Here is a 121,896-nt window from a genome sequence, read left to right on the forward strand (position 1 = left end):
TGCTGAATCAAAGAGTATGCTCAATTTTATTTCTCTTTGAGCATAGTTCCAGATTGCTCTTCAGAAGACTGGATTAGTTCACAACTCTACCAACAATACATTCATGTGCCAATCTACACATTGACTCTCCGACATTAATCATTTTCACTTTTTGTCATCTTAGTCTATCTTCTAGGTGTGATAGTTGTTTTAATTCGCATTTCTTTAATCAATAATGATTTGGAACATTTTTTCATATGACTATATATAACTTATTTCTTCATTTGAAAACTTCGTATTCATTTCCTTTAACCATTTTTCAACTCAGGAATGACTTGTAACCTTATAAATTAGATTCAATTCTCCTTGTATTTTTGAAATGAGAACATTATCAGAACTACTAGCCATAAAAATTGTTTCCCAGATTTCTGTTTTCCTTCTAATCTTCGCTGCTTTGTTTTTATTATACAAAAACTTTTAAATTTAATATGATAGAAATCATTTATTTTTCAGTTTATAATGCACATAAATTTCTCCCCTTTCCAACGATCCGACAGATATAGTATTTCTTGATCTCTTAATTGGTCTATGGTATCACCCTTATAACTAAATCTTATATGAGATGTGGTTCTATGCCTAGTTTTTGCTATACTATTTTCCAGTTTTCCCCATCAGTTTTTATAGAATAGTGATTTATCACAGAAACTAATGCCTTTAGCTTTGTCAAACAATAGATTACTGTAGTCATTTGCTGCTGTTTCTTTTGTACCTTTTTGATTCCACTGATTTATTATGCTATTTCTTAGCAAGCAGTTTTGATGATTATTGCTTTATAATATAGTTTTAGATCTGTACAGCTAAGGCCCACCTCCCTTTGTATTATTTTTTATCAATTTCTTTGATATTCTTGAACTTTTGTTCTTTTTTTCTAGCTCTATAAAATAGTTTTTTGGTAGTTGATTAATATGGCACTGAATAAGTAATTTAATTTGGATAGAATTGTCATTTTATTAAGCACCTACTCTTTAGCAGGCATTGTACTTAATCTAGGGAGAAAAAAAGGACAAAATAGTCCCTACTCTGAAAGAGCTTACATTCCATTGTGGGATAAAAACAAAGCAAACACAGCAACCTGTATAAATCTGAGGAAAAAACAAAATGATTACAAATGCATACAAAGTAATTTGGTTGTATATACTTGAACTGAACCTTCAAAGGAAATTGAGGATTCTGAAAGACCCAGGGAAGTTGGCATTATCTCTCCAGCTTGGGAGAATGCCATTGTAAGTTCCTGGAGACGGGAGATGGAAAATCTTTATAAGGAACAACAGGTAGTCTAATTTTCTTGGAACTTAAAGAAATAATATACAGTAAGCCAGAAAATGTATGCTGAAGCCAGATGCCCAAGAGCAGTTTTTTTCCCCCAGAATACATGAAACTTTTCACTTGTGATAGAAACTACTAGATTGTGTATTCCATGGGCATAAGCTTTCAAGACCACAGAGTCAGCTCCTTGTCACAGTGAGAGCTCAGAGAAATATTTCTCTGTTAACAGGTTGGAAAAAGTCATTGTCATGAACTGTCATGCAGAAAATGATTCCTTATAGCTCTCAATTCTCTTTGACCCCTTGTAGCCCTCAGTTCTTGTCTTTGAAAGCCTTCCTGACTTCCCACAATGTTAGACAGATCTATATCCTCCTCTTACCTGTGGTATTATGAAGGCCCTCTCAACCACTTCTACTACCCACTACTACCACTACTAACTATAACTCAGACTTACACCATTCTCCATGTCCACAGAAAGGCCAAGGTCACTATCCTAGAGCTTGTAGCTGAAAATGCTTAGCAAAGGGATATTTAATTTTTCCATTTTGTGAAGGTTTTGTGTAATCTGAACAGATTCAATAGATTCAGTAGCTACTTGGGGCATTTCTAGCAGAACCATTTTCCACAGCACAATATTGCAACAATTTTCACAAACTGCATGTGGGGAACATCAAAAATGTCTTCAAGGACAGCTAGGTGGTGCAATGGTGCCTGGGGTCAGGAGTACCTGAGTTCAAATCCGGCCTATTACACACACACACACACACACACAGACACATATATGTGTCTGTGTGTATATATATATATATATATATATATATATATATATAAAGTTAATTGACTTTTTAAACATCCCTTTGGATACATTAGAATCATTTTAAACCTCAGTTTAGCAAATGGAGTATTCATTACAAGATCTTCCTTGGACTGTTCATTAACTGAGGAAGATAGAAAGATGAACAGAGGTGAAACCGTACAAATTCTATGTTGGGAAGAGTTTCAAAGTCTTCAAGAAAAGATGAAATGGGTAAAAATATGACACAAATTAGGATACAGAGTTAGGAAAGGAAAGTTCAAAGGGAGGGCCAAGTTTGTCTGAAAGATCAGGGGTAGCTGCTTGGAGAAGGTAACATTTAATCTGGTCCTTGGAAAAAATCCAGATGATTTTTACCTGGTAAAAGTATGATGTAGCAGGAAGAATGTCTGACTGTCTCGGAGCAGAGAGGCTAACAATACTGGTCTTGGTGCTAGTTCAATCTCACCTCAGATAGGCACCCTGATGCTGGGATTCTGGTGAAGTCACTCACCCTCTATCTGCCTCAGTTTCTTCTTTTTTATGTTTTTGCAAGGCAAATGGGGTTATGTGGCTTGCCCAAGGCCACACAGCTAGGTAATTATTAAGCGTTTGAGACTGGATTTGAACCGAGGTACTCCTGACTCCAGAGCCAATGCTTTATCGACTACACCACCTAGCCACCCCCCGGTTTCTTCTTTAAAATGAGACTACTCTATGAGACAGCTAGGTTGCTCAATAGATAGTGCACCAGCTCTGGAGTCAGGAGGACCTGAGTTCAAATGTGGTCTCAGACATTTAATAATTACTTAACTCTGTGGTCTTAGGCAAGTAACTTTACCCCATTGCCTTACAAAATCCTAAAAAAGTAAAAAAAAAAATGTCTTCAGCCAGTTCTTATACCAACTCTCATTATGAAGCTCTCTGTATAGGACTTTGAGTTCAGAAGTAGGGATACACACAAGGATAAGCAGAACCCAAAGAGCATGTGACAAACTACACCACCTTTGACCTTGATACCTTCATCTCTTTAGTGCGATCTGTCCTAACTTGATGACATATTATATATTGAAGATTGGAAACAGGATCATGTAAGCTTTAATTTTTTAAAAAAATGTGGAACAGTCTCCCCACCTTCTATTTTTATTTTTTGATGTAAGACCTGGTAAGATTCATCTACTTAACTATTCCAGAAGATGGTTCGATATAGGACAATACATATTGGTTCCTTCTTTCCTAAAAACTCAAACATGGCAGCTCAAATGCCTTTGAAAATGTAGGTCAGTCTAGATGAACGAATGTGTTGGGAGATGACAAAATATTTATCTTCCAGGTTTGAAAGTATCTGGAAGTATATTCCTAAAGTATATGAAAAATTAGCTAAACCAGTTAAGAGCATTCCCTGATGTTGAAAACAGATCAAAATTAGGTCTCTGTCACTGATTACTGTGTAACCTTGGATTAGTATCTTGATGTTAAATACAATTATCCTTCAAAATCTTCCCATCACAGTTTTGATATTTTGCAGGTCAGTATTAGAAATTAAATGGGAATGTGCATGTGAGGGGGAGGAATTTTTCAAAAGTTATAGAAGATATATGGATGCCAGCCAATGACACAGAACCTATGATTACTTAACCTAAATTTTGCAATAAGGTATAATCTATGCACTCCATAAAAGAAAAAAATTCAGACTTTTTCCCTGTTATGAAGGATATTTTACAAGAAATTTTCAGATCATGGGGGTGCTGCCCTCCTACCCCCTGCACTGGGGCAGAGATAACTGTACTTGCTATGTTTAGTCTCTTTAAATTATGCATAATACATAGATAGATAGAGACCTGTCTATAGATAGATAAATATAGATGCATTTATTGTTTTCCTATTAGAATATGAACTTGTCAGACACAAGCATTTATTAAGTACTTAGCTCACAATGTACTAGATACTGTACAAATAAGAATCATTTAAGTTTGGCTTTTTTTTTTATATTCTCTAGTTCCCAACATGGTGACTCTAGATTCACAGTAGACATTCATAAATTATGGATTGATTGTTTTATCATGACCTCAGTGTTCTCATCTGTAAAATAAGATTAGAGCTAGCTGCCCTGTAAAGTTACCTTATAGCTCTATTATAATATACTGGTACTGGCTAAATTTGTTACTGCATTCTTTTAGAATGTAGGTATAATAATGCATTCATAAGAAATAATCATTTCATATCTACTTACATAATTGCTTTGTAATCATTATAGTGGTCTCTTTAAGTGCTAAGGATATTTTATATTTTGAAATGATCTTTAGAAGACCCTATGTAGTGATGATCCTATACTAAATTTGCTTAAAGAAAAATATATTCAAAATCTGAGACATGAATACCATGTTAACAAAATTCAAGTTTCTTTGCATATAAATCAATTCTGATAAGCTGATGAATCTGATAATAATCTTATTTTGGTAGACCAATACATTTTCTATTTAATGACTAATGATCTAAGCTAGTATCTAAATTTATTATTAATTTCTTTGTTTGCAACAGTTTAAAACATTTTTTGAGTTCTGTGTATTATCTTAACTTCATTATTCCTCATTCACTTTATTGTTCTGAATATTATTTCAATGTTATTTCAGTTTCAGTAGAAATTAGAAGAAAGTATAACCAAGGCAGGTATGTCCAAATTATTTATAAATAAAATGCTTAGTTTGATGTTATAATTAATTTTTATATGCATGAAAAACTCTCACAAATGTCAGTCATCATTATTCTTATGATATTGGTTGATTTTAGAGCAGCTCATCAAATTATTCTTATAATATTTCTATTTGCCCTCTGGAGTAGAAGTAAGTATATAAGCTACAATTATAATTTTGTTCATACTGGTCAGTTTCTTTACAAACAAGTTGATTTCTATTTTTTCTTATGTCCATTATTTTATTTGTCTATTTGAAGAAAATGTGAATAACACTTTCATTTAGTTCATTACTTCTTTTATTTTTTGTTAAATTTATAACTAAATTGTTGTATAATTATTGTTCTTTCAGTACTATTGATTACTAGACAAAACTATAATTTAAGACACCGCATGTTAAATTGGTATTTGTAGATGGTTTGGGAAATGTGGAATTGGTTTTGATTTGAGCTTCAAAACAAACCTGCATGGTATGTGACTTTCAGGAAAGCTTGAGTTTAAGTCCTCCTTTTGATACAAATTGCATGTGAGACCATGGACAAATCATTTAACTACAGTGATCAAGAAACTTTAAAAAGTTTTTTTTTTTGGACCTATAACCATTGTTATGATTCTCACACCCATAATTTAACATGATGAATTATGAATACCTAGGGAAAAAAACATCACACACACACACACACACACACACACACACACACACACACACAAAATATAAATTTTTTTTTCCATCTTTTTCCCCCAGTTAATGTTGCAACTGAATCTACATCTTTTAGGGCTTCTCCATTAGGATCAACTGAAGAATCCTCAAGCTGACCAAATCTTAAGCAGGATCCAGTTTCCAGAGCAACCCGGGAATACATAGACATTTTAAAGAAAAAGTACTTGATTTAAAGGAAGAAATAATGTACATCTATCAAATAAAATGAATACTAGACTTTACATTAAATATATAAATGTGAAATGGGTTTTGTCATAAGTTTTAATATGTAGCATGCATGTATGTGAAAAAGATTTGTATAATTCTTTATTAAAAGCTTTGTTTCATTATTTTTGTAAAACTGGTCCCAAATCATTTGTTGTAGGTGGTCTAGAAACTATTAAGTTGTTTATAATACTTTATCTATCTTTAAAAGTTGTACTGTGTTTTCTATATAATATCATTTCATGCTGGCCTAAGCATTTAGCAAATTTAGGTAAAATTATTTGGATATATTGATGCTATTTCTACTCTCAGAATTTGAATTTAACTGTAACAGTGCTGTAAAATTTATAGATTTGTTTTTTTAATTGAAATTTAAGTTATTTTAGACTACAATGCACTTGAATATTTTTGTTTTTGAACTTAATCAAATACATTTTTTCTTGAAATTATATATATATATATATATATATATAATAGTTTATGCAAAATTTCTATATCTGTAGCTCCTTCCTTTATTCCTCCCATTATCCCTATTCACTTCATTGAAAAAATAAAAGTAATCCTTCATGACAAATATGCATAGGCAAGGACAACAAATTTTCTCACTGAATATATACAAAAATATAGAGTGTTCCAAAAGTCATAATAAATTTTAGTCTTTAATTACTTGAAATATGGGTGCTATAAATTTTTGAAAAACATAATTTGAAAGTTTATTTAATTTTCAAAATTATTTAATTTTTTCAATTTTGAATAAACAATTTAAATTTTAGCAAGACAAAGCACTCTGCCACTATATTTTTCTCCATATAAATTTATATATATATGAAAATTGTGATTATTTAATGTAATATTTACATACATATAAAATATGTATTGGAAAATTTTAAATATATATTTTCTATATATAAAGTGAAACAATTTCTGAATGAAGACTTTCTCAAACTGGTGATCAGTCAAAAGAGGTCTTCTCCCTTAGCCACTTTTGTTATGTCTACATTATGAACTTGTATTCGGCAAAAACTCATACAGAATTGATTAAGCTGGGGAATAAAGGAAGAATCCAGGTTGATTCTATTAAATTTCCAGTCCAGTAGGAGCTTACTGATAAGTATTTGTTCAATGAAGAAACAACTAAAAGAAGCCTACCAAGCATCAGTTTCCTATCTTTGGACTTGAAATAGAGGCCAGAGATGGGCTGCATCTCTGACCCTTTCTTTGTCTTTTTAGGTGTTCTGCCCAGTTTACCCTAGATTCAGGGACAGGTTTTCTCATACTTCACATCGTGTGTGTGTGTGTGTGTGTGTGTGTGTGTGTACGTATTTTCACACAGCAAAACTCAAGACTTTGGATTCCCTCAAGAAGTCCAAAGGTGGAAGTCGAGATGTTGGAAAACGCTTCTCATCTGCTACCTCTATTGAGACACTGTTGGAAAGTGCTGAGAACAAGGCAGAGGTAAGCTGCCAATCAATGTTGTCAGTCACTCAAAATCCACATAGAGAATCCAGAGTGAGGAGTCAGGGTGTCCAGAAACAGACATCACTGGATTATCAATCAGACTCAAGAAGCCTTGAATTAAATATAATGATGTGAGCCTGAAGGTCCTAAGGAATGTTCGGCAAAAGGAAAGCTTAAAGGAGGTCAAAGAAATACCCCAGAGGAAGTGAGTCAAGGGGACTAAGAAGCACAAAGCTGAGGTGAAGGGAGAATCTGAAGAAGGGGACAAAATTTTGGAGGACAAAGGAGAAGGAGGATAAGGTGGTTCCCAAGGGGAAAGGTCACTCCATTGGACAGGGAGAAGAGGAACCTTGGAGGGATGACATCTTCCAACTAGTGAACAAGAGAATAACAGATTCCCAAAAAGACTTAGCTGAGAATCTGGGCCAAGAGATAGTGACCATGGCTGAGAAGAAGCTAGATAAGCAGTCTCCAAGCTGGGAGCTCTTCCAGGCCATATGTCCTTTGCTACCATCTTCACAGGAGGAAGAGGTGGTGGAGGAAGTAGAGGAGGAAATGGAGGAGGAGGAAGTGGAGTAGAAGGAGGAAATGGAGGAAGTGAAGAAGGAAAAGGAGACAGTTGAGGAGGAAGTGGAGGAGGAGGAAGTGGAGTAGAAGGAGGAAATGGAGGAAGTGAAGAAGGAAAAGGAGACAGTTGAGGAGGAAGTGGAGGAGGAGAAGGAGAAGGAAGTGGAGTAAGAAGAAGAATGAGGAAGATGTGATCTTAGAGGAAATGGAGGGAAAGGCAGAGATTGAGTCAGAGGAGTTGGAAATTCAGAAGGTCAGAAAAAGGAAAATGTTTTCCTTCGATATTAAAGGCTTAAACTCACAAAAGGAAAAACTCAGGAAGCAAGAGTGGAAGATGTTCGAGGGACACAAACAACTAGAGGAGTGGAAAGACTGGCCAAGGAAGAAAATGACCTGGCCAGGAGAGAGGAAGAACTGACCAGGAAAGAAAGAGAATTGACCTAGTTAAAGGCAGAACTGGGAGAAGAAATGAAAATTAAGGGAAAAGAAGAGTCTGGGGTCTTAGAGGACACAGCCTTATTCAAGGATATATAGGAAGAATCAGAGGCTAAGTTTATGCTTAACTTGGAGGGCAGAATTAGGGAAAAGGAAGAGTGAAGGTTGGGAAAGGATGAAGATCGCATCCCTGAGGAGGACCAGATCTCTGTTTCTCAGGAGGAACTGATTGGGGTGAAGAAGGCAGCTGCAAAGGACAACATGGAAAGAGTCCCAGAGAAGGATTAGAAAGGGAGAAAGAAAAGACACAAGAAGAAACAACATCTTTGGGAGAAGAGGCCCTTGGAAGAAGGGCTAGAAATACCTATGTCAAAAGGGATTTTGGAGGAAGGCACACCAAAGGAGAAGTCCTCTGAGGAGGGGCTACCTGAAGAGAAGCCCCCAGGAGGGGTTGCCTGCAGAGAGGCCTCCTAAGGAGAGGCTGCCTGGGGAGAAGCCCTTTGAAGAGGGACTGCCTGTGGAGAAGTCCCCTGAGGAGGGGCTGCGTGGGGAGAAGCCCTCTGAGCAGAAGCTGCTGAAGAAGTCTCCTAAGGAGAAGAGGTGCTGCCTGAGGAGAAGCCTTCTGAAGAGGAAGAGGGGCTGCCTATGGAGAAGCCATCTAAGGAGAATGAGCCTAAAGAGAAGACCTCTAGAGAGGGACTGCCTGAGGAGAAAGCACTTGAGGAGAAGCCATCTAAGGAGAGGTTGCGAAAGGAGAGGCTGATTGAAGGGAAGACATCCAACGGGGGCATGCCTGAGGAAAAGATACCTAAGGAGAAACCTTCTAAGCAGAGGGTACCTGAACAGAAGCCATTTAAGGAGAAGTTGCCTAAGGAGAGACCGCCCAAGGAGAGGCTGCCCAAGAAGAGGCCATCTAAAGAACATTTGTCTGAAAAGAAGCAATCTAAGGAGGAGCTGCCAGAGGAGAAGACACCTAAAGAGAAATCATCTAAGGGCAGACTATTTAAGGAGAGGCTGCCTAAGGAGAGATCATTTAAGGAGATACCATCAGAGGAGAAGTGGCCTAAGGAGAGACCGTCCAGGGAGAGGTTGCCTAAGGAGAGGCTGCCTACAGAGAGGCCATCTAAAGAGAAGCTGCCTATGTAGAGGCCATTTAAGGAGAGGCCATCTAGGGAGAGACTGCTTAAGGAGAGGCCATCTAAGGAGCGGCTGCCTAAGGAGAAACCACCCAAGAAGAGAAAACTTAAGGAGGTCACATTTGAGAAGGAGGTGTCTAAAGAGAGTCCATCTGAGGACAGGCCATATAAGGAGTGGCTGCCAAAGAAGAGGCCATCTGAGGAGCTGACATTTGAGAAGAAAATGTCAGAAAATTGACCATCTGAGGAAGGACTGTCTGAAGAGAGGCCATCAAAGGAGAAACCCCCTAAGGAGGCAATATTTGAGTAAGGAGTGTTAGAAGAGAGACCATCTGAGGAAGTGCCTTCTGAAGAGGGATCATCTGAGGAGACATTTGATAAGCAGATGCTCTGGGCAAAAGAGCTGGAACTGTTAGAGAAAATGCAGAACTTGCTTCAAAAGCAAGGAAAGCTGTCACTTGACCAGATAGAAACCAACCAGACAGAAAATGGTTAAATTCATGGTGGAGGAATTTAAGATCCCCAGGAAAGAAATAAACCTGTTGCTAGAAGAAAATCAGCTTGTTGCAGAAATGTCAGAGGTGATCAAGGAGCAAAAGGAGCTACTCCAACAGAAGCAAGTGATGTTGCAGAAGGAGATGGAGCTGAGCTTTCCTGAAGAGTTCATGGGGGAAGAGAGCTTTGTTTTACAAGAAAGGATCCTTAGGGGCAAGAGGAGAAGACTGGATGAGCAAGAGAAAGAAGTGGTCATGGAGAAAAAGGAGCTCTTTGTTGAGATTTTGGTGAAGGAAAAAAAGAAAAAGCTTCAAGAAGAAAAAACAATAGACAGAGAAAAGAGGCAGCTGCAAAAGACTGAAAGGAGAGCCTTCTTCAATTGGGGAAGTGAGTGAATCCTCTAAGGAGAGAGAGAAGTTGTACATCTTGAAAGAAAGTGAACTTGTTGAGAATGAAAAATTGAGTGAGGAGTCCAACTCAGATGAGGAAGGGGTAAAGCTAAGGGAGCACCAGTTGCACAGTGAACATAAGAGAAAACAGAAAACAGAAGAGGAGGAGAGACAGAAGCTTCAGGAGAAGAGGGAATTTTCCAGGACAACGAAAGCTATAATAGAAGATAAGGACTATGAGAAAAAGGCAACAATGAGGTGGGAGCTCTGGAAATGGAGGAGGCAGCTGCGGAAAGAAGGGAGATTTCTGGAGGATGAGAAAGCTGGTCAAGGAGGAGAGTAAGAAAATAGAAAATAATAGAAGCTCTTCTGACAGAGGAGGGGAAGGTTAGATTTTCTGAAGGTCTAGAGAGACCCTTTCCTGAAGGAGAGGGAAGTAGCCCTGAGAGAGGAATATCTGGCTCACCAAAGAGAAATTATGGCTGATGTGGAAAGAAAGCTGGCAAAGAAGAAGACTAACCTGGCCAATTTGGAAAAGTCAGTCTTCCGCAAGGAGTTCAAAATCGTCATGAAGGAATGGAAGTTGGCCATGAAATAAAGAGACAAGCTCTTTGAAGAGGCTAAGTTGACCAAAGAGGATATAAAGGAGACTCCGGAGCTGAAGAAGGGTTGAAGATCCTTAAATGAAAGGTTCAAAAATATAAGAAGGAAAGGAAATGGAGAAAAGAGGAGAGGGTCAGCACATTCAAGGAACGTGGTTTGGAGATGATTTTGGAGGAAGAAGAGGAGGAAGAGGAAGAAGAGTAGAAAGAAGAGGAGGTAGAGGAAAATGAGATGGAGGAGGAGGAGGAAGAGGAAAAAGAGAAAGACATATCTCGAATCACTGTAATGGCTATGGAAAGGAGTCCATTCACTTCAAAGAAAGGCATTTTGAGGAAACTTCAAGGCAGAGCAGTTAAGAAGAAAGACATGGGGCCAGAAATTATGAAGCCGGTTCCTTTCCCTCTGGTTCGGGAAAAAGAAAAGTACCAGGAAACTGTTAAGAGACTTGAAGATGTAATGCTATGGGTAACCAGTTCATGGGAGGTCACCAGTTCATGGGCAGCTATCAAGAAGAAACTCATTCTATCCCAATTTAAGGATAAGCTTCTGAAGCCTGGGGAGGCAGTGGCTCTGGAAGATAAAGCCAAAGGTCAAACAAATAGAGAAAAGGAGTCCCCCCTGAAGTTCAACCAGCTCAAAAGGCTCAAAGTTCCCTCTTATGTGCCCAAAAAAAGAGAAGCTAAAGAGCAAGGCCAATGAGAAGTGGTTTCAGCTACTGCAGCAGATCATGCTAGGACAACCCATCAGGGTGGCTGACCTCAACCTCACTGATGACATTCTGGAGCTTAGTGAGAAGGATCAGGAGTGGCTGAAAGTCACTCTGCAGAAGCTCCAGGACCAAAAGCAACTTTCCCAAAATACCTACCAATTCCTGTGCCAGCTGCTGGCTAAGGCCCTTTTAGAGTCACAAAAAGAATGGCTGCATTTAGGAGCCCTGAAAGCCATCACCTCACCCCAGAGAGGGCTTGCTGAGATTGGGCCTCAACTCTCCCAGGCTGAGAGGAAGAAAATCTCTATAGACTCAGGGCACTTAAAGATCTTCCCTTCCATCAAGAGAGAAGAGCCTAAGCCTTGGCTCAAAACTATAACTGAGTCAGAGTCAGTGGTGTCCATCCCTGCCATTGTGCCGGCCACCCTTTGGATACCAGGGTCTCCACTGGCTCTTTCACCACTATAATAGGCTCAGATCCTATGGCCCCCGGAAATTGGACAAAGCAGTTTCCAGTTGGAGTTCAAGGGCAAGGGGGTGGCAGCTCTCTCATCCTTGAGAGATATGTCCCAGAGTGCTTCTGTTTCTGTGGAAAAGTTACCTTTGATCTGTCAAGTGAAAAGGGACATCCAGGCTTGGAAAAAGATCAGTTCCCCACAGAGGGATTTGGGGAAGTGGGCCACAGAATCCTCTGCCATTCTTCCACAGGATATGCTTCCATGGGATACTTTTGTGTCTCTGTAGCTTGTCTTAATCAGCCTGCAGAAGCGCTGTGAACAAGACCATTCCTCCTGGGAGGACCAGTAGTTCATCCAGCTCCTAGACCTGTACCATCTCAGGCACACCAGGATCCACACACTCTTAAATGAACTCCTGAGGGAAAAGCAACAACTGCCACTGGACATACTCTCTAAGCAGGCCCTGGAAGTTAATGATGGGGTGCCTGGGGAGCGCCTCCTCTACAATATACACTGCAAACCTCCCTGGACACCAGAAGACCAATCCAAATTCCAAATGGTCCTGTCCCTGCCTGGGTGGAATCAAGTACATAATTGTCTACTGAATGGCAGTTCGCAGTATGGGATCATGGACCTGATGTGGAAGAGCTTCACCCAACCTGACCCTGACCATTCTGACAGGTTGCCCCACATCTCCATCCCCACCACACCTCCAAACACTGCCACCTTTTCCACCAAGTACACTGTAAGACACCTGCCTCCAAGCTCCTTAGTGTTGCCCAAGGAGAGGTATGGTCCAAGTTGTGTCCTTCACCTTGATTACCTTTCTCACCTCAAATAAAACATAATTTCTTTCAGCAGAAACAGTGATTTTTCCCTTTTTCTCCACCACATTAACTAAACCATTTAAGGAGTCTTGGGTATCTGACTTCTGCCTAGGGTGGTTTCTGCCTCCTTTCTCTATTCCCATTAATACCACACACATACTGCACACCTGGACTATTGGAATAGCCTCTTTAAAAAACAAAACAAAACAAGTACATATACTATTTCCTTCCTTGTATAAGCCACCTATGGATTGCTTAGAATACGTGGGAGGTAATGGAATATAATGAATAGAGAGCTGGCCATAATCCTTTGGCCACAAAAACTATGGATGATTGATTAGACCATCATCTCTGGACAGGGAAGGAACAGAGTTTAACTAACCACACTACATACTTGGAGGTGGTGTGTTTCTAGCTACTGAGGGGGTGAGGGGGGAGAAGCTACAAAAGGGATTGGATACTTCTAGCCATAAAAGATATGGGGGTACTTTTAGGTGCAAACTACCACAGCACAGCACTTTCTCACTCAAATTCAATTGTAGTGGTATCACTATCCTGGAGTCATGCTCATCTTTCAGAATGAAGGTCAAACAACAAAGACATGACTTTGACCTTTGAGGACCTTTGTCCTCAGGGAGTATGTATGCCTTCTAAAATGGTGGGAGGAACACTTGCAAAGAATGGCAACACCTGCACATTCACTATTCTCTCCTATTAGAATGCAGGGTCTCTGAGGACAGGGACACTTTGGATCTCATCTTTCCATCTCCAGGCTTCACACAGAGCAGGCACCTAATAGGAACTTGCTTGTTTAATGTGCCCTATGCGGCTGTTGTAATTGTTTATTGTCCCTTTGTTCTTCAAGGGAGCCAATGGGTGATGTGATCTGTGATAGAATTGGAGGTGCATGAGGCAGGGCTCTGTCTCACTCTCTCCTCCAGAGCTGCTGATTTGACAATCATACGTTATTTCTCTTGCATCCCCACTTTGAGGGAACAAGGTGATCCAGTGTTCAGAACACTTGGTGGAGAGTCAGGGAGACATGAGTTCAAATCCAGCCTTAGACGTTTGGTAGTTGGCAAGGTATAGTACCTCTGCCCACCTCAGTTTCTTCATCAATAAAATAATAATACCTCCTACCCCCCCCCCAGGGTTGTGAGGATCCAACAAAGTTGCATCTATAAAGCACATAGTAGGTCCTGATTAATTTTTTTTTCCTTTTATTCCCATCCACCCCCAGACAAACAGGGTCTGTATTTTTATTTCCATTTTACAATGGGGAAAACAGATTTGTGGCCTGCCCAGCCACCCAGCTCATAGGTCTGACTTCATATCCACTATTCCATTGCTTGCCTGCAAATGACACCGAGGCATGGGTGAAGGAGAAAAAAATATTAAAAGGAGGGGGCATTGGGGGGGATTGTTGAGAGTTCTTCACTCCCAGCTGGGGCCTGGGCATTCCATAGATAAGGGGAGGGGGAGAAGATAGCCTCTGACCTGGCTGGCCATCTCCTCCCCACTTCTGCCTTTAGCTTTTCTGCTATAAGAGGACTTTCCCAGTTCCTCTGTCAGCCCAAGGGTCTCCCTCTCTTATTCCCTCCCATCTCTCCTGCTTGTATTTGATGCTGCACCCGGTAGCTGGACCACCATCTCCCCCACCTGTCCCCGGAGCTAGGACCTGAGCCCTCAGCCTGCCTGGGAGTAATGCAGGTCTCAAAGCTCTCCCTCTTCTCCAGGATCAAACTGCCATCAGTGGCAAGTCAGGTGTCTCCTTCCCACCCCCACCCTCCCCACACAGAGGACTACCTTTCCCAGAAGGCAACTGAAGAAGAGGTGGTGGAGGGAGCTCTGGCACAAGTGAGTGGGCTGACAGTGAATCTCTCCCCTATAACCTCCTGCTAGGTTGCCCCGCCCCCCAGCTCCCCAAAAACAGCCTTCAAAGGAAAAGACAAGAGAATGCCCTGAAGGGCAGGAGGAGCCCCGGGGCCTCAGGGCACCCCCAGTGTTTCCTTTCCTGAGATGCTTTGGGTATAATGAGTGATGTTGAACCAGTCACTCTTCCCCACCTCTCTTCTTCGGCCTCAGTTTCCTTACCTGACAGAGAAGAAAACTGGGTGAATTTGATTCCCAAGGGCTGCATGTCAGCCCGCTGAAGGGGATGGGGAATTGCACTTGGAGCCAGAGAGATTTGAATTCAAATCCTGCCTGAGACATTCTCTCAACCTCTCTATGCCTCTCTCAGCCTCGATTTCTTTATTTGTAAGATGAGAGGAGCGGACTCTCTGGCTGCCCTTCAGCTCTGCTCTAAACCTGCCATCTAATCATCCCTTCTTTCTATTCTCCCTGACTTCAGTTTCCCCATGTGCCCTAGTTGAATGAAGGCGGATCCTTCTCAGGTTTCCCAAGGTGGAGAAGCACTGCCCCTTCCACCACCTCATCAGTTTCTTGTCCTCAGTTTCCGCACCCACTCTTTTTTTAAATTTAATTTAATTGTTTTATATGGATAGCATGTCTCACTGTCAGTTCTTTGGTGCTGTGTTGGGTCACTGTTTTAGTTTTTTTGTTTGTTTGTTTTTGGCAAGGTAATGGGCTTAAGTGGCTGACCCAAGGTCAGGCAGCCAGGCGATTATGAAGCGTCCTCACCCACTCTTGGAGGCGGCTGGACCCTCGGGATACCGAGAGCGAGGACATGTAAAGCCCTCTCCCCTCCCAGGGCCCCCTCAGTCTCCCCGGTCTGCCCATCCAAGGATAAGGTCAGCTCCAGGGCCCCTAGCCCTCCCCTAGGTGGGGGAGATGGAGCCGGAGCCGTAAACTACAAGTCCAGCCGCCAGCGCGTGTCTGTGGTGCCCGCGGCAGCTTAGGCAGCTCGGGCCACCCGGACGGGCACCGCTGACCAGCCCCGGGGCGGCTGCCCAGCTGGGCGGGGCGGAGCCGGGGCAGTTGCGGGCGATGGTGCCGCCGCCCGCGGGCTGAGGGAGGGTCTCTGCGAGCCGCCTGGTCCTCCAGCCAGCGCAGGTGGCCCCCCTGGCACAGAGGCCGGGCCCGGGCCCGGGCGGCCAGGGGAGCCGGGGTGCCGGGAAGCCGCGGGGCGCGGGGGGCCGCGGCGGCTGGGTAAGGGCAGCTGGGCAGGGCCCCGGCCCCGAGCCGCGGGGCTCCCTCTCCCCGATGCTTGGAGACACGGCCGAGGGCTCCCGGGAGGAGGTGCCCCTTTCCCCTTGTCCTGTCCCCCTCCCCACGCTGGCCAGCCCTTCTCCACAGCGTGACTCCGAGGTGCGGCGGAGCGGGGGTCTGCTCATGCCATCTTCTAGGCCCGCCTCCTCCTGCTGCTCCCTGCCCTCGGCCACGGGCCCGGGAGCTCCCCAGGAGCAGCCGGGGCTGCCCCCCACCCCAGCACTTGGGGCTCAGCCAGCTGGGGGGCCGCCTGATCCCCGCCTCCCCTGGGTCTCATGGAGGAGGGCGAGGACGGTGGGGAGGGCCCAGCCCCGCGGGGCACCGGGGAGTGGGGCCTGGGGCCAGACCCCCTGCGGCTGCGGGGACCCTGCGGACTGCTGTGGGTGACTACGAAGCCGCTAGGGAGGGGGAGCTCACCCTCCGCAGGGGGGCCCGGGTGCGGGCACTGTGCCAGGACTGGGCCGTGTCCGCTCATGAGGGCTGGTGGACGGGGCAGCTGCCCAGGGGGCGCGTGGGGGTCTTCCCCAGCAGCTACGCGATGGCTCCCGGGGTGCCGGCCCCTGCCCCCACTGGCCTGCCTGTGCCCCGGGACATCCCCTTCGGGGAACTGCAGCTCGGAGAAATCATTGGCGTCGGGGCTTTGGCAAAGTCTACAGGGCCAGGTGGCACGGCAAGGAGGTGGCCATGACGGCCGCCAGGCTTGACCCTGCGGGACCAGGGTCCACGAGGAGCAGGTGGCCAGGAAGGCCCGGCTCTTTGGTGCCCTGTGCCATCTTAACATCATGGCTCTGCGAAGTGCCTGCTTGGGGCCACCCCATCTTTGCTTGGTCATGGAGTATGCCCGAGGAGGGCCACTGAGTGGCACCCTGGCTGGCCACCGGGTGCCCCCTCACGTGCTGGTCACTTGGGCTGTCCAGGTGGCTCGAGGCATGGAGTCCCTACACAGTGGGGCACCAGTGCCCATCATCCATCAGGATCTCAAGTCCATCAACAGTGAGTGGCCCCCTGTCCCCTCCCTTTCTCCTTCAGCCTTCTAGAGTTTAGACTCACAGGGTGCCAAGACTTCTTGCAATGGAATCTTTTGCAGAGAAAGAAACTAAAGGGGGGTGGGGGGGAGAGACTTGTCATGGGGAGTGAGCAATAGGATCAGAATCTGAACTTGCTACAACCTCTATTTCTAACTCTGGGGTTCATGCCCCAAAGCCTGGGGCTCAGGGCACTTCACTCTTCAAGGACAGGCCCAGCTGCACTGGGGAAGATTGAGACTGAACAGCGGGGAGTGGGGAGATGGTAGGGTTGGCGGGAGACAGGGACTGGGGAGGGAGGCCATTCCCAAGGGGGAGGGAGAACTCTGGATCTCCACCTGGAAGACCAGCCTGTTCAGCTGAGACCCAGAGAGTTTAACTCACTGGCCTAAGGCCCCACAGGGAGGGACTAATAGCTCAGGGACTTGAATTGATCTGATATTCTGTATTCTTCCCTGGCCTGGGAGTTAGAAGGGATCAAGGTGAGAGAGGGGAGAGAATGAGAATCTGATCCTCTATTTACATAGAAGGATGCTTCCTTCCTCCAACCCTCTACTGTCTCCATGACGCCATTTCATCCCTCAGTCCCCTCTCCTCGCTGGGTCCCAGCATCTTCCATTATCAGTGGAAGGGATCAGATTTTCAGTATTTAGAGATGGAAGAGAAACTAGTATTGTTCTGTAGAAAGAAACTGAAGAAAGGATCTGTCCAAAGCCACAGAGATGACAGTAACTTCACTTGGTTTTGAACTCAAGGCCTGGAGCTCTGTAATTAGTGCTGTGGTCCTTCCCTGGAATTATGGATTTCGAGCCAGGAGGGCCTTGGGGTCATCAAATCCTTCTCCCTTCTTTTACAAATAAGGCTAAGAGTCAAAAAGTTCATAATAAATTGTTCAAGGAGGCTATGAATCCTGGTCCCAAATGCAGTGTTCTGTCCCCTGCACCAAGTTCATTTTTAAGATACCAAGGACTCTTCAGATTTAGCAGGGCCAGTGCCACCTCTTGTGAATGGAAGGGCAATTTGGGTTTTTTGGAATAGAAAATGGAAGCTTCATCCTTTATCCATTTCCCCAGCAATTCCCCTGGGCTGGTGGGAAGGCAAAGATCAGCCCAGTCTGGAGAATGTCTGGCTTGGAGGATCCCAGAAGCCCTCGTCTTGGATTCCCACCCCCTTCCCCAAAATTCACTTTTCTGACATATATACAGACCAGAGCAGGTGAGCCAGTCCCACTCAGCTGAGGGAATTAAGATCCCAATAAGTAAGCTGACCTATACAAGGTCAGTCAGTTTATAGTTTATTTGGCACCTGCTGCCTGGTTGGCCCAGGGTAGAATCTTTTCACTTCTGGGTACCCCAGACAAATCTTGAACCTGCAGAGCATGTGGATGAGTTTATATTATTTAATTTTTGGTCGATTAAATCATAGATCTTGTTTTTTAAAAAGTACCATAGAACCTAAAAATGCCATAGAGTACAAAATCACAAGGGAAGCAATCTCTGTCTTCAAGGGAGGGGGAGATGTCATCTAGTCCAACACCCATCCCCGCCATGTGTTTTATGGCAGAATTCAGGCTTGGACCCAGGTCTTGGGTTCAAAGATCCTTCTTCCATGCACTATTGCCACTAACTAGTCTTATCTTTGAATGGCGGCAATCCACTCTGAATGGCGTGGATGACCACCTCCATCTCTATCCCCATAGACACATCTCCTGTCCCCCTTTACCTCTGATGTCCTTCTTCCTTGGATCTCTTGCTTTCTCCAAGGCTCAAATGCCATTTCCTACCTTAGGGATGAGAGTAAGGCTGATAGGAATTGTTTTTATTTTTGTCTCCATCTCTAATGACTAGGGCATGCTAGTCTGACACATAATAGGTGCTTAATATATGCTAATGTTTGTCATTCATTTTTTTTTGTTTTTGTTTTTGCAAGGCAAATGGGGTTTGATGGCTTGCCTAAGGCCACACAGCTAGGTCATTATTAAGTGTCTGAGGTCACATTTGAACTCAGGTACTCCTGACTCCAGGGCCGGGGCTCTATCCACTGTGCCACCTAGGTGCCCCTTGTCCTTCATTTTTGAAGATGATCATGACCTCAGGAGGCCATGATAAGCATATGAATTGAATTTGAGCAGGGGTGGGGGTGCTGTGTTAGGTCACCAGCCTCACTTTCTCTTCCAGAGCCATCTGGGTCCAGTGGCCAGATAGGAATCAAGATGACTGCAGATGACCCTGGATATGAGGCAATCAGGGTTAAGTGACTTGCCGAAGTTCACCCAGCTACTAAAGGTCTAGTGTCTAAGGTTGGATTTGAACTCCTCTTGACTCTAAGGCCAGTGCTCTATCCACTGGGCCACCTATCTGCCCCTTAATATATGCTAGTTGTTGAATAGATAGATGAGTGATGGAACGAATGATCCTAATTTAAAGAGAAAGGTCAAGCACTAAAGAACCACAATGGTAGAGGAGCTAGCTAGAGTTTTTGAATGGAGTCAGGAAAACTTTTGATACTTAGTGTATTAATACAGACAAAGGACTTGACCCCTTAGAGACCTCAGTTTCCCCCCTCTGTAAAATGGAGGTAATACTATTTGTGGTTATGGGACTATTGTCCTCATGTCTACAATGAATGAATTGGAAACCTCATTTCACTGGCTCCATGATCTTCCAGTCTGTCCCTGCCTGTGAAAGGAATGTTTTGAATAAGTTCTGGGGTTCTAAGGTCAGAAGGTCCCAAGGGGCTATAGGCTACAGAATCCACCCAACTCCTGATTCCCCACCCAGTGTGCTGAAGACCTCAGAGGGCGAAGGGAGAGAGAGAGAGAGTGGAAGTGCTTTTCCCAGCAACTGGGACAGATGTCTGCAATCCAGTTCAATAAATGCCCCACATATATGCCACCAAGCATTTTGCAGAAGAGTTAGCAGTCTTAACTAAGGAATGGGAACAAGTATCTGCAGAATGGGAAAGGGCAGAGAATACTGTTCTCAGGGTAAGGTGCCCAAGGTGGGAACTTGCCTAGCATGGGTAGAGACAGAAAGCCCTTCAGCCTGGCAAGAACAATGGGTGAGGGCTGGAAGATAGGTGGTGTTGGGCCCAGATTGTTGAACCTTGAAGGCTAGGCTTCAGAGTCTGTGGGTAGAGAGATGGTGACTGGTCCTGCTTTACTGGAGGGAGGAAGCAAGGAGAGAGAACTGTCTCATCCCCAGCTCTCTCCTCTCTTACTCCCTCCCCCATAGTCCTCATCTTGGAGGCATTTGAGAATGGGGATCCATCAGACACTGTCCTGGAGATCACAGAATTTGGCCTGGCTCGGAAGTGGCACAAGACCACCAAGATGAGCATGACTGGCACCTATGCTTGGATGGCTTGGATAGGGGTCATTAGCCCTGTTATTGTTGATGTTAATAACAGGCCAAGCAGGAAGATGTTTTCTAGGGGTGGCTTGGGTTCCGTGGGTCCCACAACTGGCTAGATTTCTCCCCGTCCATCAGGGGAAGAACTTTGGAGGACAGCCAGGCAATTCATTGGATCACAGCTGGAGAGCTAGAAGCAATAGTCCACCCCCCCCACCCCACCCCCTGTATTACTGATGAGGAAACTGAAGCCAAGAATAATGAAATGGCCTGCCTAGGGTCACACTGAAACAATATTCCAATCTAGGTTTTTCCTAAGGCCCAAGTCCAAAACCCTCTTTTCCTGTTACAGATGAGAAAATTGGAATTTGCCCCAGGCCACAGCTAATTAGCAACAAAACTGAGATAGGAACCCCCTTCAGACCAATTGCTTTTTCACAGCAGATGTTCTTGGTCAGGTGGCAAGGGAAGACAGGGAGAGGAGAAGTGAAGGGCTTAGTTGGAACCCAGGCCTCTTTCCATGGAAGTGAAGACACTAGGTGGCCAGAAGCCTCCAACCTCTCAACTATTCACGGTCACCATCAGCTTCCTCCTAACCAGATCTGACCACACTACTTGATGCTCCCCATTGCCTTGAGGATAAAACACAATAATTGGGCCCCAGTTCCCTAATTTCACCCAAACTTCACACCCCAGTCAGACTAGATCACTCACTTTTGTAGATTTTTTTGCCCATGTGTACATTGCTCTTGTGCCCTCCTCTCTTCATCTCTGACGGAGGTACCTTTTCAAAGCTTACTTCTGGTGCCACTCCCCTCCTAGAAGCCTGTATTTCTCCCTCACTGAAAGTATTTTCCCCTTCTTCAAATTCTCAAATACCTTTTAAAATTCTCCTTTATCAAGGTCCCACTCCATTGTCTGTGTATCCCTCCCCCACACCTCCCCCAGGAGAACCTAAGCTTCTCAAGGGACCCTAGGACTGGTGATCTATCCACTGCACCACCTAGTTGCTCATAATAGGGTTAAGTGACCTTCGCAGGGTCACTCACCTAGTCAATATTTGAGACCAGATTTGAAGTTAGGTCCTACTGTTTTAGGGATCGTTTTTGCTCTTCTTTTCTCTCCCATGCTATACCTAATGTGGTCTTAAGAAATATTGGATGTTTGGACACCCCAAGGAGAGATGAGAAAATCCACTTCTCTCCCTCTTTCCATAGGTGGATGACTATGGGAATATCTTTTATCCTATCAGGTGCCATTTTTTACTCTTTGTTAAAGGGATAGCTATATGGGTGTTACTTGGAAATAAAAGTGATATTTAAAATCCATTTGGATTTTTAATAATCAAATGTTTGTGCTGAATTGAATTGAAGCTCAGCACCCTAGAGGGCCAGGCTCTGCTATTCTTTCAAGAAATATTTTCTAAGGCTCCTGCAAGAAGTAAGACATAAAAAGACAGGGGTGGCTAGGTGGCACAGTGAATAGAGTACCTGCCCTGGACTCAGGGAGACCTGAATTCAAATCCAATCTCAGACACTTAATAATTACCTAGCTGTGTGACCTTGAGCAAGTCACTTAACCCCATTGCTTTGCAAAAACCTAAAACAAAAAAGAAATAGAAAGACAGATGTGAACACAGCCCTGTCCTCAGGAAGCTTACACTCTAATTGTCTCTAATACAGGGGTATAGGCCTCTCCATATATAATTAGGCTAGGTAGGAGAGTGAGATCTGGAGTAAATGGAAGTCCAAACACAAGACTCAGAGCAATATGGGGAGAGGAGCATCCTTTTTAAACCCTAGATCCTCTGTTCAACCCCAGGTCCTGGGAACCTCATCCTCTCTCTCTCTGTCTTACTGTAAAAAGCCTTAAATTCAGAAAGGGAGTCATGCCATTGACCCAGCAGACTGGCAGAGAATGGAGAGGGGGAAAATGAGAAGTCAACAGGAAAGGCCAGAGGCCCCAGAGCCTGTTCTCACTGACACACAGCCCTCTGCCCAGTTCAGTGCCTAGCTTACAATAGACACTTTATAAGGGCTAATGAGATTGAATTCTGGTCTCCACTCTGTTCTCCCCGCCCCACACACACCTATAAAAAAAATAACTCACATTCATACAATCCACTTTCCTCACAATGGAAATCCTTACAGAGCATAAAACAGGATCACAGGGATAACCTGACGACACAGTTAATGATGATAATGTTTTGTCCTTCCTTCTCTAAGAAGACGATGACATCATGGAGGTGATGCCCGGACAAGCAATTGGACTGGATTTGAGTGACGGGTGCTGTGCTAAGTTACCAGCCTCACTTTCTCTTTCAGAATTATCTGGGTCCAGATATGAATCAGAAGGACTGGAGGTAAACCTGGAGGGGAGGCAATCAGGGGTAAGTGAAGTTTGTCAGGTTAAATTTGAACTGAGGTCTTTCTTGACCCTAGTACCAGTGCTCTATCCACTGCACCACCTAGTGTTCATAATGGAGTTAAGTGACTTGCACAGGGTCACACCTAGTAAATATTTGAGACCAAATTTGAACTTGGCTCCTCCCAAATTCAGGGTCAGTATTCCTATCCCCTGTACCATGATGGAGCAAACATTTATTTAGCACCTAATGTGATCCAGGTTCTGTGTTAAATATTAGGGATTCCAAGAAAGATAAAGGACAGTCCCTGCACACATCGAACTCACAATCAAACACAGAGACAACATTCAAACACACAAGGTACAGACAGGATAGATTGGAAATAATTAGGAGGGATCAGGGTCAAAGGCAGGATTCAAATCCAGTTCTCAATCCATTAATAGTCCATTTATTAAGCACCTAATGGTTGCCTTCCTCTCCCAGATGACCTTCCAGTTAGTTAATTTATATACTTAATATATAAATATATATTTATAATATGTTTAAATAATATAAATGATTTAAATTAAATATGTTTAAAAATGTATAATTTCCTCTTGTTTCAACCATCAGAATGTAAACCCTTTAAGGAAAAGAACCATGTTTTTGCCCTTCATTTGATCCCCAATGCCTAGAATGGGGTCTGTCACATACTAAATGATTAATAATTATTTAATACAAGTAAAATCTGCAAAGAAAAATAAATAAGCAAAAGTTATGACTGCCTACTCAGACTGGGCTCAATGGATGGGCTATACAGACCCTGACTTCAAGGAGCTTATAATCTATGGAGGGATTTAACATCCAGGTAAATAAGTACACACAAAATGCCTCTAAGGTAATGGAGAAGGGGAGGAAGGAGATCAGAATTCAATCCCACAAGTCTCTATTAAGCATCCATTATGGGGTGGAGGGAGGGAGGGAGTAGCATTTAGGTCTTCAGCAAAGGTGCCATCTGGCTCATTTGCCTCTGACTCTTTCCAGGTGAGCCCCCATTCTTCAAACCAGCCTTCTGTGGATGGATTGACAGAGTCCCTTGATTAGCTAAGAACTTTCCTTCCAGACTTTTCACTTCTGAATCTTAAAGAAAACCACCAGGAGTAGATAGGGAAGGTGTATATTCCAGACATGAGGAGCAGACTAAGGAAAAGCAAGGAAGTGGAAATGGAGGCACAAGAAGGCCAGTTTGTCTGGCCCATGGAGTGCATTGAAGGGGAATAATGCTAAACAAGACTGATAGGTAGAGGAGCCAGATGGTAAGGGATTTTAAATGCTGAACAGTGGCATATCAATGCAAAGGATAAAGAACCTTAGAAGATGATGAGCTGATGCTTCCATAGCTAGAGGAAGTCTAGTGGTTAGCCAGCTGGCCACTTGACTAGGGAAGACCTGGGCTGGCTAGGAAGTTGAGAGTTGGTTGTTTAATATTCAGTGTGATGTAATAGAAAGTGCTGGACTTGGATTCTAAAGGAGATCTGAGTTCAATTCCTGCCTGAAATCCCTGGGTAAGTCACCAGACCTGTCTGAGCTTCAGATTCTTCATACACTGAGGGGGATGTCCTTGATTTGTAAAGTCCCTACGAGCTCCAGACAGTTCTTGTGAAAGTTCCAGAGCTTTCAAAATCCCAATGCCTTCTTCAGAGTACTGAAGTCCCCTGACACACTCTCCCACAAAAATGTAGAGAGTCTAGGGCAAAGGGGCCTCAATGTTTGAGCATATGTGGCAAATGAGGATGACATTACCTGGGGAGGAAGAACACACAGGAAGACCCTCATCAAGTCATCATGACTCTCCTTGCACTCTTCCTCCTACCGCCCTTCATGCTCCTCTCATGACTGGCCCTCCAACAGAAGAATCCACGGGAGATGGATGACCCAGGAGCTCATGGAACCTGGAGACCTGGTGCCCTCTAGAGTCAGCTCTTCATATTATTCCAGATCTAGAAAAGGTTTTATTAAAATTGTGCTAGGGGTGCTGCTGCTACAAAGATTAAAGGGGTGGGGGACACGTGAATGTTTGATGATTTAACTAGTTAAGTACCTTCTCTGCTCCCAAGGAGCTCACATTCTAATGTGAGAAACCAAGGCAAATAGAAAGAATCCCTGCTCTCAGAGTATCACAGCAGGAAAGATAGAAGGGACTGCAGAGACATCTATCCCAGAATCTCAGAGCCAGAATTTACAAAAAAATAAATGAATAAAATAATGTTACATGTATATATGTTTTGCTCAATGGTAATACAAGCTGCTTGAAATGTTTTTAAAGGTCTTTAAATTTTTCATTTTGGAGTTCATGATAGTTGATACTTTGGTCAGAATTATGAGGTCTTTCAGGGAGTCATTTCCCCCTCTCATTATTTTGATCAACATGTTTTTTTTTAATCCCCTAGGACCTATTCTTTTTTTTTTAATTTTTCCAAGGCAGTGGGGTTAAGTGACTTTCCAAAGGTCATACAGCTAGGTAATTATTAAGTGTCTGAGACTGGCTTTGAACTCAGGTCCTCCTGATCCCAGGGTCAGCACTATATCCACTGTACCACTTAACTGCCTGATCCTATTCTTTATTTTTTCTTTTAGTTTTTTTATTTTTGCAAGGCAGTACGGAAAAGTGGCTTGCCCAAGGCCGCACAGCTAGGCAATTATTAAATGTGTGAGGCCAGATTTGAACTCAAGTACTCTTGATTCCAAGGCCAGTACTCTATCCACTCTGCCACCTGGCTGCCCCCATCCTATTTTTTAAAAATTTATTTAGTATTTTGTTTTCCCCTAATTACAGTTTAAAACTATTTTTAACATTTGCTTTTAAAACTTTGGGTTCCAAATTCTCTCCCTTCCTCCCTCCACACTCCCTTTCATTGAGAAAGCAAATAATTCAATATAGGTTATAAATGTATAGTTTAAGAAAAACATTTCCATAATCATCATATTATGATCTATAGCCAGAGATAAAAATACCTCAAGAAAAATACAGTAGAAATGTTTATATCAGTCTGTATTCAGACACCCTCAGTTCTTTCTCTGGGGATGGATAAGCATCTTTCATCCTCAGTCTTTCAGTGTTGTCTTGGATCATTGCACTGCTGGAAAAAAGCTAAGTCATTCCCAGCTGATCATCTTCCAGTATAGTTGTGACTTTGTACACAGTACATTTCACCTTGTATCAGCTCATGTCAATCCATTTTTTTGAGAGCATCCTGCTCCTCTTGTTCCTTTTCTGCACAATTTACTCTGCATTCAAATATTTCCAAGTTTCTCTGAATCCATCATTTCTCAGGTGATATAATAAACATTTATAACTCATGTAGACCCTGGAGGTATTATCCCAAATGACAAGATGAGTCAGGTCCACAGCCAGCCAAGCCTGGTTTCTACTTGTTTCAGCAGTATTCTAGGGATTAACCTGAAGAGAGCAGGCATTGTCTTTTCTAGGGCTTTATACCATATGAGTCCCACCTCCCATGATAATTGGTTGATATGAATTAATCATCCAGACTCAATTACACCTTAGAAAGGGGAGGGGTATTTAACAAAAAAGATGATAAAAATTATCCCCCCCCCCAAATCTGACACACTCTCCCACAAAAATGTAGAGAGTCTAGGGCAAACGGATCTCAAGTTTTGAGCACCGGTGGCAAATGAGGATAACACTACCTGATTACCTTTCTAGTAATCTTCAAGGTGATTTGTTTTGGTATGATATGACTTTTCTGATGGGTTCTTTGTAGTGCATTAATTCTGAAGCCAATTTGGAATTGGATCCCAATAGAAACATTGCCTTCAGTGGATCCAGGGACTATTAGTAGGGCATCTCCCACTGCCACCCTTGTCTTTGCTTGGGAGGAAGGACATATGGGGATCTCTGAAGTTCATGAGGCCCTCCTCCAGTTAGTGTAAGGAAAGGGGAAACAATGCCAATCACCAACACCAGGATTCTGGTCCTCTCCTGATCTCAAATGATTCCTTCTCAGGGGCTCTCTTCTCTCTACTTGCTTGAATCTTCATGATTCTAAAAGGTGTCAGCTTTTATAGAACACCAACTGGGCATGAACAAGTCCATCACCCAATAGGATTATAACCACTGTCATAATTTTGATTTGTTCAATGGCTTTCAAAGACTTTTAAATGCTTAAAAACACTTAACATAAGCTAAAAAGCCTTTGAGATGTTCTTATTTCATTAAGTTATTGTCATCACTTATTTTAGGTGAGGTGTAAAGATCTGTTTGATTTATTCAGTTTACTACAAAACTTGCGCCCTCATTTGGCATTATTTGAATGAATGAATGGAAGAAACATTTTTACTATTGTCTTTTTGTCTAGCCCTACTCCAACTGAGAACCATCTATTTAATTTCCAATTTTTCTCTACAACAAAAATGCTACTCAATATTCTTGTATCCGTGAGTCCTTTCCCTTTGTCCTTAACCACTCAGGATCTTAGTTAAAGGCAACATACAAGTGCAGTGTTTGAGGGGGCGGGTGGCGTTGCTTTCCAGAATTGTGAGCCAATCCATATCTCCACTAATTAGTCCATTAGTTAAGTCTACCTTCCCAGAGCTCCTCTAACCATTGGCATTTTCATTCACATTAATGTTAATAGTTTGTTTAATTCATGTTAATTTTCGTTTCTCTTTTATTAGCAATTTGGAGCATTTTTCATAGCGTTGTTGATGGTTTGTAGTTCTTCATAGCCTTTTGCCACAAAGTTTTTGGGAAGGACTTCTGTCCTTCCAGGATATTGTTTTAGACTAAAAAAAGGTCATTACATTTGGCAGCTAATAGAGCACTTGCCCTGGAGTCAGGATGACCTTAGTTCAAATATGGCCTCAGGCACTTAATAATTACCTAGCTGTATGATCTTGGGCAACTCAGGTAACCCCATTACCTTGCAAAAACCAAAAAGATGAAAAAAAGAAATCCTTAGCAACTTTGAGGTGAACAGTTTTAGTGGAATAAGGAAGTTAGACACCAAATTTCAGAGACTTTAAAAGAAAAATCAATCTTCTAAAAGGACTTTTACCCAAGAAAGGGAGGAGAGATCTGACATGATAACTAGAAGAGTTGGAAGGTTCAAATCAGGGTTTTCTTTTTAGGATGAGGCAGGGTCATTCATGTTTGTGGGTAGGCATGATGGAGAAAATTGGGAGAAATTAAAGATTAGAGAAAGAGTAGGGATGACAGTAAGGTCAGTTTTTTAAAGAAGACATGAGATGATGAGATCAAGAAGGAGATGAGATCTTCTTTGAAAGGAGAATGACCCCCCCCCTTCTGATACCCAGATGAAAGAGGAGATAATGAGGAGGATGATTAGGTTATATACAAACGAGGAGGGGAGAGGAGGAACTCTAATAAATTGTTTCTATTTTATCAGTAAAACTTGAACCAGGTGTTGAGCTGAAATAACAGACTTGAAGAGAGATAAGAATATTTGGAATAGTGCAGTGGAGAGAGAGAGAGAGAGAGGGTGAACTAATTAGTGTGCAGTAGAATGTCTAGTTGCATATAGGACTGTGTGGGACAAATGCCACTTAAATAAATTTTGGAGATTTCTCAAGGTATGAAGAGAAGGATTTGTTTATGGAGAAACTGGCCACAATCAGTTAGAGAGATTGAGGCAAAAGGGAAAGGTTCAAGAATCACGTTTATGCTAATGGGATTCCCCCCACCCCCAACTGACCCACCCTCCTTAAAGAGGAATGTGGTCTTACAATATAAACATGAAAACTACCCTAGGGAAAGGGGCATAGAATTCAAACAAAGCAAACTACCCTTAGAAAAGGAGTATAAAATTCAAACCTAAACCAGATTATCTCTTTAGTCCCAGGAATTGAATGATTCTCCAGACATCAACAGATAAGATGAAATCAGCTGACTCTTCATCAATATCCCAGAAGTTTGCTTTGTCAAGGGAGGGGGGTGGGGCACATAGCTGACCAGATTCAATCTAAAATATTTACTGAAGAAATCTCAAAACTTGATCCCACACAGGACCTAGTTGATATTAGATAACATCATTTTGTGCTATACCCAATCTGCATGACTCCATGACTTCCATTCAGCAGCATGTGAATAGAAGTACAAGTAAATGGCAAGAGAAATCCAGATTTGTGGGCTTGCAAAGTGTTATTTGTGTAGGACAAAGGATCAAGAAAACCAAGGATAAAGGTGAGTATGGAGCTCAAAAGACAAGCCAGGGAAAGGAGTAGTGTAGACAATGCAAAGGTGTTGGCCTAGGGGAGAATGGAGGGGCTGAAGGAAGGAAGGACATGGTGAGAATGGAGAACAGGCTTAGGGGTCATGGGTCAGAGAGAAAGAGAGGATCATAAAAGATTAGGAGCAGAAAAAGGAAATTTAAGCTCATGAATAAGAATCACTTTTGGGAGAAGGTAGGTATAAGGTTGTAACCATTTTTGTGTTTAACTGAGTTGATGTGGAGGAGGAAGTCATGGAAAATAAGTAGATGAAAGAATTATGAAGTTAAGGCATTTAAAGGGTAACATTATTTACATGGATGTTGCCAAATTGAGAGCAGGAAATGAGAAGAGAAAGATTGTGAGCTAGACATTGAACCTATTGAGGAAGGAAGTAAAATGTATTTCAGGTTGATAAGATGACAATCATCCAGGATGTGGATTGGGTAATACATTTGGCAAGTGCGCACCTCAAAGGAAGAGAGATTGCTTGGTAGTAAGGGAAGAGTCTGGAAGAGGTAGTGGGAAGCAAGGAGTATTCATGCTCCCCCCATGGATCCCAATGAATCAGAAAGTATGAGGAAAAAAGAAAACCAGTCATAGAAACTGGGGTGAGAAAAATGTTCTCATCTGGAAGGAACCATGTCTCAGGGAAACCAGAAGATGGAGGAAATGAGAGAGGAAGAGATTTAAGATGAAAGGAAGTTGGTAAATTATGAGCAGACCTCCAGAGGGCACAGTGAAAAGAACATTCAGATCTGGACATTAAACTCTTCTCAGAAAAAGAAATTTTTCCCAAGTCCTTACCTTTTATTTTGTCTTCTGTGATCATATTTTTTTTGATTTTTTTAGACTGGTTATTGTTGGGTTAAAAAAAAATCTCCCCCTCACGACCTGAGCTACCTCTTCAGGTAGCTCCTTTTTTATCCTCTAATGTTTTTTTTAAAAAATGATGTTACGTTTCATTTTTGGTTCATCCTTCCTTTTGAACTTTATTTTGGTACATGTTATAAGATACTGGTCTAATTTCTGTCAGATGTTTTTCCAGTTTTCCCAGCAGTTTTTATCAAATAGGAAATAATTACTTCTGGAGTTTTATAATTGCATTCTTGACTTTTTATTCTTCAAGATGAGTTGTATTATATTGTCTAATTCTAAAAAATACACTGGTGATGAGTATGGCTCTAAATCTGGAAAACAGCATCTTTTTTTAACCTTGGAGCAGCTCAACCACAAGAAATTGACAGCACTCCTTTTTGTCTTCCTTTATTTCTAAAGGGTGTCTTGGATTTGTCCTGCTTTCTACTCCAGTCCTAAAGCCCATGGTAATGAGACTCTCTCCTCATTGGTGGAAATCAACATTTTGCATCTATATGAGAGGTAGGGCAGAGTTTAAGAGAATAGGGGAAAAGAGAATTATAGTCTCTTCCATTCTACTGACATTCCCCTACACGTCACATAATGAAATCCATATTTTTGTGAATTGCAGAAAAATAAGATAAAAGTTTAAAAAATAAAATGAAAGAGTTGGATTCCATGACCTTCAAGGTCCCTTCCAGCCCTTACATTTAAGTTCTTGAACACAAGATGTGACATAGCTTACAGGCTGCTGGTTTGGGGAACAGGAAGAGCTGAGTTTGAATCTTACCTCAGAGGCTTCCTGCCTCTCTGAACTTTAGTTTTCTCACCTGTCAAATAAGGGTATTGGAATTGTGGATTTCTAAGGTCCTTTCTGGCTTTAAATTTAAATTATAAAAGATGGTGTTATTGATAGAATTGTAGAAGTAGAGAGCCCCAGTCTCCCCACTGCCACCAGTGAATGGGGGCCAAGGTTTGGCTGGACTGAGATGGAAGGAATAAGACATGCAGAAGCCAGGAATGATCTCTTGTAGAGAACTCACCTTTGCCTGCCCAAGAAGGCCTCACCCACCAGCCCAAAATGTTGCTGGAGAGTCATTGCTCAAGCTTTTCTATTAAGAGCCACCATGCTTCTTGGGAGGTTGATCATTCAGACCTTGGAGTGATATCTCCCCACAACCTGAAAGCCAGCTATAACAGGCAGAAGAGAACGTGGATGTTTCTCTAGGCTTGTGAGGGTAGCTAAGATAACCATGGACAACCTCCATTCATTGCTCCAGTGGCCATCCTAAATTGCCCATCTTGTATAGAAGAACCCAGTTCTTACCAGGGCTGAGAGATGGAAAGATTAGCTAGGATGCAAATCTAGGACAGAACTCTTCTCAAGGATACATTCTCTCCTTTCCAAACCACCCTGGATAATGGACCCTGGCACAGGTTCAAGGTGCCTCTTAGGGCATGTCCCTCCATGGAAAAAAGAATTAGGAGGGAGACAAGAAGGAAAGGGAGAGAGAGAGCTTGGATACTGACTTTAGGCCTGGCAAGGCAGTTTGACCACTTGGCCTGGAATCTGAAAGACATCTTCCAAAGATCAAACTGAACCTAGCTGTGTGACCCCTGGAAAAGTCACTTCACCTGCTTTGTCTCAGTTTCCTCATCAGCAAAATGATCTGGGGAAGAAAATGGCAAACTACTGCTGTATCCCTGCCAAGAAAACCCCAAATGGAGTCATGGTGGGTTAAACATGATTGAACAACAACAGGATACCTGGCAAAGGGACTTGGTAATTAAACTGGAATCAGGAAGATTTGGGTTCTAATATCACCTTGGATGCTTGCTAACTGCATGACGCTGGGCAAGTCATTTATCAATTTCTTCATGTGTAAAATGAGATAATTTGACTCAATGGTATCTAAGATCCTTTCAGTTATAAAAACAGCTATTCCTATAATAAGTGCTTTAGAATTACTATAGGGGACTCACTATGCCTTGGTGTAAATATTTGTATTTATTCTTTTTCAAGTGATTCCATGTAAACTTACCTCATTCATTAAACTGTGAGTAGGGATTGTTTCATTCTTAGTATATGGCTTTCCAACCCCTCACAGAGCTCCTGGAACATAGTAAATGTTTAATAAAGGCTTGTTGATCAAGTGATTGAGGAATGGAGGGAACTACTGTCCACGGTCCTAATCGTTCAGACATAATTACATTTATTTGCATGTTAATAAATATTATAATACAATATAAAAAGTATTATATCTTTATAAAGTCTCCTCTACACCTCCATGTGCAGAGGTCATCCATAGTGACTACCTCCCATTAGGTTCCTAGGAACTTCTTTAGAATTCTGGGGGACCCCAGGACCTATTGCTTCCAACCTATATCTAAGTAAGAATCCCTACAGTAAACTGAATGAGCATAGAATCTGATCTCTGATTGAAACACCCCCCCCCCCAGGGATGGGGAGGTCACTACCCACTTTGGCCTCTGTCTGAAAGATTCCAGGGTGGTAGAAGTTATCGCCAGCAAAGGCAACCTCTCTAGACTTTCAAATAGCTTCGATTGTCAGGCAGGTCTTCATTGGCATCAGGTCTAAATCTATCTGGTCCCCTGCAGCTGCTCCCCATTGTTTTTCTGGGGTCAAACATATACATCAAATTACTCCTTAAATATTTGAACCCTTCTGTTTGATTACCATTGTCTTTTCTCCAGGCCAATCATGCCCAGAATCACAGACTGGGATCAAGAATCGATCTTGCCCTACCTCTAAGCCAAGGAATCAGTCAGTCAGTCAATAAATATTTCTCACATGGGAGACACTGTGCTAATTATAATAGTTTCATCTATGCTTGAAGCTGCCTAGTTCTGTCAAAACCCTTACATTGAATGATATGGTTCCCAAACAGCATCCTAGACTCACACTCAGGACCTCTGGCACTTACCTGAGTGACCCTGAGTCTCCTTTTCCTCATCTGTACAATGAGAGGGTTAGCCTGGATGACTCCAGTACCTCTTCATCACTAGAGCGAAATTCTTACAATTGACCAATCATCAAGCTGATCACCCTCCTCTGATACTCTTTCAGCTTCTTCCCATTCAGATGTGATCAAACCAGAGAAAGGACAAAGGTGTTAGTGAATTTCTTTATTCATATCAACCCTGTCAGGTCAACTCAGATACCTAAGAGAGAAGGAAACTGAGGCATTGAGACCAGGGGGGAAAAGGGACAAGACAGTTTGCCCAGGGGGCACTCAGACTGGAAAATGTAAGAACTGAAAGGCCAGAGTTCTTTCCATGACCCTGTGATGCCACCCTGTAACCAAGGCAAAGATAGCTTCCTGGACTGGCTTGGAGGGCTTCACCCCTGCCCAGTCTGGATGGAGGGGAGGCCTCATCTGTGACATATGGGTTCTAGACAAATGAGCTCACAGAGATCAAAGACAAAGTACTTACAATAGCTGGCAATCTATATGCCTGGGTCACAAAGCTATAGGCATGGCAACACAGCCTTTTAGACCTGTAGCTCACAGGTCAGTGAAGAGACTCTAGAGACCATTGGTTATTCCTTCTTGTCTTTCATCCCAGGTGTGCTCCTGGCTGTTCACTGTGAGTATTTGACCCCCCAAAACCCTGACTCACATAAATAACTTCCCTCCCAACATGCTACCTGAGGAATGGCTCATTAGTGGTCCCTCCATCATATCCTGTATCACATGGCCAAGCCTTCCTATGAGAGAAGCAAGATGGCAAAGTGGTGAGAGAATAGAACTTTAGAGATATAGAATCTGAGTTCAAATCCATCCACTATCTCAAGGCAACTAGATGGCACAGTGGATAAGGGCTGGGTCTAGAGTCAGGTATTCCTGAGTTCAAATCTAGTCTTCAGACATTTCATGACTCAATTTACATCCTTGGAACTCCATCCTCTTGCCTATCAAAGAAGAGTATTGGACTCAATGAGCTCTGAGATCCCCCTATATCAAGTTCCTTATGAAACTAAACTGTTCTAGGTACAATAGCCAGAAACATCTGGAAAAGACAGGAGGACACCATGGAATCATCCAACAGAATTGTTCCTGATTTGAAAACTCTGAAAACTTGGAAAAATGAGAAATGGGAAGAGGTAACATGGCAAATCTTATATAATTCAATCTAATAAGCTAAATATAAAGACTAGCTCTTGGGCTCAAAAACATCAGCTGTATGCAATCCACCCATGACACAGTTGTTGGTGTTGGAACAAAGACTGAAGCACATTTATTATTATTATTATTATTATTATTATTATTATTTGTGGGAAGGTGCAGGGCAAATGGGGCTGGATGGCCTGCCTGGGGCCACATAGCAGGGTGATCTTTGGGTATCTGAGGCCGGATTTGGACCCGGGTGCTCCTGACTCAAGGGCCAATGCTCTGTCTGCCACCCAGCCACCCCTACTATTGTTACTATTTTATTTTATTTTGGGTCTTTTTTTCCCTTCTTTTGGGTTTTTGCAGGGCAGTGGGGATCGGGTGGCTTACATGTCACATGGCTGGGTGATTGTTGGGTCACTGGGCTGGATGTGGGCTCGGATGCTTGTGGCTCCAGGGCTGGTGCTTTGTCCATTGCACCACCTGGCCATACCTATAATTATTACTATTATTCTTTTTTAATTTAAATTTTTTTTCTCTCCCCTTTACTTTATTGCCCAAGCAAGTCTATATTCATGGGTGGAGGGGTATTTTGTTTACTCTTAAACAAGAATATTTCATTAATGTAAAAAAAATTGTACAAAATGAGAATTAAAATTAAATTATAAAAAAAAATGAGCTATGCAATTAAAGATAGAAGAACTGTGATGTGGGAAAGGTTCAGATCATAAAGCAATCCCTGAGGGTGGGTATTTTGGAGTCCTTCCATCCTAGCTGGAGATGTGAATTGGGTGTGGAGTTCAGGAGGCTTGAGTTCAGATCTCATTTTTACCACTTACTACCTGAGTGAGCTTGGAGACCATCATTTCACTTTTCTTGGCCTCAGTTTCCCCATCTATAAAACGAGTTTAGACCAGTTGGCTTCTGAGGTACTTTTCAGCTCTGAATCTAGAATGCAAATGGGGAAAAGAGCTCTGCAAAATTTCATCCCACCATGGTGTGATGGCCAGAGCTGCCTTAGAGTAAGGGAAGGGAATTCTGGGTAAGAGAGCCAGAAATAAGAAATGAAATGCCCGTGGCACCCACGGGTTTGCAGAACATATCCCAGCACAAGTCTGGGATGCAAGGGTCACTTTCATTCTGTCCTTGTTTTATGCATGTACAGATTTTTCAGAACCCAAAGCTCCGATTTTCTATGCCTTGTCCAGGTCACCCTGGGAATAAGTGTCAGAAGAGGTATTTCTGTCGAGGTCTCTTTCCTGACTCCAGGTCTGGCATCTTTACCACTGATAATGTGAAATTTCTATAGTGATTGAAGGTTTGTTGAGTACAGAAGGCTCATTCAGTGTTCGGCAGGGTAGGTTTGGATTTTTCATTTCAGTTCTTTATTTTATTTGTGCAGACCTATGATTTCATCAGTGAAGAGAGGGAAGAGTCCTGGAATCAAATCACCTGGGTTCATATCTCACCTTTGACATTTTGTACCTGTATGACCTTGGACAAATCCCTTGCCTTTTTTAGGTCTTGGTTTTGCCTATAAAGTCAGAAATTTGAACTGGTCTGCCTCCAGGCCTGAAACCTTGATCCTAAGTTGCTTAATATCTCTGCACCACAGTTTCCTCATCTCTAAAATGAGGGAAGTAAAAATATATGGTCAGCATTAGGTCATTTCCATCTAAATCTAGTCTCCTATGAGCTCCCTCTACTCCTGCGCAATGGAAGACAGAGGTCAGGAAATCTGCCTTGGGTTTTAGAGGCCTGACTTTACCCGAGACCATCCTGATTCCCAGGACAGCTCTTTGGGGTATTATCATCCTTTTTTTACAGATGAGAACACTGAGACTTAGAGAGCTCTACCCCTGGAACCTGCCTTTTGATTTTGCCATTATGTTTCAACCTCCTACCATCCCCAGCTTTTCAATTGCTTTTTTGTTGGTCTCTCATCATTAGAATGGAAACTCCTCAAAGGTGGGGGGGCATGTCTCTTTTTCTTTGCATTTCTACACACACACACACATACACACAGACACAGACAGACACACACACACACACACACACACACACACACACACACACAGACAAACACACACACAAACACAAAGAATTTTACCAAAGTCCTTGGCAATTAGATAAAGTTAATGTGTTATTTCTTCTAAACAGACTAAAAGTCAGAGCTGATAGGGTCTTTCAAGAACATTGAGTGAAATCCCATCATACAAATGGAAAAACAGGATTTAAACCAAGAATGGACTCACCTAGTTATAAAGGAGCTACAGCTGGTGGCTGAGTTGAAGCTGTAACCCAAATCTTCTGAACCTCAAGCCATGGCTGCCACAGACATCCTACATTCCAAGCTGTGCTGTCTCCTTGCATAAAACTGACTTCCCTCTTCAGACTGTCAAATCACCTTTGCTGGAAAGTGGCTCCCCTCAGCCTGCCATGATGTCAGAAATTCACTCATTCAAGGTTTAATCCTTCAGATAAAATTATTATCCACCTTCTGTCTACTCTCATTAGTACTGCTAATAGCAGAGATTATGGAAAGGGTGTTTTTATTGCTAATGGCCCACATTTCAACATGAGTGTTCTTAGGATCAAATGATAAGAGTTAAAGATCTCAGAGGTCATCTTGACCAAGGTCTTCATTTGAGAGAGGAGGAAAATTAAGCCTAGAAAGGGGAAACTTCTTTATCAGGGTCAAATTTGCACATCACTTGCTTCAAAACAACCCGAGAAATCCACAAGCAAAATGGATACAGACAAAAGTGATAGAGTCCCTGCCCTCATGGAACCTGCAGTTTTTTTGAGGTTTTCACAAGGCAGATGGGGTTCAGTGACTTACCCAAGGCCGCACAGCTAGGTAATTAGTGTCTGAGGCCATATTTGAACTCAGGTACTCCTGACTCCAGGGCCAGTGCTCCATCCTTTGTGCCATCTAGCCACCCTGGAAGCTTGCATTTTAAAGGGGAGATAACAGAAAGAGATACAGAATTTAATGAAATAAATACAAGAACTCCTGGTCAGGAGAGGTACCTGAGCAGTAGCAGATTGTCCACCTACTTCAAAAATATAAAATTGGCACCAAATAAAATAAGGATCAAGAAATTCAATGAGTAATTAAAGAAAGTGACTTTTCAGGGCGGCTAGGTGGCACAGTGGATAAAGCACCGGCCCTGGCATCAGGAGTACCTAGGTTCAAATCTGGTCTCAGACACTTAATAATTACCTAGCTGTGTGGCCTTGGGCAAGCCACTTAACCCCATTTGCCTTGCGAAAACCTAAAAAGAATGACTTTTTCACTCCAAACTAAAGAAAAAGTCAGCTAGCAACTGATTGGAAAGAGACAATGGGGCCATCAATAAAACCAGAACCAGCATGGGGAGGCAAGTACCAATGAACTACATACAGACAGGATCATAAAAAGCTTGGCAGCTCCTCCACCCCCCTCTATCTAGAGGCAATAAGAATAGTTCTCTCTCTGAAGGAACCTATAGGGATGTCAGAAAGCCTTGGAAGCTCTGGGGAACAGAAATGACTGGGAAAGTACATCAATACTCAGACCTCAAGGTCCGGACACCAATGAAGCCCCAGAAGCTCTGACAGTGGCCTAGTACTCTGTTGACCCTTATGGTGGGGGGCCTGAGCTTAGGTGATGGAAGTCACCTCAAGAAACTCTGTGATGCAGGGTGAGAAAAAGCAAGGCTGACCACTCTACCTAGGATTAACCAAAACACTAATCTGTATAAAAATTATTGTAGCTCTTGAGGTCATTTTCCACCTGGCTGCTCTCCTGGATCTTACAATCTCCAGAAAAATCATCATGCTGCAAGAAGAAACCAATTTTGACATTCATACCTCCTCAGTATTCCTTGCCTATGGGGCCCCTCACTTACTCTGGAAGAGGAAGGTAGAAGTAGATATCAGAGGTATCTTCCCATATCCTCAAATTAGTTTGATGCCCAGGGCAAACTGTTCATTATTTCCCATTCTAGCTGCAGGACTTTCATCATGAGTGAAGACCATCTCTCACATCACCCCCTCCCCCAGAGAGAGAACTCTTTAAAAATTGCAACCAGTGACTCAAAGAGAAAAAAATGAATTTTCCACAAGAGATAAATGAATAACTAGAAAAGCAGAAGAGATTTCAAAATGAAGGTAAACACTACTAGGTCTATACCCTGAAGAGATGATGAAAAAGGGTAAAAACATCACTTGTTCAAAAATATTCATAGCAACCCTGTTAGTGGTAGCAAAGAATTGGAAATTAAGTACATGTCCTTCAATTGGGAAATGGCTTAGCAAACTGTGGTATATGTATGTCATGGAACACTATTGTTCTAGTAGAAACCAGGAGGGATGGGAATTCAGGGAAGCCTGGAAAGACTTGCATGAACTGATGCTGAGTGAGATGAGCAAAAGCAGAAAAACACTGTACACCTTAACAGGAAGATGGGGGCGATGATCAACCTTGATGGATTCACTCATTCCATCAGTGCAACAATCAGGATCTAATTGGGGCTCTCTGCAATGGAGAATACCATCTATATCCAGAGAAAGAACTACGGAGTTGGACCAAGGACTATTACCTTAAATTTAGGGGAAAAAACTAATATCTTATGTCTGATATTGCAATCTCTTATAGTTTATGTTTCTTCCTTAAGGATATGATTACTCAATTTGGATCAATGTTCAACATGGAAACAAAGTAAAGACTGGCAAATTGCCTTCTGTGGGGGGTGGAAGGGAAGTAAGATTAGGGGAAAAATTGTAAAACTCAAAATAAATAAAATCTTTAATTAAAAAATGAAGGAAAAGCTCTGAAGGAAAGAATTGGAAGGAAAATAAATCACTTCCTAGAAAGTGGTAAAACTTATCCAAGTAATGGGATCTCTGATATCTAGATATCTAGAAACTAACATAAATCCAATGTGTCCAAACAATAGCAAGAAACATTAGAACCAAATAAAAAAATGGAAACGATTATAAAAAGAATATGCAACATATCTGATATCAAAAAATAAGTGCCCTGGAATACATGTCAAATAGTGATCACTTAAAAATCACTAAACTCCTCGAAAAAGCTTTGATTCAAACAAAGGAATGAAAGCAATTTTTTAAAAAAATCATGAATGAGAACTACAAGTTAACTTTGTACCAGCTCCAAAATATTTTAGGGGATGAAATTAGGGATAATTTTATCTCTTCAACGGAGATTGCAAACTTGGTAGTTTTGACCTCCCAGAAAGAATTACAAGATTCAAATGGGTCCCATAAAACAATATTCCTTAGTTATCAGAGAAGATGATTAACCTACATTAAATACTAATCTATCTTTCTTTGGATAACCAACCATAGAATTCCATGTCTTTCTAAGACCCCTTCTTTGTTGTATGTAAATAAAGAGACTCCTCTCCTCCTTGAGGTGGCTGGATTTACTGAGGTTGCCAGTCTAACCTACTTTGCTAATAATTTTTGCTTGGATTCTCAGTTTATCTTAATTGATTTTATTTGCCACAAAGGATAAACTTGAAAATTTTAAGAATATCGCTATAATGAGCAACTGTGACTGCAGAGGGTTATAATGAAGCGTATTTGCCATCTCCTAAGAGAGTGGCAGAAGACTCAGGAAAATACATATTGGTCATGACCAAGGTGGGAATTCATTTTGTTTGATGAGGCTTATTTCTAATAAGGCTTTTTCCCTCTGCTTTTACTTGGTTAAGGCTAAGGTAGCAGACGTGTTGCCAGAAAAAGGATATTCACTTTTTTCTGTAAATGCACAGAAAAGTTCAGAAGGAAGCACAGGCAAGTAGAACAGTTTTGAAAGTCATATGTGGAATGTGTTATAGACTTTTTACTAAAGCAAGTAATATGAAATGGAGATTGCCAGTCCTACAAATGTTTTCCTTTGTGTTTTGTGTCAGCAGAAATGCTCTTTTTTTTAGGTGCTTGAATTTCAAATAAAAATATTTTAAAAACAAGATATTGGCAGGGGTATGGACAGAAGGGGAGGGGAAGTACAAGCTGCCAGAGAACCAGAAGATGATGAAGCCAATACTTAGGCTGAATCTGGAAAGAAATTAAGTATTTTAAGTAGAGGTGAAAAGAGAGTTCATGAGGAAGAAGTCAGTACTTAAACAGAATCTGGAATGAAATTAAATATTTTAAGAGTTAGAAGTGAGAAAGGAGTGGATGAGAGGCTGGTTGAAGAAATCAGTACTTAAGTTGAAGTTGGAAGAAATTGAAGTATTTTAAGAGGTAGAAATGAAAAGAGAGTACATGAGGGGGTTGGATGGTCAGGGCACAGAGATGGAAATGTAAAGGATGTATGTTTGTCTAGACCACAGAGCATTTGGAGAGGTCGAGTGAATACCAGGTGATAAGTAAAGGGCTTTAAATACTCAAGGAGTTGTTCTTCGATCCTGGAGGTAATAGAGAACCACTGTAGTTTACTGAATAGGAGTGGAAGATAGATAGCTCAACTTTACCACTCTCACAAAATAGAAAATGAGTTCAGAAAGGGAAGGCATGCACATGGGGATGACTACTGCTCCAGTCTTCAATGTGGTATAGTGCCAAAAGGTCTGGATTTGGACTGAGAGGACCTCAGTTCAAATCCTGCCTCTGATGGTCACTTACCTATGTGATATTGTTTAATCCCACCTCCAGTGGATTATAGTGCTCAGACCTGCTTTTCATTTTACCCATCATTCATCCACCTCTTTGAGTGTATGTCATGACTGGGCTGCCCCTTCATTTGGAGGCCAGAAGACTGTATCATCAGAGCTGGATGAAAGTGAATCCTGTTTCTGTTCCTACTCCCCATGGGCCTTGGAATGGTGACATCAGTTGGTTGGCTAGATGACTTTCAAGGCACCTGCCAGGTCTAGATGTATGATCTGTATCAAGTCAAGTCCAAGAGTACTTATCACTTATTTAAGCACTTTCTATTGCCCCACACTGAGCTCAGTACTGAGAATACAAATGCAAGATGGATCCTACTGGCAAGGAATAAGGGGCATGGGAAAGCAAGCCCAGAGTTAGGAGTGCATCCTTAAGAGGAGTGAAGACATCGCCAGTCTGGGCAACTTTCTTGAAATGAAGGTTCTAGGAGGAGCCAACCGATCACAAAAAGTAGCCATTAGAACGGAAGGTATTCCCAATGTGAGACATCATTCGGTGGTAAGGTGCCATATTAACATGTATCTGGGATAGGAAGTAGGGGGGTAGAGGGCCCAGATTCTCATCTTTCTCTTTTCCCTCCCTCAGGCTTCCCGTGGGAAAGAAGACCTTTTGCGTCACCAGATTGTCTTAAATGACTCTCCCCAGGTTGTCTATCAGGAGAGTTGCTATCCCTACAACATGCCACACATCTGCCATTACTCTTTGGATGCTCCCTACTTTGTCTCCCTCTCCTGGGTGTGGAGAGGCAAGAAGGATGTGCATGTAAGACTGCCCAGTAGAGTAAACCTGAGTAAGGATAGGAAAATGGGGCTCTTCCTTCAGGCTGAAAATTTTAGAGGGTATTGGTTGTATTATTTCCTGAATGATGGTTTTTTTTCCCCCTGCTTGACCTAACCCAAGTTGGCATCACTCTGGGAGCTCTTCCCCCCTTCCACTGTTTAGAAACATTATCTCATGGTTTCCTTTACCCTCACTGAGGTAACATCCAAGATGAACCCACAACTCCCCCCTCCACATACACATACACACACATCCCCATGATTGCTACTTGTATCAGGTACCCATATTTCTAAATCCAGGCTGGAACATGCTTCTTAATTCATTCCTTTATTCCTTCTGTACCATCTCCATCAGACTTCCTGTCCTTGGGTCTGTTTACCTCTCTGTCCTCCTACCCAAGGTCATATTCTTTTTCCATCCTGCCCCTTCCTGTTAAGCTGCCTCAGCCATGATCTAAGCTGAGCCTCAGAAGATTAATCTGGCATCTTATGAAAGGTGAATCAGAAAGGAGATAAGAGGAGAGGAATAATCAGCAGGCTGCTGAAGTGGCCCAGGATTCCAGAAGGGAGAGTGGGAAGGGGTTCTCAGTGAGATCGCTGGTCTAGGAATCAGCTTGTCTGGGCTCATCATCTTGTTCTAACCTGTTTGAGACATTACACAAGTCACTCCATAAGTGGAAAGCTTAAAGAGACCATACCTCTGATAGTCATAGAACAAGAGCTAGAGGGTACTTAAGAGGGCCCCACTTTACAGAGAGGAAACTGAGCCCCAGGCATTTCACATGACTTGCTCATTGTCAAAGGCTGCCTCTAAAACTTTCTCCAACCTCATCTCCATTTCCTGGCTTCTCTGAATTGTTTCAAGTCCACCTACAATCCAACCATCTACAGGAAGTCTTTCTCAACCCCTTCTCAATGGAAGTGCCTTCCCCTTGTTAATTATGTCAAATTTATCCATTCTAATGCTTGTGTGTACATAGTCATTTCCATGTTGTCTCCCCTATTAGACTGTAAGTTCCTCGAGGGTAGGGTCCTTTGCCTTCTCTGAGGTTGGCAAAGTGCCTGGGAAACTCTCCTTTTGTTCCCTCCTAGTTGGTGCTATGGGTATATAATAAAGCAGATCAACCAGAAGTGGTGAAGAGAAAGGTGCCCAGTCTAAATCACCTGCCACCAGTCATGGCCCTAGTCTACTCAGAAGCCCATCGTGTCTTGGTTGTTTACTGTGGCGACTTGGTTCTGCAGATCTTTGGGGATCATAGCTCTGACTTCAAGGAGCGCTGCGTGGTCCCTTGCCACTTCTCCATCAGCTGCCTGGCCTATCATCAGAGGACAGAGTTGCTGCTATCAGGTATCACTGGGGCTGTAGTTACTTGGGTCATTGAGCCAGGAGGTAAAGGTCTCCATAACCTGCAGGTGCTGAACATGTCTGGCAGCGAGCTGGTACAGGGGATTAGCCTGGATGGACCCCTGAATTCCCTTTTGGCCATGTGTGAGAGCTTTTTGCGCATTCTTGTCTGGCGGAATCATATGCACCTGGCGGAGGAGCAAACCTTCTCATTGCCTACTAGTGGTCACTCCTTAACCTGTTGCTGCTCCTGCTCATCTGAGGATTACCTCTTTTCAGGTAATAAGGTCGGGCAGATCCAGATCTGGGAGCTGAATCAGAATATGGAACAGAAGCCCTTCATCAGCTTCCAGGCCCATACAGGCCCTGTGGTGCTGGTCCACTCCCAAGCCAAAATCCACACCCTGCTGACTGCGGGGGCTGAAGGCATACTGAAGGAGTGGCACCTGACATCAGGCAATCTGTTGCGTGAGTTCAGGATCTGCAAGGACAAACTGTATTCTCTGCAGTTCATCAATGACAGCACCTTCTTTTGCCACTCCCAGTACAACTTCTTCTTGTACCATATGTCTTGTTTCTACCAGTTATTTAACAATTGTGGTACTAGCCTCCGTGGCTTGAATCGTATCCATTGTGGAAGCAACCAGACCCTCATCTTCTGCCATGCTGAGGACAGCCTCTTTCGGTTCCTGTGCCCCATAACTGGCAACCTCTTGTCCCTCACCTGGCCTTTTCCAGCCCTGGACAAAGCTGGCTCCTCAGCCTATGATCCTGAAAATAAGGAGCTGTTTGTGACCATGGGCAATGCCAATGTGATCATCTTTGATACCACCAAGTGCCCATCTATGCCCAAATACATCCTTCAAGTTGGCACTACCCTTGAAGATCAAATACGATGTCTGGCCTATGGCAAGCCTTCCCTGGGCCAAGGCATTGAAGGAATGATCTACTGTGGGCACAAAAGTGGCCTTGTGAGCCTGTTGTCCTCACACAACTTTGTTCATGCTAGGAGACGCTTGCATTCTGGACCTGTCCTGATCATCTCCACCCTGACTGGATCACCTACAAACTCCAAGGACAATACCTTGTTTTGTTCTTATGGCGTGGATCACTACATACACCTGTCAGAGGTCATCTTTGAGGGCAATAAGGTGAACCTTCATACTTTCACCAGCATCTTAACCAACTGCCACCTCCACCACCTGGTCCTGCTGCCCAAATCTGTGGGTGCCATCACTGATGACAATCGCTTTCGACTTTGGAAGTGTCCTGACTTCTTGGTCTCCTCTGAAATGAGTCAGAAATCATCTTTCCAAGAGACTGAGCACCTGCACAAGCAACAATTGTCTCTTTTGACATCTCCCTGACCCTGGGGATCTTCGTTACAGGGGACAGTGATGGCGCTGTAGTAATCTGGGACATGCAAGGCAACTCCTTGGCCAGATTAAACTCCAGCATGCGATTTGGCCCAGTTTGCTTTGCCAATGAGCAGGGAGATCTGCTTGTCACTTTCAACAGTTATATCTACCTGGTGTCCTGCACAAAATTGCTCCCTCAATCCTTGCTCAACCAATTGGCTGCTCTGAAACTTGAGGATGAAGTGAAACAAGTTCCCATTCCATTCTTACCCAGCTTCTTCTTGTCCTTTAGCAGCATTTTTGTGCCTCGTTATGTCTCCCTTGAAAACGGAAAACAGAAACTCCAGAGTGTGGATGCCCTGGCCAACCAGCGGACCATTGTCTTTGACCACACAGTCCCTCACGTGGTAGAAGAGGTCCATGGTCAAATAATCCTGAAGAGCAAATATGAGAAGGAACACAAATCTGTTTTCTCATTTGATCCAATTCTGGAGGAAAAGGCTCCCCTGACCATGAACTCCCATGAACAACAGTTAATGCTCAGGAATACTCTCCGCCCTGTGCAGTTTTTGAAACATTACTTTGGCCAAGGACGGAAGTGGATCATTGCCCCTGATGGCTATATCCCTAACTCAGTGGTGAGGGCCTTCCTCTGGCCTGAAGGAAGCCCAATCTTCCTTCAGTTCCCACCCAAGAGTACCCTGCGGGACCTAAGGTATGACAAGGGCAAGCTTAGACGCTTTGCTGCGGAGGGCATTGTTGAGCCAAGCTTTGATCTTAGGAAGGATCAGACCAGTGCCCGAGGTCCTAAGGACATGCTCCTGAACCTCATGGACCGAAATAGCCAGATGAGTGACTTGTCAGCCTGCAACACCACTGGCATCCTGCTTCAAACCATGGCCAAGGCTGAACCTGAGAAATACAGGCACTGCATCAATATCTTGGTGCAGAATTTTGCTAACTACAATGTGATACCAAAACTGTGCTCCGAAACTGTTGGGCAACTCCTGGATGACACGGCCCACTTCAAGGCTGAAATCCGGAAGAATGCCTGGGAGGGCCTGGAACGGCTTGGCATCATCAGCCATCTCTTTACTATCCCTCTGATCCGTGGGTTGCTGGATGGGGATGGGAGTGTGCACAGAAAGGCCTGGGAGCTCACAGTGACTCTCACTGGCATCCAGAATAAGGCCTCCTTATTGGAGATGCTCAGGAACCGGGAAACCTTCCGCTTAATGCAGTAAGTGATGGGGGGTCTTGTAGCTTACATTCTTCTGAGTTCCTCTTCTCCTTGTATCTGGGCCTTTCCTTAGCTCCACTCAGAGAATAATAGACCCAGAACTTGCTGAGATTTTGCGTTTTATGTTCTTCCCACAGGAAAACCAGTGAGGTAGGGGAGAAATAAGTCAGAGGAGTTGGGTTCTAATCTCACCTCTGATAGGAGAGACCATGGGCAAGGTACTTTACTTCACTGACCTCTGGTTTCATATATATATATATATATATATATATATATATATATATATATATATATATATATATATATATAATTTTAAAATGCATGGAATTGGACAAAAAGGGTTCTTCTGTGATCTCTAGGATTGGTCTCTAAAATGTCCCCATGAGGGAGTGTCCAGCCTCTCCCTTCTTCAGTGCATTGTTACACTCTTTCCTTCCCCTTTCCATCTGCCCTGGCCCTCATGCCCTTCTTGCCAATGCCTCTCTCCTTCCTAGGCTCCTCTCCTTATCCCCTAGGGCTTGCTCAAGGCCCAGAATACTCTGCGTGTCCTGGGGGACCCTTCTCTCCTTTCACTCTAGGGCATCATTTCCTCCATCTTGTTCTTCCCAGATAGGAGAAGATTGGTGAGGAGTCCTTAGACAAGATGCTGGGGATGCAGTTCCATGACCTTCAGAACCTAAAAGAGGTGGTGGAGCACCAGCTCAATGGTGACCTGACCCCTTCTCCCCACGTTGGCAAGAGTGTTTCCTTTTTAATGCCCCAATCAATGGTCACTCAGCACCCAGACTTCGTGGGTATCCAGAACATTTCTGATTCTCAAATTGACAGAAGCCAGCAGAAACAGAAGGAACTTGACAGAAGGGGAGGTACAGAATCCTGACAGGTCATTTCCCAGTGTTGAAAGGGAGAGAGTCATCCAGGGATGGGTCTCTATGGGAGCAGAGGGAAAGCGGAGGAACTTCGTACAGAAAAGGGAGATGCCAAGGAAGGGTCATCATCAAAAGCTCTTGACTCTACTGATCACGTTCTTCTACTGTAAACTCAGATTCCTCATCTGTAGAATAAGAGGTTGACCTATAGTTAACCACATATTCGAACCAGAAGCAACTTGCCAGAGCCTTATAAACAACATGGGGCAACCAGAAGAGCTAGATCTGAAAACAGGCTAGTGGGACTTGAGTCTCAACTATGTCACTCACTACCTCTTTGACATTAGGGTAAGCTGTATCAGTTGTCTGCGTCTCATATATAGTCAGTGGTACAAAGTGCTTTTATGACACCCTGAAGGCTATTTTGGGGTCAAAGACATGTGGTGCATCCCAATTACTCAGTGACGATAGAGCCACATTGATTAACGATAGGACAAGATCCTGGAGAGATAGGCTGAATGCTTTCAAAATATTCTTAACAGATTGTCATTAATCAATGCAGAAACCAATGACTGTTTAACTTAAGTTGAAGTCAATCCAGCCCTTGATGAAACTCCAACTGAAAAAGAGGTTTTGAATGCCATTTGACTCCTTTATTGTAACACAGCACCTGGTTCTGTGGTTCTATTGCAACTGAGATCTACAAGTTAGGAGGTCCATTGCTCATACAAAAACTTAATGAAATTGTCTAGGTTATATGGCAAAAAGAGATTATCTGTCAGTAATTCAAGGATGTCTCCATCATCCATCTCTATAAGGGTAAAGGGAATAGATTGTTCTGTGTAAACATATGAGTTATTCTCTTTTAGTCATTGCTGGTAAGATTCTTTCTAGAATCCTCCTCAAAAAACTAATTCTTCACCTGGAAGACAGTCACCTACCTGAGGGCCAGAATTTATAAGAGGTTGAGGAGCAGTTGATATTTGCTCCCTGACAACTCCAGAAAAAAATGCCAAGAGAAGAATTGAGGTCTCTATACAATATTTGTAGATCTGACCAAGGCCTTTGGTTCCATCAAGGTCTGTTTGCCCAGAGAAGTTGAACAGTATTGTATATCAATTTCACGATGACATGCTTGCCCAGGTTCTGGATACTGAAGATGCTCTCATGATTATCAGGTCACCAATGGAGTGAAACAAGACTGTCTCCTTATTACCATGCTTTTTAGCATGATGTTATCGTCACTAAATGCCTTCACTGAAGATGAGTAGGGCATCAAGGATCAGCTACTGCATTTATGTGCCAAATTATACTACAAGCCAAGACCAAAGTGGAGGGGGTTTGGTGCATGATCTTCTGTTTGCAGATGATTGTGTGCTCAATATAAACTCTGAAACTGAGATTCAATGAAAAACCCAGGTACTACAGCAACCAGCACCACACCATATGTGGAACCACTGATTATAGCATATGAAGAAATTTTGAATACTGTGAAAAAAGCTCAGTTTCCCTGGCAATGCCCTTTCTAGGGAGGTATACATTGATAATGAGCTTGACACATGTATTGCCAGAGCTAACTTAGTATTTGGGATACTCCAAAAGTAAGTGCAGGAGAGAAGAGCTATTGGACTGATTCCTAAACTGAAGGTCCATAGAGCCATTGTGTTGACTTGATTGTTGTATACCTGTGAAACCTTGAGAGTCTACTAGCACCATGCTGAGAATCTAAATCACTTCCATTTCAATTATCTTAGGGAGAACTCTGAAGATCACCTGGCAGAAGATAACAGACACTGAGATACTTTCTCAAGTTAAACTATCTAGCATTTCAATATTAGTTCAGAGAGCGCAACTACGATGGGCTGGTCATATTGTTCAAATGCTATCAAAAAGGGGCCACTAGGTGGTGCAGTGGATACAGCACTGGCCCTGGAATCAGGAGTACCTGAGTTCAAATGGGACCTCAGACAATTAATAATTACCTAGCTGTATGACCTTGGGCAAGCCACTTAACCCCATTTCCCTTGCAAAAACTTAAAAAAAAGTTATCAAAAAGAATTTATTGTAAATGAATTTATTGTTTATCATTGTATGTAACTGGAAAACAAATAACAAATCTATAAAATGAAATATATATATAAATATACATACATATAAAACTAAAAAAGAATTGATTGTGCAGGGAGACATCAGCACAGGACCATTCAGCATGGTATGCCCTCATCAGATAGGGTACTGTGCTGTATGAGTAAGATGGAATTGAAGCAGTTCAAAAGCAAGATGAAAGATATGTTTAAGTAGCCACCCAAGGTGTTCACCTGGAAAATTTCTACCAGACCTGTTGTGAACATTCTGAGCTCATATCAGTATGAACTGCCAAAGTCAGAGAATTTCCTTTTAATCTGCATCAAAAACAAAGAACAAGAATCAATATAGTATAGATGCGTGGGGTCTTGAGTCAGCGAGAGCTGAGTTCAACTCCAACCAGAGACAGAAGGAACTCCACAGAAGGGCAGGTACAGAGCTGGCACAGAGAATCCCTATGGCTCATTCCCTAAAAGGGGGAAAAGCATCCAGGGAAGACTTCCTATGAGAGCAGAGAGAAAGAGGAGGTACTTCCTACAGAAAAGAGAAGCCAAGGAAGGATCATCCCCACAACAAAAACTCTTGATTCTACTGATCACCTTCTCCTACTGTAAACTCAGTTTCCTTATCTGTAGGATGAGAGGTTGGAATATTGACTACAGACTAGTACCAGCATTGACTTGACTGAATCAAGTCACTTGTAAAGTTGCTTATAAAAGCAACATGGGGCAACCAGAAGAAATAGATCTGGAGACAGCATACTGGGACTTGCGTCTCAGCTATACTATCCACTGCCTCTTTGACATTAGGGCAAGCCATATCAGTTATCTGGGCCTGATGTCATGTAGCCAGTGGCACAGTGGATAGATACCTAGACCTAAATGAGCAAGACCTGACTTAAAATCCAGGTTCATGTATTAATAGCTGTGATTTTAGGCAAGTCACTTCTGTTTGCCTCAGTTTTCTCACCCATATAATAACACCTTGATCATGGGGTGTTTGTGAGGATCAAATGAAATATTTGTAAAGCAATGAGCACAATGTCTGATCACATCCATGTGATCTGGGTCAAAAAACTTTTCCTTATTCAAGTCTCAGTTTCCTCTTTTTTAAGAAGAAGGGATTGGACTAGATCACAAGGTTCTTTCAAAGTATATCCCTAAACTGAGTTTTTCTATCTTTCCCTTTAAACCTAATTTTCCTTTGGAATGCACTATTTCTGTTGGGGGTCCAAACATTCATAAAATCATAGACTTGGAGCTGGAAGGTACCTGAGAAGACATCATGTCCAACCCCCTCATTTTAGAGATCAGGCAACTAAGTAATAGAGATTGCGAGTGACTTGCCCAGGGTCAGTTCAGAAATGTCTAAACTGGGGTTGCTAGATCGTGCAGTAGATAATGCACCTGCCCTGGAGTCAGGAGCACCTGAGCTCAAATCCAGCCTCAGACACTTAATAATTACCTAGCTGTGTGGCCTTTGGAAAGCCACGTAACCACATTTGCCTTGCAAAAAAAAAAACCCTAAAAAAAATGTCTAAACTTAGATTTAAACTCCGGATGATGAGCCCTCCTGAATCTAGGGGCAGTGTGATATGTGCTACGGTGGCCCCATTGAAAAGATCCTAATGCAGGGTCAGGGATAAAGGGAAATATGTAAATGTCTGAGCAGCTGCCAACAGTGGATCTTCCCTGTCCATTCCACCTGTCACAAAATTGGGCAGTGGTACTTGGCAAATTTGTAGGAGAGCAAGCAGAAAGAAGCAACACAGTCAGAGCAGAAAGAGAGAAGGAACAGGCACCACAGTGGCCATCACTACAAAAGACATCCCATTTCACTGAATGATAACAGTCACCAGTCCATTTCTACTCCTGCTGCCAACAGATTTGATGACCTGATGCAATCATTTGCCCAGGTTCACACAGACAGTAGGTATCAGTGGCAAGATTTCAACCCACATTTTCCTAATACCTAATTCCTACTCCTAATGCCAACTTGCTCTAGGTTAACTTTCATAGGCAAAAGAAATCTGTCAGTCAGAAGCTCTTGGACTATGCTAAATATTGGGATTAGCAGAAAGACAGTTCCTACGCTTGGGGTAGGAACTAGGTTTAGACATTTCTTAACTGACCATAGGCAAGTCACTTGCAATCTCTGTTACTTAGTTGCCTTATCTCTAAAATGAGGGGGTTGAACTTGATATCATCTCAGGTACCTTCCCTGCTCCAAATCTATGATTTTATGAATTTAATAGGGGAAGATAAAACAGAAGAGGGAAAGGGAGTGGAGTGTGATCTGAAGTGCTGCCTGGAGAGGAGTTGAGGAGGAGATCTATACATCTAGTGAAAACCATTCTTTGCCCATGACAGATTCACTGGGCTCACAGCAAATCATTGTGGAAATGAGAAATGTGGATTGCACTCTAACCAATGAATTCAGGCTCCAGCCCAATGATACTGTTCAGGACTCAGAAAGAGTTATGAACTCTGGGATAATAAAGATCAACCTGCCATCCAGCTACCTCAATGAAAAATCTGATGTCTGATTCAAGAGTCAACCCCTTAGGTCACAAGTCTCCATAGTCTTGTTTTAATCCCAAGAAGTCCCATCAGAAAGATAACACAATGGAAGCAAATACTGTTCATTCATTCAGTCATATATGACTCTTTATGGTCTCATTGAACATAGCATACCAGGCCCTTCTGTCTTCCACTATCTCCCAATGTCTAGGAAAGGAATGAAATAGAAGACATTTTTCCTATAGAGTAAAGGAAATTCAGTTACCTGACAGCTTCAGAATCCAACTGAAACATAATCAAGTGTCTTTAAACTACAACAAACAAAATAAAAGTGACCAAAATTCTCAAAACAAAAAAATGTAATGAAATCTCCAACTATGGAACTTTGTAGCTGCAACACCCATGGAGAATCAACTACCCAACGACAAGATCCATACCATCAATCCTACAGAGACATTGGGATATTAATCCTCCTGTATTCATCCATTGGACAAGTCCAGTTGCTGAACTGTGGTTCTAGTGTAGCCATTTGAACAAAGATACTGGATATATCTTGCTATTCAACCAAGAACTTGGGAGTATCAAAGGAAATATTTGGGAGCAGCATTTGCTGAATTGGATGCATGTATTTTTGGCTGTTTCCTTTCTAATTTAAGTCTACTTTTTGTTCTTATAGCAATAGAGGTTATGTGATACATCCCATTTGTTCTTAAAAGGGAAATGCAATGGAGGCAGCTCAAGAACATTACTGCGAGTAGTTTTGAACCTGAAACTAAGAAGAATCTCAAAGAATCTTTGAGAGCCCTATCAGACAAATATCATTTAGTCTTGGTAGGATAAAATCCACTTACTTTGGAAGGATATACTGTACTCAAAAGAACAATAGTATTGGCTATTAAGAAGATGGACTCGACTTAGGAAAATCCAGGAACCACATGAAAGAAGCATAGAGGAGAGCACTGGGATGAAGATCATTAGAAACAGAATCAATATTGTCCAGCAATTATATTATGGAAACCAGCACAGAAAGAGGAAATTGATGAATTATTTGAAAAGTAATATGAATCTGAATCCAATGTAATAAAATCAATAATGAGGGACTTATCCAGGCTTCCTCTGCTGCAACTCAATCAGAAGCAAAGCAGCTTAGATCTTTTGGGTGTGCTTTGATTACAGCTTCATCCTTCAAAGAGTTGAGGAATCAGTGAAGGGGAAATTCTATTGTGGCACTAATTCTTACCACCAACAAGGAGAAAAGTATTTAATAATGTGAAAATAATAACAATGTTTAGGGGTGGGAGCGGCATCAGCATTTTCTCCCACTGAACACCATTGACCAAAGAGTCAAATGAAGGATGGAGCAGATAAGAAAAAGAAACACAGAAAGCTGACCAAGCCCTTTCTGAAGGTATTTCCAGTTCCAGTTCTTAAACTGCAACCAAAAATAGAAATATGTTCTGCAATGACTTAAAATGTACAGTTGAAATCTTATTGTTTCCCTTCTCAATGGGTGGAGGAAAAATTTAAAACTCAAAGTATTTTTCAGAATAAATGTTAACAAGATAAAGGAAAAAGAAGAAAGGATGAAAAAACAAAGAGAAGAACGAAGGAAGGAAGGAAGGAAGGAAGGAAGGAAGGAAGAGAGAGAGAGAGAGAAAAAGAAAGAAAGAAAGAAAGAAACAAACAAACAAACAAACAAACAAAGAAAGAAAGAAAGGAAGGAAGGAAGGAAGAAAGGAAGAAAGAAAGAAAGAAAAGAAAAGAAAAGAAAAGAAAAGAAAAGAAAGGAAAAGAAAAGAAAAGAAAGAGAAAGAAAGAGAAAGAGGGAACCCCAAAACACCTGACAAATTAAGTATGGTCCTGCTTGACAGCTCTCTTCTTTTCCACAGCTCAGTCCAACCTTTGCTCCTCAGATGCATGCTAGTAATTTTTGAAAGGAAAATCCTTAAGAGACATTACTAAGTGTTCCATCTTATAGAATACACTTGGAGGCTTCTATCATTTCACTCTCTGAAATAGCTTTTAAAGACTTTTCACACTTAGTCTAAATCAGGGGTTCTTAACTTCTCTGTGGTTTGGTATCTTGTGACAGTGTGGAAGAGCCTGTGCAGACTTCTCAGAATAATTTTTTTAATCTAAATTAAATAATTAATATATACTGATTATTGATATAATACTCTAAAATCATAACTACAATGCATAGGATTAGAAAAGAAACCAATTATATTGAATTATAGTTACCAAAACATTGACTTTCTCCCCAAACTTTGTCCACCTATCTCATCAGTCCAGGATCTTTCCACAGAAATGTATGGTGTCTTGAATTGCCTTTGTCAGGTCCTTCATACTCTTTGACAGCAGCTGAATGACCTCTGGACATCCCATTTGCTTTTCCCTTCCATTTTATTCAATTCCACATTATTAATCCCCTACCACATGCAAGATACTGGGCTAGATTTGGTTCATCCAAAGAAATAGTCCTCTCAGTAGAGAGGATATGGATAAGGCAGCAGGGAGATGGAAGAGTGTGAAGGGTGAATCTCTATGGCTTTTAAAAGGTGAATGTCATTCCAATCCACACAAGGGAGACAGCCTGTTCACAGGTTCAAGTAGGGAGGACTGAGGATAACTGAAATTGGAAAATAGCCTGGGGACCTGTTTGGCAATCACAAGAAGAGAAACCCAGGGTTAGAATTCCAAACGGAAAGAGTTAAGTTCACCAGGGCATGTCTCTGATTCAGTTGCTAGGAAGAAGAAAGTGAAGCCTAGACAAAAGAGGAATTAGTCATAGGATGGACACAGGAGAGATAAAGAAACAGAAATTGTGATATGACAAGAATTAACTTGCCTTGTCCAACTCTTTGCAATTTTATTTGAAATTTTCTTGACAAAGAGATGGAAGTAGTTTGCTATTTCCTTCTCCAGTTCATTTTACACATGAGGAAACTGAGGCAAGCAGGGTTAAGTGAGGTATTCAGGGGACACACTACTAGTAATTGTCTGAAACTGCATTTGAACTCAGAAGATTAGTTTTTCTTGTTCCAGGCCAAGTTCCACTCTGAACTATGGTGCCACCTGGTGAACAGGATTAGGCTGGATAAAGAAGGGAAGAGTCCAGGATGACTCCATTACATTTCCAAGCCAGTTGGATTGGGATTAAGTACTAGGCATCAGTTTCCCTTGAAAAACTTGTACTTGAAATAGAGGCCAGAGATGGGTTGTATCTTTGACCCTCTCTTTGTCCTTTTAGGGGTTCTGGTCAGCTTACCCTAGATACAGAGACAGATTCTCTCATTCCTCACATCATGTTCTATGTGTTTTCCTACAGCAAGATTCAAATTTTTTGATTCCCTCAAGAAGCTCAGAGGTAAAAGACAAGAAATTGAAAAGCACAAACTATCTCCTCTCCATGAAATGGCCAAATTGGAAGGTGCTGAGAAAGAAAGAAAGAAAGGGGATGTCAGTCTCCATACAGTCTCATCGGCCCCTCAAATTCCACAGAGCGAATCCAGGATGGGGAGACAGGCGGTACAAAAGTTGACACCACTGGATTATAGGGACCAAGAAGCCCTGAATAATTTTGCTGATGTGAGCTTGAAGGTCCTGAGAAATATCCAAATCAAGAAGACCACAAAGGAAACCAAAGGGATACCCCAGAAGTGGGTCAAGGGATCTAAAAAGAAGAAGCATAAAGCCGGGAAGAATATGGAGGAGGAGGAAGAGGAAGAAGAATTTGAAAGGGAGGGGCAAGTATTGGAGAAGGGCAAGAAGAAGAAGTATAGGAAGGTGCCTGAGAGGAAGGTTAGCTTTCATACGCAGAGAAAAGAGGAAACTTGGAGGGATGACATCTTCCAACTAGTGAACATGAGAATTTCAGGTTCCCAAAAAGACTTATCTGAGAATCTGGGTCAAGAGATAGTGACCGTGGCCAAGGAGAAGCTGGCTAAATCATCCCCGAACTGGGACCTATTCCAGGCGATGTTTCCTTTGCTACCATCTTCTCAGGGGGAAGAGAATGAAGGGGAAGTAAAGGAGAAGGAAGAGAAAGAGGAGGAAGAGGCTGAAATTGAGTCAGAGAAGTTGAAAATTCAGACGGTAAGAAAAAAGAAAGTGTTTTCCTCAAATATTGAACACCTTAGCTTACAAGAGGATAAAATCAAGAAGCAAGAATGGATAACATCCCAGAAAAAGAAGAGACTGGCCAAGAAGGAGAAGAAACTGGGCAAGGAAGAAAAGGACCTGGCCAAGACAAAGGAAGAACTAGCCTGGAGGGAAAAAGAACTAGCCAAGAAAGAGAGAAAGTTGGCCATGTTAAAGGCAAAACTGGCCAGAGTAGAGAAAATGAAAGAGATAAAAGATGAGTCTGAGGATTCAGAGGATAAGGTCATGTCATCCTTGAGGCTTTTCCAGGATACTCTGTTTGAGTACAAGAATAAATTGCAGCTGGCTCGGGAGGAAGCAGTGAGGGCTAGGGAAGCAAGGAGGCTGGCCAGGGATTTCGCAAAGAAGGCTTCCAAAGATCTTACCTCTGAGGAGGACCAGCTCCTTATCTATCAGAAGAGAGAGCTAGCTAGGGAGAAGAAGGCTACTGAAATGGACAGGATGTTACAGGACCTACAGAAAAGATTAGAAAGGCATAAGGAAAGGAAGGCTCAAGAGGAAACAGAACATCTAGAGAAAAGTCCCTTGGAAGAGGGACTGGAAATGAGTATAGCAAAAGCACTGCATAAGAAGGGGTCACTGTCTGAGAAATGGCTACCTGAAGAGGGCAAGAAGAAACAGCCCAAGGAGAGGATTCCAGAAGAGAAACCATATAAATCAGGACTGCCTGATGAGAAGCTGCCCAAGGAGAGAATGCCTGAAGAGAAACTACCTAAGGAAAAGCTCCCCAAGGAGAAACTGCCTAAGGAGAAGTTGCGTAAAGAAGGCCTGCCTGAGGAGAAACTGGCTAAGGAGAAGCCTCTGAAGGGGGGGGGGGGGGGCTGCCTAAGGAGAAACCACAAAAGGGAGGTCTACCTAAAGAGAAATCATCTAAGGAAGAGCTGCCTGAAGAGAAGCAAGCTGAGGAGGGGCTACCTAAGGAGAAACCTCTTAAGGAGATGCTGCCGAAAGAGAAGTCTCTTAAGGAGGTACTGTCTGAAGAGAAGCCTATTAAGGAGGTTCTGCTTAAGGAGGAGATATCTAAGGAGAAGTCACGGAAGGTGGGGCTGCCTGAAGAGAAGCCATCTAAGGAGAAGATATCTAAAGAGGAAGGTTTTGAGGAGAAGGTATCTGAAGAGGAACCATCTGAGGAGAGACCACCTAAAGAGAGTTCATTTAGGGACAGGTCATTTAAGGAGAGACTGCTTAAGGAGAGGCCACTTAAGGGGAAGCCATCTAAGGAGAGGTCATCTAAGGAGAGGCTGTCTAAGGAGGGGACATTTGAGGAGGGGGAGTCTGAAGAGGAAATATCTGAGGAAGGGATATCTGAAGAGGCACCATCTGAGGAGAGACCATCTAAGGAGAGGCCATCTAAGGTGACATTGCCTAAGAAGAAACTATCTAAGGAGGTGATGTTTGAGGAGGAGGTGTCTGAAGAGGAACCATATAAGGAAGAGATATTTGAAGAGGCACTATCTGAAGACAGAACATCTAAAGAGAGACTGCCTAAGAAGAGACCACCTAAGGTTAGACGGTCTAAGGAGAGGCCACCTAAAGAGAGGGAATATAAAGTGAAGCCATCTAAGGAAGGGGTGCCTGAAGAGGATCTATTTGAGGAAGAGTCTTCTGAAGAGGCACCATCTGAGGAGAGGCCATTGAAGGAGAAGCTATCTAGGAAGAGATTGCCTAAGAAGCCACTTAAAGTGGTGAAAATTGAGGAGGAGGTGTCTAAAGAGGTCCCATATATGGAAGGGACAGTTAGAGAGGCACCATCTGAGGAGAGGCTGTCTAAGGAGAAGCTTCCTAAAGTGAGTGAAGACAAGGAGGGAACACTTAAGGAGGGGATGTCTGAAGAGGGACCATTTGAGGAAGAGCCTTCTGAAGAGGAACCTTCTCAGGAGAGGCCATCTAAGAGGAGGTCACCTAAGGAGAGGCCATCTAAGGAAGTGATGTTTAAAGAGGGGGTATCTGAAGAGGAACTATTGAAGCAAGAGCCATCTGAAAAGGGACCATCTGTAAGCAAAGTCATATAAGGAGAGGCCAGCTAAGATGTGGTTGCCTAAGGAGAGGCCACCTAAAATGAGGCCATCTAAGGAAGTGATGTTTGAGGAGGGGGTGTCTGAAGAGCAACCATCTGAGGAAGGGCCATGTGAAGAGAGACCATCTGATGAGAGGCCATCTAAGAAGAGGCCACCTAAGGAAAGGCCTTCTAAGGAAGTGACAATTGAGGATGAAATGTCTGAAGAGGGGCCATCTGAGGAGAGGGTGCCAAAGGAGATGCCATCCAAGGAGGTGACATTTGATGAGGAGATATTTGAAGAAGGACTATCTGAGGAAGGGCCATCTGTAAAGGAATCATTTGAGAGACCGTCAAAGAAGGAGACATCTGAGACACTCTCTAAAGAGGTGATATTTGAGGAGAAGGTATCTGAAGAGAGACCATCTGAGGAGAGGCTGCCTAAAGAGAGGCTATCTAAAGAAAGACCACCTGAGAAGAAGCCCAGCAAGGAGAGGCCATTTAAGACTACGCTGCTTAAGAAGACGCCATCTAAGCAAGTATCTTTTGAGAAAGAGTCATCTGAAGAGGGTCCCTCTGAGGAGAGATCATCTAAGGAGAGGCTGCCTAAGAAGAGGCCATCTAAGGAAGTTATGTTTGAGGAGGAGGTGACTGAAGAGGGACCATCTGGGGAAGGACCATCTGAAAAGGGACCATCTGAAGAAAGGTCCTCTATGGAGAGGATACCTAAGAAAATGCTACCCAAGAAGAGATCAACTAAGGAGATGATGTTGGAGGAGGAGGTGTCTAAAGAGGGATCATCTGAGGAGAGGCCATCCAGGGAGAGGCTACCCAAGGAAAAGCCAACTAAGGAGAGGATGCCTAAGGAGAGTCCACCTAAGAAGAGGCCAACTAAAGAAATGATGTTTGAAGAGGAGGTTTCTAAAGAGGGACCATGTGATGAGAGGCTTTCTAGTGAGAGGCTAACCAGGGAAAAGCCAACTAAGGAGAGGATGCCTATGGAGAGGCCATCTAAGGAGAAGATGCTTATGGAAAAGCCACCCAAGAAGAGACCTACTAAAGAGGTGATGTTTGAGGAGGAAGTGCCTAAAGAGAGATCATCTGAGGAGAGGCCATCTAGGGAAAAGTTGCCTCAGAAGAGGCCAACGGAGGAGGAGGTGTCCAAAGAGGAACCATATGATGAGAGACTTTCTAGGGAGAGGCTACCCAAGGAAAAGCCAACTAAGGAGAGGATGCCTAAGGAGAGGCCATCTAAGGAGAAGATGCCTATGGAAAAGCCACCCAAGAAGAGACCTACTAAATATGTGATGTCTGAAGAAGGATCATCTGAGGAAAGGCCATCTAAGGAGAGTCCATCTAAAGAGAGAGCACCTAGGGAGAGGCCACCTGAGAAGAAGCTATCTAAGGAGGTGACATCTGAGGAAGAGTTATCGTCTGAAGAACCATCTTAGAAGAGGCTACCTAAGAGGAGGTCACATAAGGAGAAGCCACATAAGAAGAGACCATTAAAGGAGATAACATATGAGGAGGAGGTGTCTGAAGAGGGACCATCTGGGAAAGAGTTCTCTGAAGCGAGACCATCTGAGGAAAAGTTATGTGAAAAGGGATCATCTGAGGAGATGTTGCCTAAGGAGAGGCCGCCTAAGAAAAGACCATTTAAGGAGAGATCACATAAGAGAACACTTAAGAAGGTGACATCACAGAAGTTGTTTGAAGGGGGAACATCTGAGGAAGGACTATTCAAAGAACGACTATCTGAGGAGAGACTACCTATACAGAAAACATCTGAACAGAAGCTGTTTGTGAAGGGGTCATCTGATGAGGGGCCATCTAAGGAGGAGATGTATGACAAGAAGATGCTCCTGGAGCAAGAACACACGCTGGTAGAGAAAATGTTGAATATGCTTCAGAAGCAGGGAGATCTATTACCTGACCAGAGACCATCAACAAGGGAGAAAATGGTTAATTCCATGGTGAAGGAATTTAAATTCCCGAGGAGAGCTATCCAGTTGTTGCTAAAAGATAAGAAGCTCATGGCAGAAAAGGCAGAGGTAATCAAGCAGAAGAAGGAGCAACTCCAAAAGAAGAGGTTGTTGTTGCAGAAGGAGATAGAACTGAGCCAAGGTAAAGAGTTCATGAGGGAAGAAAACTTTCTTTTTCACAAAATGACACTCAGGGCAAAGAGGAAAAGACTAGATAAGGAAGAGAAAGAAGTGGCCATGGAGGAAAAGGAGCTCTTTATAGAGGGGATTTTGCTGAGGGAAAGAAAGAAGAATATTCAAGAGGAGAAGAAAATAGAGAGAGAAAAGAGGCAACTCCAAAGGACTGGAAGAGTAGAACCTTCTTTCATGGGGGAAGTGAGTGAATCCTCCAAGGAGAGAGAGAAGCTGTCCATCTTGGAAGAAAGTGAACTTGTTGAGCATGAAGAATTGAGTGAGGGGTCCAAATGGAAAAAGCCAAAGGAACCTGAGGTGGGTGGTGAACAGAGGAGAAATCTCTGGGAGGAGAGGAAGAAGCTTCAGGAGGAGAGTAAATTGTCCAGGGAACTGAGAGCTATGATGGAAGATAAGAACTATGAGAAAAGGGCAGCCATGAGGCAGAAGCTCAGGCAAAGGAGGAGGCAGCTGCGGAAAGAAAGGGGATTGCTGGAGGATGAAAAAGAGTTGGCTAAGGAAAAGAGCAAGAAAATGGAGATGGAGGCTTTTCTGACAGAGGAAGAGATGAGTAGAGTTTCTAAAGTTCCAGAGAAACTCCTGAAAGATTGAAGTGGCCCTAAGAGAGGAGCATCTGGGTTATCATGGGGAAAGACTGGCTGACATAGATAGAAGACTGGTCAAGGAAGAGACCAAGTTGGCCCAGTTGGAGATGTCAATCTATTCCAGGGAGTTGAAAATTGCCATGAAGGAACAGAAGTTGACTGTGAAGGAGAGAGCCAAATTGTATAAAGAGGCTGAGATGACCAAGGAGGAGAAAGAGGAGATTCAGGAGCTGAAGAGCTTGAAGTGGCTTCAAATGAAGCTTCAAAAACTTAAGAAGGAAGAGCAGGGAACCAGCATATTCCAGGAACCTGGCTTGGACAAAGTGCCAGAGGCAGTAGAGGAAGAAGAGGAGGGAGAGGAGAAGGAAGAGAAGAAGGAAGAAGAGAAAGACAAAACTCAAATCACTGAAATAACTGTGGAAAAGAGGCCAATCATCTCAAAGAAAGGAATTTTGGGGACACTTAAAGGCAGGACAGTTGAAAAGAAATACATGGAGTTTGAAACTGTGAAGCCAGCCTTTTTCCCCCAGTGGGGGAAGAAGATAAGTACAAGGAAACCATGAAGAAACTTAAAGATATAATTCCCAATTCAAGGGAAGTCACCAGTTTAAAGGCAACTATCAAGAAGAAAGTCTCTCTAGATCATTTTGAGGATAAGCTTTTGAAGCCTGGGGAAGCAGTGAATCTGGAAGAGAAGGTCACAGGTCAAATAAAGGAAGAAAAGGAGTCCCCCCTGAAGTTTCACCAGCTCAGAAAACTCAAAGTCCCCTTTGATATACTCAAAAAAGAGAAGAAAAAGAGAGAGGACAAGGAAAAATGGTTTCAACTGCTGCAGTAGATCATGCTGGGAATACCCTTAAAGGCAGCTGACCTCAGTCTTGCTGATGATACCCTGGACCTTAGTGAGATTGATAGGGAGTGGCTGAAAGTCACTCTGCAGAATTTCCAGGACCAGAAGCAACTTTCCCCAAATACCTTCCAAAACTTGGTCCAACTGCTAGCTAAGGCTCTTTCAGAGTCACAAAGAGAATGGCTGCACTTGGCAGCCCTGAAAGCCATCACTTCACCCCAGAGAAGGCTGCCTGACACTGGGCCCCAACTCTCCCAGGCTGAGAAGAAGAAAATCACCATAGGCCCAGGGCATTTGAAAGTCATCCCTCCCATCAAGAGAGAGGAGACTAAGCCTCTGCTCAAAACCATAACTGAGTCAGTGGTGTCCATCCCTGCCACTGTTCCAGCTACCATCCCCGCCACTAGCCCACTCACTCCTTTGGCTACCAGGATCTCCACTACCCCCTCCACCACTATGAAAGGCTCAGAACCTATGGCCCTCCAGAACTGGGAAAAGCAATTTTCAATGATGTTGAAGGACAATGGAGTGGCAGCTTTGCCATCCTTGAGAGATATGCCCCAGAGTGCTTCTGACAATGTGCAAAAGTTACCTTTGATACGGCAACTGAAAAGGGACATATGGACTTGGAAAAGAAAGATCAGTTCCCTGCAGAGGGATTTGGGGAAGCAGGCCAAGAAATGCCCTGCTGTTCTTTCATAGGATATGCTTCCATGGGAAACTTTTGTGGCCCTATACCATGTCTTAGTCTGTCTGCAAGAGCGCTGTAAGCAAGACCATTCCTCCTGGGAGGATCAGTTCAACCAGATCCTGGACCTATACCATCTCAGGCACACCAGGATCCATACACTGCTAAATGAACTCTTGCAGAAAACAGAGCAACCACCACTGGACATATTCTATAAGAAGGCACTCAAAGCTAAACATGAGGTACCTAGGGAACGCATCCTATGCCATTTACATTGCAGACCCTGCCAAGCCTCAGATCAATCCAAATTCAAAATGGTCCTGCCCCTGCCTGGGCGGAACCAAGTACACACATTTTTACCAGGAGGCAATTCACAATATGGGATCATGGAAATCACCTGGAAGAGTTTGGCCCAGTCTGACCCCATGCATGCTGACAGGCTGCCCCACATCCCAGCCCTGAACTGCACCTTCAAACACTGACCCTTTTCCCTCCAGGTGCTCGTGGAAGAAACCTGCCTCCAAGCTGCTCAGTGTTGCCAGTGGAGAGGTGTGGGCCAAGAAGTGTCCTTCCCTTCCTTGCCTTTTTCAACCCAAATAAAAAGTAATTTCTTACGTTCAGTAGAAACAGTGGCATATCCTTTCTCTCATCACATTAAATGAAGCCTTTAGGGGGGATATGCAGGTCTCCTGGGCTTCTGGGTTCTGCCCAGGGTGGTTTCTACCTTCTTTCTCTATTCCCTTTAATGCCATACCAATATAAGCTTTTCTTACTGCATACTTGAAAAACAAAGAAATTGAATATACCATTTCCTTTTTTGTATGAGTAGAAGCTATCTATGTATCGCTCAGAATATGTGGGAGGAAATATAATATAATGAATAGAGAGCTGGCTACAGTGTCCAAGAACCTGAATCGAAGTCTTTCTACATGCCCAAACAAATTCTCTGAGATGACATTAAGCTGCATGGTACAAGCCAGCCAAATTCCATTATTAGAGTTTCTCCATCAAGTCATTTATGCTAGTAAAATCACAACTCCAAAAAGAGAGACATCTTCCAAACATCTCCATGGTCAGAGTGTCTTAAGACCTAAGCTACCCACCACCTGTGCTGGCTCAAGCACATTTTGGAATTCAGGAAAGAAATAATTGGGTTGTTTCAGTCAGAGACAACTTGGGGTAGTAAATATTTATCTGATGAGAGATATTTATCCTTCATATTGTGAACTAAACTGTGAAAACCTAAAAAGATAGTATTAAAGCAAAACTGAAAGAAAATATGTTAGCTATGTAGATTTAATTCTCTAGGATCTTACCCAAACTCTAGAGGTGGTTATTAAAGATATGACATTAAAGATGTCAACCCTGCCAACGTTTTGAGATCATATTTAGAAAGAAAAGGTAGACATAGAATTGTTGGAGGCCAACCAATCAGTTTACACATTAGTGCATGAAGAGGTCACTAAACTGACATGATTTCAACATGTTCATGACCTGTTCACAAGGTCTGTTTTATTGAAAGAACTGATAAGGATTTGCTTAGAAGGAGGGTTATTATCTTCTATTCTGGGATAACCAGACCAGTTCTTGATTCCTTAGAATGATCTTTATAGCTCATTATCTATACAACTGTGAAAGCTAAATTGCAAGCTTGCATATGTGATCAGGGGAAACAAGTTGTTTGAAACAGACAGAGCTGCCTTCAGATTTATAGCTGAAGAGAATAGACCTTGAGAAAAATGGAGCCAAAATAGCAGAGTAAAGGTATGGACTCCCTTGGGATCTCCCCCAAACCACTCTAAATACCTTTAAGTGATAATTCTAATGAAATTCTAGAGTGGCAGAACCCACAAAAAGACAAAGTGAAACAATTTTCCAGCCCAAGGCAACTTGGAAGATCTGAGGGAAGTGTCTTTTACATTGAGGTTAGAATGGTCTCACAGAACAGCCCAGACCATGCTGGAGGGAACCAACTCCAACCATCCAGGAACAGACTGCAGGTCACTGGGTCCATGTCAGCAGTGGCAGTTTCCAGATCTCTCAGCCCAGAGTTTGCCAAAAACAATGGAGAAAGTCAGCAGGAAAATTGTCACACCAGAGTGGGAGTGGAGGCCAGTCCAGTGCAGGACTCAGCTCAGACCCAGCCCTAGGGGACCAAGAGGAGGCCTGGGGAGCCTCCCAGCAAAAAGCTATCAAGCAGTTGCTTACAGAGTACTTACCCCACAGGCAGTAAGGAGATCAGGGGAGACTTCAGGGGTCTGTTGTATTGCTGAGGGAGGACTCTGTTGCTTTGCCCATACTCAGATCTAGGTCACAACCTGTGACTCTTATCTCAAGAAGAGGAACAGCAGCAGAGCAGTTTACTTCCTGAAGCAGAACAGCGACCAGCCCCCTTGTTTCAGAGTATAAAGGAGTGCTTGTGGTCATCCACAGAGCAGAACACAGACCAGAAGAGCTGTCAAAGCCTCTCATAGAACTTTGGAAGAATTAAGAACTTGTCCATCCCAGGGGAGGGCAGGTAATACCTGCAATCAGCTACAAAAACCCTCACAAGCTTGGGACAGGGTCTCCTCCATCCTGGAAGCAGAGCCCCACCTTAACAAATAGTTAAGAATGAGTCATTGGCTGGGGAAATGAGCAAACAAGAAAACAAATCCAGCCGTAGACACTTACTTTCATCCTAAGGAGGAGCAAAATACACACTCAGAAGAAGATAACAAAGTGAAAGGTTTGCATTCAAAGTCTCCAAGAAAAATGAATTGGTCACAAGTTATGGAAGAACTCAAAAAACAATTTGAAAATCAAGTTAGGGAGTTAGAGGAAAAATAGGGAAAAGGAATGAGACGGATGTGGGGAAATCATGAAAACTAAATCAGCAACTTGTTGAAAATAGCAAAAAAAAAGAGAATAACATCTTAAAATTGAGTTAGGGTCAAATGGAAAAAAGTCCACAAGGTCAATGAGGAGAAAAATGTCTTATAAACTGGCTGGATAGAAAAATAATTTATCAAAATGTAGAATGGAGCTTATGGAAGCTGATGACTTGTGAGAAATCAAGAAACAATAAAACAAAACCAAAAAAATGAAAAAATAGAGAAAATGTGAGCTATCTGACTGGAAACACAGCTGACCTGGAAAAAAGATCCAAGAGATATCATTTTAAAATTACTGAACTATCTGAAAGCCCTGACCAAACAAAAAGAGCCTACATGTCATTTCTCAAGAAATTATTGAGGAAAATTACTTTGATATCCTAGAAGCAGAGGCTAAAATAGATATTGGAACAATTCACCAATCACCTCCTAAAAGAGATACCAATGAAAACCACCAGGCATATTATTGCCAAATTTCAAAACTCCAAAGTCAAGAAGAAAACATTGCAAGGAGTCAAAAAGAAACAATTAAAATATAATGTAACTACAATCAGTATAACACAAGATTTAGCAGCTTCTACCTTAAGGGAGCGTAGGACTTGGAATATGATATTCCAGAAGGCAAAAAAGCTTGGATTTCAACCATGAATCAACTACCCAGGAAAACTGAACATACTCTTTCAGGGGAAATAAAATGGACATTCAATGAAATAGGGAACTTTCAAACTTTCCTGAGCTGAACAGAAAATTCGATTTTCAAATACAAGATTCAAATAAACTGTAAAAAAAGTAAACAGGAAAGGCAAATTATAAGGGACTTAATAATGTTGAACTGTTTATATTCCTGCATGGGAAGATAAAACTAAACCTCATACAAGCTTTCTCATTTATTAAGGCAGTTAAAAGGAGCATACATATAGACAAGGCACAGGTGAGAGTTGAATTTGAATGTATAATATTTTTTTTTAAAAATGAGTTAATGGGGGATAAAGGAATATACTGGGAGAAAGGGATGATGTGTTTTATGTCCTTCATTCCCAAAAAGGACCATGACATCAGGGAGGTGATTTCATGATAAGCACATGAATTGGATTTCAGTGAACGGGTGCTGTGCTAAGTCACCAGCCCCACTTTTTCCTCTAGAGTCATCTGGGTCCAGTGGCCAGACATGGAATCAGGATGACTGGAGATGGCTCTTAATGCAAGGCAATCAGCGTTACATGACTTGCCAAAAATCACACAGCTAGTTAGCGACAAATGTCTGAGACTGGATTTTATCTCCTCCTGACTCCAAGACTTCTGCTCTATTCACTGTGCCACCTAGTTGCCTGAGATAAAGGGAAAGGAGAGGTAGAAGAAGTTATTTTACATCAAAGAGGCAATAAGTTTTTGCAGTGTAATAGAAGAAAGGGGGAGGTGGGGAGGGTGAGTGAACCCTAATCTCATCGGGATTGGTTCAGAGAGGGAATAGCATACATACTCAATTTGGTATAGAAATCTATCTTACCCTAAAGGAAAATAGGAGAGGAAAGGGATGGGATGGGGGGGGTATTATAGGTGACAGAAGGGAGGGAAGATTGTGGAAGGGGGTAGTCAGATACAATACACTTTTGAGGAGGGACAAGGTGAAAGGAGAGCTAGAATAGAACAAATGGGACTGGGGAAATAGTAAGAAGGAAAATAAAGCTAGCAATAGTACTGTGGGAACAAAATATTGAAACAAGTTTCTCTTATAAAGGCCTTATTTCTCAAACAAAGAGAACTGAGTCATTTATTTAAAAAAATAACCATTCCCCAACTAATAAATAATCAAGAGATATGAACAGTTTTCAGATGAGGTTTTGGAACTAAATGTTGAAACTTGTTTTTGCATGTAATTGGGGGAGGGAGGGAAGAGAACAGACCTTGAGGAGGGCAGAGTTTAATATTCAAATTTACAAACACTAATTAGAGCTCAGAAACCAATTTTGATCAGAATTATAAGATTAAAGAAATATAAAACTTTGACATTCCTCCATTTTGATCAAAGGTAACATTTGTGTCAACCATAGAACAACCAAATTAAGATGTAGGGAGATTATGAGCATAATGCAGGGAGAATAACTTTGCCAAGAAATATGGGCTGGCAATATAAGGTCCATAACAGGACATAAAAGAGAGCAATGCATTGATAATGTTGAATTACAGAGATCCCTCTATTATATAAACTGCACAGAAAAGAAACACAAAATATTAAAGGAAAATTCAGGTCCCTGTTTTCTGAAATCTTCTGATGCAATTCTTTTTCTTTGGATGTTATTCTCGAGGTCATCTTAAAGCCAGGTTATTTGCAGAAATCTTCCTTTCTAGTAAAAGACACCTTAACACAAATTTTAAATAAGTTAAAACTCATATTTCCAACATTAGAAAATAAAACTCTTGAACTTCTTAAATCATGACAATTTACAATTTGACTTGCTCATCATCATATTGATAAATATATATAGAAAATTCAGTTCCAAATAGCATTTAAAATCCTAGTTTTATGCTTGGAATTTTTTTTAATTCCATCATTTGGAGGGTGCTATTCCACTTAATAAAATAAACTTCCATAAAAATAAGAATTGCACTACAAAAGTGAATTCATTAAAGATTTCCAAATTAACTTGAACTTGTAATTTATACACTTGATAATCATTTTAGAATCAAGTAATGATTTACAAGGAAAAGATTTAACTTTTTGCTAATGTTTAAAACTAAATAAAATTGGGGCAGCTAGGTGGCACAGTGGATAGAGCACGAGCCCTTGTAGTCAGGAGGACCTGAGTTCAAATCCAGCCTCAGACACTTAATAATTACCTAGCTGTGTGGCCTTGGGCAAGCCACTTAACTCCATTGCCTTGCAAAACCTAAAACAATGAATAAAATCCTTATCTGTAAATGAATTTCTCTTTATAATATTTTAAGGATAGAGAAGTTCATTCTTCTTATATACTTAGTTGATTAATGTTCCTTTCCTGGAAATAGCATTTGAGATAGCTATGAAAACCATATCCTCATGTCACAAAAAGTTTTATAATATTTACTTAGCATTTTGAAAATAATAATTAAAGGAACTTAATTACTGTAGGAACATCATTTACTTGACAACGAATGTCAAATATACTAGGTCACTTGCCTTGTAAGAATTTATATAGGCAAACATGACATAAGTTCTATCCTGATTTTAATATTGGTCACTGACATGGTTATAGCAATTAACCATTAAGATCAGAGACATAAGAAAGGAAAATTCCTTTATTTATTTGATGTCACTTTCCATGCAGAGATCTTGTAGATAGCCAAATGCCTTAAGCCACATTTTAAATCTGCCAGGTGAAATATTTCCAAATATTGGTTGGGGAAATCAAGTTAGGAAAATTCAACCTTAGAGTGAGCTGAAAAGTTGCCTTTTCAGTCTTTCCCAATAAAGCTTTCACCTATAGAGTATATAATCAAAACCCTGTCGGGTTGCTGACATGAACGGTATTTCTTTCACTAATCATACCTGAATAATATCACTTAGACAATCACATAAGATCCTAAATAATAACTTCTAAAAAAATCAGAACTTCAGGTAAGCTCGCTTCACAAGGGATCAAACTTTGATTATAACCTCATATTTGCAACAGCAAGAAATTATCACAGAAAAACATAAATTATTACCATGTTGCATAGGTGTTTTTGCTTCAAAACCAACAACGAAGGATTTGGGATGTATAAATTCAATAATCCCAGACTGCATATAGAAACAGATTCTATAAAAATAATTTTCACTATTAATATGTTGTTATCTCCATATTCTAATAAAAAATAGCCAACACATCATTGCTTCTAGAATTCTTTCAAAGCAATTAGAATATTTTATGTGACTATCAAATAATATGCATACACTTCTACAAGCCTTCAAAATTCCAGATGTAATAAGCAACATCAAATGCATAATTCCAAATAAGAAGACATATTGAATTACGATCCTTCACTAAACATTTTCCATGCAGAAACCTGATTTTCTTAAAACAAAGCAACAAAGTAGTTTTCTTAACTTTAACCTTATCTAAATTTTACATTTTGTTTCATAAGTTTATTCACTTTTAACCAAATATACTCATGTCAATCTCAAAAATAAAATGAGATTTTTTAGAAATTTAATCTTATACATATGATAATTTCAAAACACTGAAGAAACTCTTACTTAAACCATGGAATGGCAATAAATTGAAATCAAAACAGCAAGAACTTTTTAACATGAGATTATTACAGTAATTTTAAATACTTTTAATAATACTCTATTGGCTAACTGCTTTAGTATTATGATGGCAACCTATTTTCTAAGAATAGAAATTTTCTATGAAACTATAAACAGTATCATTACATTATTGTCATAAATTAGCTTCGAAAATTTTGGGGGCTTATACAAATGACAAAAATTTTTAAGGAGCAGATACTTGGCACAGTGGATAGAGCACCAGCCATGGAGTCAGAAGGACCTAAGTTCAAATATGGCTTCAGACACTTAAGAATTATCTGGGTGACCTTGGGCAAGTCGCTTAATATTGCTTTGCAAAAAAAAAGATATTTCTAAAAATCCCTTTATTTAGGATTTACAAGATTTCCTTTGTACTTCATTAACAATCTGATGAAATTCTTCAGTTGTAACCAAAACACTTTGGTTAAAATAAGCAAAAAGAAAATATATAAGAGATTTGATTTACTCAAAATTTTTTTTAATTCATTCATTTCTATTTGATGTTAACAGCATAATTTTAAACTCCCAAATATTTAATTTATAAGAGCTTTTATCCATACTAACAATCGTAGCTGATATAACTATTGACCAATATTTCCTAACATTAGAATATTTAGGAAAATCCCAATATCATAATCAAAATTGCAATTTTTAAAAACATGAAAACTCCTTAATTTAGTTAAGTGTGTTTTCATATTATCTTACACAAATCATCCCATATAGAATTATCTGGTCAAAGAAATAAGAAAAAAACTAACATTCACATAACAATTGCTTTCATGTCAAATACATTATAGCTAGGTTAGCTACAAATATGAGTCTTTGTTTTCACCTTACAGAAAAATAACCTAAAGTAAAGATGACTTATAACTCTCCTAATGTATTTACACACACATTACAAAAATTGGGGTCTGTCTGTGACTATTGTGCCTCATATATGAAGGTATGTTGCAGTAAATCAGAAGGGAAGACAAAGGAATTGACCCTAACCAAACACTGAACTGAATGAGGTTCCCTCACCCACTTTAAATCTCTTTACCCAGGGGGAGGACAAAAGCTGGCTCCAAATTGTCCAGATGTGACCTAGCCTATACCCTGAAGAGATCATGAAAAGGGGTAAAATCATCACTTGTACAAAAATATTCATAGCAGCCCTTATTGTGGTGGCAAAAAATTAGAAATTGAGTGAATGTCCATAAATTGGGGAATGGCTAGACAAATTGTGGTATATGTGTGTTATAGAACACTATTATTCCATTAGAAATCAGGAGGCATGGGAATTCAGAGAAGTCTGGAAGGATTTGCATGAACTGATGCTGAGCAAGATGAGCAGAGATGAGCAGAACCAGAACACTGTATACCCCAACAACAACATGGGGGCGATGGTCAACCTTAATGGCCTTGCTTATTTCATTAGTCCAAACATCAGGGACAATTTTAAGAGTATCTGCCATGGAGAATACCAACCGTATCCAAAGAAAGAATTGTGGAGTTTAAACAAAGATCAAAGACTATTACCTTTAATTTTTTTTGGAAAAAAAAGGTATATCATTATAAAATTTTGCTATCTCTTATATTTTATTTTTTCCTTAAGGATATGATTTCTCTCTCAACACATTCAATTTTGATCAGTGTATAGCATGGAAACAATACAAAGACTACCAGAATACCATCTGTGGGAGTGGGGTGAGGGAAACAAGATTGGGGAAAAAATTGTGAAATTCAAAAAATAAATTTAAAAATTGTTTAATGAATAAAAGGGGGATGGGCAGGTGGTGCAGTGGATAGAGCACCAGCCCTAGAGTCAGCAGTACCTGAGTTCAAATCCGACCTCAGACACTTAATAATTACCTAGCTGTGTGGCCTTGGGCAAGCCACTTAACCCCATTGCCTTGCAAAATAAAACAAAACTAAAATTAAAAAAGAATAAAAGGGAGATTCATATTTTTGTCCATTTGCTTTAGTTAGTCTGCGACCAGGATACACTAACATTATACCTAGATTTATATACATAGCTTCAGTTTTAGCGTGCTGAATTACACTTTTTATAAGCATTCAATATTTCTGGGGTTTGTTATTTCCTAGACAATTTACTGATTGAGATTTTGCAAAAGTAGAAGTTTGCTGTTAGGATTATAATTTTACCTCGATTATCACAATTATTGCCACAACTTGATTCAGTTCAAAACCAGATTCCATAATTCTAGTAGGACAACATGACTTAATTTTTGATTTACAATTCTCATGTAAATTCTTTGAAGTTGTTCATAATTTAATATGCTTAAAGCCATATTTTATGTTAAACATAGCTTTTATGGTTTTAAAAATATACAAACTTTTTGTACCTACTTTTTTTACCTTTTAACCCTTTCCCAAAATCTTTCAAAATCCATTTTATAAATTTCCCTTTTTTACTTTTTTATGTGCTGCTTAATCATGTTTCAAGCTATTTATTCTTTCTAATAAACATTCCTTTTTATGTTTTAGTACATATGGTTATAACCAGATCTTACTCTTATAGCCAAACAAGAATAATTTTAAAATTCGTCTATCACACTAATTTTTTCCTTTGTCACATCTTAGATATTGATGTACAATATCAATGTTTTTGAAATTCCTGTATAGAAAGGGGTCCCTGATATCCTTCTGGGCCCTGAGAAATTCCTTAGAAATATAAATTTGGCTAGGCACTTTTGGGACTGAAAATAATGTGACAGGATCCAAATGCTTGACTCTGAGGGTCACAGATGTACCATAAATTTGGCTGAGATTCAGTAAGGCCCCTTGTTAACCGAATTATCTTGCTGTATCTGTAAAATTCCTGCTTCCTCCCAGGACTGCTTCCCCTTCCCCAGATGTGACTGGAACCATAAGACAGTAAATTTCACTCCCTCAAACTTGTGGGAAGCCTGTGAATATGTGACTCCCTCTGTCTCAGGAAATATGTTCAGACATACAACAGAGACCCTGACCCTTTTCCCACTCTGTCTAGCCCCCTATCTAGACCGAGCCATATGTTTACATATGTTTGTATTAGTATGACAAGACAATATATCTAACTTCTGTCTTTGCTTCTGTATCCTGCTTGCTCTCAGTACCACCACCCCCCCAAACACTATAAACACCCTATCCCCTGAACACTCAGTCACTGTCTGATTTGGGTACTCTTCATCCCCAGGAAGTCCCAGGAAATAAACATCTCCAAACTTATCAAATTCTGGTCTCCATCTCACTCTTTTGGTTCAGCAATATCCCTTAATGGATAAAAACATCAACTAAGTTCTCTTAAATATTTTTTACTTTTTAAATTACTTACAATTCTAATAGCAAAATATTTTCAAGTTATTTTATCCATTTTATGATAAGGAAAAAGATATTTTCTAAGAATTAAAAGAAAACATAATTTATTTTATATTTATAATGTAGGAAACATAATTTATAGAAAATTTTCACAGCATTTCAATTCAAATGTTACATTTTAAAACTCAATTTATATTAAAACCAACTTTTTCTTTTCATTTTTTCACTCACTCATACAGTCCCAGACTGAAGAATTAAATTAACAGAAAAAGACACAGAAAAACATAAAAGGCCTTTGGAAATAGCCAATGAAGACATAGAGAATGAGAAAAGGGAAGAATGAAATTTCTCAGTACTGGATAGCAGGGCTGCCAGAGCAGAGTTTAAAAGATTAGGAGTAAGATAACAGAATTTTGTCTCTCATACATCAGGCAATTTTCAGAAAAATATCTCCTTTGGCACCAAACGATGAGTTTTTTGGAAAAAAATCTAATTTCCCATATTTTCTGACTGAGAAACAGAGAGAAGGGGAGAGGGAAGGCAAAAACATGCTCTCATGGCAGGGGAAGGGAGTGAGAAGAGAGAGAGCAGGATGGGCCAATCAGGACACAGAGACAGGACACCCAGCAGGCCAGAAAGGAAGAGCAGTAATTTTGATTGTACCTTTAAAACAAAGAACACACAATTTAAACAAAAAAACTATAAAACATATAAACAGTGTCCGAGAATCCTGAAAGAAAATTCACACATTAGAGGAGCATGAGACAAGGCGAAAACACACTTTGCTCTCACACTAGAAGGTCCCAAGGTTCAACTAAACAATTTAACAGATTAAAAAAAAGGAGGGGGGGAACTCACGTTTCTCTCACACTGGGGTTCTCAGAAGCCCAGTCACAAACAATTACCATCAGGGAGCATCAGAAACAACTCAGAGGGGTGCACCAGGAAACCAGGGGCTATCCAGAGACCTTAACCAGAGAAAATTCTCACTGAGGCAAAAATTTCAGTAAGCAGAGATCAAATCCTAGAAATATTTCTACTTTCACCAAAACCAAGGTTCAAAAGTAGAGCAACTGAGTTGAAGGGTGGCAGATTCCATTTTTTACAAGTCCACCCTATTCTTTCCAGGCTCAAAAATATGTCCTAGCTCTGAGATCCATTCTCATAGAGTCATCAGGAGGAAAATTCTTTTTCCAAGTCATGTGTCTATATTAAAATAAATGACAAAAAAGTGAACCCTAAAATTATGAAAACCTAAAAATGTACAGTTAATACAGACAATAGATAGAAAATTAAGACATTTCAGTTTTATTCTCTGGGATCTTATCAAAACCCTGTGGGTGAATGACATAATGAAAGACATCCATAGGAGTCCATAAAATGGGGTGATACATTTACAGTATGAAAAAGGCAAACTATTGGGGCAGCTAGGTGCACAGTGGATAAAGGAACATCCCTGGAGTCAGGAGTACCTGGGTTCAAATCAGGTCTCAGACACTTAATAATTACCTAGCTGTGTGGCCTTGGGCAAGCCACTTAACCCTATTGCCTAGTAAAAACCTTAAAAAAATAAAGGTCAAACTATAGTGATTGGAATGGGGTAGTCCCCTTTGATTTTATAGATCACACAGAAAATAAGTACAAAATAACAAAGAAATATTCAGCTTGTTATCAATAAGTCATAATAATAAATACTCAGTCCAGAGTGATTAAAATGGCTTTTATTAATTCAAATTCTTCGTTGCAAAAAAGGACCTTCTCTCCTAAGGAAGGCCCTGAATTAAGACAATGTCCAATCTTATATAGAGTGTGAAAGGCTTCTTCCTCCCTTTCCTACCAATAATTGGCTGGGTCCCAATCTAATTGTTGCATTTACCCCTATTATTGGTTTCCTCACCCTGATCATTATACTATTGAGCACAGGATAGTAAACAGTAAAATGCATGAATCTCCTTGAGCAGGCACAAAGGACAAGGACATAGACCCTAAGTCAACCCCTGACTAGTTGAAGCTAATTTTTGGCCTCCCCCAGTATGGCAACTTGCTGCCTGGTGAGGGGGCTTCATTTAGCTCACTAAATGGTCAAAGTTTTTTCTTTAATCACATTTCCTTTGGTCTAATCATCTTTGCATCTTTTGGATCAACAGAAACCACACGCCCTGGCTTTTGAGATGTATTATTCTCACAGATATCTGTTAGATTCTTGCAATATCCTCTTTCATCCTTGTGAAAAACAAAGCACTTAATTCTTTCTCACAAGGTACATTGCTTCTGGAGGCCTTTGATGCAGTTTTGTGGCTTTGGATATTGTTCAAGAAAATGAAAGAAAAACAACATCAATAACAGAATTAGGTCCATCTCTCACTGTAATATTCATTCTTCTCAATCATTGTTAACCAATTAGAGATGACTGCCACCCTCAGGAACATCTACTTTTTTTTAAGGTTTTTTTTTTTTGCAAGGCAAATGGGATTAAGTGGCTTGCCCAAGGCCATACAGCTAGTTAATTATCAAGTGTCTAAGACTGGATCTGAATCCAGTTATGCCTGACTCCAGGGCCAATGCTCTGTCCACTGAACCACCTGGCTACACCTACTATTATTATTATTTTTTCAATTTTAATTTTAATTATTTCTCTTTACTTTATTGCTCATGAGGGGCTATATTTTGGGGGGAGAGGGGGAATATATTTACTCTTAAACAAGAATATTTTACTAATGTATAAAAAATATCATTTGTACAAAATAAGAATAAACAAATTAATTTGTTTCCTCTATTCAACTGGGGAATGTCCTTCAATTGGGGAATAGCTTTAAGAAACTGGTATATGTATGTCATGGAACACTGTTGTTCTATTAGAAACCAGGAGGGATGGGAATTCAGAGAAGCCTGGAGGGATTTGCATGAAGTGATGCTGAGTGAGATGAGCAGAACCAGAAAAACACTGTATAACCCAACAGCAATGTGGGGATGATGATCAACCTTGATGGACTTGTTCATTCCATCAGTACAACAACCAGGGACAATTTGGGGCTATCTTCGATGGAGAATACCATCTGTATCCACAGAAAAAATTGTGGATTTTGAACAAAGACCAAAGACTATTACCTTCAATTTAGGGGGAAAAAACCTGCTATCTTAATATGTAAGTTTGCTATCTCTTATACTTTATTTTTCTTCCTTAAGGATATGATTTCTCTCTTATCAGATTCAACACATTCAACTTAGATTAATGTATACCATGGAAAACAATGTAAAGACTAACAGACTACCTTCTGTTGGGGGGGGGGGGGAAGCAAGGATAGGGAAAAAAATTGTAAAACTCAAATTAAATAAAATCTTACTTTAAACAAAATCTGTTTCCTCTAGAATTCAAGCAGCAATCTATAGCTAATGACCTCAGTCAAACATCAGGGTCTATCTGATCCTGATTGCCCACATCCTTTGGATGCTCCTTCAATTGAGTTTCATCCCCAGGATATTCCCTCTCCAAATGGGTCCCAAGAGAATAGACCAAGATAGGTAGGGAGATTGCTGTGTCCCTTCTCACTCTGAAGAAATTCCAAAAGACTGACCCAATTCCCCAGAATAGTCTCAGCCCCAAAAATTTCAGGGGGAAATATGATGCCACGAATCATGGGTATAGGGAATATTGAAACTAACTGGAAACAAGTTTTGTAAATATTTTGTTTGCACTGTTAAAATCTTATAACATATTGATCCTCTAACATTCTGTTAAAACACTTAACTTTGACCTTGGCTACATTCTCAGTGGTAAGGCAAGCTAGAATATGAAAGCATGGAAAAATCATCTTGAGACCACTCAGGCCAGAATCAAAATTTTCCAATGTAAGACCCTCAAACCCTCCCCAAAGACAAATTCTCCAATGCAGGACTTGGACAACTGCTAAACAACAAATTTCCAATGGACCTTGAGGAGGGCATTTTCTGGTGGGTACTGCTCTCTTTCCATCTAGACTTTCTGTGTTAATCTTGCAGTTAGACTGCCTGGTTAATTAGCAGTTCACATGGCCTTTTAATCTCTCTTAACTTCTCTATCATTTTCTTTGTGTTATAACAAATTCTTAATAAATCCCTACCTCTCTTTGTACACCTGTATTACTGGGTTGACTGGTGATTCATCACAGGAAACACTGAGCCTCTGCAACATGAGCCTGTCATTAGCATAGGGGGAGATACCCAGGGCTCTTGACTTCTTACATAGGGGCAAGGTAACTGAGGTGTGAAGGCTGAGCACACTTTCAAGAAAGTTAGAGAATATCGTTTTGAAAACTTATTGTATTTTGACAATATTTATGGAAGTTCTTATATATCACAGCAAACAAAGAGACACAGACAATTGACTTAGACCTTACCCTTAGGGGGTGTGTCATGGTGGGAGGAACAGCCTCAAAGAATGGTAATATCTGCAAATTCAGCAAACACTTGGGGGGGGGATGTCTGGAAGAACTGAGTTCAAATTCAACCTCAGCTATTGGCTAAATGGTGAGTCACATTACCTCTCATGCCTTAGTTACCTCAACTGTAAATTGAAGATAATAATACTAGCTACCTTCCAGAGTTATTGTAAAGATCAAATTTATTTAGTCATATCTGTCAATAACATAGCAGACTGGATTAGATGCTCATTCTTTACTCTACCACCCATCCCCAGACAGGCAGGGTATGTCTTTTCATTCCCATTTTATAGTTGGGAAAACTGAGGCTTAGTAGCCTGCTCAGCTTTCCAGCTTGTAGGTCATCCTAACTTCAAACCCACTAGTCAACTGCTGTCCTGTAAATGACTGACAGACAAGGATGAAGGAGGGCAATTATGAAAAGGATGGGTCCAGGGGGATTACTGAAAGCTCTTCACTCTCAGTTGGGGTCTGGGCATTCCATAAATGGGTGGAGGGGGAAGAGACAGTGTTGGGAGGCAGGGTCTCTAAGCTGTTTGACACAGTCACAGCAAGAAGATTCAAGGCAGTCACACTGCCTGATGGAACAACATTTCCTTCTTCCATATATATAGGGATTTCATGCATACCAATATTTATAGGTTTATTATTGATTACAATATGTACTCACCCTAATACTGGAATGACTATAAAGGAAGGATTTCAGAAAAATTCCTTGAATAAAACAGATTGTAAACTGTCTAAATTTAACAGGACTGCCTCTCCCTGAGGCTTCAACATTATGAAATCTCTGGAAAACCCACCACTGGGAATTCCAAGGAGATACCAGAATATATACAGGGAAAACAGATACAAGATGGGTCAGATAGAATTGCAGGGAAATTAATAGTTTTTCCCCCCTTACCATACACAGGAATATATGAAAAAGATGATGAGAAAATAGTACATGTGACTAATATGTGAACTCCAGCAGCCTTAGTTTCAAGGGAAAGAATAAAAAAGTCATAGAAACTGTGGCTTCTACCACCTAGGCCAGAAAGAAAAATTGGTTATTGTAAGAGTTAACGGATGGGTGGACAAGCATAAAGACCCTCACTACAGACTGTTAAGGAAGTGTATCTAAATACATTACTTACACAAAAAATATAAAAAACTTTCCATTAAAAGAATTGCTTAATTAATAACTTTAAGTAAATTAACAATTATATAATGTAGTAATAAATATGGTAATGGACAGGTTAAGGTCATCGTGGTCCGAGTAGGGATAAGAAATTAATTAACTATATGATTATTACTTAAACTTGTAATCACATGATTAAAACTTGTAACCATATGAACTATATGATTGATGATGAAAATTTTACATTCTTGTAACCAAGGAAATGATCTGAGCTTGCTTGCTTGCTTGAAACATACATGATTCTGAAACTATAAAAATAAATCCAAGCAGCTGACAGTTAGTCAACCTGCTCCTGCCTATACCCACTTGTGGACTCAACTCATTTCGCCGACTCTATCCCTCCTGTCAGGTTCCAAGAACCCGCAGAGGCTGGACCCCAGCAAGACAGCCACTAAGCTGTCCTTCTATTATAAATGGCTCATGAATACTTATCCCAGAGTGATTAAAATAGTTTTTTTAATTAAGACATCTTAATAAATGGTACACCTATCTCAAGGAGAGAAGGGTGAGGAATCCCAGAAATGTTAGGTCTCATATGCAGTTTGAAAGGCTTTGTTCCTGCCCTTTTGTGCCAATCATTGGCTGGGATCACAAATCTAATTGTGACATTTGTCCCCATTCATTTTCCTCTCCATGCTCATTATACCAATGAGCAAGAACAGCTACAGCTTTGAGCATGCACAAAAGAGAATGACTCAGACCCTAGGTTAATTTGGAACTAGGTGTGGCAGACCTGGCCTAATCTCAGTTTTTGATCAGATTAAGGCTAGGTCTTTTGTCTTAACTCACATACCTGCCTGTAGGCAACAAAACAGGCAGATCTCAGTTTTTTAAATGTAAACTAACAATTGTCCCTTCACATTCTTGTGGAAACCAAATACCCCCATATTCCTCACAATTCCCACTTTTCTTTTTTTTTTAATAAGAATTATTAGTGATTTCTTTCTCAAAACACATTACTTGTTACTGACATGACTACTGACTTTTTCTTTTTTTTTTTTTTGTTTTTGTGCAAGGCAGTGGGGTTAAGTGACTTGTCCAAGGCCATACAGCTAGGTTATTATTAAGTATCTGAGGCCTTATTTGAACTCAGGTCCTCCAGATTCCAGGGCCAGTGTTCTATGCACTGCACCACCTAGTTGCCCCACCTACTGACTTTTTCTATCAAGATAGGTCTTACTTCCTCATTATGAGGCATTGACCCTTCCTGTTCTCCAGGTTTGCCAAATTTCTGATGTCCCTGCTCATTTCTTTTACTACTTGCCTATTATCTTTCTTTAGGCAGGAGCTTGATAGATTCAATTTACCACAAATTCCTCCATCTCCAACCAACAGATTATCTAATTCAACTCTATGTTAAACAATTCTCTCTCCTTTGCATGGCTTAGCCAGTCAGCAAGTCCAGGGCCCTAGCTATCTAATTGATAATTGTTTCCACTATAACTTAGAATCTAATCAGGATATAAATTGGGGTTCCATGACCCCACTACTATCCTAGTGGCCAGGTAGCAGGCCCATCAGTCTAGATAACAGCTCCCTGACTAATCATTGGCAGATGGGTATATGCAGTGGTTTTCACTTTACCATAATGTATCCTTACAAGGGATCCAGGTACCAACATTAAACCTCACATGAGTCTCAGTCCACCTGTCTCCATAAATTGTACAGTCCAGAATATGTGTACCCTGCTTCTGGACAGAAGTCCACAGCCATTTTTTCTCCTCAGGAAAATAACCTGGTATAGACAATAGTCACCCTGAATTGACTCCATTATGTGCCACTTGTGTTTCTCTCCTCTGGATGAGAATCCTGTGGCACAGTCCACCTCTGACCAGAAACTGAGAATCTAGGCCAGACTCAGGGAGACTGGCACCCAAGGCCAATTCTCAAACTTCTGTGGAGCACTGCAAGTCCAACAGTTAACCACACCAAAAGACTGGGCAATAGCTTCTGTCAGCTATATACTCCTCCCACCATTACTAATATCATGTTCTTTAAGTCAGAGACAGGACTCTTCTTAGATAGGATATATGGACTCATGTAGCATATAATCATGCCACTCAATAATCACAACCTACTTTTCTCTCATTGGAGAATCTCTTCACTCTGGCTCTCTTCCTCCTTTCCATAAGGAAATGGTACAGATGAATAGGTCCTGTGTCTCCTCTTCTCTCTTCTCTTCTGCCCTGGAGCCATCTGATGTTCTTCTGCATCTTTTGAAACTGTTTCAAAAAGGTTCTCTCCAGCTCAGGTGACTTGTGACCTTCTCTTCTGGTGAAGAAACAGCTTAACATTTTACTCAGATCAAAACACATGTTTTCAACACAACACAATGAGATTTTAGAGATTATTACAATTTACACTTTGCCTTGCTCACTGTCATACTGAAATATATACTTCACTTCAACACAATAAACTTCCATAACTGTTTCACTGCATTAATAAACTCCACTGAGAATTCATACATTAACTTAAGCTTATAACATATACATTTAACAATTATCTTAGTACAAAGAGTACATAGCTTATGGTTTAAAATTAAAAATTCTTGGGGTGGCTAGGTGGCATAGTGGATAAAGCACCGGCCCTGAAGTCAGCAGTACCTGGGTTCAAATCTGGTCTCAGACACTTAATAATTATCTAGCTGTGTGGCCTTGGGCAAGCCACTTAACCCCATTTGCCTTGCAAAAAACCTAAAAAAAATTAAATTAAATTAAAAATTATTAACCTTTTGCTCACATTATAATAAAAACTCAAACATCAATAACCAAAATGAATTCTTTTCCCAAAAGATTCTCAAATATACCATAGATTTTGCTTTTCCTGTTATAACTATGACTTACAATCCTTTCCTTAAATTAGACCTTGAACCTGTAATTATCCTAAAAATTTCCCCATTCTTTTGCTAACCTAAATATTCCCTCTAACATAAAAATTAAGCAATCTTAGTTCCTATCTAAACATGCAGTTGATAGCAGGTGTCAGTCACACACTTAACATATCTGGCTAGTAAATGCAATTGACCTTAAAACTTCCTTACTATAAAGATCCAGGACATCTAAGGAAAATTCCTTTATGAATATAATTTTTGAATGTCAGTATCCAGGTAGAGGTCATATGAGTAATCAAATGTCTTAGGCTAGTTTTATTCTTCCAGGTGGCACATTGTCCAAACATCACTTTGGGAAAGTTAAGTTAATAGGGTCCAACCTCAGACTGCATTAAAGAGCTGCAGCTTCAACTGTATATCCCTGTCACCTGAAATCTTCTGCCCATTGGCTTCCTTGGCTCCCAGTTCACATTGCCCCAGGAATACTTCCTTTTTTGGTGACCATCCTGCTATCAGACATAAAAAGAGAAAATTGATTAAAAGTCCAATCATCTAAAATAGTTGTTTTACCTAACTGGAATTTCGAGTTAATCCAATTCACTAAATTCCAATTATAGTCTTAATGGGGTCCCAATTAATGAATCCTCTACTTAAAGCTCTGAGTGTCCTTCCTGGGTTTTTTGCTAAAACCAGGAATTCTAACTATGACTGACTCTACATGCCTCATCACCTTCCTCTTACTTGAGGCTTCTGATCTCTAGACCTACATCCCTTTGTCTGACATATGTACTCTATCTCTCTCTATATATATAACAATTAAGATAAATATTGTCACAGAAAAGCTCAGATTATCTTTTTTTGTATTTTGTATTTTTTTGTATTTATCTTCCTTATATTACATAAGTGCTTTAACTTCAAAGCAAACAACCACAGTTTTGGAATACACACACACACACACACACACACACACACATATTTTATATATATATATCCATTCAAAATAGTCCCAATTTCACATATATAGCTACAAACTTCTTTATACAAACTTGTTTAGCTACTAGCCATCCTTATTAAATAAATTATTACTTTTAGAATTCTTTAAAATTATTAAAACATCTTAGGTGACTTTAAATTTCCAACATGTCATTAATTCCAATATAGCAAAACAGCAATAAGGATACCACAGGAATTACTAGATTTTAGAAAACAATCCTTCCATTATTACATTATTCATGAACCCACAGATCTATCTCAAAAGGGGCCATACTTTTGATATTTCTCTCATTACAAAGCAATCACATGTTAATTCTAGGCTTTGACATCACAGTATTCAAAGAGTTTATATGTCTCTCTGTAGTTACAAAAGAATATCACATAGCTGATAAATACATCTTACTCTTCAATAAGTTACCTTACAGTGAAACCACACAATTTCTACTTATTTAGCCATCAGTCAGAGCCACCCACATCAGTTGTACCCAGATCCTCTAAGTATCTAATCTCATATATATGATACATTTAAAAGACCAATGCCATTCTTATTTATCTCATGGTTAATCCAATAGCAAAGGACTAAATCATTAGATGTAACCTCAGTTCATTTAGTTTGCTATCAACTGTACAACTAAACTTCCCAACAATTTAGTCTGATATAAGCTTTAGAGTACCTTGTTTAGAAAATCCAGCACTCACATCCTAAAAACTCTATCAACATAAAAATAATTATTATCATTATTAGATTTAACATTAAAATGAATTAGAGCTTTTTCCCAAAAGAAGTCAGCAAAAATCCCTTATAATATAATTATGTATTTTTCTTCTTAGTAGCTGATGGCTAAATACCCATTCTGATCCCAATCAAGGCCATATGCTGGTTTCCCCACCCAAGGTCCCCTATCACCGTTGCATGAACTTGCTTGGCTTTGTGTGTACCAGACACTCCCTCTAGGAACTAGCCATTCCTGGAGGCTACCCACCCAGAGGTTCAAAGTTTAATTAATTTCAGAACCTTGGCCATGAGTCTTCCTAGGTCATGTGTGTACTCTTCACATGTCCTGGTCAAGTGCCATAAAAGCTTATATAACCCTATTGGCAGTGTGCTATCTCTGTCTGGGACCCCTTAAATGTCCCTAGCATTGAGTAGCTCCTTGGAGTTCCCCCCATGAAAAGGACACTTTGCCTGCGAGGTTGCCCAATCAGGACTCTGAAGACTGTACCCCTGGGACTCCCCAGCCACTGTTGATTCAGATGTTGGTGCTCCCCCGATTGGTGATGTTTTCTTTTTACATCTATCGTTATGTAGGCTTTGCTCTTCTTTTTATTATATTGGGACTTATTGGTTACTTTTAGTGTAAAACTGCTTTATTTCTACTCCTTTTATAATCACTTTATTAAAAATACTCTTTTTAGTTTTGTGGGTGTGAACCTGTCATTTTGTAGGAATGAATCGAAACCAAAACTCCTTAATCAAACTGTAACACAATGCCACTTTCCTTTAACTCAAAGAATTTTTTTTTACGTTTTTGCAAGGCAAATGGAGTTAAGTGGCCTACCCAAGGCCACACACTAAGGTACGTATTAAGTGTCTAAGACAGGATTTGAACCCAGGTACTTCTGACTCCAGGGCCTGTGCTTTATGCACTGTGCCACCTAGCCACCCCTAACTCAAAAGAATTTCAAGAGAGTTTAAAATTCCAAATAAATTTAAGAATCTAGATTATTTAATTACTCCCATTCTGTACAAATTTTGTCAGAATATAACAACACTGATTCCTCTCTTTTAAAAATCCTCGCGGGGGGGGGGGCAGCTAGGTGGCACAATATATAGAGCACAGGCCCTGGAGTCAGGAGGACCTGAGTTCAAATCTGTATTCAGACACTTCAAAATTACCTAGCCATGTTATCTTGGTCAAGTCACTTAATCCCAGTCTTGTCAAAAATATAAAAAAAATAAAAAATCCTCAGAGTCATGCCCAAAATTCTAGTTCAGAAAGGAATCAACCTTAAAAATGGATTTTAGGCACTTTTAGGCCAAGTGACCAGAGCAAAGAAATTCATTAAAGATGATTTCCTTTCAATAAGGATGTCTCCCAATGCTTGGATAAATATATTTTCTTCCTTTCCCAATCACATATCACACTATGATCTGTGGTCTCTTCCCCTTTAAGGCTTAAGCACTTGAAGTCTCCTACCTACCCCCCCCCCCACAGGCAGGGCACTCCTGAGCTGAACTCAGTTTAGAGTTCAAGTCTTAACAATATGGGGAATGGTATCAAGACTACCACATGTCCAACCCACCACCCCCTTCCTCCAACCCAGGGAGAAAACATGGAGTCTTTCTCAGACAGTCAAAAGGATAAATCTTCCCTCTTATAACTTCTCAACATTTTCCTTAAAAGTTATTTCTCTCTTAAGCTCTCCCAGAACTACCGATTTTTTTCTCTTTAAGAGTTCCAATCCCATCTTTGACTCTCTAACTACACACCAGGGCTCAGTGAATGAAAGGCTGAGCTCCACAAGGGGAATACTGCAAATCTATTTTCTCCTCCGCAAGTTTAAACTTAAAGTGAGGTCCCCAGACCATTTACACAAGACAGAATATAGAACATATGAACACATTGAAACACACACAAACACACACATACACACACACACATACACGGAAACATTTAAACTCACTCAAAACCCGACTGGATCCAATCAGTTCTTTCTTCTGGCTTCTGACTTCCAGCTTCCAGCTACAAGTCATGTCTCCAAGCTACCAACCATTTAGCTCCCTTCTCCCCAAGTCAACTGGCAAGCTGCTTTAAAATTTGAGGGAAATTCCTGGAGAAGGAACCCAAAATCCTCCTCCCTTCCTTTGGGGCACCTTATTATCCTCTGGCCTCTCCTTTGGGTTAGCTCTACTGTCTGGAGGACTTCTCAGCCAGCCCAGGGTGGTTCTGGCTACCACCCCACCCCCCTAGAGATCATCCCTTACCAGGATTCTTATCCCCCAGACATTTTAAATACCCTAGGTTGCAAACCTGAGTCAATCTTTCCAGGAATCTCGGAAATATCCCCCATGTGTAGAATACCAAGAAAGTGTGTTTGAAATACAGCCAACTGCACACATTATGTTCTTTAGTTCTTCTGAGAAAATACCAGAGAATGAGATTTACATTATATAAACCCCAGAGAGCCAACAAATTGTTAAAAATGACTGGGTGAATAGTCAGTCTTGACTGATTAAAATGAAGTTTTATTAAGACATCTTAATAAATGGCACACCTCTCTCTCTTAGGGGGAGCAGGGCGAGGAATCTCAGAAATGTTAGGTCTTATATGCAGCTTGAAACGCTTTGTTCCTGCCCCTTCATGCCAATCATTGACTGGGGGTCACAAATCTAATTGTTACATTCATCACCATACATTTTCCACTCCCTGTTCATTAGACTAATGTGCAAGAACAGCTACCACCTTGAGAATGCACAAAGGAGGACTCAGACCCTAGGTTAACTCAGACTTATCTAATCTCCTTTTTTGATCAGATTGAGGCCAAGTCTTTTGTCTTAACACACATACCTGACTGTGGACAACAATACAGGCAGACCCCACTCTTTGTAAATTAAGTAACAATTCTCCCTTCATGTTTTGAAACCAAACAGCCCTCACATTCCTCACACCCTCCCCAACTCTACCTTTAGGTTTTCTTCCACAAGAAGGCTTTCCCAATTCCCCTATCAGTTGATGTCTCTCCCTTTCACATTTCTTCACATCTATCTTACCTATATTTTATGGTGCACCTGGTTGCTTGACCATCATTTCCACCATTTGTTCTTGGAGTTAGGACCTGAGCCCTCACCCCACCCAGGAATAATCCAGGTCTCAAGGCTTTCCCTCTTTAACAGGATCAAACCACCTTGAGATATGACAGGTGCCTCACCCCTTCCCAGAAAGCAACTGGTAGAGAGATAGTAGGAGCAGTGGAACAGTGACTGGGCTGATAGTTAATCTCTTTCCCCACCTCCCTGCTGGTGGACCCCAGGGCCCAGCACCCCTGTCTGACACTGCCACAAAATCCCAGGGCCCCAGGACAGGTTCCACTGTTTCTTTTCTTGAGCATGATATGACAGGATCCTTGTGTGGGAGGGGTGGGGTTAGACCAGGCACTTCTCCCCACCTTCTCTTCCTCAGCCTCAGTTTCCCTACCTGACAAAGGAAAAGTCTGGATCCAGTTGATTCCAAGTGCTGAGAGTCAGTCTGATACAGGGGATAGATAAGGCTGCACCTGGAGCCAGGAAAATTTGGGTTCTATTAAACTTAATTTTCTTAGGCTAAAACTGAAACAAGAAAAAGTTAGGTTATATGAAAAGTTTCATTCTCTAAGATCTTACTGAAAAATAGATGGAAGACATCATTTAAGATGTTTAGCTTGAGTTTAATAAGAGTATTTATAGAAAAGACACAGAGGCATAAACTTTTTGGTGGCCAACCAATCAAGTTACAAATTAATACATAAAAGTGTTATTGATTTGATTCTCTAACTCACCCATAGAACTGACAAGGCTCCAATACGTAGCAGGGCTACTGACTCCCTTTCTGAGATAACCAGACCAGCCTTCTCAGGATGGTCTTTATCTCTGATTATTTTAAACAATTGTGAAAGCCAAACCTGCATATACAATCGGGGAAACAGTCTTGTTTCAAAGAGAAAGAGCCTATTTTTAATTTTGAAGAAGACAGAGGTTAACATTCAGACTTTCAAACCTCAATTAGAATCTGAGAAACCAATTTTAATTTAATTTTTCTATTTTCCTTAATTTATTTACAAATTACTGAAATATTCTTGTTTAAGAGTAAACATAATATGCCATCCTACAAATAAATATAAAACCTCATGAGAAATAAAGTAAAAGACAGAGAAAAAAATGTGTTCCAATCTGTGTTCTGATACCATCAGCTCTGTCTTGGGTCCATTGTAGAAATTACTTCCATATTTTTCCAGTTGCTGTTGCTGATTGTAATTCCCTCCATCCATTCCTCCTCACTACCATCTAGTATATTTTCTCTCTCCTTTCACTCTGTACCTCTTCAAAAATGTGCTGTGGTGCAGCAGACAGAGCACTGGCCCTGGGGCCAAGAGGCCCCAGGCCTACAACCCACCCCAGTGACCTAGCAACCACCAGCTGAGGTCCCAGACAGACTATCCAATTCCAGCACCTTGCAAAAAAGTAAAAAAGAAAATGTGTTCTACCTGACTATACTCTCCTATGATCTACCCCATCTCTATCTCCTACATCCCCTTCTCCCCCTTCTCTCCTATTTCTTTTAGATGTCTGTAACCTATTGAGTGTGTATGCTGTTTCCTCTCTGAGCAAATTTCCAATGAGAATGAAGGTTCCTTCATTCTCCCTTGGCTTCCCCACTTCCATACCATTGCAAAAGATACATGAAATATCTTCTATATGAAATATCTTAGCCTACTCTACCTCTCCTTTCTCTTACTCCCAGTACGTTTCACTTTAACCCACTGACTCCATTTTTACAATATATTGTATCTTCAGATTCAGCTCTCTCCTGTGCTCCTCTTTAAAAGATTGTACCTGCTCTATTAAAAGACAAGGTTCATATGAGTATTATCAGTATCATCTTTCCATGCAGAAATACATACAGTTCATCACCATTAAGCCCCTCATAATTTACTCTTCACATTCACTCTCTAAGCTTCACCTGAGTCCTGGACTTGAAGGTCAAACTTTCTGTTTTGTTGGGGGCGGGGGGAAGAGGCTTGGTGGTCACTCAGAAGGGAAACATAATCCCCTTATAAAGGAATGTTACAGAACTCGGCCCCTCATTGTTTAAGAGTTCATGGGAGGGAGGACAGGGGGGATAAAAGTGTCTGCTGAGAGGTGGGGAGGAAGCGGGAATGTGATCACAGAAGAATAAAGACTCATGACCCACCTCAGGCGCTCTGTCTGGTTCTTCCCCCATCAAAGAGTGGGGGCCGGAGGTACCCCGAAGACTCACCACGCGTTGGACTGGTGAGTAAGAGGACGGACTAGCATAAAGAAGCCGGCGTTGTAAATAAAAACCCGGCAAGGTGTAAGAGGACGGACTAGCATTAAGAAGCCGGCGTTGTAAATAAAAACCCGGCAAGTGGTGCCGAAACCCGGGACCTGATTTTGCTAGGGAACGTCTGAATCCGCTGGTCGGATTCTCCAGACAGCCTCGGTCGTTTCTGACCGGGAGGAAGGAGAGGGCGTTTACTCTCAGATATTGCCTGAGGGACATATCCCTATTGTGTTGACTATGCTTTCTTTCTCTCCCCTTTCTCCTTCTACTCTAATCACGCTCCTTGCCGTGCTGGCCTGTCTGATTGTGCCCTGCTTCCTCCTTCTCTTTTGCCGAACGGGAACTTTCCAGTTCTGCCACCTGTTAGGATTGCAGCCTCGGCTAGTAGACAGCATGGGGGGCCGGAATAGTATTCCCGCCTTTGAGCCGGAGGAAAAAGAGGCCGTTGCAGTGCAGCTTTATAAACTCTGCGCTGAGCATGGCTGTAAATTACCTATCAAGACGTGCCGTGCTTTTGTTGAGAATATCTGGAACATCTGCCCTTGGGTGCAACATAGTGGGATCCAACCAGATAAATGGAAGGAGCCCTGCATCCCCAGAAGGTGACTTTGGCACGAACAATCAGCACTCAGGTGGGTAGCTCGTTGGCGGGATCGGATTCAGAGGGCTCAGAGGAAGAGGGAAGGCCACCCCCTCCCCTGTATCCGTGGGAGGAACTTAGAAGAAACAATGGGGGAAAAAGGGGCCCCCAGGGAGAAGATTCAGGGCCGGAAGTTTTCGAGCGCGGGAAGGGAGGGGTGCAAACAGTCCTCAGGGGTGGCAGGAAGAGGAGCGTGAGTAGGTGGGACCGGGAGGCTGCTGACGAGGAGGGAGAAGTCCGCGCTGATTGGACAGCTGCCGCGCCCCAGGCTTGGCGGCCCAGCCAGGAAACAGAGGCAAAAAATCCCCCGTGTTCCTTGTCCGCCCTTCAGAGATCCCCTCAAGGGCTCCGCCCATCCGGCCTACTTGCCACCAGTGCCTCCATAGCAATAGAGAAAGGGGAGGAGGTGGACTGGGATGACTGGGGCCTCTACCCGGTATTTACGGACCCCCTTACCGGAGCCCGAGACTACCGCCCTGTCCCTTTTAAGATGCTTGAGGAACTTAAGGAGGCCGTGACTAAATACGGCCCAAGCTCCCCTTATGTAAAAAGACTGATGCAAAACCTCTTTGCTACGCACCCTTGGACCCCTGCTGACTTTGACGAAATTGCAGCCGCGTGCCTGGATGCCTCCTCATATTTAGCTTTTAAGGCTGGAGCCTATACTGACCCTGCTGTTCAGGCCCGGTATGGCCAGTTTGAGCTAGAGACTGTTAAAGAAACACATGTTGCAGCTTGGGATAAGATTGGAGCCATGAAAGGGGGGAGAGCCACACAGAAGTTGGTTGGGCTGAAGCAGAGAGCAGATCAGACACCCCTCTCATTTGTGAACGAGGTTAAAGAGACCTTGATTAATGCCCAACCCTACGGGGTGAGAGGAATTTCTTTCTTTTTCAGGCCTTCTGATCATCGTAGGGATCCTTGGAGGTGCTCCATCTGAAGGAAATCCGACATGGGGAATACTCCGAGTTATTCCCTCTCCTCTTCCGGTAGCACAGAACTCCCCGATCTACCCTCGCCTGCTAGTGACCAATACATCGATGGGGCTCCCTTCTGCCTCGGTGGGGCCCCTCATGTGTGGCCACAGGGGAAGACATCGAGGATCCCATACCATGGAGGGATTGCCAGATGGCGGGAGGGTACCCCCTTGAGGGTGAACAAGGACGCTGATTCTGGGAATCACCCTACTTGTTGTCTGTTTCTGCCGCCTAGCTAGGCGACAGAGGGGTTATATGCTTCTTACTCAGAAAGCCTTCATGGCCATAGAGACGGGGGAGGATCCCCAAGTCTGGCTAGCCGCCATGCATGACAAAGACAGGCCACACCGCTTAAGGCTAACCTCAGCACCGCTTAAGGTCACACCAAGTGATAACCTTGTAAAACAGAAAGGGGGAGATGTTGGGGGCGGGGGGAAGAGGCTTGGTGGTCACTCAGAAGGGAAACATAATCCCCTTATAAAGGAATGTTACAGAACTCGGCCCCTCATTGTTTAAGAGTTCATGGGAGGGAGGACAGGGGGGATAAAAGTGTCTGCTGAGAGGTGGGGAGGAAGCGGGAATGTGATCACAGAAGAATAAAGACTCATGACCCACCTCAGGCGCTCTGTCTGGTTCTTCCCCCATCAAAGAGTGGGGGCCGGAGGTACCCCGAAGACTCACCACGCGTTGGACTGGTGAGTAAGAGGACGGACTAGCATTAAGAAGCCGGCGTTGTAAATAAAAACCCGGCACTGTTTAGCTCTGGTTGTTTCAACAGGAACATTTGAAATTCCCCTGGTTCATTGAAAGTCCATCTTTTTCCCTGGAAGAGGATGTTCATTTTTGCTGGAAAGGTGATTCTTGGTTGATTTCAAGCTCTTTTGCCTTCTGGAAAATTATATTCCAAGTCCTTTGAGCCCTTAATATAGTTGCTGCTAAGTCCTGTGTGATCTTGACTGCAGCTCCATGATATTTGAGTTGTATCCTTCTGGTTGCTTGTAATATTTTCTCTTTGACTTGGGAGTTTTAGAATTTGAATATAACATTCCTGGGGGGTTGCTTTTTTTTTCCTCTCTTTCTGGGGGAGATTGGTGGTTTCTCTCAATTTCTATTTTGCCCTCTGCTTCTAGGATATCAGGGCAATTTTCCTGTAGAAATTCTTTAAAAATGAGGTCAAGGCTCTTTTCCTGATCATTACTTTCAGGTATCCCAATAATTTTAAAATTATTTTTCTGGATCTGTTTTCCAAATCAGTTGGTTTTTTTTAATGAGATTATTTCACATTTTCTTCTAGTTCTTCATTCTTTTAGTGTTGAATTATTGTGTTTTCATTTCTTGTAAAGTCATCAGCTTCCTTTAGCTCCATTCTAAATCTGAAGGATTTGTTTTCCTCAGAGAGCTTTCTTATCTCCTTTTACATGGGGCAAGTTCTGCTTTTTTTTAGGTTTAGGTTTTTTTCTGTTGCTGTTGTTTTAATATTTTTTAAACATTTTGTTTTCCAATTATATACAATAGTAAATTATACCCATCATTTTTTTCAAGGCTCTGAATTGTACAATTTTTCCCCCCCTCCTCTCTTCCCTCCCCACACCCCCGGGAGGCTGTCTAACAGTCTCAACATTGTTTCCATGCCATACATTGATGTAAATTGAATGTTATAAGTGTAAACATAATAAACATAAACCCCCTCCCCCTAAGAAGATGGGAAACCTCAAGAACAGAAAGAGAGAAAAAAAATTGTATTTCAGTCTGTGTTCAGATTCCAATGACTCTGTCTCTGGAGTGAGTTCCTTTCTTTATCATAAGTCTACAAGAGAAGTGATTCTATATTTTCCCAACCGTTGCAATCATTAGCTGTACCTCCACTCTATTCCTCCCCACTCTCATTTATTGTATTCTTTCTCTCCTTTCAACCCCCTTCCATCCTCCCCATTTCCCCTCAACCCATCCCTTTTTTCCCATCCCTCTCCAGGGCGACAGATTTCTTCACCTATTAAGTGTGTATGCCATTTCCTCACTGAGCCATTACTGATGAGAATGAAGGCTCACTCATTGCCCCTTGCCTTCTCCCCTCCCCTCCATTGAAAAACTTTTTTTTTTATTCTTATGTGAAATCTCTCAGCTTCTTCTTCATCTCCTTTTCCTTCTTTCCAGTACTTTCCCCCATTGCCCACTGACTCCATCCCTTTACCACAGCATGCCATTATATTCCACTCCTTCCTGTGTCCTGTCTATATATGCTCCTAATCGCTCTCATAAATGAGAAAGTTCATATGAATTATCACTATCTTCTTCCTGTGCAGGAATACAAACAGTTCAACATCATCCAGTCCCTCTCTTCCACTCCCTTTATGGTTCACCAGAGTCCTGTGCTTGGAGATCAAACTTTCTGTTCAGTTCTGGTCATCTCATCAGGAAAGTTTGAAAGTCCCTTTTCATTGACCTCCTGGGCTCCCTCTGTGCCAGGACGGCCCGGCCCCCGCCACCAGCCAGTCAGCGGCCTACACCTATGACTACATTTCCCAGAAGGCAGCTGGAGGAGATGCGGTGCGAGGAATGCTGGGAAAGAGGCCAAAGAGGCCTGGCTAGTGGTGACTGTCCCCGCCCCCAGCGCTTCCTGTGCTGGAAGGAAGACTTGGGTTCAAATCCTGCTGAGGCACTTCCTGCTGCTAGTTCTAAGCCTTGGGTTCTCTACCAGACTTCCGGGTCCCTTCCAGCTCTCAAGCTCTCCTCCTGTCTTCCCTTCTTTCCCTTTGACCATGACCTTCTAAGGCTTCCCGAGCAGCCACTGAGGCTCAGCCTCCCCGCCTTTTAGGAATTATTTATTGAAGACAATGGGTTCCGTGACTCGCTGGGCAAATATTTAAGTGTCTGCGGTCCCATTTTTTCTTTTTTAAAATTTTTAAATAAACAAGATTTCATTAGAGTTTTACCATTTCCCCCAATCCTGCCCCCGCCCCCGGCAGGCTGTTCATTTCCAGATGGCTTCCACGCCACGCACTGATCTAAGCTGAATGTCCCACGTGGCCTCAGGCCCTCGGGACCCAGGGCCGGCTCTCTGCCCTGCAGGGCCTCTCCGGAAGCTCCCGCCCTCCCGGCAACCCGGGGCGGGACTCCGAAGGCCGCTCCTCTCTCGGGGTCGCGTCATTTCCGCCCCCCAGTTCCGGCCCGGGGCGGCTCCGGGAAGCCCCGCCCCCAGAACCTTGGAGGAGGGCGGGAACCATGCCGGAGCCGCGCAGACTACAAGTCCCATGAAGCAACGCGGGGGCGGCGCATGCGCCCATAACCCCTGCTCTGCCAGAGAGAGAGGTGCCGGAAGACTCCGGGAGCCTGCAGGAAGGAGGCCTGGGCCTGCGGTGGGCGGGCGGAGGGCACGTGCCCGGGTCCAGCCAATGCGCGGCTCCCGGAGCGGTCCGCCCTTCCGGGAACTCCCCTAGCGGGGCCCCTTTCCTTCTGTTAGCTTTTCCGCTGGAGCTTCACTTCCGCTTCTCTGTGGCCTCTTCCAGGCCCTGTGCCACGTGGTTCTGGGGAAGGACCCCGCCCCTCCGCCCTAGGACCGCTTTCATACGGGTCCCTCAGGCAGCCCACTGGCATTCACTCGGCCCTTTTCATGTTACCAGAATTTGAGGAAAAGCAGCTTCCACAGGGAGCTGCCACTCCCACAGAAGTGCAGGCTCAGGCCACTTCCCCGCGCTTGATTGGTCCCTCTCCTTGCTTATCAAAGCTAAAGGCAAATGACCTGGTGCCCCCTCTGGCTGTTCCGACCAATAGGCGGCCGGCGTGCGCTCCCACGGGGCGGGCACAAAAGGCCCAAACTTGGAGATGTCACCTGTCACTCTAGTCACTTCCGCACACAAAGTATGTGGGGGGGAGGGGTCTGGGAAAGGCTTGCAGAAAGGGAGACGTGAAGGAAGTCCGGAGGAGGAAGAGAGCAGGAGAGGAACGTGGCGGGCTGCTGTTGGGGAAGGAGGAGAAAGCTGAAGACTTGTATCCGAGGCTGCAGAGAAGGCCCCGAAGGTAAAGGCTAAGAAGCCTCCATGGGAGCGGCGAAGGCGCAGTGAATAGAGGGCCCCCGGGGAAGCCAAGGGGCCCAAGGCCAGCCCTGATCTCAGACACTTAATCCGCTCTGTGACCCTGCACCAGTCTCAACCTCAATAGCTTAAAAAAAGAGGGGCAGCTATCCACTGGCACAGTAGATAGAGCACCGGCCCAGAAGTCAGGAGGACCTGGGTTCAAATTCGGCCTCAGACACTTCATAATTCCCTAGCTGTGTGGCCTTGAGCAAGCCCCTGAACCCCATTTGCCTTGCAAAAACCTGAAGAAAAAAAAAAGGTCATGAGATTTGGCAATTAAAAAATCCTTGGCAGCTTTGAAGTGAACAGTTTCAGTAGAATGAAGAGATTAAAACCCAGATTTCAGGAAATTTAGAAGAGAAACTCTCTCCTAAAAGGATGTGTAGTCGAGAAAGGCAAGAAAGATCTAGAACTGATATGGGAGAAGTTGGTGGTGCCTTCATAAAAATAAGAGTTCATGAAGTGAAAAACCCACCACTAGCCCTGGAGCTAGAAAAGCTCAATTTTTATTTCACAGGCCTGCGAAGTGCACAGATTAAAACTTCCTGGCTCAGCCCTCATCTACTTGAGGACAGGGTGAATAACAAAAGTCGACGGGGGGAGAGTGCCTGCGTGAAAGAGAGGAAGGAAAGGAGCCCAAAGAACTGGCTAGGTTTAGACTCAAGTGAGTCTAGCCATGAGGAGAATTTAGCTCAGATTTTTATAGTCTTGCCCCTCTTCTTGGGCAGAGAAGAGTCAGGAAAAGTTGGGCAAAGGGGAATCCTACCCCTTTTTGTGGCACTCTGAAAGGCTGGAAGCTGGGGGGCAGGTAGAGGAATGATTTCTTGTTGTTCTTGGCGAATTTACATTTAACTATGGAGTTACATTGAACAATAGGAGGAAATTTATACCTGATTAGGGCTCATGATGTTCAGAAAGCCCTCAGAAAACATCAGAGAGGCACAAATAACTTTTATTTAATATTATAAACTAGATATTTCTCCTGTTAAGTAGAAGAGATGCTAGGATAAAATCAGGAGGTTTTTATTTTAGAATGAGAAGACATACATGGTCACTCATGTTTGTGGGCAGGCATGATGGAGAACATGAAGAAAAATTGAAGATTAGAAAGTAGGGATGATAGTGAGATTAATTTGCTAAGTAAGACAAAATGATGTGATCAAGGATGCACATGAAGGTTGGCCTTCACAAGAAGAATGACTCCCTCTTCATCTGAGACTAAGGTGAAGCAGGAAATAATGAAAAAAATGATTAGATGATGTAAAATGAGGAGGGGAGAGGAGGAGCTCTTAGCAAATGGTTTCCATTTTTTTTTTTTTCAGTAAAACATGAGCCTGGTGCTCAGCTGAAAGTATAGGACTAGAAGAAAGATATGAATGTTTGGAATTGCTGCAGTGGAGAGAGGGAGGGTAGATTAATTGGAGAGCAATAGAATATTTGTCTAGATGCATATGGGATCCAGATGATACTAAATAGCATCAATTTGTGGTGTATTCAGTCTGCTTGATTCCATGACTTCCATTGAACAGAGAATTAATAGAAGTAGAAGCAAATGGCAGGAGAAATCCAGAAGTGGGGACTGGCAAAGTGTTGTTTGGGTAGGACAAGGGAGTAAGAAATCCAAGGGTAAAACCAGATATGCAGTTCAAAGAGGCAAGATAGGGAAGGGAGGAGAGTGTAGATAATGCAAGGGTTTTTGCCCAGGGGAGAATGGAGGAATTGAAAGAAGGGAGGCCTTGGTGTGGATGAAGGACATGCTTAGAGTTCATGTGACAGAGAAAGAGGGGATTATAAAAGGTTAGGAGCAGGAAAAAGTGAATTCACAGTTTATGAATAAAGGATCACTTTTGAGAAATGGTGGGATCAGGGGTGGGGACCATTTATGTGTTTAGCTGGGTTAGAGTGGATGGGGTCATGGTAATTGAGTAGATTAAAGAATTAGGAAGTTAAGGCATTTGAAGGGAAAGCAGTATTTATATGGATACTGCTGATTTGAAGGCATGAAATAGGGAGAAAAGAAAGATTGCAACTCTAATCCTAAAGTCCATTGGTGGAAATCAACATTTTCGATCTATATGAGAGGTAGGGCAGAGTTTAAGAGAATGAGAGAAAAGCCAGTTACAATCTCTTCAATTCTACTGGCATCCCTAATACAGACAACATAACTAAATTCAGATTCTACTGTATCCCCATGCAGAATACATAATTTAATTCAGATTTTGTGAGTTGAATAAAACTACAAGTTTAAAAAAGGAGTTGGATTCTCGACCTTCAAAGTCCCTTCCAGACCTTATCTAATTCTAAACAAAGGATATGACAGAGTTTACAGGCTGGTGGTTTGGGGATCAGGAAAATGTGGGTTTGAATCCTACCTCTGAGGCTTCCTGCCTCTCTGAACTTTAGTTTTCTCATCTGTAAAATAAGGAGATTGGACTTGTAGATTGCTAATGTCCTTTCTAGCTTTAAATTTTAATTATAAGTGGTGGTATTATTGAAAGAATTGTAGAAGGGGAGAGCTCCATCCTCCCCTCTTGCCACCAGTGAATGGGGGCCAAGGTCAGGCTGGACTGAGATGGAAGGACGAAGGCCTGCAGAAACCAGGAATGATCTCTTATAGAAAACTCACCTTTGCCTGCCCAAGAAGGCCTCTCCCATAATCCCAAAACCTCGCTGGAGAGTTATTGCTCAAGCTTTGAATTAAGAGCCACCATGCTTCTTGGGAGGCTGATCATTCAAACCTTGGGGTGACTTCTCTGATCCTGAGAACCAGCTATGACAGGCAGAAGAAAACCTGGAAATTTCTCTAGGCTTGTGAAGGTAGCTAAGATAACCCTCGACAACCTTCATTCATTGTTCCACTGGCCATCCTAAAGGGCCCATCTTGTGCAGAAGAACCCTATTATAACCAGGGCTGAGAGATGCAAAGATTAGCTAGGATGCAAACCTAGGACAGAACCAGTGTCAAGGATAGATGCTCTCACTTCCAAACCACCCTGTGTAATGAACCCTGGCACAGGTTTAGGGTGCCTCTGAGGGCATGTCCCTCCATGGAAGAAGCCTTAGGAGGGAGACAAGAAGGGAACTTGGAAGGGAAAGATAACCTGGATGCTGACTTCAAAGGTAGCTGGAACACTGGGCCTGGAGTCTGAAAGACATCTTCCAGAGTTCAAATGGAATGGGGCAGCTAGGTGGAGCAGTGGAAAGAGCGCTGACCCCTGGAGTCAGGAGGACCAGAGTTCAAATTTGACCTCAAACACTTAATAATTACCTAGCTGTGTGACCTTGAGCAAGTCCGTTAACCCCCCCCCCCCCAACTGCCTTGTGCAATAAAGAACAACAATTCAAATCAAACCTAACTGTGTGACTCTGGGCAAATCACTTCACCTAGTTTACCTCAGTTTCCTCATCTGTAAAAATTTCTGGAGAAGGAATTGGCAAACTACTCCAGTATCCCTGCCAAAAATATCCCAAATGGGTTCTTGGTGGATTGAACATGACTGAACAACAACAGTATGCCTGGCAAAAGGACTTGGAAATTAGACTGGAATCAGGAAAAACTTGGGTTCAAATCTCACCTTAGATGCTTACTAACTCTGGGCAAGTCACTTATCAGTTTCCTCCTATGTAAAATGAGAGGATTGGACTCAGTGGTGTCTAAAATCCCTTTCAGCTCCAAAAAGTTGTTCCTAGAATAAGTGCTATAGAGAAGTGTAGATGGAGGGGACTCACCATGCCTTTGTGTAAGTATTTTGTATTCATTCTTTTTCTAGTGATTCCATGTAAGTTGTTATCTCCCCCCATTAGAATGTGAGTAGGGATTCTTTCATTCTTTGAGTATGGCTTCCCAACCCATAAGGACTGTTGATGTAGCAATTAAGAAATGGAAAGTTTTCCTATTCATGATCCTAACCACTAGGCCATTATTACATTTATTTGCATATTAAAAATATTAGAATTCAATACAATAAGTATTACATCTTTATTAAGTAAAGTCTCCTCCATACCTCCATGTGGAGGTATCAGCTGAGGACTTCTGTAGAGGTCATCCACAGTGACTACCTCCCAGTAGGGTTTCTGGGAACTTTCTTCAGAATAGGATCTCTTAGGCTGGAAGGGACTAGAAGAGCTATCACTTCCAACCTTTATCTGAGGAAGAATTCCTATAGTATATTAAATGAGCATAGAATCTGCTCTCTTCTCTAAACCCCTCAGTGAGGGAAGATTACAACCCCTTTGGTCTCTGTCTGAAAGATTCCAAGGTGGTAGAAGTCTTCACCAGTGATGGCATCTGCTCTGGACTTTTGAATGGCTTGGATTGTTAGGGAGGTTTTCCATCGCATCCAGTCTAAATCTATCAGCTTCCTTAAACTGCCCCTGCCCCTTGCTTCTGTGGGGCCAAGCAGATAGTTCTCCAATTATTCCTTAAACACTTGAACCCTACTATTGGATTATCATTGAGCTGTCTTTCTCCAGGCTAAATATGCCCAGAATCACAGATTATGTGGTCAAGAATTGATCTTATCCAACCCTTAAGCCATCAGTCAGTCAGTACACATCTTATTTATGTACAAAATGCTGTGCTATACTATATATTACCTCCACCTCTGCTTGAAGCATTCCTAGGTCTTTCAAATCATCTGCACTGAATTACATGGCCCTCAAACAGCACAGAAGACTAAACTTGGGTTCACAAGCAGGACCTCTGACACTTACCTGGGTGACCCTGAGTCTCTCTTTCCTCATCTGTACAGTGAGGGAGGGTTGGCCTTGATTACTCAAGTACTCCTTCATCACTAGAGATAAACTCTTACAGTTGACCTATCATGAAGATGGTCATCCTCATGTTAGACCCTCTCTGCTTCTTCCCATTTAGATGTGGTCAGACCAGAGAAAAAGGACCCAGGTGTTAATGAACTTCCTTATTCATACCAATCCTGTGAGATCAACTAAAATATCATCTGAGAGAGAAGGAAACACAATTTGAGACTGGGGGGGAAGGGACAAGCCAGTTTGTCTCAGGGTCACTCAGACTGGAAAGGGTAAGAACTGAGAGGACAGAGTTCTTTCCATGACTCTGTGATGCCACTCTGTAGCAAAGGGAAGGATAGCTTCTTGGACTTCCTGGACTGGCCTAGAGTGGCTGACCACTGCGCAGTCTGACATATGGAGTTCTAAGCATGTGAGCTCACAGAGATCAAAGACAAAGGGCTAACAAAGGCTGGGAATGCGGTTGTCTGGGTCACAAAGTTACAGGCATGTCATCACACGCATTTAGACCTGTGATCATAAGACAGTGAAGAGACTCTATGAACAGTTAGAGATCCCTTTTTACCTTTCATCCTAGGTGTGTTCCTAGCTGTTCGCTGTGAGTCCTTGACCCCACAAAACACTGAATCACATAAAAGACTTATATTCTACCATACTGCCTGAGGGAGGATACATTCCTGGCCTCTCCTCAAATTTCCTCCATCATATCAAGCATCACATGGCCAAGCCTCAAGTTCCCTTTTAGGGAAGGAAGGTGGCATAGTGGTGAGAGGGTAAGACTTTGGAGATGGAGAACCTGAGTTCAAATCCTATCACTATCTCAAAGGACCTAGATGGTGCAGGATCAAGAGTCAGTCAGACCTGACTTGAAATCCAAGCTTCAGACATTTACATGATTTACTTTGCTTCCCTGGGACTCAGTTTCCCTGTCTGTCAAATAAGGGAATTAAAGTCAATGAGCTCCAAGATCCCCCTATATCCAGTTCCTTATGAAAATGAACTCCTCTAGGTACAATAGCCCTCAGAGACATCTGGAAAAGATGAAGAGGATATCATGGAATCATCTGACAGAATTGTTCCTGATTTGAAAACTTTGAAAACTCTTATAAATGAGCAATGGGAAAGATAATACAGTGAAGCTAATATAATCCAGTCTAATAAGCAAAAATAGAAAGGTTTGCTCTTGGGGTCAAAATCATCAGCTGTGCAATTAAAGATGAAAGAGCTGTGGCTTGGAAAACGTTCATATAACAAAGCAATCCCTGAGGGTGGCCACTTTGGAGCCCTTCCAGCCTAGTTGGGAGTGTAGATTGGGTAGGAATCAAGAGGCTTGAGTTCAAATCCCATTTCTACCAATTACTACCTGAGTAAGCTTGGAGATCATTTTCCATTTTTCTTGGTTTAGATTTCCCCGTATGTAAAATGAGAAGTTCAGATTAGTTGGTCTCTGAAATTTCTTTCAGCTCTGAATCTAGAATGTAAATGGGAATTAGACTGCAAAGCCTCATCCACCCATGGTGTGGTGACCCGAGCTTCCATTGAGTAAGGGAAGGGAATTCTGGGTAAGGGAGGCAGAAATAAGAATTGAAATTGCCCTGGTATCCACGGGTTTACAGAGCACATTCCATTACAAGTCTGGGATGCAAGGGTTGCTATCATTCTGTCCCTGTCTTATTCATGTACAGATTTTTCAGAATCCAAAGCTCAGATTTGTTGTGAATTGTCCAGATAACCCTGGGAATAAATGTCAGAAGAGAGATTTCTACAAAAGTCACTTTCCTGATTGCAGGTCTGGCATCTTTAAATGTGACATTTCTGTAGTGATCTAAGGTTTGTAAAGAACAAAGGTTCAGTTGATGTTTGGGTTTTTTATTTATTTTATTTGTCCAGACCTGTTATTTCATCACTGAAGAGAGGGAAGAGAGTCCTGGAATCAGATGACCCAGGTTCTTATCTGACCTTTCCCTTGCCTTTTCTGGGTCCTTGTTTTCTTGCCTATAAAGTGAGGGATTTGGACTAGACTGCCTCCAGTTCTAAAGTCTTGATCTTAAGTTGCTTAACATCTCTGCATTTTAGTTTCCTCATCTTTACAATGAGGGGATTAAATTAGATGACCAACCTTAGGTCCCTTCCCATCTAAATCCAGTATCCTATGAGCTCTGCTCTTGCACAAGCAAGGTAGGAAGTTGGGGGTGGGGGTGGGGAAGAGAAGTCAAGAAACCTGCTTTGGATCTCACAATCAGTACATTTTAGAGGCCTGATTTTTTCAGAATTCATTCTGAATCCTGAGTCAACTCTTTGTCCAGGAAGCCTTTGAGGTGTTACAGATGAAGACACTGAGGCTTGGAAAACTCTGCCCCTACAGAGCTTTGAGTCTGTGAGTTTCTCCTGGAACCTACATTTTGATGAAGGGCCCAGACTTTACCACCATGCTTAAGCCTCCACCTCCCACCCCTAGCTTTTCATTTCCCTCTTATGTTGGTCTCTCATCATTAGAATGGAAACTCCTCAAAGGTAGGAAGGGTCTTTCTTTGTTCCTTGCATTTCTACCCCTCCAATTTTACCAAAACCCTTGGCAGTTAGGTAAACAATGCATTATTTCTTCCAAACAGATTAAAAGTCAGAGCTGACGGGCCTTTCAAGTTCATTGAGTGAAATCTATCATACAGATGGGAAAATTGAGGATTTAAATCGAGAATGGGACTCACCTACCTATAAAGGAGCCGGTGGCTGAGCTGGGGCTGTAACCACAATCTTTTGAACCTTAAGTCAGGGTTACTGCAGACACATTACATTTCTTTTTTTATGATTTTTTACAATTAATTTAATGTTTATTCTCATTTTGTACAAATAATATTTTTTATACATTAATAAAATAATATTCTTGTTTAAGAGTAAACAAAATACCCCCTCCCTCCCAAAAATATAGACTTTGCTTGAGCAATAAAGGGGAGAGAAAAAAATTAAAATTAAAAAAAATAGTAATAATTGTAGTTATGGCCAGGTGGCACGGTGGACTGAGCACCAGCCCTGGAGCCAGGAGCACCTGAGCCCATATCTGGCTCTGAACACCCAATAATCACTCAGCTGTGTGACATGCAAATCTCCCCAACCCCACTGCCCTGCAGAAACAAACAAAAAAAAAAAAATAAAATAAAATGGTAATAACAGTAGGGGTGGCTGGGTGGCAGACAGAGCATTGGCCCTTTTGCCAGGAGCACCCGGGTCCCAATCCAGCCCCAGACACCCTGCTATGTGGCCCCAGGTGGGCCACAAAGCCCCATTTGCCCTGCAGCCCCCCCCAAAATAATGATAATAAAAAATGTGCTTGAGTCTTTGTTCCAACACCAACAACTCTGTCGTGGGTGGATCATATTCTTTATGATAAGTCTATTGCAAAAACTACTTCTATATTTTTCCACTATTGCCATTGCTGATTGCAACTCCCTCCTTTCATATTTCTGCACTACCATGTACTATATTTTCTCTCTCCTTTCACTCTGACTCTGCTGTAAGGTCGCTGAGTGGTGCAGCAGACAGGCTGGCCCTGGGGCCAAGAGGCCCCGAGACCCCACACCACCCCTTAGGCCCAGCATCCACCTGACCCTATAGTCCAGGAAAGGTCATCCAATCCCAGCTCCTTGCAAGAAGTAAAAGAGAAAATGTGTTATATCTGACCACTCTCCCCCCATGGTCCATCCTCTCCTCCATCACTCACATCCCCCCCTTCCCCTTGTCCCCTTCTTACTCCAGATGCCTATACCCCATTGAGTATATATGCTGTTTCCTCTCCTAGCCACCTCTCATGAGAGCGAAGATTCCCTCATTCCCCCTTGCCTTCCCCCCTTCCATAACATTGCAATAGTTCATTGTGATAGGGAAAAATCTTATTATATGAAATATCTTGGCCTATTCCCGCTCTTTTTCTTTCTCCCATTACATTGCCCCTTTTTCTATTGACTCCATTTTTACACCATATTTTATCTTCAAATTCAGCATTCTCCTGTGTAAAAGCTCCCTCTACCTGCTCTATTAACTGAGAAGGTTCATATGAGTATTATCAGTGTCATTTTTCTATGCAGGAATACATGCAGTTCATCATCATTAAGTCCCTCATATTTTCCCCTTCTCTTCCAATCTCTGTGCTTCACCTAAGTCCTGTATTTGAAGATCAAACCTTCTCTTCAGCTCTGGCCATTCCAACAGGAACATTTGAAATTCCCCTGGTTCATTGAAAGTCCATCTTTTCCCCTGGAAGAGGACATTCATTTTTGCTGGGTAGTTGATTCTTGGTTGCATTCCAAGCTCTTTTGCCTTCTGGTATATTATATTCCAAGCCCTACAAGCTTTTAATGTAGTTGCTGCTAAGTCCTGTGTGATGCTGACTGCAGCTCCACGATATTTGAATTGTGTCCTTCTGGATGCTTGTAATATTTTCTCTTTGACTTGTGAGTTCTGGAACTTAGCTATAATATTCCTAGGGGTTGGTTTTTTGGAATCTCTTTCTCGGGGGGATCAGTGGATTCTTTCCATTTCTACTTTGCCCTCTGCTTCTAGGATATTAGGGCAATTTTCCTGTAGTAATTCTTTGAAAATGATGTCAAGGCTCTTTTCCTGATCATGACTTTTCAGGTATTTCAATAATTTTTAAATTATCTTTCCTCAATCTGTTTAACATATCAGTTGTTTTTTTCAATGAGATTTTTCACATTTTCTTCTAATTTTTCATTTTTTTTTAGTTTTGAATAATGATTCCTGATTTCTCATAAATTCATCAATCTCCCTGAATTCTATTCCTTGTCTGAAGGATTTGTTTTCCTCAGAGCTTTCTTATCTCTTTTTCCATCTGGCCAATTTTGCCTTTTAAGGCATTCTTCTCTTCAATAACTTTTTGAACTGATTTATCCATTTGACCCAAGCTGATTTTTAGCATGCTGTTTTCTTCAGCATTTTTTTTGGATTTCCTTGACTAAGCTACTGACTTCATTTCCATGTTTTTCCTGCATCTCTCTCCTTTCTTTTCCCAGTTTTTCTTCTAACTCCCTCATTTGATTTTCAAAGTCTTTTTTGAGCTCTGTCATAGCCTGATCCCAATTTCTGTTTTTCTTGGAGTCTTTAGATGCAGGAGCTTGTGCTTCCTCATCTTCAGACTGAATATATTGATCCTTCTTGGGATCATAGATAATGTATTTCTGAATGGTGTTCCTCCTTTTTCTCTGCTTGCTCATTTTCCCAGTCTAAGCCTGTTTTGGGGGGTGCTTCCTGAGCTTTTGGGACACTCCCACAAGGGTCTCACTGTATGAGGCTCTGTCCTCCCTCCTGGTCTGTGAATGATCATATGCACCCCCCTCTGCCATGGGGCTGAGGTGGGGGGCCCCTGCTGTTCTATGGGGTGGCCTAGACAGTGATCAGGATCTAAATGTAGTCAGAACCCCAGAGTCCTGTCCCAGGGGCAGAGGACAGAGCTAGGTATTCTCTCTCTCTTCACTCCCCCACCCCCAGCTCAATGGGCTCATGCCCTGGTGGCTCCTCCTTATGTTTTCTGGATCTGGAATGCAGTGGCTATTCTGCTAGCTGTGTGCCCTGGGGGCTGGACTTCACGTGCTCCCTCTGGCAGAGGTCCCCCTGCTGTTCCCCCAATTTGTGCCTGGTGCTTCCCGGGGCATAGATCAGGAAACTCCCCCACTGCTGAGAGCCCCAACTCCCAGCACCCTGGGGCTGCCTCCGGGAGGCTGAAGCATTTTTGCTCTGGCGGGCCACCCCTCTGGCGCGCCACCCCTCCAACACTGGGGAGCAGAGACTTTCTGCTCTTTTTGAACTTACCTTGAGTATGAGAAAAAATGCCTCACTGGGTCCCTCTGTGAGTTCTGTGTCTCGAAAATTTGCTTAAAGTCCTTAGTTTCGAAGATTTATGAGAGCACCTAAGACATGATCTGCTCTCATTGCCATCTTGGCTCCGCTCCCCTCTTCTAATGATTTTAAGAAGGGAAAGAAGAGTGTAAGATACACTAACTGAGAAAAGAGGAATGAAGGCAAAAGTTGATATTGCTCATAATTGAGGTGCTTGAAAAAGAGAATGTACAAACATGAGGGAAAGAGTGGATTAAGCAGGCATCAGATAAATCTCAATCCAAGTTGAAATGGGTAAAGTAGAGTTGAAAACACATACATTATGCATCAGATTCAAAAGGAAAATAAATAATATGGCTGGGAAGAGGAAGGGAAATTCCAGAGTCATAAACCTCCTCTCCCCAATAAAATTTCTCCAGCTCAAAGGGGGTATTAAAAAGGAGGAGGAAAAAAACTATAATATAAGCAGATTCTCTAGAATAACCTAGACCAATTATGATATATAAATGCAATGGCATATTATTGCAATATAAGAAATTATGAAAGAGATGATTTTAGAAAATCATAAATCACATGAATTAAAACAGAATAAAGTGAACCAAATGAGAAAACCATTTTATACAATATAAGATAAAAATTAATATTACTTAGAGTTTCTACTGTATTGATTCTACAATGCAATTGATTTTATTCTGTGTTGCTTTTTACCTTTGAGTGTGTATCAGTCTAAAGCCACCTTTCTGTGTTCTTGAATTGAGTTCTGGAAATTTAGCTTTCTCTCTGAGTTAAACTTATATTAAAAATAGTATCTCACATACTGGTATCCCCTTGAATACTAACAGGATATCTGTTTGCTCTCTTTAAGCACCATAAGTTAACTTGGTACCAGCTCCAAAAGATATTAGGGGATGAAATTAGGAGAGATTTTTATCTCTTCAAAGGAGGTAGCAAATCTGGCAGTTATGACCTCCTAGAAAGAATTGCAAGATTGAAATGGGTACCATAAAACAATTAATATTCCTTAGTTGTCAGAGAAGTTAAAGCTACCCTACTTATCAGTCTACCTTTCTTAGGAAAACCAATCATAGTGTTTCATGCCTTTCCAAGTCCACTTCTTTGTTGTATGTCAATAAAGAGGGTCCCCTCCTCCTTGGGATTGCTGGATTTACTGAGTTCACCAATCTAATCCATTTTGGTCACAGTTACACATATCACTAATTTTTGTTTGGATTCCTGTGCCTCAGTTTACATTATTGATTTTATTTGCCAAAAAGGGCAAATTGCAAAAATAATCAGTTTTGAAAGTTTTAAGAATGCTGATACAATGACCAACTGTGACTGCAGAGTATCATAATGAAGCAAGCTTCCCATCTCCTGAAGGTGAAGAAGAGGACTTCATGCTAGAAAGCACATATGTTATTGGGCATGATCAATGTGGAAATTCATTTTACTTTATTATGCTTATTTCTTACAAGGGTTTTTTTTTCCTTTTTATTTGGATACCAAGGTTGCAACAGTGATGTGGGGGGATGGAAAGGATATTCACTTTTTTTTTGTAAATGCACAAACAAGAAAAGAAGATGGTTCAGAAGAAAGCACAGGCGAGCAGGATGGTTTTGAAAGTAATATGTTGAATGTGTTATAGCCTTTTTTTAAAGTAAACAATATCAAGTGAAAACTTCCAGTTTCACATACAGTTTTTTTGCATGTGTTCTGTGTCGGTGGAAATGCTCTATTTAGGTGCTTAAATTTTGAATGAGAATGAAATAAAAATATTTTAAAAACAAGATAATGGCAAGGGTATGGAGAAAATGGGAGGGGAGACACAAGCAGATAGAGATTCAGAAGATGAAGAAGCTATTACTTAGGCTGAGTCTAGAAAGAAATTAAGTATTTTCAAAGTTAGAGGTGAGAAGGTAGTGCATGAGGGGCTAGATGAAGAAGTCAGTACTTAAGCAGGACCTGGAAGGAAATTTAATATTTCAAGAGATAAGGATGAGAAGAAAAAGCATTGTGGGGCTGGATGGTAAAGACATAGAGATGAAAATTGTGAAGGATGGATATTCATCTGGATCACAGTCATGTGGAAAAGTAGGGTGGGGCCAGGTGGTAAGTAAAAGGCTTTAAATATCCAAGAGGAGTTGATCTTTGATCCCAGAGGTAATAGAGATCTACTGTAGTTTACTGAACAGAAGAGGAAGATGGATCGCTCAGCTCTCCCAGTCTCACAAAATAGGAAATGGGTTCAGAGAGGGAAGGCACACACTTGGGAGGATTGTTACTTCAGTCTTCAATGTGGTTCAGCACCAAAAGGTCTGGATTTAGAGTGAAAGTACCTCAGTTCAGGTCCTGCTTCTGATGTCACTGCCTTGTGCAATGTCAGATAATCCCACCACCAGAGTGGTATAGAACTCAGGTTTGCTTTTCACTGTACCCATTATTCATTCACCTCTTTGGGTGGGTATGTCATGAATGGATTGCTCCTTCATTTGGAGGCAAAATCAGAGCTGCATTGAAAGTGAATGCTGTCTCTGTCCCTATTACCTATGACCTTGGGCTTGGTACTTTAGCTTTGGGGCCTCAGTTGGTTGACTAGATGATGTTCAAGGCCCCTTCCAGGTCTACATATATTATCTGTATCAAGTCAAGTCTAGGAGCATTTATTTAAGCACTTTCTGTTGCCCTACACTGAGTTTAGTGCTGAGAATACAAATATAAGAAGAAAGATGGACCCTACCAGCAAGGAGTAGGGACAAGATAAAAGAAACACAGAGTTAGGAGTGCAGTGTGGAAAGGAATGAAGACATGGCCAGCCTTGGCATCCTGCTTGAAATGAAGGTTCTTGGAGGAAGCAGCCTATCACAGAAAGAGGCCACAAGAGGAGAAGGTGCTTCCAGTGTAAGAAGTCATTCAAAGCAATATTTATATGTGTCTGGGATGGGATGTGGGGGCCATGTTGGCCCAGGTTCTCATTTCTTTCTGTCTTCCCTCCCCAGGCTTCCCATGGGAAAGAAGACATTTTGCACCACGAGATTGTCTTAAATGACTCTCTCCAGGTTGTATATCAAGAGAGCCGCTATCCCCACAACATGCCACCCATCTGCCATTATTTTTTGAACTTCTCCTACTTTGTCTCCTTCTCCTGGGTGCAGACAGGCAAGAAGGATGTGCATGTAAGGTTGCCCACTAGAGTAACCCTGAGTAAGGCTGGGAAAATGGGACTTTACTTTAGATGGGAAATTTTAGAGGGTGTTGATAGTATGTATTCCCTGAATGACAGTTTTCTCCCCTCTTGTCATAACCCATGTTGGCCTCTTTCTGACAGCTCTTCTACTGCTCTTCTACCTTCTACTGCTTAGAAATCTAATATTTCATGGTATCCTTCACCCTCATTGCAGTAACATCCAAGATGAACTCACAATACCCCTCTCCAAACACACAAACACACACACACAAATGCACACACACACACACACACACACACACACACACACACACATACACACGAAAAGACGTACACATATACACTTCTCCATGATTGCTACTTGTACCAGGTAGCAATATTTCTAGTTCCAGGCCTGCTATATGTTTCTCAATCCATTCCTTTATCCCTTGTGTACCACCTTCACCAGACTTTCTGTCCTTGGGCATACTTCCCTCTCTGACTACCTACCCAAGGTCATATTCTGGACTATTTTGCCTCTGCCCATTAGGCTGCCTCAGCCATGATTTCAGCTGAGCCTCAGAAGATTAGTGTGACAACTTATGAAAGTTGAATCAGAAAGGAGATAAGAGCAGAAAAACAATCAGCAGACCAGAATTCCAGAAGGGAGAGTGGAGAAGAGGTCTCACAGCGATCAGTGATCTAGGAGTCAATCTTCCTGGGTTCACCTTCTTACCCTAACTTGTTTGTGACCATACACAAATCAATCTATGGATGGAGAGTCCAAAGAGATCCTAACTCTGATAGTCACAGATCATAGACAGCTAGAGGGCACTTCAAAGGCCCCCATTTTACAGAGAGGAAGCTGAAGCCCAGGCACTTCACATGACTTGCTCATAGTCATAGGCTGCCTCTGAAACCCTCTCCAATCTCATTTGCTGTTCCTGGCTTCCCTGGATTTCTTCAAGTACCAGCTAAAATCCTACTAGTTACAAGGAAGCCATTCCCAACCTGCTTGATTATTATAGTTAATCATGTCTGATTTATCCAGTCTATTGCTTGTGTGTACATAATTGTTTGCACGATGTCTCCCCTATTAGATTGTAAGCTCTTTGAGGGAAGGGACTGTGTTTTACCTTCTCTGAGGTTGGCATAGTACCTGGCGCACTCCTTTTATCTCTTCCTAGACGGTGCTGTGGGTGTATCATAAAATAGATCAGCCACAAGTGGAGAAGAGAGAGCTAACCAAACTAAATCGCATGCCACCAGTCATGGCCCTGGTCCACACAGACGTCCACCGTGTCTTGATTGCTTACTGTGGTGACATGATTCTGCAGATCTTTGGGGATCACAGCAGTGGCTTCAAGGAGCACTGTGTGGTCCCTTACTGCTTCTCCATCAGCTGCCTGGCCTATCACCGGCGGACAGGCTTGCTTCTATCAGGAATCAAAGGGGCTGTGGTAACTTGGGTCAGTGAACAAGGAGGGAAGGGTCTCCATGTCCTGCAGATACTGCACATGTCTGGCAGTGAGCTGGTACAGGGGATCAACCTGGATGGACCTGAGAATTCTCTCCTGGCTATGTGTGAGAGCTTCTTGCGCATCATTGTCTGGCAGAGCCATACAAAGCTGGTGGAAGAACGGACTTTCTCATCTCCCACCTGCGATCACTCATTAGCCTGTTGTTGCACTTGCTTATCTGAGGGTTACCGCTTTGGAGGGAATAAGACCGGGCAGATGCAGATCTGGAATCTGGATCCAAGCTTTGAACAGAGGTCTTTAAGCTTCCAGGCCCACACAGGTCCTGTGGTGCTGGTCCAATCCATTGCCAAAATCCACACCCTGCTGACTGCGGGAGCCGAAGGCAAGCTGAAGGAATGGCACATTACATCAGGCAGTCTGTTGCACGAACTGAACATCTGCGAGGATGTGCTGTACTCTCTGCAATTCATCGATGACAGCACATTCTTTTGCCACTCCCAATACAGCTTCTTCTTATACCACATGTCTTATTTCTACCAACTGTTTAACAACTGCGGTGCCAGCCCCCACCGCCTGCAGCGCATCCACCATGGAAGCAACTGGACCCTCATGTTCTGCCGTACCGATGATGGTCTCTTTCACTTCCTGTGCCACATAACTGGCAACTTCCTGTTTCTCACCTGGCCCTTTAGTTCTCTAGACAAAGCTGCCTCCTCAGCCTATGATCTGGAAAATAAAGAGCTGTTTGCAACCATGGGTAATGTCAATGTGATCATCTTTGATACCACCAAGTGCCCATCTATGCCCAAATACATCCTTCAAATTGGCAATGACACTGAAGATCAAATACAATGTCTTGCCTATGAGAAGCCTTCCCTGGGCCAAGGCATTGAAGGACTGATCTTCTGTGGGCACAAAAGTGGCCTTGTGAGCTTGTTGTGCCAACACAACTTTGTTCATGTTAAGAAATACTTGCATTCTGGACCTGTTCTGATCATTTCCACCCTGAATGGATCACCTACCAGCTCCAGGGAGAATACCTTTTTTTTGTTCTTATGGCATGGATCTCTACATGCTCCTGTCAGAGGTCATCTTTGAGGGCACTAGGTTAAGCCTTTATGCTTTCACCAGCATTTTAAGCAACTGCCACCTCCACCACCTGGTCCTACTACCCAAAGCTGTGGGTGCCATCACCAATGAGAATCATTTTCAACTCTGGAAGTATTCTGACTTCCTGGTATCCTCTGAAATGAGACAAGATACATCTTTCCAAGAAACTGGATGCCTGTGCAAAAGGCCAATTGTCTCCTTTGATATTTCCCTGACCATGGAAATCTTTGTCACAGTGGACAGTGAGGGTGCTATGGTCATCTGGGACATACAAGGTAACTCCTTGGCCAGATTAAACTCCAGCATGCAATTTGGCCCAGTTTGCTTTGCCAACGAATGGGGAGATCTGCTTGTCACTTTCAACGATTGTATCTACCTGGTGTCCTGCACGAAACTGCTTCCTCAATCCTTGCTCAACCATTTGGCTTCTCTGAACCTTGAAGATGAAGTAAAACAAGTTCCCATTCCGTTCTTACCCAGCTTCTTCTTGTCCTTTGGCACCATTTTTGTACCTTGCTATATCTGCCTAGAAAAAGGAGCACAGAAGCTCCAGGGGATGGATGCCCTCATGAATAGGCGAACCTTTGTCTTTGACCATATAATCCCCCATGTGGTGGAAGAGATCCATGAGCAAATAAACATAATGGCTACCTCTGAGAAGAAACACAAGTTTGTTTCCTCAGATCAAGCCCCCAAGGAAAAGGCTCCCCTGACCATTATCTCCCCAGAACAGTTAATGCTCAGGAATGCCCTCTGCCCTATGCAGTTGTTGAGGTGTTACTTTGTCCAAGGATGGAAGTGGATCATTGCCCCTGATGACTATATCCCTAATTCAGTGGTGAGGGCCTTCCTCTGACCTGAAGGGACCCCACTCTTCCTTCCATGCATCCTAGAGAGTTCCCTGCAACATGTAAGCCATGACAGTGATGAATTTTTTGCCTTGGAAAGGCTTTTTGGTGAAAAAGGACTGAGCTTGGATTTCAGGAAGGAACTGACCATGAGTGTTGGAGACCAATGCCAAAAGGACCTGCTCCTTAGCCTCATGGACTGAAGCTATCAGATGGATGACTTATCAGCCTACCAGGTCATAAGGACCCTCCTGACCATGATGGCCAATGGTGGACCTGAGAAATACAGACAGTGCATCAACATCTTGGTGCAGATTTTTACTGACTACACTGTGTGGTATGGTCAGACACTGTGTGGTATGGTCAGACACTGCTAGGCAGCTGCTTGATGACACAGTCCACTTCGAGGCCTGGGAAGGACTGGAGTGGCTTGGCCTCATCAGCCATCTTTTTGATATCCCCCTGATTCGCAGGTTGCTTTATAGGAATCAGAGAGTACAGGCAAAGGCCTGGAAGCTCATAGGGACTCTCACTGGCATCCAGGGCAAGGCATCCTTATTGGAGTTGCTCCAAAATTGGGGGACTTTTCACCTGTTGAAGTAAGTGGTATGGCTAGACACTGTGATCACTTTCCTATGATTTCCCCTTCTCCTTGTGCTTGGGCCTTTGCTTGCCTCTATTCCAGAGAATAACAGTCCAAGAACTGGCCAGGCCTTTGTAGCTTACATTCATTCAACAGGGGAGCCAGTGGGCTAGGGGAGAAACTGTGGGTGAAGGATCCTACAATTGCCCATAATAGCAATCCCCATTGGTGGTGTGGGCCTCTACCTTCTTTAGTCCCCTCCTCAGACAGGTCCCTTACCCTGCATTTGGACCCTTGCCCTGACACCCTTCTCACCAATGCCTCTCTCCATCCTTGGATCCTCTCATCATCTCCTGGGGTCTTCTCCATAATGCCTTACCTTCCCCAGACTCTTTCCTCCTTTGCCCCAGGACATCATTCCCTCCATCTTGTACTACCCAGGCAAGAGAAGATCGGTGAGGAATCCTTGGACCATATTCTAGGAATAAAGTTCCATGACTTTCAGGATTTTGCAGAGTTAGTGCAGTGCCAGCTCAATGAGGACCTGACCCCTTCTGTCAACATTAGCAAGACTTTCCTTTCACATGACCAAAGCAAAGGCCGCTCAGCACCCATCCTTCAAGTGTGCCGAGAGCACTTATGTCTCTGAACCTTTGATAGAACAAAAGAAACAGATGGACATCCAGCAAAGGACAAGTACAGAGTTGGTTCAGAGAATCCCTACTTGTCATTCCCTTGAATTGCAAGGGGGAAGAGTCATCTAGGGAAGGGTCCCCATGGGATCAGAGGGGAAGGGGAGTAGCCAAGGAAGAGCCATCCCCCAAACAAAAACTCTTTACTCCTCTGATCACCTTTTCCCTTTAAATTTAGTTGCTTTGCCTGTAGGATGAGAGGTTGGTATATAGACTAGTACCAGAATCTACTTGACAGTGTCTTGTAAGCAACATGAGGCAAGGGGCAGTTAGTTGGCACAGTGCAGAAAAACTGGCTCTGAAGTCAGGAGGACCTGAGTTCAAATCAAGACTCAGACACTTAATAATTGCCTAGCTTTGTGACCCTGGGAAAGGCACTTAACCCCACTGCCTTAAATAAAAATTTAAAAAAACAAGAGTCAAATGAAGAGTGAAGTAGACAAGAAAAAGAAACACATAAGGCTGACCAAGGCTTTTCTGAAAGTAACCCCAGTTCCATTTCTGAAACTAGCCAAATAAGGAAACATGTTATGCATGACTTCAAATGTATATCACAATGTCTGGCCACAGCCATACGATCTGGGTCAAATTGCTTTTCCTTATTTGGGCCTCAGTTTTCTCTTCTGCAACAAGAGAGGATTGGATTAGATAAAAAAAAGGTTCATTCCAAGTATATCCTTAAAGTGAATTTCTTTATCTGTCCTTTTAAACCTACCTTTTCCTTTTCATTACATTATTTCTGTCAGGGGCCCAAGCATTCATAAAATCATAGATTTTGGAGCTGGAAGGCACCTGAGAAAACATCATATCTAACTCCCTCATTTTAGAGATCAGGGAACTGAGGAAAGAGATGGCAAGTGATTTGCCCAGAGTCAATGTTATGAAATGTATGAAGCTGGATTTGAACTCAGGAAGAAGAGATAGCCCTCTATGTGCTATGGCATCCCCTTTTGGTCAAAGTGTGAAATCATCAAGAACATGTCCGGGGTAAATGGAAATATGCGAATGTCTGAAAAACTGCCATCAGTGGATGCTTCTAGGCCTATTCTCCCTGCCGATTCCACCTGTCACAAAATTGGGCAGTTATACTGGGCAAATCTGTAGGAGAGCAAGCAGAAAAAGAAGCATCATGGTTATGAATTGGAGCAGGAAGAGAGAAGGAAGGGATCCCACAGTGCCCATCACTACGAAGAACATTCCAACTCACTGGGTAATGACAATTATTGCTCCATTTCTACTCTTGCTGCCAACATATCCTATGATCTTATGCACCCATTTGCCCAGGGTCACACAGACAGCAGATGTCAATGGCAAGATTTCAACCCACATCTTCTGTCCTGACTTTCAAAGGCAAAAGAAATCTGTCAGTCAGAACCTCTTAGACTGCTAAATTCTGGGAATAGCAGACAGTTTTGCTCTCAGGGATCTTATATTCTAATAGGGGAAGTCATCACAGAAAAGTAAATGGGAGTGGGGGTGGATTGAAGGGCTGCCTAGAGAAGAATTGAGGTGGAGATCTATATACCAAGCAAAAAGCACTATTTGCCCATGACATATTCAATGGGGTTACAGTACATCATTGTGGAAACAAGAAATGATACCATGTGGATTACCTTCAAACCAATGACTTTAGGCTCCAGACCAATGATACTATTCATGACTCAAAAAGAGATATGAATTCCAGGATAATAAAGATCATGTAGCCAGTGGCACATGCCAGGTCACCTGCTATTCATTTCTAATTTGAGAGTCAACCCCTAGGACACAAGTCTCAGTGTAGTTTTAACCACAAGAAATCCCAGAAACATAAGACAAAGGAAGTGAATATTGTTTTTGGTTCAGTCAATCATGTCTGACTCTTCATGATCCCACTGAGCATAGCATACCAGATCTTTCTATCTCCCACTCTCTCCCAACATCTGGAAAAGGAATGTCATGGAAGAAATTTTTCCTATTTAATAATGGAATTCAGTTATCTGACAATCTCATCCATTTGAAACATGATGTCTTTAAGCCTCAACAGACAAAAATAAAGGTGACCAAAATTCTTAATGTAAAAAAAATGTGATGAAAGCTCCATCTATGGGACTTTGTAACTGCAACACCTATGGGGAATCAATTACCAGTGACAAGATCCGCATCAGCAATCCAACAGAGACATTGGGATATAATTCCTTCTGTATTCATTTAATGGACAAATCTTACATCCAAGTTGTTGAAGAATGGTTCAGTGTACAGTTATCCGATATAACCTACCTAGTCTAAAAGGGGAAATGCAGTGGATGGGGTTCAAGAACATTACTGTGAGTAGAATCTTGTGGTAGTACTTAGGAAGTGCTAGTAGACAGAAATAATTTAACTTTGATGGGCTAAGACCCACTAAATTTGGAAGGCTATACTGTATTCAAAAGAACAGTAGTATTGAATATTAAGAAGGTATATTTATGTGAGGAAATCCAGGAACCAAATGGAAGAAGCACAAAGGAGTGCACTGGGGTGAAGATCATTAGAAACAGAATCAATATTGTCCATAAGTTATACTACAGATATCTGTCCAGAAAGAAGAAATTGAAGAATATTTGAAAAGTATCTAAGTCTGGAACAGAGGTAAAATATAACAATAATGAGGGGCTTATCCAGGCATCTATTTCTGTATCTCCCCCCCCCACATGTGCAACAGCTTAAATCTTTGTAGTTTGCCTTGATAATAACTTCATCTTTCAAAAGTATAAGAATCAGTGAAAGAGAAATTCTATCTTGGCTCTGATTCTCACCACCAACAAGGAGGAACTACCTAATGGAATGATGGTGTGAAAATAATAACAATGTTCTGGGAGTAGGAGAAGTATCAGTATCTCCCACTGAAAGCTATTGACTATAGGGGGCAACTAGGTGGTGCAGTGGATAGAGCACCAGTCCTGAAGTCAGGAGGACCTGAGTTCAAATTCAGCCTCAGACATCATAATTGCCTAGCTGTATGATCTAGGGCAAGTGACTTAACCCTATGGCCTTCAATAAAAATTTAAAAAAAGTCAAATGAAGAGTGAAGCAGACAATAAAAAGAAATCCATAAGGCTTTTTGAAGGTATCCCCAGTCCCATTTCTGAAACTGTAGCCAAATATGGAGATATGTTCTGCATGACTTCAAATGTATAGTTGAAATCATATTGTTTGCCTTCTCAATGAGTAGGAGAGGGTTGCATAGGAGGTAGATATTTTAGAACTCAATATTTTTTAATAAGTAAAAACGAAGGGAAGAAAGAAAAAGAAAAGAAGGAGAAAGGGAGGGAGGGAAGGAAGAAAGAAAGAATAAACAACCCCCCCCCAAATAAAGCTGTGGAAAATTAAGTATTTTAGAGTGAGGAGAGAGCATCAGTGGTCCTCTTTGAAGGCTCTCTTTCTTTACCACAGTTCAGTCCAACCTTTGCTGCTCAGAGGTATGCTAGCAATTTTTGGATGAAAAATCCTTAAGAGACATGAATCTATCCTATTGGACACACCTGGAGGCTTCTATCCTTTCATTCTATTTAATAGCTTTCAAAAACTTGTCAGTCTAAATCAAAGGTTCTTAACCTTTTTTGTTTTATGGAATCTTCTGACAGTCTGGAAGAGCCTGTAGAGACTCCTCAGAATTATTTTTTAAAATACAAGAAAATAAAGACTATATTCTGATTATATAGTATGCTAACATCAGAATAAAATGCATAGGATTCTAAAGAAAACCATTTATATTGAATTACAGTTGTTCAAACATTGACTTCCCCCTCCACCTATCCATAAATCAAGGATCTTTCCATAATCACTAATGATGTCTTGAACAATTCCCTTTGTCAGGTCCTTCACAAGCCTGGCTGAACTCTTTGACAGCAGTTAAATGACCTCTGGGCATCTCATTTGCCTTCCCTTTTCACTGAATTCAACTCCACATATATTAAGCCCCTACCACGCAAGATACTGGGCTAGATTTGGCTTATTCAAAGAAATAGTCATCAGTAGAAAGGATATTGATAAGAGGGATGGAAGGCAGAGAAGGAAGCACAGCTGAGAGAATAAGGGCTAAGGCTCTAAGGCTTCTAAAAGGGGAATGGGATTCTAGTTCACACAAGAGAGACAGCCTATTCAAAGATCCAAGTATGGAGGATTGAGGATAATAGATTGAACTTGGGAAATAGACAGGGGACCAGTTTGGCAGTCATGAAAAAGGAATTCCAGAAAGGAAAGACTTAAGTTCACCAGGGCATGGCCTCTGATCCAGATGCTAGCAGGAAGAAAGCAAAAGCTAGATAAGAGACATTATCCTTGGGATGGATGTAGGAAAGATAGAAATTGTGACAACAAAATTTGCAAATCTACTTGGGATTTGCTTGGCAAAGAGACTGAAGTGGTTTGTCATTTCCTACTCAGTTCAGAAGAGGAACTGGAGGCAAACAGGGTTAAGTGAATTATTTAGGGTCACACTACTAGTAATTATCTGAAACTGGATTTGAAATCAGCAAGGATTAGGCTCCTGTTCCAGGTCAGGTTCCACTCTATGCACCAAGGTGCCTAGAAAACAGAATTTATTAAGCTGGGGAATAAAGGAAGAATCCAGGTTGATTCTATTAAATTTCCAGTCCAGTAGGAGCTTACTGATAAGTATTTGTTCAATGAAGAAACAACTAAAGGAAGCCTACCGGGCATCAGTTTTCCTATCTTTGAACTTGAAATAGAGGCCAGAGATGGGCTGCATTTTTGACCCTTTCTTTGTCTTTTTAGGGGTTTTGCCCAGTTTACCCTAGATTCAGGGACAGGTTTTCTCATACTTCACATCATGTGTGTGTGTATTTTCATGCAGCAAAACTCAAGACTTTGGATTCCCTCAAAAAGTCCAAAGGTGGAAGTCAAGATGTTGGAAAATGCTTCTCATCCTCTACCTCTATCGAGACACTGTTGGAAAGTGCTGAGAGCAAGGCAGAGGTAAGCCTCCAATCAGTGTTGTCAGTCTATTAAATTACATATAGAGAATCCAGAGTGAGGAGTTAGGATGTCCAGAAGCGGGCATCACTGGATTATCAGACTCAAGAAGCCTTGAATATATATGATGGTGTGAGTCTGAAGGTCCTAAGGAATGTTTGGAAAAAGAAAAGCATAAAGGAGGCCAAAGAGAAGAAGTGGGCCAAAGGGACTAAGAAGAAGACTGAGAAGAAGGTGAGGGGGGAAGAAGAGAAGGGAGAATCTGAAGAAGGGGACAAAATTTTGGAGCTCAAGGAGAAGGAGGGTTAGGTGGTGCCCAAGGGGAAGGCTCACTCCTTTGGACAGGGAGAAGAGTAAACCTGGAGTGATGACATCTTCCAACTAGTGAACATGAGAATAACAGACTCCCAAAAAGACTTGCCTGAGAATCTGGGCCAAAAGATAGTGACCATGTCTGAGGAGAAGCTAGATAAGCAGTCTCCAAGTTGGGAGCTCTTCCAGGCCATCTGTCCTTTGCTACCATCTTCCCAGGAGGAAGAGGTGGTGGAGGAAGTAGAGGAGGAAATGGAGGAGGAGGAAGTGGAGGAGGAGAAGGAGGAAATGGAGGAAGTGAAGAAGGAGAAGGAGGCAATGGAGGATGAAGTGGAGGAGGAGGAGGAGAAGGAAGTGGAGCAAGAAGAAGAAGAGGAGGAAGAGGAAGAGGAGGAGAAAGAAGAGGAGGAGGAGGAGGAAGAGAAAGAGGAAGATGAGATCTTAGAGGAAATGGAAGGAGAGGGAGAGATTGAGTCAGAGGAGTTGGAAATTCAGGTCAGAAAAAGGAAAATGTTTTCCTTCGATATTAAAGGCGTAACCTCAGAAGAGGAAGAACTCAGGAAGCAAGAGCAGAAGATGTTGGAGGGACAGAAGCAACTAGAGGAGGAGGAAGAAAGACTGGCCAAGGAAGAAGATGATCTGGCCAACAGAGAGGAAGAACTGACCAGGAAAGAAAGAGAATTGACCTAGTTAAAGGCAGAACTGGGAGAGGTAATGAAAAGGAAGGGAAAAGAGGATGAGTCTGGGGTCTTAGAGGACACAGCCTTGTTCAAGGATAGACAGGATGAGTCAGAGGCTAAATTTATGCTGAACTTGGAGGGCAGAATTAGGGAAAAGGAAGAGAGAAGGTTGGCTAAGGATGAAGATCTCATCCCTGAGGAGGACCAGATCTCTGTCTCTCAGGATGAACTGACTGGGGTGAAGAAGGAAGCTGCAAAGGACAAGATGGAAAGAGTCCCAGAGAAGGGATTAGAAAGGGAGAAAGATAAGACACAAGAAGAAACAGAACATCTTTGGGAGAAGAGGCCCTTGGAAGAAGGGCTGGAAATACCTATGGCAAAAGGGATTTTGGAGGAAGGGACACCTAAGGAGAAGCCCCCTAAGGAGGGGCTGCCTGGGGAGAAGCTGCCTAAGAAGCAGCATCCTATGGAGATGCCCCTTAAGGAAAGCCTGCCTGAGAAGAAGTCCCCAAAAGGAAGAGCTGGCTGAGGAGAAGCTGCCTATGAAGCCTCCTAAGGAGAAGCCCCCTAAGGAGGGGCTGCCTGAGGAGAAGCTGCCTAAGAAGCAGCATCCTATGGAGAAGCCCTTTAAGGAAAAAGTGCCTGAGGAGAAGTCCCCAAAGGAAGAGCTGGCTGAGGAGAAGCTGCCTAAGAAACCTCGTAAGGAGAAGCCCCCTAAGGAGGGGCTGCTTGAGAAGTCCCCAAAGGAAGGACTGCCAAAGGAGAAGCTGCTGAAGAAGAAGTCTCCTAAGGAGAAACCTCCCAAAGAGGGGGCTGCCTGAGGAGAAGCCCTCTGAGGAAAAGCTGCTGAAGAAGAAGCTTCCTAAGGAGAAGCCCTCTGAGGAGGGGCTGCCTAAGGAGATGCCCTCTGAGGAGAAGCTGCTGAAGAAGAAGCCACCTAAGGAGAAACCCTCTGAAGAGGGGCTGCCTGAGAAGCCCTCTGAGGAGAAGCTGCCTGAGAAGTCCTCTGAGGAGGGGCTGCCTGAGGGGAAGCCCTCTGAAGAGGGACTGCTGGAGAAGCTGCTGAAGAAGAAGCCTCCTAAGGAGAAGCCCTCTGAAGAGGGGCTGCCTAAGAAAAAGCCCCCTAAGGAGAGACTGCCTGAGGAGAAACCCAATGAGGAGGGGCTGCAAAAACAGAAGGCTCTTAAGGAGGTGCTGCTTAAGGAGAAGCTATCTAAGGAGGGACTACCTAAAGAGAAGCTGCCTAAGGAAAAGCCATGAGAAGAGGGGCTGCCTGAGGAGAAGTCTTCTAAGAAGGAGCTGGCTGGAGAGAAGCTGCCTAAAGAGAGACCTATGGAGAAGCCATCTAAGGTGAGGCTCCCTGAGGAGAAGCCAGCTAAGGAGTGGTTACCTTAGGAGAAGATGGCTAAGGAGAAGCCTCCTGAGGAGAAGCCCCCTAAGGAGGAGCTGCCTGAGGAGAAGCCAGCTAAGGAGGGACTTCCTAGGGAGAAGCTGCCTAAGGAGGGTTTTCCTGAGGAGAAGCCATCTAAAGAGGTACTGCCTAAAGCAAATTTGCCTAAGGCAGGAGTACCTGAGGAGAAACCACTTAAAGAGGGGGTGCTTGAAGAGAAGCCATCTAAGGAGGGTCTGCCTAAGGAGAGACCATCTAAGGAGATAAGTCATCTAGAGAGGGGCTTCCTGAGGAGAAAGCACTTAAGAAGCCATCTAAAGAGAGGCCATATAAGAAGAGGCTGCCTAAAGAGAAGTTGTCTAAGGAGAGACTGCCTGAAAAGAAGCCATCCAAGGAGGGGCTGCCTGAGGAGAGGCCATCTAAGGAGAGGCTGCCTAAGGGGAGGCTGCCTACAGGGAGGACACTTGAGGAGAGGCCATCTAAGGAGAGGCCACCTGAAGTGAAGCCATCTAAGGAGGGCCTACCTGAGGAGAAGGCACCTAGGGAACAGCCATCTAAAGTGGGGCTGCCTAAGGAGAAGCCATCTAAGAAGAGGCTGCCTAAGGAGAAACCATCTAAGGAGAGGCTGCCTATGGAAAAGCCATCTAAGGAGAAGTTACCTGAAGAGAAGACATCTAGAGAGGGACTGCCTGAGGAGAAAGTACTTGAGGAGAAATCATCTAAGGAGAGGTTGTGTAAGGAGAGGCTTCTTGAAGAGAAGACATCCAAGGAGGGCCTGCCTGAGTAAAAGGTACCTAAGGAGAAACCTTCTAAGGAGAGGGTACCTGAAGAGAAGCCATTTAAGGAGAAGCTGCCTAAGGAGAGACCATCCAAGTAGGGGCTGCCCGAGAAGAGGCCATCTAAGGAACAGTTGTCTGAAAAGAAGCCACCTAAGGAGGAGCTGCCAGAGGAGAAGACACCTAAAGAGGAAGCATCTAAGGGGAGACCATTTAAGGAGAGGCTGCTTAAAGAGAGACCATCAGAGGAGAAGTTGGCTAAGGAGAGACCATCTAAGGAGAGGTTGCCTAAGGAGAGGCTGCCTATGGAGAGGCCATCTAAGGAGAGACTACATACAGAGAGGCCATCTAAGGAGAAGCTCCCTATGGAGAGACCATTTAAGGAGAGGCCATCTAAGGAGAGACTGCTTAAGGAGAGGCTGCCTAAGGAAAAACAACCCAAGAAGAGACGACTTAAGGAGGTGACATTTGAGAAGGAAGTGTATAAAGAGAGGCCATCTGAGGAGAGGCCATATAAGGAGTGGCTGCCAAAGAAGAGGATATCTGAGGAGCTGACGTTTGAGGAGAAAATGTCAGAAAAGGGACCATCTGAGGAAGGACTATCTGAAGAGAGGCCATCAAAGGAGAAACCCCCTAAGGAGGCAATATTTGAGGAGGGAGTGTTAGAAGAGTGACAATCTGAGGAAGTGCTTTCTGAAGAGGGATCATCTGAGAAGGTGACACTTGATAAACAGATGCTCCTGGCAAAAGAGCTGGAGCTGTTAGAGAAAATGCACAACTTGCTTCAAAAGCACAAAAAGCTGTTACTTGACCAGATATTACCAACCAGGCAGAAAATGGTTAAATTCATGGTGGAGGAATTTAAGATCCCCAGGAAAGAAATAAACCTGTTGCTAGAAGAAAATCAACTTGCTGCAGAAATGTCAGAGGTGATCAAGGAGGAAAAGGAGATACTCCAACAAAAGCAAGTGTTGTTGCAGAAGGAGATGGAGCTGAGCCGTCCTGAAGAGTTCATGGGGGAAGAGAGCTTTGTTTTACGACAAAGGATCCTTAGGGCAAAGAGGAGAAGACTAGATGAGGAAGAGAAAGAAGTGGTCATGGAGAAAAAGGAGCTCTTTGTTGAGGAGATTTTGTTGAAGGAAAAAAAAAACTTCAAGAGGAAAAGAGAATAGACATAGAAGAGAGGCAGCTCCAAAAGACTGGAAGAGTAGAGCCTTCTTCAAATGGGGAAGTAAGTGAATCCTCTAAGGAGAGAGAGAAGCTGTCCATCTTGAAAGAAAGTGAACTTCTTGAGCATGAAGAATTGAGTGAGGAGTCCAACTAAGAAGAAGAATGGACAAATCTAAGGGAGCACCAGTTGGACAGTGAACAGAAGAGAAAGCAGAAAACAGATGAGGAGGAGAGATGGAAGCTTCAGGAGAAGAGGGAGTTTTCCAGGACAACGAAAACTATAATAAAAGATAATGACTATGAGAAAAAGGCAACAATGAGGCAGGAGCTCCAGAAATGAAGGAGGCATCTGTGGAAAGAAAGGAGATTTCTGGAGGATGAGAAAGAGCTGGTCAAGGAGGAGAGTAAGAAAACAGAAAAAGAAGCTCTTCTGGCAGAGGAGTGGAAGGTGAGAGTTTTTGAAAGTTTGGAGAGACCCTTCCTGAAGGAGAGGGAAGTGGCCGTGAGAGAGGAATATCTGGCTCACCAGAGAGAAAGTATGGCTGATGTGGAAAGAAAGCTGACCAAGAAGGAGACCAACCTGGCCAAGTTGGAAAAGTCAATCTTCAGCAAGGAGTTCAAAATCGTCATGAAGGAATGGAAGTTGGCCCTGAAGGAAAGAGAGAAACTCTTTGAAGAGGCCAAGTTGTCCAAAGAAGATATAAAGGAGACTCGGGAGCTGAAGCATTGGTTGAAGAGCCTTAAAATGAAGGTTCAAAAATATAAGAAGGAAAGGAAATGGAGAAAAGAGGAAAGGGTTAGGAGATTCAAGGAATGTGGTTTGGAGATGATCTTGGAGGAAGAGGAAGAGGAGGAAGAAGAGGAAGAGGAGGAGGAGGAGAAAGAGGAGGAGTTAGAAGAGGAAGAGGAGATGGAGGAGGAGGAAGAGGAAGAAGCGAAAGACATATCTCGAATCACTGAAATGGCTATGTAAAGGAGTCCATTCATTTCAAAGAAAGGCATTTTGAGGAAACTTAAAGGCAGAGTAGTTAAGAAGAAAGACATGGGGCCAGAAGTTATGAAGCCAGTTTCTTTCCCTCTGGTGGGGGAAAAAGAAAAGTACCAGGAAACTGTTAAGAAACTTGAAGATGTAATGCCATGGGTAACCAGTTCATGGGAGGTCACCAGTTCATGGGCAGCTTTCAAGAAGAAACTCATTCTATCCCAATTTAAGGATAAGTTTCTGAAGCCTGAGGTGTCCATGGCTCTGGAAGATAA

General features: G+C 42.3%; 4 protein-coding genes and 3 long non-coding RNA genes across 17 annotated transcripts in view; 6 read left to right on the forward strand and 1 right to left on the reverse strand.

Annotated features, from left to right (window-relative positions):
- LOC141504007 (uncharacterized) overlaps positions 1-5,872 on the forward strand; it is a 9,831-nt gene extending 3,959 nt beyond the window's left edge. The window contains exons 2-3 of the long non-coding RNA XR_012473177.1: positions 4,732-4,768; positions 5,536-5,872. This is a non-coding gene — a long non-coding RNA (uncharacterized LOC141504007). The remainder of the gene's footprint in view (positions 1-4,731; positions 4,769-5,535) is intronic.
- Positions 5,873-32,515: 26,643 nt separating this feature from the next.
- Positions 32,516-36,423, forward strand: LOC141504014 (uncharacterized). Its single transcript, XR_012473178.1, has 3 exons — positions 32,516-33,398; positions 33,803-33,915; positions 36,083-36,423. It is a non-coding gene; the product is annotated as an uncharacterized LOC141504014 (long non-coding RNA).
- Positions 36,424-56,990: 20,567 nt separating this feature from the next.
- On the forward strand, positions 56,991-58,496 carry LOC141504010 (uncharacterized). The gene has a single exon (XM_074208857.1). The coding sequence runs from the start codon at positions 56,991-56,993 to the stop codon at positions 58,407-58,409; it is 1,419 nt and encodes a 472-aa protein (XP_074064958.1). The 3' UTR covers positions 58,410-58,496.
- Positions 58,497-58,513: 17 nt separating this feature from the next.
- Positions 58,514-61,843, forward strand: LOC141504011 (uncharacterized). The gene has a single exon (XM_074208858.1). It carries the CDS (start codon positions 58,578-58,580, stop codon positions 59,721-59,723), a length of 1,146 nt encoding a protein of 381 aa, XP_074064959.1. The 5' UTR covers positions 58,514-58,577; the 3' UTR covers positions 59,724-61,843.
- Positions 61,844-65,873: 4,030 nt separating this feature from the next.
- On the reverse strand, positions 65,874-92,482 carry LOC141504021 (uncharacterized). Of its 8 annotated transcripts, none has more exons than XR_012473181.1 (7): positions 91,725-92,482; positions 85,312-85,390; positions 84,148-84,253; positions 83,801-83,922; positions 80,503-80,628; positions 79,371-79,563; positions 65,874-66,486 (listed from the first exon to the last, which is right to left on the reverse strand). It is a non-coding gene; the product is annotated as an uncharacterized LOC141504021 (long non-coding RNA). The 8 variants fall into 8 exon arrangements; XR_012473179.1 differs by having other exon boundaries at positions 80,503-80,631; XR_012473183.1 differs by having other exon boundaries at positions 80,503-80,631; positions 83,801-83,925.
- Positions 92,069-113,757, forward strand: LOC141504020 (WD repeat-containing protein 87-like). Of its 4 annotated transcripts, none has more exons than XM_074208864.1 (4): positions 92,069-100,145; positions 100,244-106,379; positions 106,478-106,654; positions 107,832-113,757. In XM_074208864.1, the coding sequence occupies exons 2-4, from the start codon at positions 106,287-106,289 to the stop codon at positions 109,221-109,223; spliced, it is 1,662 nt and encodes a 553-aa protein (XP_074064965.1). In that variant the 5' UTR covers positions 92,069-100,145; positions 100,244-106,286; the 3' UTR covers positions 109,224-113,757. The 4 variants fall into 4 exon arrangements, with proteins under 4 accessions (XP_074064965.1, XP_074064962.1, XP_074064963.1 ...); XM_074208861.1 differs by having other exon boundaries at positions 92,069-99,577; positions 99,938-106,379; XM_074208862.1 differs by having other exon boundaries at positions 92,069-92,808; positions 98,641-106,379.
- Positions 110,344-118,317, forward strand: LOC141504015 (uncharacterized). Its single transcript, XM_074208859.1, is given in 5 exon segments — positions 110,344-110,420; positions 110,557-110,682; positions 111,108-111,288; positions 116,393-116,615; positions 116,667-118,317. Coding segments are annotated over 5 exon segments (1,773 nt in total). The 3' UTR covers positions 117,833-118,317.
- Positions 118,318-121,896: the final 3,579 nt, after the last annotated feature.

The sequence above is a fragment of the Macrotis lagotis genome, unplaced genomic scaffold (genome assembly GCF_037893015.1).
Source record: "Macrotis lagotis isolate mMagLag1 unplaced genomic scaffold, bilby.v1.9.chrom.fasta BILBYCTG019, whole genome shotgun sequence".
Taxonomy (NCBI): Eukaryota; Metazoa; Chordata; class Mammalia; order Peramelemorphia; family Peramelidae; genus Macrotis; species Macrotis lagotis.

Excerpts from the sequence above, each read along its gene's own strand:
- LOC141504010 (XM_074208857.1), top strand. The coding sequence starts at position 56,991 with ATGTGGTTGCCTAAGGAGAGGCCACCTAAAATGAGGCCATCTAAGGAA.
- LOC141504011 (XM_074208858.1), top strand. The coding sequence starts at position 58,578 with ATGTTGCCTAAGGAGAGGCCGCCTAAGAAAAGACCATTTAAGGAGAGA.
- LOC141504020 (XM_074208864.1), top strand. The coding sequence starts at position 106,287 with ATGGCCAGCCTTGGCATCCTGCTTGAAATGAAGGTTCTTGGAGGAAGC. Across the intron at positions 106,380-106,477 it reads GAGGAGAAGGTGCTTCCAGT|GCTTCCCATGGGAAAGAAGA; the intron begins GTAAGAAGTCAT and ends TTCCCTCCCCAG. Across the intron at positions 106,655-107,831 it reads CAGGCAAGAAGGATGTGCAT|ACGGTGCTGTGGGTGTATCA; the intron begins GTAAGGTTGCCC and ends ATCTCTTCCTAG.